This window comes from Ipomoea nil, unplaced genomic scaffold (assembly GCF_001879475.1).
Source record: "Ipomoea nil cultivar Tokyo-kokei standard unplaced genomic scaffold, Asagao_1.1 scaffold3394, whole genome shotgun sequence".
NCBI classification, from domain to species: domain Eukaryota; kingdom Viridiplantae; phylum Streptophyta; class Magnoliopsida; order Solanales; family Convolvulaceae; genus Ipomoea; species Ipomoea nil.
Genome location: NW_017619822.1, coordinates 570015 through 714193, shown reverse-complemented (window position 1 = coordinate 714193; position 144179 = coordinate 570015). Strand labels below are relative to the sequence as shown.

The following is a 144179-nucleotide window of genomic DNA, read 5'->3' as shown; positions in this document are numbered from 1 at the left end:
GTACTTAGCAGCCTTTACATGCTCGGTGTAGAATCTTTCTCTCAAGGCAACCTTGAACATTTCCCAATCAAAGTCCTCTTTCTCCCTAAGTGTCGGGCCCTCCATCACCCACCAGTGGTCAGCTTCTCCCTGAAGATAGTACACATCAGTCTCCACACGCTGGTCTTGCGGACAATTGATGACGTCAATCAGCTTGTCAAAAGTACGGATCCAACTCTCTAGGATCTCAGGGTCCTCCTGGCCCAAGTAGCTTGGCGGGTTGCGCCCCGTGATCTTTCTTGACACATCTCCACCACCGTTGTTCCCATTCAGTACGGCGGCTCCGATAGTCTGGATCAACTGGGTCAGCCGACGCAAGCTCTCTGTCAGATCGGTAGAAGATGAAGCTCCAAGTCTTGAGGAGCGAGGAGTCTCTTCTCTAACTCTTCTCGGTGGCATTACGCTAGCCCCTTTAACATGATCAGAACAGATCATCTTGGTTAGTACCTCTAAGAACTAACTACTTCTAACTTCTCTTTTCTCAAGGCAGGGCTTACAACAAGTAAAACACGTAAACAAGAAACAAGTATAAGCTCTTGTACTTCTTACTTTAACAACTTTCACAAAACTTCACTTTCAAACTTTAACTTTCGAAGTTTTCAACTTCTAACTTTCACTTTCAACTTTTAGCTTTTAACTTCTCTACTTTTACTTTCAAAAGAAAAGCGAAAAGTATTTTAAACACATTGATAAAGCACAAAAATAGTTAAGCAAGCGTAAGGAAACTCACAACCTCACCGCGTTCCTAACTGACACTTAAAGTACTTCTTAACTTGGATTCTTACACTTAGCCACTGAACTTAGAGTCTTTCTCATCTTAGATCTTAGAACTTAGAGTTCTTTCCGTAACTTGTCCATCTTATGACTTCAACTTAGAGTTTCTATACTCAATCCTAAGGCTCAGTCTTCCTAAGTTCCCGCAGTTCGTACCGCTCTGATTCCAACTTGTAACACCCCACTTTTCTTAAATCTAAACCACAAATACTTAACTTCCAAAAGATAAACTAAACAAGATTAAGATAACATTAATAACTTAAAACCATCCCAAAAGGGTGTCACCGCCACAGTCACCACACACGATGACTGCACAAGCTAAGAAAGGTACTGCCTAGAGTCAAGCTCATCAAAAAAAAACTACAAACTATCTAAACATCAGAGATTTAAACATCCACAACTAGAACCAAGTCTAAGTTAACATCTAGCATCTCTAAGCTACGCGCTAATCTATCTCGAGCGCGCTCAAACACTTGCCCCACGAATGCTAAGTATAATGCCACTCAACCATGTAAAGTACTATATATATAGATTTGAAAATCATTTGACAAGTACACTTAAGCTCAAGTACTTTCAATCACTTAACAACAACTCAAATCATACTCAACAATAATTCTATATGCTTGCATCCTAATATACAAATAGGCATGCTTTCTCAAGTACTCAACTTAACATAAATCTCATGCTTTAACAGGTATTTCTAGACATGGCTCAATACTCAAACTCAAGCTCAAACTGATAGGTAAAGATGCTTAAACTTAGCAAACAACTCACTATCAAGCTAACTCATAATCAACAACAAAGTGTTATACATCTCATCATTCTTTAATGCTAGACATGCAAATCATGTAAATCATGCAACAAGATAGTCATGATGCTTTAAGTATAAGTATATAAATAGATATACATATATACTCGCTCTTTTGTAAAAAGGAACACTTGTTCTGTGGAGGTTTCTGTTGAGTCACATTGACTCGCTTTTCTCTTCTTTATCTTGAGTCTCTTGACTCGCTTTCTTTCTTCCTTTCTTTCTTTACTCGTGGGAGAGGTAGGAACTTCACCAAAATGTGAATGAACCTATCTGGGCTCAGAATCTAGCCAGCCTAATACTCATCTCGCCCACAGAATCACTCTCTTGGTTCTTTTCTCAAACTCTGTGGAATCAGGTATCGTACTTGTTAGTGTGCACACCCCCTAACGGGATTCCAAGCCTGGCGGGTAGTATCCAACCTAGTAACTCTGGAATATCGACCTCGTTACTTCATATCGGATCGCAATGTCCATTTCTTTCTCAAGCTTTCTTTCTCTTTTCTTCCGAAAGGACATAGTCCTAACGGGCCTCCAAAACCTCTAATTCTTCACAATAGATACATATAGATATAACTTATGCACTTATTTCTCACACAACAAATCTAACTTATGCAAGCTCATGCACATAATTCTTAACAACTTCTCTTTCTCATAAATTGGAAATCAAATATCAAGCAATCTTCTCAATGCAACTAGATAATGATTTTCCAAAATAGATATAAGTTTTTGAAAGAATACTTAGGCTTACTTAGAGCCAATAATGCACTTTAAACCATGAAATGCTAAGCATGCTCTTTTACTGTAAAAGTAATCTCAATTTCTCTTTCACTGTGAAACAAAGAAATAAAGTACTACTTCATGCTCATAACTCAACACTTAGCAAAACTTCTTAACAAATACTTAACAAGTATTGATCATGCTCTTTAAACTCAAAATATACTCCAAACTCTAGTAATTCACTTTACTGTAGGCAAGGAAATCATGTACTGGACATAACCAATTTCTCACATTCTTTGCAAACTTCTCAGCAAATATTTAAGTATGCTTCTCAATCAAATAATGATCATGCTTCTCTTTTCAAATAACACAACTCAGATACTTCTAATTTTCCTTCACTGTAAAACATTTACAGAACACAACAAGAGCAATTCCCACCACAAATTCTACTGTAAAACATGCATTCTAGCTCCGAATTCAACAAAATCAACTTCTACTAGTGCGTCGTAACGAACCCGAGTGTCCGAGCCTCAAGGGCCCATGAATCCCGATTCAAACGACACGTAGATGAGCCACAGAGGGCCCGGCCAGGAACCTTTTCGGCCTGGCGGAGCTTAGTGACGGGGCTTGGGAAGCCCCGCCACTTGACTCCGCCAAGCGACGGCCCTGGGCGACGGATCTTGTTGAGATCCGTCCCCTGGAGCCGTTGCTCCACGGTGCTAGCTGGCAGACCTCCTCGAGGTCTGTTGGCTAGTACCGTGAGGCCATCTGGTGCACCAGACAGTGTGCACCAGAGCCTCTTTCTTCATCTGCAAACACATCCAGTGCAATCCAATACTCCCAAAACATCACAAATCAATCATAGATCAACAATATCTCACAAATAGATCAATAACAACCATAATTTAACATTTCTAAGCAACTATTTCTCATTTCTAACACTTTAACAGAGTCAATAATAAAGTTGGGAGTCCATGGGTTATACCTTAGCTCTTTGTTCTTCCTTGTGTGGATTCTTTCTTCTTCCCAACTCAACCAGTACCCCCTTCACCACCTAAACACCTCAAACAAACCAAACAACAACACTTAAGAATAAGAGTGGAAGCTAGATGGAAAGAAGGATGAATGGATGAGAATGGAGCCTAGGAAACTTACTGTGTTTCTCTTCTTGTTTGCAGAGCTCAAGGTTGGGGAAGACAAAGAATGGAATCAGGAGAAGAGGTGAGCTTACTATTCCTTTTATATGGGTTCAAAACCCTAGGATGATACTCAATGATTGGTGGAGGGCAAAGTAGTATTTTGGTTGATTCTCAAAAATATCAGACAAGGGATTGAAAGGGTTGTGGTCCACCTTGCAACATGGACCATAGTCTAGAAAGGTGATTTTAAATAGTTTGGGGTCAAAAATAGATTTTTTCCAAAAATATTTTCTAGTTAAACATTTGGTTAAGATTTCTCGAATTTCTTTCGGTTTCACTCAGACTGACTTTTGGGTCAAAACTTGGTACATAATGTACCCGAGAATCTAGGATTTCAGAAATAGAATAAATCTCGGCTTTGAATTTATTTAAAAACGTGGCTCAAAATAATTAATTCAACACCTTTTTCAAAATAAAATTTTAGAAGAGTGAAAATGGCTATTTTGGAATTTTTTAAAATGGAATTTAGAAAATTAAATTTGGGTTGTCACATAACCACAGTGCACTGACTGGGGCACCTCAGGCTATGCTCTTGGACCTAGATAGAGAAGATGAAGGCGAGTTGGCCGACCAGCTGCAAAGGCGCCGCTCATCCACAAATACTGCTGCTCCGACTGTCGTCCCCTCTGGCCCAACAGAGGAGACTGCAGGTCCATCAACCAGTTAGAGTAGCTGTTTAGAAGTTCCCCCGCATTTTTGAATGTAACTGACTGCCCGCTTCGTCCTTCTAAATGAAATTCTCCCTTTTGTTTTTCCTGTCTGTTCGTCTTCATTATTTGATTTGACTTCAGCTAAGTCCCTGAGTGGGCAAGGTTGACTGCCTACGAGGCCCCGAGTGTCAATCCATAACGAACCACCTCCAACTTTTGCCAAGTCCCTTAGTGGGTGAGGCTGACTGCCTACGAGCACCCGAGTGCCAAACCAAACAAACCAACTCCAACTTCTACCAAGTCCCTTAGTGGGCGAGGCTGATTGCCTATAAGTGATTTCGACGTTTTGAAATGGTGGAAGCTTAATTTTGATAGGTTCCTTGTACTGTCTAAAATGGCAAGGGATATACTTATTGTTCCCATCTCTACAGTTCCATCAGATTCAACATTCATTACTAGTGGGAGGGTACTAGATGCCTTTAGGAGTTCTCTAACTCCAAAAATTGTTGAGAGATTGGATGATGTTGGGCCAATCAACCAATCTCAATTGAAGAGAACATATATGAAGTTGAAAGATTTGTAAAAGGTAAATTCTATAACCTTTTTGAAAATTGATTGTATTACCTTAATTTAAATATCTAACTGTGGTAACAGAGGTGTCATCACACTATATGGTAATTAGTATCTTAAATTCTTAGGTATTTACTAACTCAAGAATTTAAGTTTGCAATGATGTACTTCCACCATGTTGTCTGAAAATCTGGAATAAGATATTGAATTGGATATTTGATGCTTAGATTCTTTTGTAATGATCAATTTCTGGTTTTCAGAACTTAGAACTTAGAAGGGCATCAACCATTTGAGTATTTGTCTATTATTATATTTGATGCCAATTTGTATATATATTCTATTTTCTATTTTTGTAAACTTCAAGTCTTCAACTGTACGTATTATTGTTAAGTGCAATTGTGTAAACTAAACTATAAATTTGTATGTTTTATTTGGTATGTTTGTAGAATTGTAGTTGTAGTTGTCAATCGAAAGAATGAAAGTAAATTTGTAAATAATTTAATTTCATTAAACTATTAAACTTTGTAATTGAAAATCTTTTTTTTTTTTTTTTTTTTTCCAAAACCAAATTATCCGAAATATTTTCAAAAATCCGATGAGTTAGTATCACATATATTCGACAGATATAAACAAAAAAATAACACTAATTGGACCTCCAAAACGCTAACCGAAATCCGTTTAGATAGGCTACTCGCCTACCTGATTTGCCTGAACCCGTCAGATGCTCTCCCCTAAAAACAACTTTAGAAAATGTCGTCTGCATGAGCTTAGCTCAATAGTTCAGTAGGCTGTATAGGGGAGTCGAGACCAATGTTCAAAATCAGGGTTGGTTATGTGGAGATTATACCCAAAGCGGACAAATTCATTGTGTGCATCAACATTTATCCAAAATAGGCAAATTTCTTATGCACATCAATATTTGACCTTTCTATTAAGTCACTTTGGAGTTGAGAATTCAATCTTTTGAGAAAAGAAGTTGATGGATGCCTAATTTTAAAGAATGAAATGGGTGATTGTGCAAATAACTCTAATCACAAATTCACAAGGTCGTCATTCAAATTTCCGAATGCTTGACTCTCCTCTATTTTCCTTCATCCTCTGTAGTCTGAACTCGATCGTCCATTATATTCTCTCTCCTTTCAATTACATAACACTCCCAAGGCGCAACCTCACTCAGAGACTCCCCATTTCTTCCTATAATAACACAAATACCCTTCAATCCTCCAATCCCAATGATTCGCCCTGCTTTTCCTCTCTCGAACTCTGTAATTTTCACCGAATCCTGCACTTCCATTCACCTATTTTCACCGAAATAAGTTCCCAACATGCTATCAATCATTCCGAATTTCTCGGATTCCGTGGAAAATTGATCGATTAAAGTTTTGAGATTTGGATATAATCAGTTCAATTGAATTCAGGGTTTTTAGTATTTTTGGGTGAAATGAAGATCGAAGAGTTGGATGAGACCGGTGAGAGCATGTGTAGAAGTGAAAGCGAAACCAGGTTGATGATAGTTCGAGTCGACGCGAAGCGAGCGCTAGTCGGAGCCGGTGCTCGGATCCTCTTCTACCCGACCCTTCTCTACAATGTTTTCCGCAACAAAATTCAGGCTGAGTTTCGATGGTGGGATCAGATTGATCAGGTTTCTTATCTTATCTTTTTATTTTATTTTTCTTTGGGGCTCATTTACTAATATTTATTTATTTGGTTAAATTTATTAAAATTTTTAAATGTCAAAAGGTAGTAGTTGCTGGGTGATCATTGCTTGAGTGCTTGGATGGGATCATATAGTTTTGTTTGTTGATATATTGAAACTTATGAAGGGAAAAGTTATAATCTTTGCAATTTTTGAAGATTCTTCTTTAACTTCATAGTCTGTATTAACGTGTGTTTATATGTTTAGTTAAAAAAGAGATGCGTTCTTATACAGGTCAATGAACTGAATGCTTAATGAAATGTACTGTATATAACTAGTATGCAATGATTTCTATTTTTTGTTTATTCAATAATAATAATAGAAATTGATCTACTGTTTGGTGAAAACTTGGGTTGACTTTGCATTTCTGGGAATGTGAGGAGAGAGGCACCTGTTTTTGTTTACTTGTCTAATTTCCAAAGGATTAAACAGATTGATTTTGTTTTCTGGTTTGTTCAGTTTCTCTTGCTTGGAGCTGTACCGTTTTCAAAGGATGTACCTCGATTGAAGAAGCTTGGAGTTGGTGGTGTAATCACTTTGAATGAGCCATATGAAACATTGGTTCCGACCTCACTATACCGTGTAAGTGTTGTTGATGACTAATATTGTCCATACTCGAGTGGGGGTGTTGTTTGAGCTTTTTGATGTTCTATAACTTTATGTGTCAATTTAATGATTGAAGTTGGAGTGGTCTATATTTTTTCTTTGGAAGCTCACTTCTGATAATATTGATTTAGTGTTGAACTTCACTGTGTTTACCTCATAGTTGTTCTGTGTTATTGAATGCTTTATTGCTATTTGTTATGTTAATTTTTATTATTCATTTATTTATTTTATTTTATTTTATTTTTTTGTCTCAAGCTCGATATTGATTTTTTCCCCATAAATGTATCTTTAATTCTCCAGGGTTTTCGAGATATCCACAGTAAGATGTAGCGCTATCCTTTCTTTGTAGGGTGGTAAGAGTTTTGGTTCTCTAGGTGGTCAGTGGTCCAAAGACTGGTTTTCTCTCTTAGATTGTTAGGCTTATAGTTCAGATAGGATTTGGTGGCAATATTTCTTTGGTGAATAAATATTTTTTGGGGTCTTTGGTGTACTATTATTGTCTGAGGACAGTACAGTAATGGACTTCACAATTTGTTTCATTATTTCTTCGAAGAGATGATGATGGGATAATGCCAATTTCCTCCCCTGCATTCTATACTTTAAACGCTATTACTTCTTCCCGAGAACACTTTTGTTCCTAAGAATTAACCGACATTTTCAGTAGCTTGTTTGATGTGCATCTAGCCATCTATGATACTCTGGAGTTATGGTTTTCGCTTTCATCATGCCCAGGATAACATATCATTTCTGTTTTGTATTTTCAGGCACTTGGGATAGACCATCTTGTCATTCCAACCAGAGATTATTTGTTTGCCCCTTCATTTGGGGATATTAACCGAGCAGTGGATTTTATTCACAGTGAGTACAGTTATAATTTGACACTTCTAAGCATTACAATATGCTCCTTGATATCGCTGTATAATTTTCCCATTGCTGGTTACAGAAAATGCATTGAGTGGTCGGACTACATATGTCCATTGCAAAGCTGGGAGGGGAAGGAGTACAACCATTGTGCTTTGCTATTTGGTAGTCTTCTTTTTGTGCTGTTGAATAGTGCCTATCAGGGAGCTTTCCATTGCTTATGAAATGGGCCATTTATTTCAATCGAATTGTGAATTGACATGTTGATGATCCTTAGGTGGAGTATAAAAACATGACTCCTTCAGAGGCACTGGAGTATGTTCGCTCAATAAGACCTAGAGTCCTATTGGCTCCTTCTCAATGGAAGGTAAGTATGCCTACATTCTCATCTATACACGTCAATCCTCTTATTGTAGGGACTCGGGTGTGTTTGGTTCGCCACATGGGAATCAGAATCGGAATGGGTATCAAATACTTGGTAATGGTAATAGGTTTTGGTGAAAGTATTTTGCATGTTTGGTAGTAGGGTGGAATGAGAATGATTATCAATATTGCTATTTGATTATGTATGAGGAGGAATAATAGAATGAAACTCTTATTTTATTAGGGAATGAGTTTTTCAATTAAGGGGGTAATCAAAACTCATAGTAGTGTTCTCAAAACCTGTCAACCAAACAATAACAATGACTTTGATATTCATTCTTGATAGCTAAACCTGTCAACCAAACACACCCTCGATGTGATTAATAGAGCCATAGGTGTTGTTGGGCAGAGGCCGGTAAGGACCGAGTCCAGCACCATGTGGCTATGGGGATTGTTGGGCGGAGGCCGGTAAACGGCCAAGTCCAGCACCCTGGCTCTCGAAAATATGATGGCGGTATAAGGAAATAAAGTTGTGCCTTCACTACTAGCCTATAGTTTTTGGCGTAGTGGTAAGCGCTTGATCCTAACCGGTGTTAACATCCCCTACTATTATCTGCAAATTGATGTAAATATTACATTAAACAGGCGGTTCAGGAATTCAGGCAGTGGCGAGCGGCATCAACTTCTTCATTCTCTCCATCCGGAGATGCTGTACTGATCACAAAAGCAGATCTAGAAGGGTACAATAGCTCTTCCGATGACAACATTGGTAAGGAGTTGGCAGTTGTACCCCGAATGACACGGACGACAAGCCCAATGATAGCAAGGCTATCCTGCCTGTTCTCGACGTTGAAAGCTTCAAGCAGTTGCGGGCCAATCACAAGGCAGCTGACTGACGCCCGCGCTTGCTAGTACAAAACTGCTCGCTCTCTTGTACAGAAGAGGAATACTCGAAATAAGCTTAGCAGAGTGGTATGTGTACCTCTAATCCCTTGTTTATGTGTGAATACCGTGTATCGTAAGTAGGAGGAAAACTGCGTTAAATTATGTCTGTATAACTTAATGTTTGATGTGTATATATATTTGGAAGAATTTTTGTTGATTCACATTCACATGTAGCTGCGGTCGATGGGAAAGATTAAGACAGGTATGACTTTAATTTAGAGTTAATACTTAATTTAATCCTTGACTATATTAGTTTTATCGATATAGTTGTAAATAATTTTTTGTGCTTAATTTGGTCTTGGATTAAAATGTTTTTACTTAATTGAGTATCCTGTCTTGTTAGCTGTTAAAATCAAGGATTAAATTGAGAAAAAATATTATAGTCGATGACTAAATTTGGTATTAATAAAGGAATTATTACAAAGTCAATCTTAACCGATGACTTAATTTGGTAAATTTATTCAAGTGTATGATCTAATTAAGTACATAAAGTCACTTAAAATTAAATTGAAAAATAATTATTGTAGTCAATCATTAAATTGGATATTAACTCTTTCAATTTATGAAGTTTGGGAATCAGCATAGACGACGTGCCGTAAGGTTTTAGTATTGTTATTAGTGTCAAGAAATTGAGAGGCGTTAATTTATTAAAGAATATAGTGAGTGACGTGTAGCTAATTTAGCGTCCTTTCTTTCTTTCACGTAAAGCAAGTGGACATGGGGATGGGGTGTCCTTTGTCCACATGAAATGAAACTAGGCTCTCTCAGTGCCCCAGTTGATAAAAAGGTGGTGTTCTCTTTATTAATCCATACTTGATTGAAAGGCTACTCTCTAATATGTATCGTACAAGTGCAAGTGAAATTTATTATATTTTTATTGACATTAAAAGTATTTTATATATAAAAAAAGTAACATCAAAGATATTAGTCACAGCCGGATCAAATTAGAAGCACTCATTATTGCGTGGAGTTGTGTGAACCACGGTCTAAAAACACATAGGTTCTGTTTGGCAGAGCTTATTTAGAAGCTTATAGCTTATTTTAAGCTACTAATAAGCTATAAGTTCTGTTTGGTAATGTTCCCAAAATAAGCTCCTAGCTTAAAATAAGAGCTTATTTTGGAACGCTACCTTAGGTAGCGTTTCAAAATAAGCTCCTAGCTTCCTAACTTTTTTTTTTTTTTTTTTTTTCATCTTTATCCTTATTATTTTAAAAAAATGACATAATTTACCTTTCTCAATTAAAACCCTTTTCTCTTCTCCTTTATCCGTAACTTTCTCCTTTATTCGTAACTTTCACCGCAAATATTATTATTATTATTATTATTATTATTATTATTATTATTATTATTATTATTATTATTATTATTATTATTATTAGATTTGCAACAATATTGCTACTTCATTATGAGATGCTAGATCATGATTATGCTAATAGTTTTATTTCAAAATGTTAAAAGGCAAAATGTTAAATTTTAATATGCAAACAAACTAATTTAAATTTTATGAAGATGTCATTTTTAGTCTTTTTACCTTTATCAGCTTATCAAAAAGTTAATTTTACCAAACACTTTCAATCATAACAGCTCTTCAGTTTTCAGCTCCGAACTTATAGTTTTTCAGCTTTCAGCTCCTAGCTTATAGCTTTTCAGCTAGATTTGCCAAACAGAGTCATAAACTATATTATTCTAACTCATAAAATACATTATCTTACTCTAACAATTTCATTATTTTAACACATAAAATGCATTATTATATATTATTCTAACTCATAGAGTACATTATTGTTGGTCTCGGAGGGTTAGAGGAACAAGTCTAGAGAGAGGCGAATAGACTTGTTGGATTTTAAAATCTTTTTTCACGATTCGTTTAAAGAGGTAACTTTAAGGTCTCGTAGAGTATACATAGCGAAAATGTTAACCCTTTTTGTTAAGTTTGCACATAGTTTGTTCTTGTAAAATAGTTTATGTTTGATTGTGATGAGTATGCAGGCGTGTTAGGAATATAGCGGAATAATGCGGAAGCGAATAATAAAAAATTGAGAATTACAGAAGTTAGATAATAGGGAAATTATATAAATGACAAAATAATTACTAAGAATGGGAGAATATAATATATATATATATAAATATATATATATATATATAAATATAAATAAATAAATATATATATATATATATATATATATATATATATATATATATATATATAATAGTCTACGTGAGAGAATTGTAAAGGAAAGCAAAAGAATTCAATTGATGATTGATGCATTGAAAACAATGAAACTAAACCTATTTATAGAAAGAAAGAAGATAGATAAATGCGGCATGCATTATTTACAAGAGCTGTGATGGTTTTTGGGTTTTCAGGCCCAAGGAGGTCCAACACAATCTTCGGCTGGAGGATACACCTTTCAATAAAAATGTATGCCTGTATTGGAAATAATGCTAGTGCTCGGAATCTCTTTGGTATTCTCCCCTCTCCGGGTATTCAATCGTCTGTCCTTTTACAAGAGTGGAGGAGCCTTTAAATAGCGGCTCCTCCTCTACCGACTTGAAGGCCCTTAATGGCCGACTTCAAGACTAATCAAGATATGGAGCCGTTGGACGTCATTACTCGGTCGACCAACGGCTCTTCCCAGCTTGTAACAGCCTGACCGAGTCCTGCTTTCAATGCCCTAACGGCTCCCTTTTAAACGAGCCTCTTCAATGCTTTCAACGGCTCCTTGAACCGAGTCTTTCCTTGGGCTTGGGCCTTGGTCAACTCCTCGTCTCAGCCTAAGCTCCCACTGGGCTCCTCTTTAGCAGTTCTGAACCGGGCCCCGTGCCTGGGCTTGGGCCGACTCCAGGACTCGGCCCAATTGCTCTTCGGGCTCCTCGGACGCTGGCCCACTTCTCCTGTCTCGAACCATTTTCTTTGGGCCCCTATCTCTTGGGCCGGGGTCCTTACCCCATCAACTAGTCCCTCACTTTTTCATACCCGGTACGCTAGCCTGGGTTTGGAAAAGTAGTAACTGTTCATCTCCTTCAATCACCGTATCCACGCCTTGAATAGCCTTTTGTAACGTCCGGATCATCAGCCATTCTCTTCGGATCTCACGGGGCCGTTTGGATTCTTCTGTCTAGACTTGGTACCTATAAATGGCCTCCTCCCTTCTTTCTTTCTTTCACAAGTCCATCATGGGTCGTTCTCCTCTGAAAGGAAAACGAATTGACTTTGGGTCCCCTTGGCGTCCGCTGCCTTCCAAGCGGACTCGATCTGAATGGGAACACAAAAAGAAGACTCCTCGCCCGGCTTCTCAGAGGTCTCCTGCCGGCGCTACTCCTTCAGCTTCTCAGCCGCCGACTCCTCCTCGACGTGAGGTCACTCCATCTTCACGCCATCCGCCGACTCCCACAACTGCCCGAGTGACTTCTCAAGATGGGTCCTTCGTTGAGGTGGCGGTTCCAGAGCAACTTACTTTCAGAATGACCTTCTCAATCCCGCTGGACGACCTGGACGGGCCAGTTACGGGCCTAATGAATGATGAGGATTACGCCCGCTACCTGGAGGTGTATCCGGATGATGAGGAGCCAATTGCGCCACCACTCATGCCAGCTTTCTGGGACTCGTTCTGTCCATCCCCACCTGGACCACCGGGGGGATTCTTTGGGGGCGACTCTTCCTCGCCCGGCGAGTGATTGTATGTACCGGAGTCGGCCATAGTTAGGAGCATTTTTGTATTTCTTATTGTAATAAGCTCCTTGCTACTTGTACCCTCCTTTTTTATAATAATAATAAAAAATGCTACTTTCGTCTTGCCTTATGTTTTGTCGTGTTCCGTTGCGTATCCATCCGGACGACTGGTCAAGGAGTCGGTCACATCATCAGACTCTTTCCAGTCTGACACTTGCAAGATTCCCCGTATCTTGGGCGAATCCAATCTTCTCTACGTTGGCGTGCGAATCTTGCTCTTCTCTGCGTTGGCGTGCGAATCTTGCTCTTCCCGGGCAGAGCAAGATTCGCACGCCAACGCAGAGAAGATTGGATTCGCCCAAGATACGGGGAATCTTGTAGGTGTCAGACTGAAAAGAGTCTGATGATGTGACCGACTCCTTGACCAGTCGTCCGGATGCATACGCAACGGAACACGACAAAACATAAGGCAAGGCGAAAGTAACATTTTTTATTATTATTATAAAAAAGGAGGGTACAAGTAGCAAGGGGCTTATTACAATAAGAAATACGTAAATGCTCCTAACTATGGCCGACTCCGGTACATACGATCACTCGCCGGGCGAGGAAGAGTCGCCCCCAAAGAATCCCCCCGGTGGTCCAGGTGGGGATGGACAGAACGAGTCCCCGAAAGCTGGCATGAGTGGTGGCGCAATTGGCTCCTCATCATCCGGATACACCTCCAGGTAGCGGGCGTAATCCTCATCATTCATTAGGCCCGTAACTGGCCCGTCCAGGTCGTCCAGCAGGATTGAGAAGGTCATTCTGAAAGTAAGTTGCTCTGGAACCGCCACCTCAACGAAGGACCCGTCTTGAGAAGTCACTCGGGCAGTTGTGGGAGTCGGCGGATGGCGTGAAGATGGAGCGACCTCACGTCGAGGAGGAGTCGGCGGCTGAGAAGCTGAAGGAGTAGCGCCGGCAGGAGACCTCTGAGAAGCCGGGCGAGGAGTCTTCTTTTTATGTTCCCTTTCAGGCCGAGTCCGCTTGGAAGGCAGCGGACGCCAAGGGGACCCAAAGTCAATTCGTTTTCCTTTCAGAGGAGAACGACCCATGATGGACTTGTGAAAGAAAGAAAGAAGGGAGGAGGCCATTTATAGGTACCAAGTCTAGACAGAAGAATCCAAACGGCCCCGTGAGATCCGAAGAGAATGGCTGATGATCCGGACGTTACAAAAGGCTATTCAAGGCGTGGATACGGTGATTGAAGGAGATGAACAGTTACTACTTTTCCAAACCCAGGCTAGCGTACTGGGTATGAAAAAGTGAGGGACTAGTTGATGGGGTAAGGACCCCGGCCCAAGAGATAGGGGCCCAAAGAAAATGGTTCGAGACAGGAGAAGTGGGCCAGCGTCCGAGGAGCCCGAAGAGCAATTGGGCCGAGTCCTGGAGTCGGCCCAGGCCCAGGCACGGGGCCCGGTTCAGAACTGCTAAAGAGGAGCCCAGTGGGAGCTTAGGCTGAGACGAGGAGTTGACCAAGGCCTAAGCCCAGGAAAAGACTCGGTTCAAGGAGCCGTTGAGAGCATTGAAGAGGCTCGTTTAAAAGGGAGCCGTTAGGGCATTGAAAGCAGGACTCGGTCAGGCTGTTACAAGCCGGGGTCGACCAACGGCTCCATATCTTGATTAGTCTTGAAGTCGGCCATTAAGGGCCTTCAAGTCGGTAGAGGAGGAGCCGCTATTTAAAGGCTCCTCCACTCTTGTAAAAGGACAGACGACTGAATACCCGGAGAGGGGAGAATACCAAAGAGATTCCGAGCACTAGCATTATTTCCAATACAGGCATACATTTTTATTGAAAGGTGTATCTTCCAGCCGAAGGTTGTGTTGGACTTCCTTGGGCCTGAAAACCCAAAAACCATCACTGGCGCCGTCTGTGGGGATCGTGACAAAAGGTCGCGTTACCTCTTTATCTGTGCAATTTCGGAGAGCGTCCGGGCACTACGGACAGAAGATTGAGAAGGTTCACGAAGAACCGTGGACCAAGAAGAGGACTAGAGGGGAATCTGGCAAATAAAACTGTGTGTTACACTTAGCATTTTCTTTACCATCAATTATTCCAACTTAGCCTTTTCTTTACCATCAATTATTCCAACTTTAGTAAATGACTACCAAATATATAGTATGGAACAAGGCTAAGTGTAAATCCACTACCAATTTGTATTTTATGCAAATTATGACAATAGAGCGTTTGTTGAGGGAGCATGAAAATAATGATGATTTGATACTTCAAGAGATGGCATTAAGAATGAAAATGAAGTTTGACAAGTATTGGAGTGAGTACAGTGTTATTCTTGCTATTGCTGATTTTCTTGATCAAAGGTTGAAGTTTGATATGATCAAGTTTTGTTATTCAAAGTTTGATTCTATTGGTTGGGAAAACAAGTTGGATATTGTAAAGAGAAAGATGTATCATGTATTTTCGCACTATGAGAATGAGACAAGTTTAACTTCAACTTCAATTATGTCAATGAATTCATCTTTTTCACATGTTCAAGCACATTGCTCTCATGCACCACAAATCAATTACTTTGTGGTAATCATTATAACTTAATAAACTTATTTCAAATTTTATTTAATATGCTTTCAAGTTTTAATTGTGATTTATGCAATTGTGTAGGATTATACTTATTTTTCTAGTGATAATGTTGGCGTTATTTCTAGCTATTTTTCTCAACACATCGCTTTGTCATTTTCTTCAACGAACTAACATGTCCAACATTGTTCGTTTGCTTTCTATGGGTAACAACTACTCAATCCTTCTCGTAGACAGAATAAACATGTGGCGATCTTGGGTGCTGCCTAGCAGCATGTTTCACAATAAATGGAAGTGGGCTTTTGTATTGTTCTTTTGCTTTCTATGGGTAACAACTACCCAATCCATTTCGTAGACAGGATTGACCTGTGGCGACTTTGGATGCTGCCTAGCAGCATGTTTCACAATAAATAGAAGCGGGAGTTTGTATTGTGTGCCCCATCCTCTTCATCACTCTCTATAAGTAGTGGAGCAAACCTTCCACATGAAATGTGGTTGGTGCTTGCAGTTGCATCAGCAAGTTCAATCTTCCCATCGCGAGCAAGTGCTATCACCTTGTCCTTAAAAAAAAACATTTTTCAATCGAGTGTCCGAGGAGACGATGATACTTGTCATAGTTAGGGTCGTCCACCCTAGAAGCTTCTTCGGTGCGCTTCATCTCCGGTAATTCAATCAACTTGAGTTTTTACAAATCATCAAACATGGGCGAAACATCAGAATCCAAGAATGGTTGCTTCTTCTGTTGTCACTCTTCAACAATTCTAGTTCCCCTTAATGGGCGGGGGAATGACCTTGGCCTGGGTTTTTCAATCAACTTGGTGAAAACCCACACTGGTCTTGTTTTCACATTTATGGCCTCCTTCATTTCTTGCTTTAGGAAGGGCTTGCCCCCTTTCTTGACTTCTTGTTTTGCAGGTGCATTGGATGAGCTAGGAACACTTGACATGCTGAGCCCCTCATTGGCTTCAATACTCAATCCCATGTCGTGAGCGATTGGATAGTTCTTCAAATGTTTTGGGCTTGATTCCTTGCAGGATGTAAGAGAGATGGAAGTCCATGCCTTGAATACACATTTCGATTGTAGAGCTTTGGAATATCCTCTCTTTACAATTAAGGCACAATTCCCTCCATCTCTCGATGTAAGCCGACATGCTCACCCTTCCATTGGCGGGTGGTGGTTAATTCCAAGAAGCTGATAGTCCTTCTTGTGCTGTAGAAGCAGGTCAGGAACTTGCGCATCATGTCATTCTAGCTATCAATGAAACCATGCTTCAAGGCAGTGTACTAATCAAAAGAAGTGCCCTTCAAAGAGCGGACGAACTACTTGATGAGGAGATCTCCATATGTTCCAGCATCATTCGAGGTTTCCACAAAGTGGGCAATGTGTTGCCTTGGATTGTCTTTTCCATCAAACTGTTGGAACTTGGGAAGTTGGTAGCTCAACGACATCTTCATTTCTCCAATCCTCTGGGTATAACCTTTGTGTAAGTGTACGAAGGTTGTACTCCCTCGAGCTTTCCTTTGATTGCTCCCGTGATGTATAGTCATTTAACTGCTCAACAAGTATCATGTCCTCAGAAATCGGAACACTCTTTTCAGTGGGCAGTGGGCAAGAGACACTATATCTTCCATTCCTAGCCTACTATGATGATGTCGTGACTCGACGTCAATCTCTTATTCTTGGGTTTGAGGCTACTTCCCAAAAGCTCGACTTGTTTCGCCATTTCTTCCACTTTCAACCTTTTCACTGAGCTCATTGATCCTCCTTTCTAGGTTATGAAGAAGCGCAGTCACTCACCCCCTCGAGAGCTTTGGTGATATTTGCTAGTTGTTCCTCCACCGAAGTTGCGTTCGTTGTCATAGTGGGCATATGACTGTGTAGATGTGAGTCCATCCGGTGATGTTCTCCACAGAGGTGATGACTGAGATATGGGAGATGAGCTTCCGCTGCTTGGGGTTCCATTCGAGGGAATAGGACTCGTAGGACTCTTGCTGCTAGGAGTTCCTATTGAGGGAGTTGGGCTTATAGGGCTTGTAGGACTCTTGCTGCTAGGAGTTCCTTTTGAGGGAGTTGGGCTTGTAGGGTTTGTAGGACTCTTGTCGCCAATAGTTTCCCTTGTAGAGGATGAATCCTTGTCATATGTAGCTTTCTGTGACATGATGAAGCTTCTTTCCATCCTTCGAATGATGTTGTGAACGATGTCTTGGGTCTCGTCCAGCTGCAACCCCAGGTTCCTCGCTCGGCTCTAAGTCATTGGTCCTTCTATTTCGCGACTACCACCGGAACCGGCCACGGATGATGCCTTGGAGTTGGCAACTTGAGCTTAGGTCATCTTGGAGGAGGGATTTCCTGATGCCATTTGGATTCCTTGTAGAGCTCACGAATCAACAGTGAAGAGATGAGCGGCAGATCAGTCCCACTGGGCGTGCCAAAATTTGTAAACACAAAAAATAAACTTTTGTATATATTCACAAAATCGGGTTACAGTGTGTGTGTAATTCAAGGTGCAAGAAAAAAAATCTCTGTGTAGTCCTCTAATTCTTCACTGACGTATTCTAATGAAGTGCATCCGGGATTCAAGTAGCGTAGCCTCCGGGATTCAAATGGCGCGTGCTTTCGGAATTCAAATGGCATAGCTCCCGAGATTCAAGTGACGTGATCTTCGACAGAAACGTCAAGCTTCAAGACAGTCAATTCTGCAGAGCTTCAAAGTACCTCCAATGCTTTCAAGTTTCCTTCAATGCCTTCAAGATCTTCAAAATGCCTTCAAGTCTTCAAATGTCTTCAAGTTGTGCTTTCAATGCTTTCAATGCGTTCAATGAGCTCTCAAATCTTCAAGTCTTCAAATTGTGTTTTAAGATGTCAAATGAGGGCTCTATTTATAGTGGAAAGTGTAACCATTATCCTTCAACAAACTCCACTTTTATTTAATTAATTAAATTAATTCATTATCTAATAAAATGAACCTTACGAAAATCAAGTCTAGGTTCAATATTCTATTATTTAATTCAAACTCAAATTAAATTATAATGATCTAATTCAAATATAATAAAATTATATTTTAATTCAATTATAATAATAATTATTATTATTATTACATTCGAATATGAATTGGGTTTGGACCAATTAATTTAATTAATTCAATAAACCAATATCAAATTTAATTAGGCTAATTAAATTAATTTAATTTCTATGACACAATTAATTAAAGTGGTCCAATAGTCAATCTCAACATCGACCCAATAATTATTTTATCGACTCATTTGTCGGGCTCAAATTTTATGTGTCTACAAGGTTAGAGGCATGTCAATAGTTATTGCTTGGACCGTGATCCACACAGCTGTGCCGCATCCGTTCGCAACTTAGGCACCATCGTGCCGCATCCGTACACAAATTAGGCACCATCGTGTCGAACGAGACGCACGATATGCCTCGGTCACCCATTCAAAAGAAAAAGGGAAGACGAGAAAAATCGTTAGCTTGACGCGACAGTTTAATTCGTACAAAAAGTGTTGCTCTCAAATCTTCAGGTCCAAAACCGCCGTCATTTTGTTTAGTTTAGTTTTATTTTTTCGCGCGCCTAACTGCAACACATATTTTTATAATTCATAATGTACATTATTCTAAAACATAATGTATATTGTTGGTCCCGATAGAATGAAACGAGAGTCTAGAGGGGGGGGGGGTGAATAGACTCTCTTCGTGAAATGCCCTTAACGTCACGTTTCGGTGTTTTTGCAGCAGCGGAAAAGTCAGATTCGTTTTAATAGCTTTGCACGAGTTTATGAGATTAGAGAAACTTTCGGCAACAGTGATGGAGAATGATGCAAATGCAGAAATAAAAAGAGTAAGTAAGGAATAGAAGGAACACGAGATTTTATAGTGGTTCGGCCAAACGTTGCCTACTCCACTCTTCTTCCACAACTTATGGAAGGATTGCACTATCACTCCTTAGCACAATTACACAAAGACTTCCTTGATCACTAAGCCGGACAGCCTTCGTAGGTTTTTCAACTTCACAAGTTTACTCCGCCTCTATCAACTTCTTCTCCTGAGTTGAGGTTGGTAGAGAATGATTTCTTGATTTCTCCAACAATGAAGTCTTGACTGAGAGATGATTGCTTCGAACAAATTGCAAGATTTATTTTGAGGTGTAAAAGAAATTATCAAAGACCTTCTTCAAGTAACTTAACACCTCAAAACTGGTTCACAAAAGCTTTTGGAAATTTGAGAGCGTTTCAAGAGCTTTTGTAAGTAAATGAGTCGAGTGATAAAGAACCAGCACCTTCTTAGTTGATGAAGGTGGGTTTATATAGGTGATGAAAATTCATCCGTTGGAGGGAGAAGAAATTTTCGAACCTTTTAACCAGTGGACAAGGACCGGGGAGCTTCATGCATTAAATGCTCCATTAATGAGGTTGTACCATGTAGCCGTTGAAGGTATGGAAAGCATTAGGGTTTTGTCCTTTAGCTCCAGGAGATGGTACATCTTCATTTAATGCTTCTTGAAAAATGTGTCTCATAAGATGAAGTCCTTATAGTCCTAGGATGTTGTCAAATCAGACAGGTAGAACATTCTTCTCGTTGTCTAAGAGAAGTAATGTTTGATAAAGATCGTCTTTTAACAAAACTGTCCTTTCGTGCTTGTTGACAACTCCTGCTTGACTCACGTTGTTGTTCTTCATGTCTCGTGTCTTCTTTCGCCATGGAGACCCTATCATCTAGTCATAACTCATTTTCGTGTGTTTGTCTAGCTTAACACGAATTACAGAGGAGTTATGGCAACTCTCGTCTAGGACGAAAGCAGCTATTAAAAAAGCTAAAGGTTAGGGGTCTACTTTTCTACATTACATTGGTATCATCAAAATCTTAATACAAAGTTCCTAACAATTTCCCCCTTTTTGATGATGCCAAAACCTATACTCTTCTTATAAGGCTGATAAAAGTTCCATAGGGATTTTTTTTATTTATTATAAAAACAGCCATACTTGAGAGTTTACAAGTCTTTTTCTAGATCAAAGCGTTAAAAAGAAAGACCAGGACAAATAACTCAGACAAGTGACACGAGATGTGTGACAATGAGAGTTTTATATATAAAGATGTGATCATTACAAAAACTTTATGAAGAAAACATAACGAAAGTTAACTTACATTCCTTGAGTTCTCGGTCATCCCTTTCCTTTTTTTGCTTTAGCATCCTGTTGAAGTCTATTTTCTCATTGATTCTTGCTCTGAAGACTTTAATTGGATTGGTCCTGACAAGCTCTTCATGTTCTCCTTTGATATTCAGGCTTGTGTAATTGTTGTAGGCTTCACGAATGTTGCTACCTTCAACAATTCCAGACTTCCACCACGAAATTAGCTCAAACGAATTCATGCCTTCTTGATAACTCTTTCCTGATTCCTTGTGCACTTTGAAAGCTGCATTGTGAATGACATTCTGTGGGGAGTCTTTGGTTACACTAGAAAGATCTTCAATGAGATTCCTGATCCTTTCTATTTCCATTGCTTCATCTTCTCTTCTTTTTCTTTCTTCATCATGTTTCTTCCACAGTTCTCTATTTTCTCTTTTGATCCTCTCGTTTTGGGTGCTGGTGTGATCTTGCCTTGTATGATTGTCCCTAGTTTTAAGCCAGGTAGGGACATTGCAACCCTCAAAACGTTTGCCACTCCTTTCTTCCTATGGAACAAAATCCACAAAGTTCCCTATGCCATCCATAGTAACTTTGTCATTCTTCATAAGCCTTTGTCTTTGTTTAATTTGTTCTCTCTTGGATAGACCTGTGAAGATGTACTTGGCTTCAGAACCGAAGGATTGGCGAGGCTTAAGAGATTTGGATTGGTATCGACCATGGTATCTTGGCTTCGAGGAATGGTGACCACGAGACCTGGATGGTGGATGAGATGGATTCGTGTTTCTTCGGCCAGAGTCTCTTGGTGTCCGATAAGGTGAGTGTTTTGCTTGTGGAGACTGATCTTTCGTGATATCTCTCGGATCTTTCGGACGATCATCATCCTTATCTTTGTCGTCATCTCTCTTTTCCCCCTTTTTGGCATCATCAACACAGGTGGTAGGAGGAACAGAGGAAACCTTATTGATTGCAAGCAAGATATCCTGGGCATACCCGAGAATCTGAAAGGCATATTCTCCCAGTTGATACGAGTTATATCTTGATAAGTGTCAATCTTTGTACAGGCCAGATCAACACGCTCTTTGAGGCCAAAATGAGAATGTTTGATCTCGTGCTGTTGCCATGCAACTTTGTTCAGGGCAATTTCAAGATCATGAAGCTTCTTTGTCATTCTCTCAAGGATCTTGTGATCTGATTGGCTTTGTTGCTGCTGTTGAGGCTGTGCTGGAGGTGGAGGCCGAGGTTGAGATTGTGCTTCTATCAAAAAATCGACCTTCTTGCACAAATCATCCAAAACTTTCGTTTCCTTTTCTCGTAGAGCAAGATATTGCATGTGGATGGTTTCGGCTGAATGGACAGTTTCTCTCATGAGGTTCATGATAGTCCGTGGGGACTCTGCAGTAGATTCTTCCTCAATGTTTGTTGGCGTCGTGTCCATGTGATCATCGTGAGGTGGTGCTTCCTGTTTTCCACCACTTGCTGAGCTAAGAAGAATTGGTGAGGCTTCCAGTTTGCCCTCACACATATTTTCTTTTTCTTGCTGGATTGGAGTCTCGTCCATGGGTTGGACATGTGGAATTATGGCACGAGACAGATCTTCGGGATGTTTGGCTGAAACTTCGTCCTAGTCATCACTGTCAGAGGGTAATTTTCTTAAGGGAGATATTTGAGGAAAGGTGTCATAGTCAGGGCCGATTAAAATTGTAGCACTGTCTTCGGGTTCGTCTTCTTGAGCACCTTCATTACCCAACTGAGCATCATTGCCATCATCATCGTCATCATCATCGTTATCATCAATTTCGTCATCTGCATCGTCAACAGCATCATCATTATCATCTTCATCTTCATTCACATCACTTTCGTCTTCTTCAATCTCTCGTCCAAACTCATCCTTCGTGCCACTAACATCGCAGTTTGGATCATTTTGGTGTTCCTTCTCTAATGTGGTCTTGATCTTGGATAGCAACATGGCATATCGAAGTTGCTTCATTTCTTCTTCATAGACTAGATCCAAGGGTGGCTTGTTAAGTTCGATGCAGATTGGAGCTTTATCTCTCCCGAGAGTGCGATTCGTCATCTTGTATGAGAATACTCGATTGATCTCTTCAATTCGAAGGGCTTTGGAAACATCTTCTGTGCCAATCCATTTTAGAGCAAATTCTTCTTCGTCTTGCATGACTTCAAAAGTTTCAAGAAAAGTTCTTAGAGGAGCAGTACGCCACTTTTGCCACTGCAGAACTCGTTGATAATCGTTTTCAATGGATGCTCGAAGAATTTGATCTGGTGTTGGTGCTTTGGGAGCTGGAACAGAAGGATTCGGGAGAACGGGGGTTGTGATTGGTACAACAGCTGTCTCATCTACCAGTACAGGTTCTTGTGTCAGATTACCCTGCTCTGCATTGGTAGGTTCTTGTGGCAGAGAAGAAACATCAACAAATTCAACAGTCGCTTCTTTCGTCTTTTCTGGCGAACCAGGTTCTTGTGGAAGACTTAAGCGACTGGCCTCCATTTCTACATCAGTAGGTTCTTGTGTCAACTCACGAAGAAGTTGCTCTGCCAAGGCAGGTTCTTGTGGATGGTGGACTTGAGGAGAACCGAGACCAGTTTCGGGTTCTTCAGCATCAGAAATTCTCTCAGGAAGGGCAACTTTCGGTTGAGCTTCCCCCTCAGAAAGTGCGTCGTTTAGAGCTTCTTCCCCCTGTGGAGGTACATCTCTCGTGTTTGCTGCTTTCGGTGTAGAATGTTCCTTCGGGGAAGGTTTAGGCCTAGCAGGAGACCGAAAGTGACTCTTTTTGATGATTCGAGAGAGTACCAGATTGTCTTCTTCGGAAGAATCCTTTACAATGATTGTTTCTGGTGATGGAGTGGGATCTTTCTTCTCTTGAGGAGATTTTGGAGGAATTGGAACAACTGGAGTTTCTTCTGCCTTTTTCGCCTTACTCCGAGAGGAGTGTTTTTCTCGCTTTTGTCGTTTCGGCTTGGGTTGATCATCCTCTGAAACCCTAGGGGTTCTCGACTTCCTCTTGGCTTTGACCTGCTCAATAGGAATCCCCAACTCTAATGCCTTCTGCTTGTCATACCCTGATGGTTTCTGTTTCATGTGACATGCTTTCTGTCCAGGCCGAATTCCTGGGCGCAATATGACTCCTTTCGTTGCAAGAAGATGGCTTATCACAAACCCATACCCTAACTTCTTTGCAATGTCTCCTGGACTCTTCCTGTGAAAAGTAATGGTGTGAACAATATTGTTGAAGATGATCTTTGACCAGTCGACCTTAATTTCATTCAGAAAGGCATGCAGCATTTTCAATTTCTCCTTCATCACATCATCAGTGCCTGAGGTCTTGTGATCAACAATCTTGTTGAAAATATCAACAGTAAACTCATAATCTAGCCGGAACCACTTCTTCTTCAACGGCCATGTGATTTCTGCCTTGGATGGTGCGTGATTGTTCTTGATGGATTCATAGAACTCCTCTGGGTCGAGATGATAATAGATAATATCAGACTTGTAGGTCTCATCTCTCTGTGGAAACCCGTATGTTGATCGAACGTCCTCCAAGGTAAGGACCACATGATGATTATTGACTCTGGAAGTAATAGTCAAGATAATCAGAGGATATTGAAGCATTCATATAGAACTGAGTTACGTCGATAGGATGCCATATGGTGTATAGGTGTGTGATGAAGCCATATAACCCTGTTTCTGTGAGAAGATGAATGATGTTTTCGCCAAATCGTCTGTCCAATATGTATTCAAGAAAACCATGCGCATCCCACATGCTACCTCCGACAATGAATGGTACTCTGGATTCGATGAACCTTAGATTTTCAGTTGGAAAGCTTGGAATCTCCAGGATGGATGATGTTTCTGGTTCTTTGTCAGTGGGTGAGGCTTGTGAATGTTCCGCCATTGCTAAGGATTTGAGAGAAAATGCAGAATGGTGTATAAGAGAAGAGGCTGTGTGAAGAAGGTAAGGTAAAAAGAGCAAAAAGGTTTAAGAAGGGTTTTATAGGACTCCGGGTATCCGGGTATGGGTAATCCATTTAGAGATGAATAGTTTGAATTTCAAAAGTACTCCCGGTTTTTCTTCTCCAAAAAGGTAACTGATCAACGTGGGGGAGTGATAAGATCGTGTGCAGATAAAAAACGATCATTCCCTCATTTAATGAGGTGAGAGAAAAGCACTTGAGTGCTTATAGGTGCATTAAATGCACGTCACATCCTGTATCAGACAGAGTGGGGGAGTGGATCATTTTTCTCGGCCCACATGATCCCATTAGGATCCATATGAACGGTTGGAATTTAAAAGCTGAAAACATCAAGCATTTAGGCATGATTCCAAACCCGAAAGTAGATAGGATTTTCATAACATAAGACTTGTGAGACAAATAAAGTCAAACAGGTCCTTTTTACAACAACAGAGATGTTTTTCCCGAGAGAATTATTACACATAACAATACGTAACACAAACGATTACGATCTCTCGTGCATTAGTAGGCAGGCTTGCCTTTCACTCATTGCTCCCCTTCTTCTTTCGTGCGTACTCAAAGTATTCCCTCTTTCGGATTTCATGAGCAAATACTTCAGCGATGAGTGTCTCGTGATCTGCTCCCAATGTTTCTCTAGAGAGACCTCATCTCTCCATGTCATCCAGTTCAGCCATTACTTTGGCTTTAGCAAAAGCGTACAATGCACGATATTTTTCTTCGTGCTTTAGAAGAGGTGTGAGTTCAACAAGAGAGTAGAACTCTGAGATTTCTGGTTCCTTCCCAGATGGTGAACCTTTCTTAACTGAGTTCCCGAGATCACGATGAGACATTTTTCCAGACTCAGATAAGCTCTCGGATGTGAGGGCCATTTCCTTCCCTTTATCCATGAGCTTGAAGAAAGTGATAAGTGAGTCCATAGATGAGTGAGAAGGATTTATTAAATAGAGAGTTTGAGCCTCTCAAAAGGTGTGTCCGAATGACTTGACCAAGGCACGCCTTAGGGAATATATTCTTTTCCAAGAATTTGTCCTTGATTCGAGATTTTAGACGGATGAGAAATAAGATAAGTAAAATATCGTTCAAAAGAAAACCAGAGCCAACAAAGTTTTATTATTCATAGAACCGAGAGAAGAAAATACATAACATAAGATACAAAAACCAAAGGATCAATTTTTCTTTCTCTCGTTTTTCTTGACTCCAGACGGCTCATCTTTTGCCTTTTTCAGATTTCCCAGCATTTGCTTAAACCACTTTCCGGTTCGTGGGTAGTTTGAGCCATATGAGGATTCAGGTTCTTCATCCTTATCATATTTCTCCTTTAAGTCCTCTTGTTTCAGAAATGCCATATAGTCTCGATCACGAAACTTGGTAGGATCCTCAGGAGTGACTGGAGTAGGATCTTTTGAAGGCTTCTCTTCACTTTCAACAATAAAACCCGCCATATCATCATATAGAAGGGATGAGTCGGAATCAAAGAGAATTTCCACTGGTGCTTGTGGACTGTTACCAGGATAAAGGTCACCCTGTTCCTCCCTGAGAAGTCTAGCACCTTTTCTTAGTTTGTGAGAATCACCTCTAGTAAAAGGTTTCTTTGGAGCCATGGTGAAGAAAAGAGATGATGGAGATAAAGTGAAGATTTCTTCTCCTTTTATAGCAAGAGATCCATACTGTTCATGCGTCTGTTACACATATTTTTCAACGTAGCAATAAATGCTCATAAATATGTTCAAGGAGTTATCAATTCCAGGCAAGACTTTGACTGTTAAAACGATTCTTTATTAAGCATTGTTCCAACTCCAATAAACTCAATAGTCATGTAACTCATAATAATTTATGGCCCCTTTTTGACCGGATTAAATTTGAGTGAAGAGATTTCCTGTGACTTTTGACAAGAAACAGACAAAGTTAAACACAGTCATGAATTGCATTCGTTCTTAGTACGAAAAGATAACATTTTTATTGGATCATAAGGATGAGAGACAGAGGGTTCCAAGTCACGAGAGTACAGTACATAACAAATTAGAGAAAACGATAGGGCACGTGAAGTTCCAGACGAGTCATCTCTTCGGTCACATCAGACAGATTTGCCTTCTTTGTATATTCATCCAGCTCCTCAAGTGAGAGAGTGGGTTCGGGTGAAAGAGTGGAGGACCGAGAGTGAACCATTGTGAAATCTTCATGAGATTGATCACTAGGTTGAGGAACTTCATAAGAAGGATCCAAGTGAGAGCTTTTCATCATCAGAATTCTCTCTTTAGCAAGCCGTGTGGCTTGTTCCATGCAGTATGCCTTCTTAGCCCTGGACTCATTGACCAATTTGTCAAGAGTTTCCTTCTCCTTTGGTGCTGAGTTAGGCATGGAGTAAGTTACGATGACCCTTTCCCTATCTTCTTCCAGCCTAATGATGGTGGCATTTGGTATCTTGCTGGCTTCTTGCATATGATGTTTTAGACGATTAGCTCTTTTCACAGCTTCATCGATCTTTCCTTTTCCTTTGTCCATTCCTGCAAACTTTTTCCTTTTCTAAGGTTTTGAGAATGAGTAAAGCTCATGAAATAGAGACACAATTTATAGGAAGAAAGGTGTCGTGAGAATCTTAGAAAAATCTTTTAGATACTGACATCATATTGAAAAGATAAAGAGGGATAGAGTCATATATTAAAAGAACACAAACTTGATAACATCATAACTTGTCATCGTGGCCTAACAAAGTTATTTAGGCCTTCTTTTTCTTGCGGTGGACTTGAGATGAGAAGCCATCTTAATTGGAGTGCTTGACAGTGAGGAGTTAAAGCTCCCATTTTGTTCCAGCACACTATTTTCCTTGACATACCCTATAGGATTGCCAACAGAGTGGAAAGATTCTCTTGACTCATTATCGGTTGTGTCATGGAGAAGACTTTGTATGTGTTGAGCGTGTTCAAGAAACTGATTAAACTCTTGCTCGGTTACTAGTGGCTCAATGAGAATTTCGCTCTTTCCCTCTTGGGCCTCCGTAATGGTTCTTTCGCTTCCCGTACTCATACCTGCACATGCAAACACAAACACTAGGGTTTTTGTTAGATATGAAATCTTATCCTCGTAGTGTACCTTATTTATAAATATCCTTGCGTGTGAGGATGGATCAAATCTTTTGAATATCGAGATCAAGAATCTTTGCAGATTTGATTCTCTTGGCTTTATGTCATTTCAATCATTCTGAGTTCATTCCTTAGAGAGGAGAATCTTGCTTCACTCAAGGGTTTCGTGAGTATATCTGCAAGTTGATCATCAGTATTAACATACTCAAGAGATATATCTTTCTTCTCGACATGATCACGAATGAAGTGATATTTAATGTCAATATGCTTAGTCCGAGAGTGTAAGACAGGATTATGTGTAATGGCTATTGCACTCGTGTTATCGCATTTAATGCTCACTTCTCGTGCATTTATGCCATAATCTCTCAATTGATGTCTCATCCATAAGATTTGAGCACAACAGCTTCCAGCTGCTATGTATTCGGCTTCAGCCGTACTTGTAGCAATAGAGTGTTGCTTCTTGCTAAACCAAGACACAATTCGTCCTCCTAGGAACTGACAGGTTCCTGAGGTACTCTTTCGATCAATACGACATCCTGCGAAGTCTGCATCTGAGTATCCGACAAGATCAAATGATCCTTCTTTCGGATACCAGAGTCCGACACTTTGCGTTCCCTTAAGATATCTTAATATCTTTTTAGTTGCACTTAGGTGACTTTCTTTCGGCTTGGCTTGAAATCGTGCACATACACCAACAGCAAACGAAATGTCAGGTCTACTTGCTGTTAGGTATAAAAGAGAACCAATAATGCCTCGAAAGTTTGTTTGATCAACATCTCTTCCTTCATTATCAACATCCATTCTAAGGGATGTACTCATTGGAATTTTAACGGAACTTTTTCCATCAATGCCAAATTTTCGGATTAAGTCCTTGGTGTATTTGGCTTGATTTATGAATATTCCATCTGAGCATTGTTTGACTTGTAACCCCAGAATAGTTTAGTTCACCCATCATACTCATCTCAAATTTGCCTTTCATAAGATTGGAGAACTTTTTCACACAAAGTTGGATTCGTGCTTCCGAATATAATGTCATCAACGTAGATTTGAACTAATAGAATATGATCATTATCTTTTATACGAAAGAGTGTTTTATCAACCACTCCTTTCGTGAAGCCACAGTTGATAAGAAAGTATGAAAGAGTATCATACCAGGCTCGTGGAGCTTGCTTTAACCCATAAAGAGCCTTTTTGAGATGATAGACTTTTTCAAGCTCATTATTGACTGCAAAGCCAGGTGGTTGTTCAACATACACTTTTTCTTCAAGAAGTCCATTTAAGAAAGCACTCTTGACATCCATTTGATAAACTTTGAAATTCTTATAGGCTGCAAAAGCTAGGAATATGCGTATAGCCTCAAGTCGGGCTACCGGAGCGAAGGTTTCATCAAAATCAATTCCTTCTTCTTGGCAATATCCCTTAGCAACAAGACGAGCTTTGTTCCTAACAATGAGCCCATCTTCACTCATTTTGTTTCTGAACACCCATTTAGTTCCAATGACATTCTGATGAGATGGTATCGGAACAAGTTCCCATACCTCATTTCGTTCAAACTGATGAAGCTCTTCTTGCATGGCTATTACCCAGTCAGGGTCTTTTAGGGCTTCTTCTATGGTTTTTGGTTCCATTTGAGACAAGAAGCATGCCATCATACTTTCGTGCAAAGAGGCGCTTGTTCTCACACCTTCTTGTACATTACCAATAACCTGATTTGATGGATGATCTCTTAACCATCGTAGGTCTGGTTCAAAAGCATCTTGTTGATTTTGAGCATCCATTTCAGGAATATATGGTAGTTCGATGTATATCATTGGTTCAGGTGTTGTGGTACTTGTAGGATCATTCTGTTGAGTTCCAACCTTTTCTTGAGACACAGGTTCGGGTTCTGAAACCTTTAGCTGATATTTCGTGTAGGACGAAAGTATATCTTCTTCGTCTGAGATGTCTTCATCAACAGGTTGCTGAGGACTTTGACTTGACTTGATTGATGTTTTACATCCAGATGGACTCTTCTCAGATTGTTCATCAAACTTGACATGAATGGATTCCTCAATTACCATTGTTCGTTTATTTAGAACTCTGAATGCTTTGCTTACTGAGGAGTATCCCATGAAGAGTCCTTCATCAGCTCTTTCGTCAAAAGCCCTTAGATGATTCTTTCCATTGTTGTGTATGAAGCACCTGCAACCAAAGACATGAAAATAACCAATACTAGGAGTTTTACCTTTCCATAGCTCATACGGTGTCTTGTTGTGAGATTTGTTGATCAAGGATCTATTTTGTGTATAGCATGTCGTATTTATGGCTTCGGCCCAAAATCTCTTAGGTAGTCCTGAGTGCGAGATCATCGTGCGTGCAGCTTCTTTCAAGGTTCTGTTTCTCCTTTCGGCCACTCCATTTTGCTGAGGGGTTCGTGCTGCCGAGAGTTGATGAAAAATTCCATTTTGCGCACAGAATTCCTTTATGACTTTGTTGACAAATTTCGTTCCCTGATCTGATCTTATTCGAATTATTTTGACCTCCTTTTCTGTTTGAAGTTGTCTCAACAGATTTGGAGGAGCTGTTTCAGTTTCGTTCTTCTTTTTCAAGAAGAGCACCCATGTATATGTTGTGTAATCATCTACTATAACAAGAGTGTACTTTCTTCCACTCAAACTTGCTGGTTCTACTGGTCCAAAAAGATCCATATGTAGAAGACTTAAAGAACGAGAGTTTGCATCCACATCTTTTGACTTAAAAGATGACTTGAGTTGCTTCCCTTTTTGACATGCCTCACATATTTTATCTTTCGTGTAAGATACTTCGGGTAGCCCTCTCACAAGATTTCTTTTGGCAAGCTTGTTTATCGTCTTCAAATTCAGATGGCTTAGTTTGTTGTGCCATTCTTGATTGAGATCTGCATTACTTTTGGCCACAAGACAAATGTTAGCGTTAGAAGAATTTAAGGATATTACGTCCATGTTCTTCTTTCGTTGACCCGTCAAGGCTGTCTTGCCATCCTTCGTGTTCACGATATTGCATTCGTTTTTGAAGATTTCTACTTTGTATCCTTTGTCACAAAATTGACTTGTGCTTAGGAGATTGAACTTCAGTCCTTCAACATAAGAGACATCTTGTATTGTTATTCCCTTTTTGATGATGTCCCCTTTTCCACGAGTTTTGCCACTGTTTTCTCCTCCAAAGATAACTTTGGGTCCATCTACTTCTATAAAGTTGCTCAATATTGTTTTATCACCAGTCATATGTCTTGAGCATCCACTATCTACATACCATATGACCTGTTTTTCCTGCATCAAAGATTATGTGTTTTTAGGTACCCATTTAGTTTCGGGTCCTTGGGGTTAGCAGTCAACTTTGGAACCCACATCAACCTAGAGTATCCACGACTCATCCTTGGTCCTCTATATCCATTAGATGTACGATAATCTTAATGGATGCTGGCAAAGACTTTAGCATTATATTTCTTTCGTTGATCTTCCTGAGGAGGATTCTCATAATGCTTGAGATGATTAGTTTGTTTACGTAGATGAACCTTTTCAAATACTGCTCTAGGGAGAGGTTCTGGGTAATCAAACCAACCTTCTTCTGATGGCCCAGTCCATCCATTGCCATACCCAGATCTTTTGAAGGATCTTTTGGGTTGTCTGATTTGTCCGTTCTTTGAGATTCCTTGAGCAGGACTCTTTCGTGTGAATTTCGGACAATAATGCCTCTGGTTAACATTCGTCTTTTTCTTGGATTGAGTATTCCTGTTAGGCTGACCCTTTTTATGGTTTAGATGTTGTCTATTGCCATTTGGTCCATTCTTTTTTACATAAATTTGTCTAGGATTGCCTTTAATGGATTTCTCCTTTCCAGATTCCACAACACGTTGTACAGCCGTTCCTTTCGGCTGGCTTGTTGTTTGTGGTGTTTTGACATTGTTAACTGCCATCATAGGCTCAAACATCTGGGTTCCTTGAACAAATGCAGCCTCGAAGCTTTCGTGTGAATATGCATTCGTGGATTTGTTCAATTCGACTTGTGAAGAGGAGCTGGGGTTAAAACCAATTCCAGTTTTTTCCCCGGGCAGTCTAGATTCATTCAACATTCTATCCATTAGATTGGATGAATTATTGAATTTATTCAAGACTTCAAGCATTTCTTGCTCTCTCTTTTCTTTTGATGTGCATTGCTCCTTTAGAGCGAGAACATCTTTCTCAAGCTGCTCCTATGCAATGACCAGCATATTGTTCTCAACACGAACTTGCTTTAGTTCATTATAGCTAGTTATGAGCCGAGAGTTCTCCTCTTTAAGTTTGGAGTAAGTGTTATTTATCACCTTGAACCTCCTCATCATTTCGGTGACAGATTCATTGGAGGTATGACTTCCCACAGAACTTGACTCAGCTAAATAACAAGAAGATGAATGAGAGTTTACCTCATCTTCATCTGCCATGAGGCATAGTTCGTCTGACTCTTGACTAAATAAGCACAGTAGTCCTTTCTCCTCATTAGTGTTTTCGTCTTCTGAGCTAGAGCTTGAGGAGCTACTTTCGGTTGCCACTGTGTCAAAAGTTTCGTCTACTACCATAGCCTTCCTTCTTCCTTCCTTTCTGGAGTTTGAGGATTCAGGCTTGTCGCTCCTTTTATATCTTTCTCCAGTCTCTTTTGAGAGACTTGTGGTAGTGTTGTTATCTTGATGCTTGCTCACTATAGGATGAGGACAGTTTGCCTTGAAGTGTCCTGGCTTTCGACAATTATAGCACAATAGCTGCGAGTCCATGGTTTCGGTTTTTGAGGTTTGAGGAAAGTTCTCATGCTTCCTTCGGTGGCCCGATCGTTGTGGATCTTGAAAATTGTTCTTTCTCATGAACCTTTTCATTTTCCTGACAAATAGTGCATATTGTTCATCAGATAAAAAATCACAAGAGTTAGATTTTGACCTGTTGGATGTTGATGCTGATTGGTTTGCCACGAGAGCAATATTTCTTGTTTCTGATTCTTCAGCATCTTTCGGTTCATGCTCGAACTCATATGCTTTGAGATCACTGAAGATCTTGGCCGTGCTTGTAGTTTTCATATCTCGGCTATCCCTCATTACAATAACCTTCATTTCCCATGATTTTGGTAATCCACGAAGAATCTTCAGATTCATCTCCTTTTCAGTTGGCTCTTTCCCGAGATCTGACAGATCGCCCATAAGTCTGGTGAATCTGAGTTCCATCTCCATGATTGTTTCATTTGGCAGCATTTTGAAATCTTCAAATTTCTTCATGGCCATTGTCAGTTTGTTGTCTTTTTCTTGCTCGTCTCCTTCTCCCAAACGCATAAGGACATTCCACACTTCCATGGCATTCTTGCACTTTCGGACCCTGGGAAACAAGGAATCATCCAGAGAGTTGTAGAGAATATTTCTTGCCACATTATCCAGATTTGGCTTTGGTATCATTTGTGCAGCTCCTGCTCCCTGTGCGGCTGCTTGTGCATTCGCCATCATGACCGTGATTGGTCCGGTTGTTATGACGTCCCACATTTCATCATGAATAGAGCATAGGAGAGCCTGCATTCTTAACTTTCAGTCATCAAATTTAGCAAGACTAAATGCAAGTTGCTTAGAGCGATGTGCATGTTCCTTTTCCATTTTTAGATAAAAAACGTGCAAAGAAAACATACAAGATTTTCAAGAGATTTTTGAAAGGGGATCTACCAGGCAGTAAATGCAAAGCCTTTACCGATCAAGGTATTTGCTCTGATACCACTTGTTGGTCCCGATAGAATGAAACGAGAGTCTAGAGAGGGGGGGGGGGGGTGGGGGGTGAATAGACTCTCTTCGTGAAATGCCCTTAAAGTCACATTTCGGTGTTTTTGGCGCAGCGAAAAAGTCAGATTCGTTTTAATAGCTTTGCACGAGTTTATGAGATTAGAGAAACTTTCGGCAACAGTGATGGAGAATGATGCAAATGCAGAAATAAAAAGAGTTAGTAAGGAATAGAAGGAACACGAGATTTTATAGTGGTTCGGCCAAACGTTGCCTACTCCACTCTTCTTCCACAACTTATGGAAGGATTGCACTATCACTCCTTAGCACAATTACACAAAGACTTCCTTGATCACTAAGCCGGACAGCCTTCGTAGGTTTTTCAACTTCACAAGTTTACTCCGCCTCTATCAACTTCTTCTCCTGAGTTGAGGTTGGTAGAAAATGATTTCTTGATTTCTCCAACAATGAAGTCTTGACTGAGAGATGATTGCTTCGAACAAATTGCAAGACTTCTTTTGAGGTGTAAAAGAAATGATCAAAGACCTTCTTCAAGTAACTTAACACCTCAAAACTGGTTCACAAAAGCTTTTGGAAATTTGAGAGCGTTTCAAGAGCTTTTGTAAGTAAATGAGTCGAGTGATAAAGAACCAGCACCTTCTTAGTTGATGAAGGTGGGTTTATATAGGTGATGAAAATTCATCCTTTGGAGGGAGATGAAATTTTCGAACCTTTTAACCAGTGGACAACGACCGGGGAGCTTTATGCATTAAATTCTCCATTAATGAGGTTGTACCATGTAGCCGTTGAAGGTATAGAAAGCATTAGGGTTTTGTCCTTTAGCTCCAGGAGATGGTACATCTTCATTTAATGCTTCTTGAAAAATGTGTCCCATAAGATGAAGTCCTTATAGTCCTAGGATGTTGTCAAATCAGACAGGTAGAACATTCTTCTCGTTGTCTAAGAGAAGTAATGCTTGATAAAGATCGTCTTTTAACAAAACTGTCCTTTCGTGCTTGTTGACAACTCCTGCTTGACTCACGTTGTTGTTCTTCATGTCTCGTGTCTTCTTTCGCCATGGAGACCCTATCATCTAGTCATAACTCATTTTCGTGTGTTTGTCTAGCTTAACACGAATTACAGAGGAGTTATGGCAACTCTCGTCTAGGACGAAATCAGCGATTAAAAAGCTAAAGGTTAGGGGTCTACTTTTCTACATTACATTGGTATCATCAAAATCATAATACAAAGTTCCTAACATATATTATTTTTAAACATAATGTACATTATATTACTCCAGATGTTTTATTATTCTAACACGTAATGTACATCATTCTAACACATAATGTACATTATTCTAAAACATAATGTACACTATTCTAAAGTATAATGTACATTATTTTAAAACATAATGTACATTATTTTAAAACATAATGTACATTATATTTACTCATAATATTCACAACGTTGTTTTGAACCGTGTCGTACACAATAATTTGTTAAGGTATGTTTACCAGGCTAAAACGCCTCTGATCTCTTGGGGATATGTTTCCCTAACTCGTTCAATATAATATTCAATATAATATCCCATTCATTCCTTCTCTTCAATTCGGTCCCAAGTACGCACCTTTCTCCGGCCGAGAAAGGCCCCTATGACTTGGCCACTATAGTGCGCTACTCTAAAGTCACATGTTAATGCCTTCTTACACTGCTAGCTAGACTCATCATTTCACTACCATATGAATCTCCAAAATTCACCTTTCAACGTAACCCCACTACTCCAAGGAGCAACCGGTGGCATTTTGAGCTGCTATAGTTAATTATAGAATGTATTGGTCTTGTTTTATAACATAGTCACCTTATTAGTTAATTTTGATTTTGATTTGTTTGACTATTATTAGCTATTTAACTTAGTTAAACAATCAATATGAATTATTGATTAATTAACTTTTTGTAACAGCTTATTGCTCAAAAACGTTAAAAATCCAAAAAAAAATGCTCAAATAGCTTTTTAGATCAGCTTTTTGAAAAAGTTATTTTATATGTACTTAATTAGCTATCAACTAACAACTAATTTACCAAACATCTTTGTACAATCACCTAATATTATCAACTAGTCAAACTCATTAACCTAATCAGCTAACAGCTATTATCAAACTCCATCATTATATCAATTACTAGAGGAATCCAAAAAGTCATTGGGCTAGGTATCGTGAATTGTGATAATCCACAAGTAGTTTGTAAAATATAAAATATTCCACACTGCACAGAACAATATAATTCAAATTCCTTGTGCAACTTCGTTTGGGGAAGGAATCTGCTCAACTTGGAGACCATACACAAACTCAAAACCAATCATAAAATATTTTATAGAGGACATCCAAAATCTTCCATAAAAGTGAAAGAAATGAATATAAACTTTTTTAGGTGGAACGGGCCGGACAGCACCTATGTTTCCTTTCCGGCCTATCAATTTGCATTTTCAAAGTGACCCTTCTCCTTATATTTCTCACCTTTAATTCCAGTATGCATGCTTTGCATTTTTGTATATTTTCTAATGTAAACATGGTGGTTTTGCATTAAGCATGGTGATATTCAAACATTTATTAATTACTATACCAAAATTATAATTAGTAGCAAAAACACAACTTTAATTAACATCCACCATCCCTTTCTAACACTTGAATTGCTAGCAGCCTCAACTGTACAAATGCACGCTAAAGGTTATAGTTGCGTTAGTGGTGAAAACGCAACATTATTTCGTAACAATCAATTCTACATTTCAATAACATGATGTTGGGCTCGACCTTCCAATCAAGATGACACTAAACATGAGATGTGCAATGGCTAGGTTAACTTTTCAATATTTTCAAACTTTTTTTCATACCATATATATATATATATATATATATATATATATATATATATATATATATATATATATATATATATATATATATATATATATATAATGGAATAATATTGTTGCAATAATATATGGCTCATAGTAACTAATACTCCTTGTGGGGACAATATTGATGTGGCATTATGGGTCCAACTAACAAAAGATGGATAAAAAATGTGTTCAGTGTTCTATTTTGAAAATGATAGAAGAGCAAAAATTGAGAAAAAAGCCTTACAGGATTCTATCATTATATTGCACAAAAGATAGTTGGAAACACCTTTAATTTTTTGGTGCACATTTTTAGATATAGAATGTGTGTATATCTGAATAAACCAAAATAGATATCCATGTTTTAACTGAGTGTGGGTTGTTGCAGGTTAGCACAGTTGGGTACCCATTTACTTGGGAGCGGGGAAGGGGGACTAGGGACTGGGTGGAGGAAAGGCTGGACCGTGTAGTGGTTGAGGAGGGGTGGTGTGAGACTTATGCACAGGCCCGCATTTTTAATGTTAGTACTGACAATTCGGATCACTCGGGGTTGTTTTTAGACATACATTCTAGTTTGGCAGCACCTAGGGGCAGGCCACCTTTTCACTTTGAGAATTCGTGGTTATTGGATAGGGGATGTAGGGAGGTGGTGGACAGTTCATGGGCGGGTTTCAAGGGGGAAGGGTTGTAGGGTAAGCTAGACGGGTGTGGGGACAAGCTCCGTAGGTGAGGTGGTGACAGACATCATAAAGTTGGAAGAGAGATTGGGAATATAAGGAAAGACTTGAACCGGCTATGGGGCAGACGGGACGGGGAGGCTTTGAATTTGGTCAAGGAGCTGGATGCCCGGTTGGTGAGGCTTTTGGAACAGGAGAATGCATTCTGGAAGCAGCGGGCCAAACAGCATTGGTTGAGGGAAGCTGATGCCAATACGAGGTACTACCATAAATATGCCTCTGCGCGAAGGCGTAAAAATAAGATTGTTAAGTTGAAGGATCCTGAGGGCAGGCGGGTAGAAGGTGAAGTCATGTGTTCTATGGTGCTTGAATATTATAACAATATTTTCAAGTCAAATGGTAATGTGATTGAGGAAGCCTTGGATTTTGTCCAGCCACGTGTGACTCAGGACCAAAACTATAAACTAATGAGGGTGACCTTTTGAAGCTGAAGAGGTGAAGGAGGCTTTAATCAGTATGGGTCCAGATCAATCTCCTGGCCCGGATGGTATGAATCCTGCTTTTTATCAATTCTTTTGGGATGTGGTAGGGGTGGATGTCACTAATTTCATTCTTGGCTGTATAAATAATGGTTCTTTTCCTGATCGCCTAAATGATACCAATGTTGTTTTAATTCCCAAGAAACAGGCCCCGGAGTTAGTAAGTGATTTGAGGCCAATTGCCCTGTGCAATGTGGTTTACAAAATTTTGGCTAAACTATTGGCTAATAGGATGAAGTTGCTTTTGGGTTCTATTATATCTGAGTCCCAGAGTGCTTTCATCCCTGGGCGTTTGATTACTAATAATATACTTGTTGCTACAGAGGTAGGCCATTATTTGAGAAGGAAGCAGGGAGGTAAGGAAGGGTGGGCGGCTCTAAAGTTAGATATGGTAAAGGCCTATGACAGAATGTAGTGGGGCTTTTTTAGAAGGTATGATGTTAAGGCTGGGGTTTGCACAGGAGTGGGTTAGATTAATAATGCTGTTTGTTATCACTGTCCGGTATAAAATCATGGTTAATGGGCAGGTGGGGGTGTGGTTGTTCCTTCCAAGGGGTTACGACAGGGTGACCCTCTCTCACCTTATCTGTTTATTATTTGTGCAGAAGGATTATCCCTACTGCTATAGAATGCACAACAACAGGGCCAGATTCATGGTTGTAAGGTGGCTAGGGTGACAGGTATGGAAAGTTTCTAGGGCTGCCATCTGTTATTGGTAGGAATAAGGGGATGGTCTTCTCGTATGTGGAACAGAAGTTGAGGCAACGAATTGGAACCTGGAACAAAAAAGTTTTGACCCGGGCTGGTAAGGAAATTCTTCTTAAATCTGTGGCTCAGGCAATGCCAACTTTCACTATGAGTGTCTTCTTGGTTCCTGTTTACTTGTGTGAGAGGCTGGAAAGGATCATGAACAGGTTTTGGTGGCAAAATGGCGATGAGGCGCGGGGAATACATTGGTTGAGGTGGGAGAAGCTATGTGTCCCGAAGGGTAAGGGAGGCCTGGGTTTTAAGCAGATCCACTACTTCAATCTGGCGTTACTGGGGAAGCAAGGCTGGAGGTTGTTAACAAGCCCGAAATCGTTGGTAGCTCAGGTGTTTCAGGCCAGGTATTACCCGAACTCCTGTTATCTGGACGCCACCAAGGGCCATAATCCCAGCTACTGCTTGCGTAGCATACTGGCTGCGCAGGGGTTAGTCAGAACGGGGATAAGGAGGCGGATTGGGAATGGGTTAACTACAGATGTGTTGAGGGACCCTTGGCTAGTTAATGTGGATGAACCGCATGTGACAACTGAAATGACTCCGGCCCTAAGGGGTTCTTTGGTTGTTAATTTGATGACCCCAGACGCTCAGACTTGGGATGATGAGGTTGTTGAGGATATATTTAATGGCCGAGACATTGATTTTAATTTTACGGACTCCTATTTGCCTTGATTTTGATGATGTCTCTGGTATTGTAAGGGGGACCTAAGGGGGAACTATACTGTGAAATGTGGTTATAGAATGCTAAGGGACGATTATGATCGAAACTCATCATGTTCCGTCTTCTTTTACAAAGTGGAATGCCATATGGCAGCTAAAATGCCCCCCAAAATGGAGGTCTTTGTTGTGGAGGGTTGTAAGAGGGGTGTTGCCCACCAAGATGGCGTTGCTACTTAAGCATGTAGAGGTTGTTCCAGATTGGTCCATTTGTGGCTTGCAAAATGAGACTCTTCTACATGTTTTCTACTCATGCCCTTTAGCTTGGAATGTTTGGAGGCTATCGAACATTCTCTTGCCGACTCCAGATCTGCATGGTACTATTGATGTTTGGTTTCAGCATGTTTTTGAAACTTGTGACAAGAAAACTTTGCATGTTTTTGCGGCTGTCTTTTACTCGATATGGCATGCACGGTGTTAGGAATATAGCGGAATAATGCGGAAGCGAACAATCGAAAAATTGAGAATTATAAGAAGTTAAATAATAGTAGGGAAAATAGAATGACAAACTAATAAACGAATATATATATATATATATATATATATATATATATATATATATATATATATATATATATATATATTCCTATAATAGAGAAGCAAAGACTATATATGTATATATATGCGTAGGGACAAAGAGGAAGAAATAAGTTAGATGGAATCAGAATTAATGAGCAAATGATACAAGCAAATAACAAAACTATTTATACATAAAAAAAAAAAACAAAAAAAAAAAAAAACAAAAAGAGACTAAAGTGGTAATCACAAGGAGTAGAGGAGAACACAGATAACGTCAATGCAAGAGAAACGGAGAATGATGTACCTAGAATGACAAAGGCGTAGCGTATTCATCCAAGTGAGATTTAATAGAAGTACCTTCCGTCACACGGATTGTGTACAGACGCTCCTTCAGGCGTAGCGTATTCGCCAGAGTTTTGGCCATGTAAAGCGTATCCAGCTTGGACCATAAATCTGACGCAGTCGTCTCACTTACTACCTCACGCAGAACCTCTTTAGATAGGCACAAAAGAATGGTTGAACGTGCCTTGTCATCCAAATCTTCCCAGGCTTCATCGGTCATTGTAGCCGGTTTCTTCTTTTTCCCAGCTAGCGCTTTCTTCAAACCGTTCTGGGTTAGAACGGCTTCCATCTGAACCTTCCAGATAGAAAAGCTAATTTTCCCGTCGAACTTCTTGATATCGAACTTGGTAACAGTCGACATCTTTGAAAATAATTCTCAAATAAACCTGCTAGGTATGCTAGTGATGATGAAACCCACTTGGTTGCTTATGCTCTTTCAGTTGCACAGGAGATTGATGGTGAAACATCCTGCTATTCTGAGGTTATTTCCTGTGCCAACCTCGTCCAAGTGGTTGGTTGCTATGCAAGAAGAGATGGAAAGTCTCCATAAGAATGAGACTTGGGAGCTGGTAGAGTTGCCGAAAGGTAAACGCCCATTGAGATGTAAGTGGATTTACAAAAAGAAAGAAGGCATTCCTGGGGTTGAGAAAGCACGGTGGAAGGCACGGTTAGTTGTTTGAGGTTTTGATCAACGTGAAGGTATTGACTTTAACGAGATTTTTTCTCCAGTTGTTCGTCATACTTCTATACGTGTTCTACTTGCTTTTGTTGCTCTTTTTGATTTGGAATTGGAGCAACTTGATGTAAAGACTGCTTTCCTACATAGAGAGCTTGATGAAGAACTTTACATGTACCAACCTGAGGGATTTGAAGTTCCGGGGAATGAACATTGTGTATGCCGTCAACACAAATCTCTTTATGGGCTAAAGCAAGCTCCAAGGCAATGGTATAAGCGGTTTAATGCGTGTATGTTGGGGCAAGGATTCTCAAGAAGCCATTATGATAGTTGTGTCTATTTTAAAGAATTTTCTAATGGGTCTTTTGTCTATTTGCTTCTTTATGTTGATGATATGCTCATTGCTTCCCCTGATATGTCTTTGGTTGATGACTTAAAGTCTCAACTAAGCAATGAGTTTGAGATGAAAGACCTTGGTGCAGCAAAGAAGATTCTTGGCATAGAGATACACAGGGATCGTCAAACAGGTAAACTTTATCTATCCTAGAAAAGTATGTTGAGAAGGTGCTTGATCGATTCAATATGTCTCATTGTAAACCTGTGTCTACTCCACTTGGTGCACATTTTAAGGTATCATCTGGTTCATGCCCTAGTCTGATGTTGATGTGGCTTATATGTCAAAAGTTCCTTACTCTAGTGCTGTTGGAAGTCTTATGTATGCTATGGTATGCACTAGACCTTATTTGGCTCAAGCTGTAAGTGTTGTGAGTCATTACATGCATAACCCTGGTAAGGAACATTGGAACGCCGTTAAATGGATTCTACGGTACCTAAAGGGTACTTCATCTTTGGGCTTGGTTTTTGATCGAAATTCTTCTGCATCTACTGACATTGTGGGCTTTGTAGATTCTGATTATGGTGGTGATCTTGACAGACGTCGATCGCTTTCCAGTTATATTTTCACTCTTTGTAATTGTGCTATCAGTTGGAAAGCTACGCTTCAGTCTATTGCTGCGTTGTCTACGACTGAGGCGGAATATATTGCAGCAACAGAGGGTGTCAAAGAAGCTACTTGGCTACGGGGTTTGGTTATGGAACTTGGTGTTTCACAAGGTCACACTATTGTGTTCTCTAATAGTCAAAGTGTTATCTATCTCACCAAGAATGATACCTATCATGCCAAAACCAAACACATTGATGTTAGATATCATTTTATTCGAGATGTTGTAGCTGCGGGAGATATAGTCGTTCAGAAGATTCATACATTGGAGAATCCAGCAGATATGCTCACCAAACCTCTAGCTATCACTAAGTTCAAGCAGTGCTTAAGTTTAGTCTGCTGTTTCGATTGTTAATTTTCACAGTGAATTTGATCCAAGGTGGAGATTGTTAGGACATAAATTATTTGTGGCTCAAATCCAATAGGACAACATGTTGTCGCCCACCATCCACGTTGCCTCATTGGATATCATTCTCCGTTTCTCTTGCATGCACGTTATCCGTGTTCTCCTCTCCTCCTTGTGATTACCACTTTAGTCTCTTTTTTTTTTTTGTATAAATAGTTTTGTTATTTGCTTGTATCATTTGCTCATTAATTCTGATTCCATCTAATTTATTTCTTCCTCTTTGTCCCTACGCATATATATACATATATATTCTTTGCTTCTCTATTATAGGAATTAATATATATATATATATATATATATATATATATATATATATATATATATATATATATATATATATACATATATATATATATTCGTTTATTAGTTTGTCATTCTATTTTCCCTACTATTATTTAACTTCTATAATTCTCAATTTTCGATTCTTCGCTTCCGTATTATTCCGCTATAATCCTAACACACGGAATGAAGCTGCGTGGGAGGGGTTAGTGCGTCGGCCAATTGGGGTACTGTGGCAGCTAGCTCTGTTGGCGTGGAAGTAGTGGGGCCAAGTGGCACATGAGGCACAACAACAAACGCCTGTGGCTATAGGGGAGGTGGGGGCGGATGGCGTGTTCTCATGCAAAGTCGATAGGGGTATTGACACAACTATGAACAGGCCAACTTATGGAGCAATTTTGTTTGATGGTACAGATGGATTCGTGGCAGCAAAATGTGGTGTTGTGAACTGTGTGCTGGACTCTACCATGGTTGAAGCGGAAGGTTGTAAGCAAGCGCTCATCTGGATTAGGTCGAGAGGTGTGCAGGAGGTGAAGGTTATGTCAGATTGTTTAAACTTAGTACACGCTTTGTGTAGTGAAAATGTGGATTGAACCTATCTAGGCTCTATTATTCATGACTGTAAGGTGATTGCCAGTACTTTTCAGCATTGTGTTTTTAAATTTGTTTCTAGATCAGCGAACCAGGCCACCCATGCCTTAACAAAAGCGGTTGGCTATCAGGCTGGTCCGATGAGTTGGGAGGTTGTTCCCCCTCATTTTATTTCTGATTTGATTTAATATATCATCCTTGATGTTGGTTTTCAACCAAAAAAAAAAAAAACAAAAAAAAAAGATATCCATGTTTTATATGGAGTACAATATACTCTTCCATTCCCAAAATAAATAATTTATGTTCCAACATAATTATATATACTTTAATTTTATGTTCCAACATAATTATATATACTTTTCAATTTGACATTGTAACAATTTCAAAATATAAATATAGAGTAATAGGTAAGGTTGTAGAACTGCAAACTAAGTTGATTATGTTAGAAATTGTTGAAATTTTTTTTCCAATGGCATGTGTATAAGAAACATGTGTATAAAACAAGGTTAGGACAACAAAAATTTCGTCTTTATAATCTCATGGTCTAGTGGCATCAAGTTACTCTTAATAGAGGTGATATTGACCAAAAAAAAACAAAAAAAAAAAAAACAAAAAAACAAAAAACAAAAACAAAAACTCTAAAAGAAACAAAGAAAGAGAAAAGAGAACAAATATATATATTTTGCTTCTTAGAACTTGTATTGGACAAGGTACTGGATTCGACCCAATGCCTCTAACCCATCAAATCTGTCAAACAAGGTCAAGAGTAGGTACTGGATTCGACCCGATGTCTCTAACCCATCAAATCTGTCAAACAATGGTCAGGAGTAGAGCAATGGTCATGAGTAGAAAACAGGTGGAACAGTTATAAAAGTCCATGCATTAAGAGCACCGCCTCATCAAAAATCAGAGTTGTGGATGACAGCGTCGTTTTTTAAAATGCTGTTACTTTCACTATTATAACGGTATAACCGTTATAGATTTATAGTATAAAAGCTGAATTCTTGTACACAGAATGCATGATTGCATCTCTTTTTATAAGAGTATTCCTTTGATTAATTTCGTACAACGGAATTAATTAAAAATAATTTTAAAAAAAATTAAATCCAATCATTGAACTGAATTAATTTTACAAAAATCGAATATTACACCCTAATTAGTTTAATTTTTCTTTAGATTTAATGCCATATGAGGTCCTCTGAGTATAGTTGTTTAGCCACGTTTAGTTCTAAACTTTTAAATTGTTCACCCGTGGTCTTTCGACTTTCAAATTGTTAGTATCCGTGTTCCAAGTTAACCACCCATGGTCCTTCAACTTTCAAAATTTAACCAGTCGTGGTCCTCTTAGAAGGACCGTGCATGGTTAAAATTTGATAGTTGAAGGAACATAAGTGATTAACTTGGACCACGGATGGTCACTACTGAAAATTATGAAATTTTCGACGACCTGAAAGTGATCTTAAATCAAGTCGAAAGCCTTGTTCCGACCACTTTGGTATCCGGAAAAACCTTTGTTGCTATTTCCGACCACTTTTTGGTATCAACTTGATTTAAGATCACTTTCAGGTGGTCGGAAATTCCATAATTTCCATTATTGGGTAACAATTTAAAAGTCGAAGGATCATGGGTGGTTAACTTGAAAGTTTAAGACTAAATGTGACAAAATCACTATATATACTCAGAGGACCTCAGATGATATTAATTCTTGTTCTTTATTTTTCTTTCTCTTTTGTACATTATATTCTTTGGTCATATATATGTGGAAGTTATTTGATACCTCCTACTTTGGTGCAACTTTCCTAAAATGGAAAAGGTTGAGTGTTTTGATTATATTCAAATTGTTAGTATCCGTGTTCCAAGTTAACCACCCATGGTCCTTCAACTTTCAAAATTTAACCAGTCGTGGTCCTCTTAGAAGGACCGTGCATGGTTAAAATTTGATAGTTGAAGGAACATAAGTGATTAACTTGGACCACGGATGGTCACTACTGAAAATTATGAAATTTTCGACGACCTGAAAGTGATCTTAAATCAAGTCGAAAGCCTTGTTCCGACCACTTTGGTATCCGGAAAAACCTTTGTTGCTATTTCCGACCACTTTTTGGTATCAACTTGATTTAAGATCACTTTCAGGTGGTCGGAAATTCCATAATTTCCATTATTGGGTAACAATTTAAAAGTCGAAGGATCATGGGTGGTTAACTTGAAAGTTTAAGACTAAATGTGACAAAATCACTATATATACTCAGAGGACCTCAGATGATATTAATTCTTGTTCTTTATTTTTCTTTCTCTTTTGTACATTATATTCTTTGGTCATATATGTGTGGAAGTTATTTGATACCTCCTACTTTGGTGCAACTTTCCTAAAATGGAAAAGGTTGAGTGTTTTGATTATATTCAAATTGTTAGTATCCGTGTTCCAAGTTAACCACCCATGGTCCTTCAACTTTCAAAATTTAACCAGTCGTGGTCCTCTTAGAAGGACCGTGCATGGTTAAAATTTGATAGTTGAAGGAACATAAGTGATTAACTTGGACCACGGATGGTCACTACTGAAAATTATGAAATTTTCGACGACCTGAAAGTGATCTTAAATCAAGTCGAAAGCCTTGTTCCGACCACTTTGGTATCCGGAAAAACCTTTGTTGCTATTTCCGACCACTTTTTGGTATCAACTTGATTTAAGATCACTTTCAGGTGGTCGGAAATTCCATAATTTCCATTATTGGGTAACAATTTAAAAGTCGAAGGATCATGGGTGGTTAACTTGAAAGTTTAAGACTAAATGTGACAAAATCACTATATATACTCAGAGGACCTCAGATGATATTAATTCTTGTTCTTTATTTTTCTTTCTCTTTTGTACATTATATTCTTTGGTCATATATATGTGGAAGTTATTTGATACCTCCTACTTTGGTGCAACTTTCCTAAAATGGAAAAGGTTGAGTGTTTTGATTATATCAAGTTAAAAGGTGGTTTATCAATTTAAAACCAAACAGGCCGGTTTTGAGTTAGTCAAAAAAAAAAAAAAAAAAAAAAAAAAAAAAGAGTTAGGAAGTTCCTAGTTTATTTTTGAAATGCTACTTAAGGTAACTTTTCAAAATAAGCTTTTATTTTAAGCTACTAGCTTATTTTAGAACATTACCAAAAAGAGCTTATAGCTTATTAGGATGAGAATTTGAAAATTCAATTCAATCAGGAAAGATAGGATTACAGAGAGTATATCTGAAACAATCTCTAACTGATCCTATCTAACAGGTTATTAACAGAAGACTTATTCTAACCACATATAATAACTATAGGTTACAAATATAAATAAAACAATAACACTAATATTACTCACACACCCCCTCAAGCGAACGGTGACAAGGACACAACGTTCAGCTTGTCCCGAAGAGTGATAAACCTGGGCCCTGCAAGCGGTTTGGTGAAGATATCTGCAAGCTGATCCTTCGTCGATACAAAATTAACCACAAAGTCACCACTGGCTACCTTGTCTCGAACAAAATGGTAGTCGATCTCAACATGCTTCGTCCTGGCGTGAAAGACTGGATTTGCACAAAGATATGTTGCGCCCAAATTGTCACACCACAAAGTCGAGGACTGCCCAGAGTGTAACCCTAGCTCCCGAAGAAGAGAAACGACCCAAGTCACCTCAGCTGCCACATCAGCTAAGGCCTTATACTCTGCTTCAGTCGAGGAGCGCGCAACTGTCCGCTGTTTCCGTGAAAGCCACGACACAAGGTTTGTGCCCAAAAAAACTGCATAGCCACTGGTGCTCTTCCGATCAATGCGGCAGCCAGCCCAGTCGGAGTCGGAGTAAGCGTGAACTGTAGTAGTCGGTGAGGAAGACAGTCTCAACCCATAGTCTAACGTGCCCTTGACGTATCGTAAGATGCATTTTACCATGCCCCAGTGATCTATCGTCGGAGAGTGCATAAACTGACATAACCGGTTGACGGCATACGACAAATCCGGCCGAGTAATCGTGAGATACTGTAGGGCCCCAACTATCCGTCGATATTGCGTGGGATTATCAAAAGGTTCATCTGACGGAGTAACCGGCTGAGTCGTCGAGGCAGGAGTGGATAAGGGTCTGCAGTCTACCATACCAGCCCTGTTCAGAATATCATTCATGTAACGCCGCTGAGACAGAATAACCCCGGCTGAAGTGTCAACTGTTTCTATCCCCAAGAAAAAACGGGGTTTCCCGAGATCCCGGATCTTAAACGCTGACGCAAGGCGGGACAACAGCGTGTTAATAAGTGTGGCACTGCTTCCAAGCATAATAATGTCGTCCACATATACTAGTAAAAACACTTGACACCCATCGACACTGTAGTAAAAAAGAGAAACATCCGTCTTCGACGCACTGAAGCCAGTAGCAAGGAGGAAGTCATGCAAGCGTTTAAACCACGCCCGTGGAACTTGCTTAAGCCCATAGAGAGACCTCTGTAAGTGACAGACATGGTCGGGATGAACTGGGTCTTCATACCCTGGAGGCTGTTTCATGTATACGGTCTCCGCTAGATGCCCATTTAAAAAGGCATTGTGCACATCCAACTGCCGGAGCGTCCACTTGTTGGTTATAGCTAGGGAAAGAAGAAGGCGAACAGTAGTCGATTTAACAACTGGACTGAACGTGTCGAAAAAATCTTCCCCGGCCACCTGATTAAAACCCTTAGCCACAAGCCGTGCTTTATACCGTTCGACTGACCCATCAGCAGCCCGTTTGGTGCGGAATACCCATTTGCATCCAATAATATTCATCGTGGGACTAGGCGGGACTAGACTCCAGGTATTGTTATGCAAAAGGGCATTAAATTCTTGATCCATAGCATCCCGCCACTGTGGATGGCCAACAGCTTGGGAATAACAAGTCGGATCAACTGAAACGGCTGTGAGGGCCTGAAATTCTTCAGTAGTACCCTGAGTTTGACCACGGAGACGCATGGCATGAGCTCTTTCTTGTGGTTGAGCCCGACCCCGCCCTCGACCTCGTGGTCGACCCCGCCTCCGAGTAGCCGGGACAGCGGGCTCTATTGCTAAAGGTAGCTCTTCTTGAGTAATAGGGCGGGCGGCAGAGTCACGTGATATTGTGGCGTTGGGTTGCACTACAGGTTGAATATGAGTGGGCACAATAGGCCCAGATGCCCATGGTACAGGGTGGACCTCAGCTACACTTGGAGCTATACCTGTAACAAAAGGGAAAGTGGTTTCATCAAACCGTACATGTCGACAGACATAAATTTTTCCACTGGTTAGATCCATGCACCTGTACCCTCGGAAAGATAAAGGGTACCCCAGGAAGACACGGGGAGTGGACCGAAACTCTATCTTGTGCCGATTATAAGGCCTAAGATAGGGAAAACACAAACAACCGAAGACACGTAGAAATTGATAGGGTGGTATTTTCTGATGTAGACGGAAATAAGGGCTTTCAAAATTTAGGACTGAGGTGGGAAGGTAATTGATGAGACATGTTGCTGTCTCGAAGGCAAAATCCCAGTATTGTTGTGGGACTGACCCTTGAGCGAGAAGAGCTAAGCCCGTTTCGACAATGTGTCGATTGCGGCGCTCAACTCTCCCGTTTTGCTCATGCGTGTATGCACACGACTGACGGTGATTAATCCCAAGGTTTTGAAACGTGGCATTTAGTTTGCGGTATTCACCCCCTAAATCGGATTGTACGGACTTGATAGAGCGCGAGAATTGTCACTCTACCAGAACACGGAAAACATCAAAAGTTTTATAGATGTCTGATTTTACCCTTAATGGATAAAACCAGCAATAGCGTGAAAAATCATCTACAAAAAGAAGAAAATAGCGAAAGCCACTAGACGAGATAACTGGTGCAGGTCCCCAGATATCCGTGTACAATAAATCAAGTACATTATTGCTAGAAGTATTGAGTCTATCTAATGGAAAACGACAAGACTTGCCGAGATGGCAAGCCGTACATGACCCGAAACTAACACTATTTGGTGAAACTGAACAATGCTGCAGAATTTTATGCTGGACCAATTTGTGAGGGTGACCAAGCCTGCGATGCCATATCGTGGGTGATGCCCGGGAACTGACGAACGCGAAATGACTCCGGGAAATTGGCAACTTGTAAAGACCTCCAGAAGTCGGGCCTTTAAGAAGCACCGCCTTGGTTTTGGAATCCTTCACAACGAAACAACTGTCATGAAATTCAAAAAACACAGAATTGTCTTTAGCACATTTTTGTACAGATAAAAGAGGAACAGTTAATTTTGGGACATGTAACACATTAGACAGAGACAGGTGTTTTGACACAGAGGGGATCGATGCATGGCCAACCCGCGAAATTTTTAAGCCTGTACCATTTCCCACTCTCAAGGTGTCCGGACCAACATATTCCTCCGATGACGTCAACATTCCAGCTTCTGGAGTTGCGTGAGCCGTGGCCCCAGTGTCGGGGTACCACGCCTCGGATGACGGCACGGTGGTGATCGGAGTCTCGCCCGAAACGGCGACATGCGCCTGCGCGGGTGGTTGTGTGGTGTACCGTTTGTAACAGTAAACCGCGGTGTGTCCCAGCGCCCTGCAAATTTGACAACGTGGACCGCCACCACGCTGATTGCGGCCACCACCCCTCTGGTTCCGGCCGCCACGGCCACCATGCCAGTTGTTCTGCCTGCCGCCTTCAGTACTGCCATGACTGCCCGAATTGCATCCGCCATTCCCACTGCCTCGGCCAGCATAGAAGGCCGAATGGGAACTGCTTCCGGCGCCGTCTGCAAAGTCATCAGCAAGGATAAAATCCGCGGCTTGCAGGTGATCCGCGAGGTGTGGCAGCGAGACCGGAGCATGCGCCATCAACGAAGCCGCATACGCCCTGTACTCCGGACGCAATCCCCGTATCACGTACAGATTTTGCTCGGCCATAGAAAGGGGCTGTCCGGCTTGGGCAAGCGCTTCCACCAACAGCTCTGCTTTGCCGAGGTAGTCTCCGGGTGTAGACGCTCCTTGCCGCAGCGCTTGAAACTGACCAAGCAGGCTTAAACACCGTGCCTGCGTGTTGGAGCCGAGGGCCGTGCAAATGGATCTCCAGACGGCAGCGGAAGTCTCTCGGCCAACAGCAATATGAAGAACTTCATCTGACATTGAAGATATGAGCAGGCTCAAAATAGATTGGTCCTGAAGAACCCAGGCCTTATGCGCCGGGTTGGGAGTGGACGGAGCCGTGGTTGCGCCGGAGCCGGACTCGCCGGAGCCGGATGCGGACAGAAACGCCGGTGGGCACGTGGTGGAGCCGTCCACATAGCCGATGAGATCCTGCCTTCTGAGAAACGGGTGAAGCTGGGTTCTCCAAAACAAAAAGTTTCTCGAGGTCAATTTCATCGAGATGAAATGGTGTGCTCCGGACAACGGATTTCCGGTTGCCGGAGCTGAGCCGCCGGCGGCGGTGGAATGCGTTCTCTCGGAGGACGACGACATACGATCGGGTAGGGGGGGTTGGGTGTTTTGCGGTGGAGGATCGTGTTTAGGCTGATACCAGATGAGAATTTGAAAATTCAATTCAATCAGGAAAGATAGGATTACAAAGAGTATATCTGAAACAATCTCTAACTGATCCTATCTAACAGGTTATTAACAGAAGACTTATTCTAACCACATATAATAACTATAGGTTACAAATATAAATAAAACAATAACACTAATATTACTCACAATTAGTAGCTTAAAATAAGTTATAAGCGCCTAAATAAGCTCTACCAAACAGAGCCTTAGTTAGCGTTTCAAAATAAGTTTTTGTTTTAAGTTTTTCATATTTTATCAAACAGAGCTTAAAGCTTATTTGAATGTAAAATTAAAATAAACTATAAGATCTAAAATAAGCTCTACCAGATATACCTCAAAGAGATTTACAGAGAAGTTTGAGAGGTCTAAAACATAGAACAGTGACTAGAATGATAATACTTTATTGAGACAAACAGAACATATAGAGATACAGCAGAGACATTCTAGGAAGATGTTACATATTAGTAGGGGTGTAAACGAATCGAATCGAGTCAAATATTTCACTACTCGATTCGAATTCGACTATATATTCGAATATTCATATTCGTATTTGTTTAATATTCGAATCTCAAATTTGATTCGTATTCGATTCGACTCGAATATTCGAATTCGAAATGCCTTATTTAATCTTTTACAAAATTCTCCAATAAATTAAGATAAAATGTAATAAAAATTTATATTTAAATAGCATAAAATATTCGAATACTATTCGAATCAAATACACTCTAATTCGTATTCGTAATCGAAAAATATCCGAATCGAAAAAAATATTCAAATTCGGATTCGTATTCAAAATATTCGAATTCGAATCACGAATCAAAATTTTTTTATTTGATTTGTTTACACCCCTACATATTAGTAGGAACAATAAATGACTTATTCTACAGCAAATAAATATAATATAAAACAACTATACATTCACTTAGCATCGTCAAAATCTATAAACATTTATTCCTAACAAGTAACAAACGCCATTACTAATTTATGACAAAAAGGAAAAAAAAAAAAAAAGACACTTTGGTCGATCAATACGCTGAGGCTGGGAAGAAACAGAAACACCCAAAGAAGCAGGTTGTGCCTCAACTGGCACGGATGGTTGATGGGACACGCTAAGAGGAGGATTACGTTGTGACACTTGAAGAGACACATACTAAATTTGCATAAGACTATATTTGGATGTGTATTGGGCAAATGATGTGTAGAAGAAGCAGAAGGTTGAGGAGGAGGAAACACTGGCAGTGGGAGCGGTGGTACTAGGGGTACCGAAATAATAGGAGTTCCAGAAGTCATAATATTAGGATTAGACTCGATAATATTTTAGGAATTGAGACCAACCTAGGAAAAGGGAAATCAGTCTCTACAAAGTGACCATGACATGAGATGTAGACCCGATGAGTTAAGGGATCATAGCATTTGTAAGCTGACTGAGATTCTGAATAACTTAGAAAGACACAAAGCTTGGATCTAGGTTGAAGTTTAGAGGAGTTATATAGACGTAACCAAGGAAAGCAAAGGCAACCAAAACACTTGAGTTTCGTATAGTTGGGAGATTTATTGAACAATTTTTGAAATGGGGATACATAGTTCAAGATTGGGGCTGGCATTCTATTTAATAAGTAAACTGCAGTACGAAAGGCATAAGACCAGTAAGATATTGGCATAGAAGCCTGATGAGGCAACGACAGACCTGTTTTGATGATGTGCCTGTGTCTGCATTCTATTATACCATTCCGTTCTTGTGTATGTGGTGGGGTGGTGAAATGAGGTATACCAATAGAATTGAGAAAAGGGATTAATTTAAGATATATTCACCGCCATTGTTTGAAAACACAAAGATTATTTTCTAGCTAAAGTACCTTTCAACTACAGTTTGAAATAGAGGAAAGAGAGTAGCAACATCAGATTTCTTCTTAAGGGGATACCACCATATGTACTTCATAAAGAAACCAACAAAAATAATATAGTATGAATAACAATCAACAGAAATATTTTTTGTGCTCCATACATTAGTATATATCAAATCAAGAGGTCTAGAACTACACAATGATTTTTTTAAAAAGGTAGTTTGTAACTCTTGTTTATATTGCGTGAGACGCATTTGAAGTTACCAATGGCCGACGATGGTAAAGAAAATTTATTGTGATGAGAAATAAACCTAGAGTTTTAATAGCAGGGTGCCCACTCAGAGACAGCTGGAACAGTGAAAGTATTAATCTGAGGATTACTCGGCAAAGTGGTGTAATAAACATCATGGATGTTCTTTCCCTGCATCAGACACGCCCCCGTGCGAAGATCCTTGACACAAAAAAAAAAATAAGAAAAAAATTCAACGGAGACATGGTTAGTTTGACATAGTTAAGAGACTGAAACAATATTACGTTCCAACTTCGGAACACGCAGGACATCATTTAAAGAAAGATCACGAGTAGATGTGGGTAAAGTAGTTGAGCATGTATGTAAAATTTATAAACGATTACCATCGCCTAAGTGAATTTCATCCGTACCACTGTATGCTGAGATAGAAGGAAGATTAGCTGGATCGAAAGTTGCATGATGAGAAGCCACACTATCAAATAACCACGACTGTTGTTGCTGAGGCTAAGAGATGACCGAGGTATTAACGGAGGGACCTGCAAAGTTATTGGGAGATTGGTGAAGACCAATGGAGAAGAGTGGATCTAATACCATATAGAAGTATGACTGGAATGATAATACTTTATTGAGACAATCAGAGTAGTCTAGGAAGAGGTTACATATTAGTAGGAAAAATAAATGACTTATTCTGTCCGCATGAGCAGCTCAGTTGGTCACATGAGTGAAGTTTGAGAGCAATGACTCAAGATTGAATATCACCATCAACATCCGCGTTCAGTTGACTGCCAGAAGCTCTTTTGGGTCGAGGCCTTCAGGTTGGAAATTTAACATTTTTGTAAACAATAAATGAGTATACATTTCACTTAGCATCATCAAAATCTATAAATATTTATTACTAACAAGTAACAAACGTCATTAATAACTTATGACGAAAAGGAAATTTTTTTTTTTAAGAAAAAAAGATTTTATTAGCGGCGAATAGGCCGGAAAGAGGCAAAGCCCCTAAAGTCGTACAAGAAAGCCTGTTGTACTTTTACGGGCAAGCTATTAAAGGAACGAAACAAAGTTGGCGAGTCATAAGCAATCCCAGCCTCTGCTAGAGCATCTGCTACCTGATTATCTTCTCGATAGACGTGACGAATTGAAGAGCCCCACCCAAGCAGGCAAGATCGAGCACAATCTACCGCAGTTTTCAACTTCCACGGCACTCTAGCATCTCCGGCTGCAACTAAGCTGGCTAAGGAGAGGGAATCCACCTCAATTGCAGCCGGCCGCAAGTTGAAGACGTTGCACCATTGAAGAGCGCAATGAAGGAAGCGAGCTTCGGCCTCCAAAGCAGACTCGGCAGTCACGGGATAACTCAAACCCGAGACAAGAAATCCCTCCGAATCTCTCAGACATGCGCCACCGGCAGCTCCAGTGGCCGTGTAGACAGCGTCAATGTTCAGTTCAAAGCCTCCCGCTTGGTGGCGCAAGCCATTTAATCCAGATGGTGGTCCTCCTCGGCTGATCAGCAAAGCGCGCCACTAGACCAGTAGCGACAAGGAAGTCATCGTCTCGCCCCTTTCTCTTAGGCCGAGAATAGGAGACAAGAAAAGTTTCTTTTCTGATTCTGTTGATGGTGTCGCCTACAGAGAAGGCTACATCCTCAAAAAGACACCGATTATACGCACACCACAAAAACCAATTAATAAAGCAAGGGAGAAGATGTGCAACAAAGCCTCCGGCCGTGCCTCTCTCCGCAGTGAGCCACCAACTGTGGCATTTCGACCTGATAAAATGGGCAGCAACAGAAATTCCAAACAGACCATCAAAGTGTTCCCAAACCTGGCGTGCTTTGACAAAATTGAGCAAGCAGTGATCCAAGGTAGCAGATGCATTAAGACAAAAGGGACAAATGGAGGGCAAGCATATACCAAAACGCTGTATTATATCTGGGAAGGGGAGATATTTTCGCAGTAGTTTCCACATGAAGAAGGAAATTTTGGATGGAATTCCTTCGTCCCATATGAGGGTGGACGATAGAGTCCTACCGACCTTATGTCGTAGAGCGTTGAAGGCAGAAGATATCGAAAAATCCCCAAAGGAAGAAAGAGTCCAGATCAGCCCATCAGATTGTTCTTGGACATTGTCCATCACAAAGTCCCTTTGCTGATGTATTCGTCTCCAAGTAGCCATGGTGGACACTTGTGTGCCTTCATTTGGATAGTTAGCATTCATAAAATTCCTCCACAATGAATCTCCCTGCAAGAGATTAAATTGTAACTTAGCTAAATAGGCCTTTTGAACAGAAGTCAAGGATCTGATGCCCAATCCCCCTTCCTGGGTGGGGAAACACAGTTTATCCCAGGATGCCCAGTGCCGCTTGTTCTTGCCATCACTTTTTCCCCACAAAAAGTTTGAAAACCTGGACTCAAGAATTTTTGTTGTTTGCCGAGGCAAAAGAATAGAGCTTGCAGTGTATAATGGAATCGTGGAAAGCACATGCCTGATTAGGATTAATCTCCCTCCCGGTGACAACAACTTCCTGTTCCATATTTGTAGCTTGTTATCAACTTTCTCGATAAGATGTTGGTGATATATTGGTCTGTTTCGGCCTTTAAAAAGATTCACACCCAAGTATCGGAAAGGCAGTCTCGAACTTTGCATGCCCAAAGTTTGTGTCATAATAAATAGCCTTTGTCTCAAACAATTTTTGGAAGTAACAAAGAAGCTTTTTCCGAGGTTGATTTTCTGGCCTGAACCTTCTTGATAAAGCTTTAAGACGTCTTTCAATGCCTTGAGAGAGTTCATAGCTCCATTCACAAAGATCACAATATCGTCCGCAAAGGCCAAATGAGTGACCAACGGACAATCCCTTTTCAACGTGTAATGCGACAGTATACCAACTCCCACTTTTTGTATGAGAGAGCGCGATAGAGCTTCGAATACCAGGATGAAAAGCAACGGAGAAAGGGGGTCGCCTTGCTTCACCCCTCTAGTTGGATGGAAAACACCGCAGCTTACCCCATTGACCAAAATCGAGAGCCTTGTCGCTGCAAAATTGCCTATAACCAGCTGTACGAAAGCCGGTGGGAAGCCAAATTTAAGCAATACTGCACGTAGAAAAGGCCATGATACCCTGTCAAAAGCCTTCATCATATCTAGCTTGACCACCACGTTTGCTCCCGGCACTTTTTATCTATGTATTGCAAAAGCTCAAAAGCGAGAAGCACATTGTCCTGAATACTACGCCCCTTCACAAAGCCCGCTTGTTCTCTAGATATCAATTTAGGCAGAATTGGGCTTAGGCGCGAAGTAACAATTCTGGTGAAAACTTTGTTTATGAAATTGCACAAACAAATCGGTCTAAAGTCAGCGTAAGAGGCCGGATTTGCAATTTTTGGGATTAAGACAATTTACGCGCTAGCCATGGCTCTAGGAACCGGAACCCCCGCAAAGAAGTCCTGCACCGCATTAACAACGTCATCCTTTATTTCCTCCCAACAATGTCTGAAGAATGCCCCTGAAAAACCGTCTGGACCCGCAGCACTATCGGGGTCAAAATTCCAAACTGCTGCCATAACCTCCTCTTGCGAGATTGGAGCCATAATAGTCGAAGCATCTACCTCGGCCAACCCTTCTGGAATATGTTGAAGTAATTGATCCAAGCCTGGGCAGTCTTCCGCCCCAAAAGGAGGCGAATAAAATCTGACCGCTTCCTCCGAATTTCAGCCCCGAGAAAGAATCCCTAATTGTGCTGATTTGGATTGCCTTAGAATGCTTTCCGGCGCATCTACAAGACAAACGTTCCCTCTACTCGATTGCAAGTTTGATTGGTTCTTCGCTTAAGTTGATTCTTCCACTCTTTTGCACAACCGGCCATCAGTCGCTCGGGTCTGTGTAGAACTTAATGTCAGTGCCTCGCTCACGGACCACGTCTGGATCAACAATGGTTCGTACGGTGGTTTCACGCAAAAGATCTCGTATGAATATGTCCCACCTTATTGTTTGGGATGCCACAAATTTGGGCACTACAGGTCGGATTACAGAGCTAGAAAAAGAAGGAGGCAGAAATCCAAGAGGAGGCGGCCTACTTCTCGCAAATTTTCCAACGATCGCGAACTTGAACTTTTGTGAAAAGAGATGAACATCTTCATCCGAGAAAGAAACGAAAGGCATTCCTTTGTATCTTCCTGGCGGGCGAATTGAAGGAGGAGAGGTGGTGTTCGACAGGGTATCCGCAAAGGTGCGGGGAGGGGGCACGACGGCCCCCGGCGCCGCCGTCATCCGATCGCAAAAGGCTGAGGAGAAGCACCAGATACGAAGAGTTTTTTAACTAACTTTGCGTTGCATTTCCGCTAACTGATTTTCTAAAACTTTTCTATCATAAATTTGTTAGTGACAAACCACTTCCAATCTTCAACATTTACTCCAGGTGGAATACTTTTTAAAGCCTCAGTCTTACTTGATGCAAGGTCTCAGAAATTTTATATTCAAAAGTGACCTCCAATTTGTCCACAAAGTACAGATATGCTTTAGGGTATCATCACGATATAATTCAATATTTGGATTATCAAAATATTCAAAGTAAAGGACAAGATAAAGTCCAACTTGGTCAAGGACTCTTCTCCTTTTCCTCTGCAGTCTGCTCTCTATATGTGTGTGTATATATAGTAAAATAAAAAATTATTTAAAATTTTATTCACTCCTTCCTAGACTACCAGAACCAATTTTTTTCAACCTACTATACGTCAGGAAATTTTTTTTTAAGTACATAAGAAATTGAGAAAATAAGTACTATATGTCTATATAGGCATTATTATTAGAGTGAATTCCATTTTTGGTCCTACTGTTATAGGGGCGTTTCCAATTTCAGTCCACTTTAATTTTTTTTGCCACTTTACAACCACTGTTATTGAATGTGTTCCACTTTTAGTCCACCGTTAATAGTTTCGTCAAGATGTCGTATAATCAAAGGGTATTTTGGTCTTTTTATGTTTGTCTCTTCTCTTTTAATCCATGTGCTTCGTCCTCCTCCTCCTATATTCGAAGATGGCTCTTCGAACAACGAGAATGGGAAGCCAAAGCTACATCGTTTCGTTCGTTCCAACATGGGCCGGCGAGGTTTTGATGGGCATATTTTACACTCATATTTTAGTTACATCTTTATAATATTTTTATATTAATTATTTAATATTATCTAATAATTAGTTCTTAAAGTATATTCTATTCTTATACTATATATAATATATATAATATTATAATATATAATTTATAAGAGTACATACTACGTACTTAATACTATATATATATATATATAATATATAATATAATATATATAATATAGAATGCATTATAGTATACATATAATGCGTACTACATTATAATTACTTATATATATATATATATATATATATATATATATATATATATATATATATATATATATATATTATAAATCTAAACTTTGCAATTGATTTTTTCTTTTTTGTACAGGCATGCATCATAATAACATGGCTGGAATTGTGGAAGACTCAGGCATTAAGGCAAAATAATAGGAAAAATGAGTGGTAGAAAATTATTGGGAAAATATATAAATAGTTAAGGTTTTCTATTGTAAAATGTTCATTCTTCCCTCCTCTATAGTATTCGTTGAAGTTGTTATCAATGTTCATTTGTGGCTAATTTCTAATTGGTTTAGTGAATTGAAGCCCCGGAGTTCATAACGCTGTAAGGTTATTTATTTAACTTTATTATATATATGTTTTTATGCATTTTGAGTATTAAATATTCTTCTAAATTATTTGAATAGTTGTATCATTTAATTGCTAGGGAGGCCTACTAGTTATTTATTTGATATAATTATTTGCTATATTAGATAATGTTGTGCTACAAATTATTCTAATATTCAGTAGCAACTGAGGTTAATTATTGACGGCTTAGTGATAATTGGTCTCGGGTAGAATATTTTCCTAAATTAAATGCAACCGCTTGTGCTTGTGTTATTTAGTTTGTCGGTTTTCCTAGTTCCTATTGCTGCTACTAAATTAAATCTATAGCGCTTGTCTTAGATTATTTAGTAGTTAGGGGTAATTAAACCGCTTGTGCTTTATTTACCTACAACTAAGGGAAAACATAAATGAAATAATTTCACGACAAATATTCAATTGCATATTAATTACTTTATTAATCAATGATCAGTGTTGAATTCCGGTGGTGGATCTTTACTAACCAAGGTCTCCTATTATAAGTGTTTTCGATATATTATTTTCATTGCTTTATTCGTTCAATTAAATTTCTTGTTTATTTAAATTCTCTTTTATTTTATCTTTACTCTCGATATATTCCAAACCCCCCTACCTTTAATTTGAGCACAAAAGTTATACTAGTTACTCCTCGTGGGATCGATCCTTACTCCCGCTACTACGTTTGTAAGGTTTTAATTTGGGAGCCTACGACAGCTCACCAAATTTTGGCGCCGTTGCCGGGGAGACTTTCTTGTTTATTTTGTGTTTATTTATTTGTTTATTTGTTTTTCATTTGTCCCAAAAAAAAAAATTTAAAAAAATCTTTTTTTTCGTTACTTCTACGTAATTGCTGCAATATATTTTCTTTTTGTTTATGCTTATAACTCGATCGGCTAACAAAGAAGTCTTGCCGTACGATCCAGAAATTGAAAGAACTGTACGCAGGTGGAAGAAACAAGCTTTGAGCAAATTGGAGTTTAGTGATCTGGCTACCGATTCTACCTTAGAAGAGGAACCCATGGCTCAGAATCGGACTTTAAAAGAGCTTGGAGCACCAAATTTAGATCACCAACCTTTATGCATCACTTTCCCTGCTCTGGATGCTAATGTCCAATTTGAATTAAAATCTGGATTAATTCATCTTTTGCCTTCTTTTCCTGGACTTGCAGGTGAAGACCCTCACAAGCACTTAAAGGAATTACATGTGGTGTGTTCAAGTATGAAACCCACAGGGGTTACTGAAGAACAAATCAAGTTGAGAGCCTTCCCATTTTCTTTGAAAGATTCAGCGAAGGATTGGCTATATTATTTACCTTCCGGAAGCATCACCACATGGAATAACTTAAAAACACTATTCCTTGAAAAATATTTCCCAGCTTCAAGGGCGGCCAACATTAGAAAGGAAATCTGTGGTATAGGGCAAAACAATGGAGAGTCCTTGTATGAATATTGGGAGCGTTTCAAAAAACTATGTGCAAGTTGCCCACACCATCAAATTAGTGATCAATTACTCATTCAATACTTTTATGAAGGACTTTTTCCAATGGATAGAAGCATGATTGGTGCCGCAAGCGGTGGTGCGTTAGTTGACAAGACACCAGACGCTGCAAGAACCCTAATTGCAAACATGGCTGCAAATTCTCAACAATTTGGCAATAGAATAGTCCAACCGTCTAAGCATGTGAATGAGGTAAATATTTCTGCTCTCGAACAACAAATTTCTGGTTTAACTACTCTTGTTCGTCAATTAGTTGTCGGCAATGTGCAATCTGTAAAAGCATGTGGAATTTGCTCGGTAGTTGGGCACCAAACTGATGCTTGCCCAATTCTTCAAGAAGAACCTATTGAACAAGTTAACATGGCTGGAGGTTTTCCTGGACAACCTCAAGGTAAGTATGATCCGTTTTCTAATAAATATAATCCTGGATGGAGGGATCACCCGAACCTTAGCTATGGGAACTCACAAGGGAACCAGTTTGTTCAGAATCGTTCCAATTTTCAGCAGTACAGGCAACCATTTCCTTCAAAACAACAACCAACCCAAAGCTCTAGCTCAGGTATGAATCTAGAAGATATTGTTAAATCTCTTGCTACTAACACTTTGCAGTTTCAACAAGAAACACAACTATTCCAACAAGAGACAAGAGCTAGTATTCAAGAAACAAAGGCCAGTATTCAAAACTTAGAAAGACAAATGGGCCAACTAGCAACTACGGTTAGTCGGCTGGAAGCACAGAGTTCTGGCAAATTACCCTCTCAAACGGTGGTTAATCCAAAAGAGAGTGTAAGTGCAATTAGTGCTGACAGTATGTCGCTGGAAAAGAATGTTGATTTAAACAAGGAAATAAGTGTAGGAATCATTGCCAACAATAAAGAGAAGTCCCAAGGTAAGCTTGCATCTTTTTCTGATTATGAACCAGTACTCCCATTTCCTCAAGCTCTTTTAGAACCAATAAGAGGAAACTCAAATAATGATCTGTATGAGACCTTTCGTGAATGTGATGCTAATAAACCACTTTTAGATTCTATGGAAAAAGTATCTTGCTATGCAAATTTTTTAAAAGAGGTACGCACTATGAAAAAGAAACGAAATAATGAAAAAATTGAGAAAGTGAAAGTGCAAGAGAATGTCTCTATGGCTAGTCAAAGCAATCTTCCTGAAAAGTGCAAAGACCCAGGTATGTTTACTATTCCATGCATGATAAGTGGGGTGAAATTTGAAAATGCTATGTTAGATTTAGGAGCTTCTATTAATGTCATGCCATATTCTGTTTATGCTTCTTTAAATCTTGGACCCCTGAATAAATCTAGTATAATAATTCAATTGGCTGATGGATCTACTACATATCCTAGGGGTGTGATTGAGGATTTGATTGTTGAAGTTGATAACTTGGTTTTTCCTGCTGATTTTTATGTGCTTGATATGGAAAATAATAATCATATTTTGTTAGGAAGGCCATTCTTAAAAACTGCGAAAACTAAAATTGATATTCATAGTGGTATGCTTACTATGGAGTCTAATGGTAAACTTGTGACTTTTAATATTCATGATACCATGAAATCTCCTAGTGATGATGATTTTGCAATTTTTGTTGATTCTTTGAACTTTGTTACATTTGATGAAATTGCTTCGAATGAAAAGGAAAAAAATAATAAATCATCTTTAAGTACTAGTCTGCATGACGGGACTATTTCTTTGAATACTCATACTCATCGAAGGTACTCAAAAAGACGATGGAAATTTAAAGAAATATCATAAGTCGAGCCAACGACGATAAACAAAGGCGCTGCTTGGGAAGCAACCTAAGGTGTGTTTGTTCCATTCTTTTTCTTTTATTCCCTTTCTCATTCAATAACCCTTTTTCTGTGCTTTTTTGTTCAACATTGGGGACAATGTTGATAATAAGTGCGGGGGAGGGAATTTAGTTTTATTATTTGTTTGCATATGTCAAAATTTTCAAAAATTTTCACAAATATTTTACTAGTATTTCATGCAAAATAAGTATTATTTTGAAAAAAAAAATCATTTCCTGAAATTCATAATGTGATTGAATAAATAGTTTGGCAAATTGTGACTAGTTTGTTAGCATTTCTTGTTTGATATGTAGTGGCTATATTAAGTAAGCAATAAACCTGTGATTGTTTTGAGCCATTGACTGACACTTCGGTCTTATTTTCTTTCTTTTGTGTGGTTTCTTCCATAATTTTGTTTCTCTAGAACTTGCCTTGATTCTCTTTTAAAGCTAATTAGACCATGCATGATTCAAATGTGATTAAGGCCATTATTTGACTTTGAGCCTCACTAGCCAAATAACCGGTTTGTCCTATGATTTATTTCCCTTTGTTAACCACTTTGAGCTTTATGGCCATTCCTTTCTTTATTTTGGACCACATTACAAGCCTTTTATATCTAAAATAATGCCTTCACCCAGCTGAATAACTAGTGGAGCAAATTTTGGATTATTTTTGTAATCTACGTGAGGTTGGGAAGGATAAGTGTGGGGGAGATCACTCACTCTTATTAATATGATTGAGAGTGAGGTGAGTTGTATCTTCGTTGCCAATATGTCGTTGGTCTTCTATGAAAAAAGAAAAGAGGAAGCAGTTCACGATTCAAACAAAAAAAAAAAAAAAAAAAAAAAAAAAAAAAAAAAAAAAAAAAAAAAAAAAAAACATGAAAAATTGAAAAAAATGAAATGGAAAAATGAAGAATATACGTTTGAAAAAGAAGAATATTGCTGAAAATTTATGAGAAAATGAAAAAGAATCAGCAATTGATTTTGAGTTGAAGTTACTTCTAAATAAATGAAGTAAGGGGAAATTCTGGTAATACTGAGGAAGCATTCTGTACCTCAATGGGATGTGTTTTTTTGATTGGAAATTGAGGGTGTTAGATTACTTGTATTTATTTGTTCCTCTAGTTTGAAGCTTTTGTTTAAGCTAATTTCCTAAAAATTCCCTACCTTAACCCTAGCCCCATTACAACCTGTGAAAAGTCCTTATGATTTGTGTCATGCATGACTCTTGTAGTGGTGATTGAGAAGATATGCAAGCCTATGGTAGATCAATTTTATAGGAATGAACTTGAGTGAAATTTATACCAATCAAACACTTGAGTGATGAGTGATATTCCTGTGAGGGCTTACTAAATTTCTCCATTTTCAAACAGGGTGCTAACTTATTAATTGCAGGGTGCTTCAGATTGTTGTTCATGATATGTTATGAGTTTTGGGAATTTCATTTCTATTTACTTCGCAAATAATATTTTTGCTTGGGGACAAGCAAACGTTTTAGTGTGGGGGAATTTGATGGGCATATTTTACACTCATATTTTAGTTACATCTTTATAATATTTTTATATTAATTATTTAATATTATCTAATAATTAGTTCTTTTTATATACATAGTATAATCTATTCTTATACTATATATAATATATAATTTATAAGAGTACATACTACGTACTTAATACTATATATATATAATATATAATATAATATATATAATATAGAATGCATTATAGTATACATATAATGCGTACTACATTATAATTACTTATATATATATATATATATATATATATATATATATATATATATATATATATATATATATATATATATATATATATATATATTATAAATCTAAACTTTGCAATTGATTTTTTCTTTTTTGTACAGGCATGCATCATAATAACATGGCTGGAATTGTGGAAGACTCAGGCATAAGGCAAAATAATAGGAAAAATGAGTGGTAGAAAATGATTGGGAAAATATATAAATAGTTAAGGTTTTCTATTGTAAAATGTTCATTCTTCCCTCCTCTATAGTATTCGTTGAAGTTGTTATCAATGTTCATTTGTGGCTAATTTCTAATTGGTTTAGTGAATTGAAGCCCCGGAGTTCATAACGCTGTAAGGTTATTTATTTAACTTTATTATATATATGTTTTTATGCATTTTGAGTATTAAATATTCTTCTAAATTATTTGAATAGTTGTATCATTTAATTGCTAGGGAGGCCTACTAGTTATTTATTTGATATAATTATTTGTTATATTAGATAATGTTGTGCTACAAATTATTCTAATATTCAGTAGCAACTGAGGTTAATTATTGACGGCTTAGTGATAATTGGTCTCGGGTAGAATATTTTCCTAAATTAAATGCAACCGCTTGTGCTTGTGTTATTTAGTTTGTCGGTTTTCCTAGTTCCTATTGCTGCTACTAAATTAAATCTATAGCGCTTGTCTTAGATTATTTAGTAGTTAGGGGTAATTAAACCGCTTGTGCTTTATTTACCTACAACTAAGGGAAAACAGAAATGAAATAATTTCACGACAAATATTCAATTGCATATTAATTACTTTATTAATCAATGATCAGTGTTGAATTCCGGTGGTGGATCTTTACTAACCAAGGTCTCCTATTATAAGTGTTTTCGATATATTATTTTCATTGCTTTATTCGTTCAATTAAATTTCTTGTTTATTTAAATTCTCTTTTATTTTATCTTTACTCTCGATATGTTCCAAACCCCCCTACCTTTAATTTGAGCACAAAAGTTATACTAGTTACTCCTCGTGGGATCGATCCTTACTCCCGCTACTACGTTTGTAAGGTTTTAATTTGGGAGCCTACGACAGCTCACCAGGTTACTTAGGTTTTAGGTTTAACATTCTCATTTCTTTAGTCAAACATAGTTTTGGATGAGAAGAAATGTCAAAATACCCCTAGATTACACGACCTCTTGATGGAAATACTAACGGTGGGACTAAAAGTGGAACACATTCAATAATAGTGGTTATAAAGTGGCAAAAAAATTAAGGTGGACTAAAATTGAAAACGCCCCTATAACAGTAGAACCAAAAATGTAATTCACTCTTATTATTACAATAGATTACACATAACTTAAGGAAATTTTTTTTTAAGTACATAAGAAATTGAGAAAATAAGTACTATATGTCTATATAGGCATTATTATTACAATAGATTACACATAACTTTCTTTGTTTATTTCTATTACAACCTTATTTATCACCATTGATATTTATATAAATATAACTAACTTTTTACGCGATTGGGATAATGTCCAATAGTTTTTTTTTAAATAAGTACTTTGAAGTATATCAAATACAAGATTATATTGGAATTGTTCATGCATAGATAAATGAATGTTGAATTTACGTATTTAAATAGCTAATTCTAAGTTTACAAATGCAAGATAATATAGTCAAGATTGATTATAATTGTCAATAAAATAATTGTATAGGTAAATTAGAAAATCTAAAGAAAAATTTAAAATCTGATCAATCTGAGCATTCATTTTATTAAAAAATTTGACCGCCCATTTTTCCTATTTATTATACAGGCCTAACTCTCTTGGGCTCTTATTAGTATAGTAGATATAGTATTACTATATTTTAGATTTTAGATATTCGTGCATGGTAAAGTCGATTCTTGTCCTTAAATTCCATGTGTTTGTTATACCTTAGCTTTATTCCCTTGCCTTTCTTCAGAAACTTCGATGAAGCTGCCTGCTTCGCTACTCTTTTTGTCTATATATAATTTTACCTTTATAACATGCATGTCCCATATAATGGACCCCCCCCCCCCCCCCCCCTACATGGTCTCACTATACTTACAATGCAGAAATAAAGCAAGAAAGACAACGCAATTGCAATTAGCAGCCACCACCTAATTAAGACTGTATATACTTACGTAAACCTCAATTTCCATAATCAGAAATTGAAATTTCATAATATTATATTCTGCATGTTAACGTATTCTTATCTTTTAGGTTCATTCATTCATTTCATTAATCATTCATTCTGTTGCTCATATGAAACTTGTAAGAGATACTTGTCGAAATGATGTATAATAAGCATATAGATACACAAAATCTTAAGTAGGATCTTATTATCCACTTTCTTTAAATGTCTGATTCCCTTTTTGGGGGAAGGATAATACCAGTACTTGATTAGGCAACTGTTTTGTTCACATTTTAAAGTTTTATTTATTTATTTGTAAGGAAAATAATTTAAGTTTAAGATGGACTATTTGCGCTAGAAGTTATAATTTGCACCGTAACATGTATTTTTAATTTGGTTAGTTTTATTAACTTGTAACTGAGTTAGTTGATTGTTTATATAGATCGGGAATAAATATGAACAGCAAGCTTGAGTAAATAAATGCAAATACGGACTAATTGTTTCTAAAATTTAAACGTGTTTTTGCAAGCAAGAAATAAAATTGAAGACCATCATTTTAATGTAAGTTATTTATTTATTTTTAATTTGCAAGTACTCTTTCATGCCTGCAGACTGGAAATTTAAACGCCAGTGTGGGTTATTTGCGGTGGTTGTTTGGTTTGAACACTAAAGCATTACCTATTAGCTCCTAATTGAAGTTCGTACAGTTGTACACACAAAACGGAAAAATGCTTATTTTATTATTTCAGTTGTGATCATGGCCTAGACTTCCAAAGGGCTGATCTCCAACCCTAAGGGCCCCCACACTCCGACCCGACAGAGCATTTGGGAAGATGTAAATCATGGTAACTCAACTGAACATGAATCATGACCTAGACTTGATATGATATTTCGTTGTAAATATTGTCTATAAAAAGGAGAGCGTTTATAATGTAAAATAATAAAGAGAAAAATTAAAAATGGGTCAAATAAGCTTTTGAACTTTATATAAAAAACATAATTGACATCTTAACTTTTAAAAGTTACAATTAAACGCATCAACTTGTCATTTGTGTGCATTTGGATCTAATAGTCGATTGTCCACCAGTAATAACTGGTCATTAGTATTCTGGTCATGAAAATTGACGACCAATGAACAGTCGTCAATCACTTTTGAAGAAAAAAAAATTGCGACCGCTAGCTAGTGAATTGTCGTTGGTTTCCATGCATCTTCACTGAAAATGGCGATCAGTAGTTTGCTCTCTCCACCAAAGAAAGCGACCAGTAGACTGCCTTCTCCGATGAAGAAGAAGAAGAAGAAGAATGCGGCCGACGGCCGTTCGTTGGCTACCTATCATTAGTTTCAGTCATTCAATTCGAACCCAAGTGACTTGTTATTACCAATGGATAATTATATTGGTTATTGGGTCGAGATGTACAAGAAAAAAAGTTTGTGTTTAATTGTAACTTTTTAAATTCAGGGACCAAATCTCATTTTTGTATAAAGTTTAAGGATTTATTTGAACATTTTATCAAGAATAAGTATGTAATACAATTATCATTTTAGACTTAGGTGAGACATAACACACTACACCATCCAATTTGATATTTGTCCACATGTTGTGTGACCCTTTAAAAGTAATAAGCTTTTACATGTGAGAGATGTGTTAAGCATATTATATAAGAATTGATCTTGTGTGAAACTTTTTCACGTGAGACGTGTAATATATTTTAGCTAAAATGTAGTATTTTTTTATAAGCTCATAAAAGTATTATTTTTTAGCAATATTTCCAAAAAAAATCCCGCCTAGGCGCTAGCCAGTCGCCTAGCACCATAATTGGTTGTCTAGGTGGCCAGCCGGCTAGACGACCGACTCAACCGCTTAGGCACTAACCGCCTAAGCCTCCTAGGCACCGACTAGGCCTCCTAAGCACCGACTAGGCCGATTAGCTATTGTTATTTTTTTTTTTTTTACATTAGTTATTTCACCCAAAGCGACATCGTTTTGAGCGAAAAACCTTAAATTGTTCAAACTCTACATGTTTTTTAAGTTAATATTTAATATTTTAGTAGTAACTAATTAAATAGTTTATAATTATTAGCCTTAAAAAAATTTAGACATATTTTTAAAAAATAAAAGATAAAATAAAAAATACATGGACACTTTGGCAGCCTAGCCGCTAGGTGCCCCCGAGCGCCCAAGGAACGCCTAACGATTTTTTCAACAATGTATTTTAGTTAAAAATTAAAGTGCCATTCATAATTGTATGGCATTACATTACATTCTATAAAGGGAAATATTATAATTTGTGTCCCAAAACTAGCTAGCATTATAAATTTCTAATTACTCCAAATTAAAATGTGACACATGCATGTGTAAGGAAGTTTGTTAAATATTCATACTTTGCACATGCATACATACATATATATACATGTATATATGTATGTATATGTACACGTATACATCCTATATATGATGTTCTTTTTGTTTCATATATGTAAAAGAAATAATAAAACAAAGAAAATTATACAAAGAAAAGAAAGTTATAATAAAATAAAATAAAGATGATGATGATGATGCTATGATGATGATGCTTCTTCTCCGAATCTTTAGTTCAGGAGGGAGCAGCCTTTCTCTCTTGGCTTTCTTTTCTTTTTCTTTAAATTTTTTTATTCCATTTTTTTTTATTTTGGTATTCTTCCCTTTTCTTGCTTTTCCGATATGGATTCTTGAGGAAATAGTTCAGAGAAGAGAGCCCTTTGGGTCACTTGCAGTATAGTATTGTGTGTATGTGAGAGATTTTTCTTTTAGTAGATTTTGTTTATAGGTATCCTACCCATGATGGTCCGGATTGTCCGGGTCGGGCCAGAAGGATGAGTACTTAATCCATTCTGCTTCTTGTGGATTTGGGATGGATGTTTCCTGCATCATATCCAACCAAAAATAAACTGTTGTTAATTGTCTCTGTAACAAAATATATATGCTGAATATTTACATATGATTAATAATGTCTTGCTTAAATCAATGACAAAAGGACGAGAGGCTCGACCCGAATCAAGTCCCACAAAAGAGCTTGTCATGCATTTAGTTCTCGTTTATCTGAGAACTAGTGTAATTATTTTGTAATGGTTGAACTTATTCGTAAGGGCTTTTATATATTGACCAAACCCTAGAGTTTTGTGAATAAAGTGAATTGTGTGATCGATCTCAATCTACAAGAGAAACAACTCCAATGGAACTGAATCCCCACCTTACACCTTACTAAGACTGGGGCAAAGATTGAAATGGAAACTTTTCCCATGAATTGACAAAAATGAGACGATTTTGAAAGCTGAACTGAATGGAAAAAGAGCATTTGGGACTTGCATTTGGTGTCAAAAACGCATGTCCCAGATGCGTTTGAAATTTTTTTTTTTCAAAATGTTGACCGTTGACCACATACGCTAGTGGGACTTGCACCTGATGTATTTTATACATCAGACGCAAATCCCACTTACATCTGATGTATTACGTACATCGGGCGTCGGAACCAACAAGGATTGATGTCCAACGATCTGATCAAGGAAAAGAAGAACATCCACAGCTGCTGGTTATAGTTCCATCATCTGCTGGTTATAAGAAGAAGGTAATGAGAGTACTTTACACACCTTTGTCCAACTTTTCATTTCAACTCAAAATTGTCTCTCCACCTTGAATTTTGCGCAAAAAGTCAAGGACCCAGCGTTTGTGTTCAACATTTAGGGAAAAAAAAAAAAAAAATCAAACGCATCTAGGACATGCCTTTCTGACAAAGCAAGTCTCAAATGATTTTTCCATTTCAGTCCAGCTTTAAAAATTGTCCCATTTTTGTCAATTCATAGGAAAAGCTTCCCATTTCCGTCTTTGGTCCTACTAAGACTTATCTCTCTCTAACCTTTGCACCACTAAACTATGCCTTGGTGGGCTATTGTAATTATTTTATAGTTTGGTTGGCAATTTGGCATAGATCTGGGAATTGGGTGAATGTACATTCAAGTTATTTATATTATCTTACAGCCATATAACATAGGGAAATATTTCAATGTCTCTTTGGTAAAAGGAAATATAGAGATGTTTTAAATTTGTTATATTAGGAAAGATTCTGTCGTGTACAAATGGAATATTATCCCTTTTTGTGACAAAACTAATTGGTCTCCTAGCTGCACAAGATCTAGTTAAGGTTGTTGCTATATCTTTGACTTATTCTAGCAAAGGGATTGATTTTTTATATGTGAATCATGTTAGGACTCATATTGTGTTATAGACTTATAGTCCTAGTCTGCTTATATATGTACTCTTTATATATATACCAGGACTATGTGGTCTAATGGTATCCGGGTTGGACTTCCATTTGGAAGGTTATGAGTTCGAGCCTCAGTGGAGGCGTTATTGGCTCTTTGTGTTTCAGTAGATTGAGAAAGTATATGAACAGATAGTACAATGTAATAGAGCTAATAACTCTTTATATATTCTCTATGCCCCTGTTTGGTAAAATAGTTAGTCTATACGTCAATTTTGGCTTATTTGACCAATATTAGTTGTTTGACTCGATTTAAAAATCAATATAAGTATTTGGTTAATTAGTTTTTTGTACTCCAAAATGTTAAAATTCAAAAAGCTACTCAAAGCAACTTTTTCAATTAGCTTTTTGAGAAAAAAAAATTATACCAAACAGCTATCAGCTAACAGCTAATTTACCAAACACATTTCTACAATCAGCTAATGTTATTAACTAGTTATACCCTCTAATTAACCCAATCAGCTAACAATCATTTACCAGATAGAGTTATGTAATTCTGTACAATCTGATGATTGAATAATATAATCCTAATCAATCAAGCAAGAAACACCATGGAACAGAAACAATTAATATTTATCTTTATATGCATTATATAAATGCATATAATGCAAGAATAAACATAGAAAGTAAAAAAATTGAAATGATGCTAAGAAAGAAGACTATATATATAATGTTCAGAGTTCTATTATCCATTGGAGCTGCCTATTCACCTTATTGATTTGAGTCGGTCAGTTACAGACAATGTATGCTACTTTTTTTTTTCTTTCTGGACTTTCTTGTAAATCAAAGAGTAAATTTAACTAAGAGATTTTAAGTAAAATCTCACTCCCTTATACTAAGACAACATATAAGGAAGAGAAAAGGAAAAAGAAATTTACTAATATTATCAATATTTAGTACTCAAAAGAATTGAGAAATTAAATTCAATAGGGAAAAGGATCAAATAGGCCCTCGAACTTTAGCTTAAAAGTCAATTAGGCCCCTAAACTTTTTAAAGGTGCAATTACACCCATTAACAATTCATTTAAGTGCAATGAAACCCAAAAACAAATTAATGACCTGCTATCACAGGTCATTAGGGTTCAAGCCACCTTCTGGCGAATTTTCCGGCAAAAAAAAAAATGACCGGCGAAATTTTTGGCAAATCTGAGTCGGTTGGTGGTCACCTTTTTTATGTCGGAAAATTCGCCGGAAGGTGGCCTGAACCCTAATGACCTGTGATAGCAGGTCATTAACTTATTTTTGGGCTTCATTGCACCTAAATGAATTGTTGATGGGTGTAATTGAACTTTTAAAAAGTTCAGGGACCTAATTGACTTTTAAGCTAAAGTTCGAGGGCCTATTTGACGTTTTTCCCAATTCAATATTATTCTCCAAGTACTCTCCCCTCTCCCCTCTCCCCTATCCCCCCTCTCTCTATATATAAAAACTAAATATTAAAAAAAATGTAACTAATTTGAGTGCAAATTTATTAATTAATTCAAACACATAAAAGATGATCTGACAAGATAAAAGTAACGATTAAAAACAAGAAAAATTTGGGAGTGAAGAATTATTAATAGACGAAAAAATGGAAAAGGAGAAGTCTTATAGTTATTTACCCCCTTACTTCCCTGCCCAAAAACCCCACCTAATTACTTTAGTACCATAAAAATAATTGCATATAAAGTCACTAAGGACTAATTCTTTCAAGACTCAAGTAGCTAGTATTTAAAAATAATAATAATAATTTGACAGAAAAATAAAAATAAAAAAGGAAAATGAAAAAATTCATGGTCAAAAAGTGAAATGGATTATTACATTATTTACATACATACCTCTTTCATGTCAGTTGAAGTGCAGCCCATTATGAGTTCCTCCAATCCAGATGTTGATCTTCCCCCTTCTTGTTGCTGCTGCTGCTGTTGTGCTTGCTGCCAAAAACACTACATGTTTAGCACGAAAAGAAAACATCATCATAAATGACATCATGCATTGTCCTTTTTTTCCCCTTTTTCTTTTTCATAATTAAATTAAATAAATAAAACTGAAATGTAAAAAGCAAAACATATATGATTGATGATTATATTCCTTGTTTTTTAGAACTTTGCTGGATGCCATAAAGTTCCACAGTTACGTTGTAAAATATTGTGTACACTCCAAGTTATATACATATATGTACGTGTATTTAACGTTCATCAAAATTGCTAATAATAATAATAATATTTATTATGATAATTGATGAATTAATTACCTGGAAATTATCATTAGGGAGTAACATTCTGGGGACTTGGAAGGGGTCAATATTGTGGTCAAGAATATTGACTGAAGCGTGATGGAGAGGAGGAGGAGAGATGATGTGGAATTGTGTTGCTGCAATTTGATGGTGGTGATGATGGTGTTGATGATGTTGGGGAGGGTCATGTGTCACGTGATATGCATGTGATTGGTGTTGATCGGAGATGTCACGCTCTTCGCACGCGCCTCCATGCTCCGCCACCGCCGCTGCAGCACCTTCCATTGCCCTTGAACCTTCTCCTCCTCCGATTCCGGCCTGCTCAACAACAAATCAAATAACCCATTATTCTTAAACATCACTTCCTCTACAAAGAAAAGAAGAAGATGAAGGAGAGGTACTTAAACCAATCAAGATTAGTAAGGATACAAATAAAGTCACCTGTTTGCTATGGACAATATAGGCTGATTTATGATCCTTAATGGTTAACATTATAAGATAGGGTTAAATCAGTGCACACTCTTGGTTCTGACTGCGGGTTTCCCTGGTACGAGGGGTAACCCAGTCAAGATGACTAAGGATACAAATGCAGTCACGTGTTTGCATCACAGTTCTCTTAGTTTAAGCTAATTAGTTATGGATAATATAGGCTGATTTGTGATCTTTTACTGGTTAAGGTTATAAGATAGGGTTAAACCAGTGCACACCCTCGGTTCTAAGTGCGGGTTTCCCTAGTCACTCAAAAAAAAATAATAATAAAAATGCATGCATGCCATGCCTCATCAAAGTTCTTTCGGAAGGGAAGAAAGCCAAAATGGTCAGCTTTGAGTTGTTGAATGTCCATGGCGGTGTAACTCGACATGGCCGCACCAACAACAGCGGCAGAAAGCTCATCTCTATGGGAAGAACCAACGTTGATTTCCTTGGAAGAAGAGCAGCTAGTGGGCTCACTGCTAGCTTCGCCGGCGCCGCCGCCGACGGCGGCGGCGCCGGCAGTACTCCTCTCCGAAGACCAGTTGCATTGGCGGGGCTGGGTCTGATAGAAGATCTTGGAAACCACGAGCTCTCCTTCCTTCTCCTCTTCGTGTTGCCCTAAATGGTACTGATGCATCACCCAATTAGTCTTTTCGGGCTTCCGGTTCTTCCCAAAGTTGGTGTAGAGTACCAGGATCTTCTTGCACCCTTTCTGCTTCCCGTGCACCATCACCGGCCTGGTTTTTCCGGTCTTGTGCCACCGCGTTTCGCCGCCTTGAAGATCGCATTCCGTCTGGATTTTCCTCCGTTTTCTGGTCCCGGTGGTGTAGGCCTTTGATGGCCTGTGGAAGAAATGCCTGTTCAGTCCATCCCTAGTAACACCTGGAGAAAAATCGATCAGATAATGGAGGTGTTAAAAATGTGACCAAAATCAAAATTAGGTTAACTTAGGTGCAACAAACAAACAAGCTCAAAGTCCGGCCACAAATTAAATGAACGAATTTGTTGAAAAGTTAGTGAATTCAAGAACCAAACCCCCCGGCAGATCTGATCAGAACTACTGAACAATGGCAGTAGTAAAACCTAACTTCTTGAATTATGTCCCATAAAGAAACCATCTTTTGTTTCCGGCTTTCCAAGAAACTCTATCATTAGATCAACCTAATAAAGTTGTTAGGAAGTTTGAGATTTTAACCATTTGTCGGACCATATTTATTATTATTTTTTTAACACTCAGGTAATCTCAACTTTGCCGGACTAATGCTAAGGCCACTGGACCCCATCCCAAGAGCCACTGCTGAAGTAAATCCCGAATTGCGCGATCAGCCACCGTTCAGATCAGATCCTAGTCTTCATGTGAGTATCCATATTTAATTTTTGACATTTTGGGTGTAATAATGTATGTTAAAGTTGTCAAACCTGGAAGTTTCTCAGGATGAGTATAGCAAATGCCATCTTCCCCTTCAATGGTGGGAATGAACTCATCAATCAAAGGATGGGATTTGGATTGATCTCTTGCTAGTACCTTTGCTTCAAGGTGCTCTATCAATTCTTGATCTGTTGGGTCAAACTTCACCCCAGCTGGTAGACCTACCCAATCCTGCAAATCAACTCAATTTACTAAATAAAACCCAAACTTTTTTTTTTTCCAAAAAAAAAAAAGAGAGAGAAATAAAACTAGAAAACCTTTAAATAAAATTAGGGTAAAAAAAAAAACCAGAAAAATAAATGCATTTATTTCGGAAATGACAAAAACACAGAATCACTCAAGCAACAACAAAAAATCTTGTCGTCTACCATGATCCTTCCTTTTTTTTTTCCGCAAAAACAAAATATTTATTTTTAACCAAAAAGAAAACAAAAACTGTAATAATTAGTATTATTTGGAGATGAAATGAAAGCTTACAGGTTTTCCTTCAAGCTTATGACCACATTCGGGACAGTGTTTGGATCCACAAAGCTGATGCTCCTCAAGCTTTGCATCAATGAGATCAGATCCACTCTTGTTCATGGCTTCCTTTAATTTCTCCGGTTACCGGCGGCAGCAGCGACGGCGGCACACTTCTCTTCATCAATTAATATAATCGCCGGAAAATTGGATTCACATCTCATCACCTCCCTCCGTATATATGCATATACGAACCATCTTGTACGACGTTGTACTCTTTCGTACTTTCCGAGCTTTGTGTCTCCGCTCCTGCCCAGCACACAACTTTATGCAACTTGAAGGAATAATACCCAATTTGTTTTCAATCTTTGGACTACTGAAAAAAAAAAACACAAATACCAAATATGAATCAATACAAAAATCTGTTAAAAAAAATGAATATATATTATTATAATAGCAGGTTGAATAAAATCCAGAATCCACTGAAATGAAAAATACATACTGAACTGAGCTGGTTTCATCCACTAGGGTTGGCGAATCAAATGGGAATTGAAAACCCCAAAACAAAAACAGAAGCAAAAAGAGAAAAAGGAAAGAAAATCTAATACAAGAAGAGGGATTAATCAAATTCTTGAAGACAAAATAATGGTGAGAGAAGAAATATAATGAAAGAGGGAGAAGAAGGATTATATTGAAGTAGAAAATCTGGGTTTTAAGGTCTTGAGAAACACCAATTTTGCTTCTTACTTTAAGAACACAACTGGAGAAATAAAGGAAAAAGGGAGACTGGATTCTCTCTCTCTCTATCTACTAACCTTTAACTTCTTCTTTTCCTGATTTATGGAAGGTTCGCTGTTTTCTTTGGAGTGTTTATCTCTCTTTCTGTGAGGGGAAAGACAAGAGAGAGAGAAGAAACCGATTTGGTTTTTTCTTTGGTAGCTTTCTAAAGTTAGCTCAAGAGATAGTGTTGGGAGTCACCCTCCCCCTTGACTAGTACTCAAAACCACATCTAATTAACTGTCTTTTATTTATTTTATTTTATTTTATTTGAGAGTATTCATCTACGTATATATGTGATATGTGTATTAAATTCAGTACACATACTTAGACATATATGTTTGTGGAATCAAAGATTTGGGATATATATATATATATATATATATATATATATATATATATATATATTATTTAAATATAAGTTATTTTTCTTTTATCTAAGTAGTAAATATACCCTTATATCACATCATCTTCATTTTCTCATATAATAACATAACAAAATACCTCTCAAATTTCTCAATTTTCAACAATTTTAAAACTAATGTTATAATTGAATTTGACTATGAGAGTAAAAAACTAGATCACACAATAATATTTAACTATTATCGTAACACATTAACTAACAGTATATAATCTTGAAAACTTTTGTAGATGAGTTTGAAAACAATTTTTAGGGACATTTTTCCGACATACTAACTAAATTAAAGAGTATGCTCTCGAGCATAGTTCAACTGATAGATCAATCTTAAAAATAAAAATAAAAATATTAGTACTTTTATTTTACTAGTAGTTGTAGAAGAATTAGGTGTTATGATATTATTTATAGTATATTTTAAAACTTAGCTTTATTCTCAATTAGATCCATATATATCTAAGAATCGAAAGATTCTTGCATAGAAACAGAAAATAGTGTCTAGAAAAATACTATTTGTATTAACTTTATACTAAGTTTAGAACTATTTAATATAATTAAAGTACACATCACAGCCAAGACCTTGTGGTTTCTAGTAGCACCAAGTTGGATTCTCATATGGGAGGTTGTGACTTCGAGCATAGGTTGAGAAAGTAATTACTAGTTATGAACAGATATTACATTATAACAGAGTTAGTATCATTCAAAAAAAAGTACACATCACAAATTTCATACTTATTGATTACTTTACTCTAAATTAAACAAATTATATATATATATAAAAAATCCAGTTCAAATATTTTGAATTGTGAATTTTCATCACATCTTTCAAGAGGATAACAACAGTGCCAGACAACCTTATTTTCTTGGAGCATAATCTGAAGAAGAGGATCATTGTCCTTGAGAATCCCCAAGATAATGTCCAAGAAGAATGGTAGAATCTCTTAGACTTCAACTTAGCCTCTACATTTCTTCTTATAGTGCATTCAACTTTTGAATAATATCTTTTCCTGGCTTCACATTCTTAAACAAATACCCCCCCAAAAAAAATGGTCTCTTGACTAATTAGCGGTTCATAGGTGTCTATTGTAAAACATAAGCCTAATTGCTTCCTACAATAGACAGGAATCAATATTTTTGTAGTAGTGACAACAGATATGATTGAGATACTGTTGAATTAGTTATATTCTGTAGAATACAAAAACTAGTACAATATATATAATTTTTTTTAAAGTTAAATACGTCAAAATGCGAAGATTGAACGCTAGCAATTATTATTGTGTGGACCATACTATCAAATAATGTATATTTAGTACACAAATAATGTACTTTTAATATATTAAAATGTACATTGTACTCAGGAAAAATACATTATCTGAGTACTGAAAGTACATTATTTTGAATAATGTACATTCAGTACACCAATAATATACTTTTAGTTATTAAAATGTACTTTTTTGTTATGGTACACACAGCACTGTGTGGATCTAATTTGCCGAACGCTAGCTAGGTATTAAATTTTTGTTTAATTATTCACATGGTTTTGAGCTGGAAAATGATCATGATTCAATTGGCAAGGATAGATAGGGTTACAAAGATTGCTTTATATGCAAGGCAAATGAACAGTATACTTGACTGGACCACAGCCCCAGCTTCAAATAATATAATATTCTTTAATTTTTCCTAGGGATGTACACACACACACACACACACACACACACATATATATATATATATATATATATATATATATATATATATTTATTTATTTATTTATTTATTTATTTATTTATTTATTTATTTATTTATTTATTTATTGTATCTATGCATTAAAATTATGTGCACATACACATACATATATACTGTAATAATACATATACATGCAATTAGTGACTCTAAGTTGATCAGGAAAATATATGCCTATGTATATGTACGTATATATGCTTTAAGATATGAAACACATGCTGACATGCATATATTCCACATATGAAAGAAATGGAGCCCACACCTGATGTGCTCTTATTATTATCTATATTTAGAACCATTATTCTTTATTCACGATGGTCAAAAATAAAATGATGATGATGAGAGGTCTCACATCAATATGTTTCTAGTATAACCAAACGCTCATCATGTTATTTTCTCAGATCTGTCTGATGTTTTGCTTCATTGTGGGATCGAAAATCAAAGGATTATGTGATGCTGTCTTTGGGAGAAGACCATATCTGAGGTATTTGGAATAATATGTATTACAAGACATAACAAGGTAAGCTAATAAGGGAATATGAATGTGACACATGAAATAATTATTAATTAATATTTTTTAAACTATATTATATTTGGTCTCAATAGTCTTTCATTTTCTGGTCAATGGCTTAAAACTGGAGTATAATTCTTGGTGTAGCAGTCTCTTACGGCCATCCATCATTTTACCTAGATTAGGTTTTGTTGGGACTATGACTTGGAGGGTCGGGTTTAACATCCCGTCTTCGACTTGTGATATTGTGGCCTGTGGTTTACCATTATATATTATAGAATGTGGTTAAATAGTTATTGTTGATCTACTTATCACCAATTTGTTTTGAAAAGGATATGACAACCAAATAACTCTGTGGTTAAGCGTGACTTTACCGATTGGGTAATTAAAATTAACTTTCATGGTTTAGGAAGTAAGCATAGTTTTGTGCGAGATCCAACAGGTTTCATTAATTATTTGATGGGTAATTAGAATTAGCTTGGATATCAAAGTAAATTTTATAATATTTACGGGTATCACATACGGATCGGACTTACATGAATTGTATCTCTTATCTCTAAATTTATTTACGATATTGAATAAATTTACAATACTTTATAAGAAAAAAAAATACCGGGAACAACGTAACTATGTTCCTAGTTTCGAGAAATTATTAATTTGATTTGTTTAGGGGTCGAATTAAACAACTAATTTTATTAAAGGAATAAGGTTCAAATTGGCCACTGAACGTAACCTGAAAATGCAATTAGGCCACTGAACGAAAAAAAAGTGCAATTAGGCCACTGGATACTCCAAAAATGTGCAATTTCACCTGATAGCAGGTTACCCTCAATTTTAGCAGGTTATCTGCTTACGTGGCAGCTGAGTTGCATTTTTAATAAATTTTAATTAATTTTTAATAAATTTTAATAATAACTTTTTATTAAAAAAAATTTAAAAAATAAAAACGACTTTACTTTATTTTTATTTAATTTTTTCCAACTTTTTATAAAATTTATTATTAAAATTAATTATTAAAAATTATTTAAAAATTATTAAAAATGCCAACTAAACTGCCACGTAAGCAGGTAACCTACTAAAATTGATGGTAACCTGCTATCCGGTAAAATTGCATACGTTTGGAGAGTTCAGTGGCCTAATTGCACATTTTTTGAGTGTTCAATGGCCTAATTGCACTTTTTTTTTCGTTCAGTGGCTTAATTGCATTTTCAGGTTACGTTCAGGGGCCAATTTGAACCTTATTCCTTTATTAAATTATGTCAAATCTTCACTTTTCTTATTTATTTTCATATAGTGTACGAATTATGATATTTTATATTTACAGGTGCTATATTCTTAATTCATCTCATCAAACACAATATAAGATTTGTTGTAGTTTTACTCAAAATTTATGACAAAAAATAACTATTATTCAACTTGTGATCATTAATTGGACATTATTATATTCAAAGCCGCATCCTTTAATTATTAGATTAGAATTCTGTTTCTGTCCAATGGAAAGAGAATAAAATGGGGGAGGAAAAAGAGAGAATTGCTGAAACTATCTGTTGACTGTTGACTCCATTTTCTGCTGGGGCCCACATAGCATAAACACCATAATTTTCTCTGGTCTTTTACGGATTCTGATATCCCTCCACTTATGCTGATGTGCCACAATCATCTTCGCATTCTGTGCATGCCAATACCCCAATTCACCCTTCCCTCTATTTCCTTGTTTACCCCTCCCTACAACTCACTCTTCTTTAATTAACAAGACTTAACTTAAAACTTTTACAATTTAATTTAATATTGATGAATATAATTAATTTGCATATTTAAAAATTATATTAAATATTTTAATAATTAGAACAATTGATATGCTAAATGTCGCCAAACACCTTGTGTTCAAATGGCAGCTTTGTCCCTCTCCTTGAGAGAAGGTTGTATGATCGAATCTCGATGGTGGGGTCACTGTTGCAAAAATCGGTCTAGGCGCCCGCCTATGCGCTAGGTGCCCCTAGATTTCCCCCCTGGCGACTGGCCGACTTGGCTGCCTAGCGTCAAACTTAGCCGAGTTAACCCGATCAGCTCGGCCTGACTAATTTTTTTTTATTTTATATATATATATATATATATATATATATATATATATATATATATATATATATATATATATATATATATGTATATATATATATATATATATATATATATACATATATATATATATATATATATATATACATACCCGTAGGCTAGTTTGATACTTTGAATCTTTGGATGATTGAAGTATTTGAGTATTTCATATTTGAGTATTTCTAATTTTTAATATTGTTTAGATGTTATGACTTATGAATTATGATTACTTCATTTGTTTTGATGTGTTATTTGATTAAATGTTGAAAACAACCTCATTAAAATTGTCAAACAGTAAGTCTGCAACTATTTTTTTGGCGCCCGCCTAGCGCCGTCTAGATTTCGCCTAGGCGCTACCTAGGCCGCTTAGGCGCTAGGCGCTGCTTGAGCGCCCGACTAGCGTCTAGCGCCTACTGCAACCATGGGTCGGGTATTGACTTTTTGGATTATAGTACTTAGAAAAAATATATAACATATAGTACCTTGTAATAGAGATATGCTAGAGGTCTGGAGGTACATGTCCATAAGTAATGATAAATATGTATTTTAGATTAGAAAAAATATTTAGTTCAAAAGTAATAAAGGTTAGAATATTGAAAATTTAATGCACATTCAATGAACAATGATGTGATGAATATATAATTCAAACATGATGAATTGCACTCAATCAATAAGTTGTGCTGCATCCTGCATGCATGTATTTTTATTTTTTATTTTTTATTATTAAACAGGCTCCAAACACACCATTTTCTTTCTTTTTTCTTTTTTGGTATTCTTATGAGCTTGCCGTAAATTTATACTAAATTTTGTTTTATTTGACATTAATAAACTATGCATGCGATGCAATTTTTTATATTTATGAGCTACTTAATTTTGAATTGATTGATTAAATTGAATTATAAATTAATTAATTAAATAATTAAATAAAGTATAACATAATATTATATGCATGCGTGTTGTATTTTCCCTAGTTTTCCGCAGAAACAAACAGGGTCTAGACACATAGTCATCCTAAAAACTTGTACCACAATGTAACTTTAAGGAAAAATAAATAAATAAATAGGGACATAAAATAACAAATTTTTTTATTGAGTAAGAGTATTGAAAAGGGACAAAAGATTCATGAAAGAGTGGAAAAGAAAATTGCATTTATACTTGACAGGAAGAAATGGATGGGCATAAGAGGCACATGTTTTGCTGCAATGTAAGTGGACTGTGTGTGATCATTCTCAAATGTTTTGCTTATGAATAGGCATGCTAAAACTTTCATCATTAACCCGAAAATAAGTGTCTTTACTTGTGTGTGGAAACTAGCCTGGGAACCACTCAATTGTCTCAAACTTGTCATCTTCTGATCTATACACAACTTTTGTTTCCCAATTATCATGTAAGTAATTAGATGTGTACATAAACGGTATAATTAGATATAATATACTTGATTGTACCGAGTATTACATGTACTAAAGTCCCCCTCCCCCCTACACACACAATAAGGATTACTAGACTTTGTGTTCCGATATGTTCAGAATAAATGTATTTAGATTTTGATGATGTCTCTAGGACTTAGAAGTGTTATGTATCAAGACTATGATAGGCTCCCCTGCATTCCCTTGTAACAGTTGAAGCAGCAGACTAGCTAAGACGAAGACCAGCTTCAGTGAAGATCAACAAATGAAGTAGGAAGAATGAAGCAGCAGATCAACAGTTAAATTAGTAGCCCGATATTGAGGCAGTGAAGGGAGAAGAGCAGATGATATGAAGGAATGGGACATGGCTCAAACTGAAGAAGCAAGTAAGAAAGACAACTGACTTGGAAGAAGGCAGCTAACCTGGAAGAAAAGCATATCAACTGAAGGTAGTAAAGCTAGCAGACCTGAAGGCAAATAATCACCCAAGATCTACCAGTAAAGAAGCTACCAACAGAGAAGTAGAAGAAGATTCCAGATCAAGACAAAAAGCAACATGTTCAAATCAAGACAAAGATCAGTACATCCAAATTTGAATTAGCACAACACTCAATGAGAAGCACAAAGTTGTTACATAACAAGACAATGACGCACAATTGCAAGATCGCGAAGTTTTTGGCAACATGGACAATTGTCAAAATGGGGTGCAATGGCCATATTCCAATCAAGATTATTTTACCAACCTACCTCCACTTCTATCCTATAAATAGAGGGCTCTGAAGCTCAGAAAAAAAAAAAAAAAAAGAAAAAAAAAAAAGAGAAGCAATAAGGTTCAATAGAGAAGTTCAGTGCAAGAAAGGTGACAAATCATTCAAGTTATTATGCTCAAAAGGAAGATCATGAACATCAAGGCAATATCCAGTATCTTTGAAGCTCCAGTCCAACATCTTAAAACAAACAACCTCCATTGCAGTCTTACTGTCGTGCTAGAGATCTTGCTCGAGGGGACTTGGTGGACGATCCTTGGAGTGAAGATTAGGTGTTGAAGATTTGGTGGGCATAGTCGATTCGAAGGAACATCACCCACAATCATAGTACTTGGTGGATAATCTGTGATTGGACCACTATGTATTTTTGGGGATAAAAATTCATAATCAAACCTTCTTGGAGTTTAAGGAGAAGAATGGATGTAGGCGGAGTTGCCAAATCACTTAAAATTCTCACTTTCACTTACTTTATTTACTACATTTACTTTAGCATACCATCATTAAGGTCAAGATCACCCTCAACAACAAGACATTCATAACATCAACAATCAATCACCACAATATAGGAAATCAAAACAAACCCATCAACATAATAGCATTTTCACAACAATCCTAATCCCTAGAATTTTAACCTACCATCATTAAGATCAAGATCAAGCAATTGCAAAATAGGCGAAACAAGATATAAGCAATAAAGAGTAAGTGGTAGATTTTACCCAAATGCAAGCTAGATCTTTTCAATAACAAGGGGAAATGAAGATCCAAGCCACAATTGCTCCAAATCTCCAAATCTTCTTGCTAATCAAAAGGTTTTTGTCTAAAACTGTAACACCCGGTGTTACGGCCTTCAAACCCGGACTAATTATGGAATTAATCATGTGGATAAATAATTAAAAGGGACTTAAATTGGATAGGACCCCCTTAATTAATTAATATGGTCCATGATGGACCGTGGACCCCTGTCCATATTAAAGACTATAAGCCCGATAGGAATAAGGAAGATAGACCTTCTGCTACCCAGACTCTGATTAGGATTCATGACCTTATAAATAGGGGATTAGAAAGCAATTAGAACCCTCTCACCTCTCATGACACCGAATACACAAATCGCCCAGGAAACCTAGCCAAAGGGATTCCCCGCCACCAAGCCTAGGGAGATCAATCGGAGGGAAATCTTAGAGAAGAATCTTAATTGCCAAGGGAGGATTAATTAAGGCTAAGAGGCAACTCATGTCTTACAAAACCTATTTTCCTTGTTATATCTTGATTATTGGCTCCTTTGATAATTGAATGTGTGATTCTGTGATTGAGTCTTGATAGAGCTTGCCTAGGGTTTATGTTGTGTTTATTTGATAATCTTGATGATCTTGATGTTGTGATTGATTGTATGTGCGATCTTCCGTTTGGGCATGTCTAGAGCTTGTCATTAGGGTTTACTTGATGAAATGTTGGTGTTCTTGTGATTCTTGTTGTTCTTGCATGATTAGGAGTTGATTCTTGAATCTTGATATGTTAGGAGCATTTAATTAGGATTTAATTATGTTCGTTTCTTAGCTTAATTCTTGTGGTTCAAGTCTATATTGTTGTTGTTGTGTATCGGGATGTATTCGGACTTGGTTTTGGGTTTAACGGATGAATTCCCGGGTGGGAAAATGCCAAGATACCATCGTACCAGCGGGGGGTTGGTGGGGGGACGAACCCCCACCTGACCACTCGCCAGGTACACACCACGGTACCAGCGGGCGGGCGACGGGTGGACAACCACCCGCCGTGCACCCGCTGGTACATGGTACCGCCCACCGGCGGGTGGTTGCCCACCCGCCGTACACCCGCTGGTACGGGCGGGGTGGTGCACCCGCTGGTACGGGCGGGGTGGTGCATTGTTTTGTCTTGTTTTGTGTTTCCCCGTGCCCCATTGTGCCCCGTTTGATGTTTATGTGGCTCGTTTGATATTTCGGGTACCGTTTTAGGAGTTATGAGTCGTGATTATTGCATGTGGGTTAGGTTAGTATCCCGTTGACCTAGGATGAGATTTGTATGATCCCGTGGGTGCCTAGTGGTTGTCTCGTTATCTTGGGAAGTAGAGTTTAGGCTGTATCTTGTGGGTTACGGGTTTATGTTGATGTCAATTGTTGATGTGATCGTTGTGCCTTCCCTTTGACTATCCATTGCTATGTGTTGATGTGTATTGATTGTTGTTGTTGTTGAGCGGTGGCACTGCGTTGTTGTGCATGTTGACTGATTGATTGTACCCGATGAGAACGGGATGTGATTGGTGGAAAAGAATTGTTGGAGTTTGGCACAACGAGTGCCCAGTTATTGTGCTGAAGGCACGAACCAACCTTGATTAGTTTGCTAAAGACATAGATCAAGTTATAAGAACTGCGGTGCCATGTCAGAGCTATATGCGCTGACCCCTTGGTAGTGGTGCTAGAGGCACGGATCATGCGAATGACACTGCAGTGCTATCAGATCGGTGGCATGTTGGAGATATGTTAGAGGAGAACCATGAAATGCTCCGGAGGAATAAGGGGGTGGCGTTATAAGGGTGGTCTGGAGGTACAGGTTGGAACTGATATAAGGATGGAGAGGAGTAAAGGTTGGAACTTGGTATAAGGCTGGAATGTGATGCTATTGTTATTATTGCCTCTGCTTGTCGTTGTGAATTGTTGTTGTTATCGTTTGTTATTGCTGAGCTTTGTGGTTATCTTATCTTGTGAGTTAGGACGCATGCTAGTATCTTTATGATAGTTCGTAATGCTAAACCTGTCGTTATGTCTTGAGTCTTGATCCTGGTTTTAAAGCTAGTGTTTGTTTAGGATTATATACGTATTCCAGTTTCAAAATGGTTTCTTATATCTATCTATATTGTACTTAACGCGTGGGAGTGGGTTACCAGCATTATTCATTGACGGTTGTTACACTGCATGTTTTTCAGGTGCAAATCTGTAGCTTCTGAGCGCGCTAGATGGATACAAGGATCTAGCTTAGATATTTAGCATTTGTTGGTTGGCCTGCGTGCCTTGATTTGTACTCGATTGTAGACTTGTGGATTTATACTTTGGTTAGTAGTTTAGCCTATGCGTCTAGGTTCTCAAACCAAGACGTGGCATAGCACCCCGACACTTATGTTGTTAGTTCCGCTTTGTTTGGACGAATAATGATAGATTCACCCTTATTTCGTAGGTTTTAAATGTTTTTAAAATTAGGGGTGTTACAGTTGGTATCAGAGCCTAAGTTCGACCTTAAGGACAATGCCTTTAAGATAAGACTTTAGGATGTTAAGCTCGAACTCTAGGTACCTAAGCACTTAGGAATTAAGAATCTTAGGACACGCGGTGAGACTGTGAGTTTATTTTTCGCTTTCTGCTCAGTTTACATCTGACTTGCTCCGTGTTTAATTTAAAACTGCTCATAGTAAGGCACCCAGGTAAGTGTGCAAACCCTTGACTTACATCTACGACGAATGTTAACTCTGTAGAACCGAAAATGTCACCATCAATGAACCAGGCGAGAACCCCTGACTCCCCTGCGCACGAACAAATAACCCAGAATTTGCAACAGTTAACTCAAATTGCCCAGACCCTAAGCAGCGCCGTCCTTACCAATCAAAATCGACCACCCTCAAACGGGAGCCCCGATGTGACCCGCCAAATATCGAACCATCGTCCACCCATCTTCGCAGGGGAAGAAGATCTTGTGACGCTCGAAGAATGGATCTGAATGTTCGACAAGATCTTTGAGATAGTAGGGTGTCCAGAGGAACGCCGCGTCGAATTAGCCTCATTCTACTTTGGGTATGAAGCGGACCTATGGTGGGTCCACGAAGGTCGCACCCATAGACAAGAGGCGAACTTCAACTGGGAAACCTTAAGTTGAGAAATACGCAAGCCTCACGTCGTGACATCCTGCGTAAATGGGGATAATCTACTTGTTTCGTCTTGTCCTTCTTACGCTGCTCTCACGCCGTGAGGATGGCGTAAATGGGAAATAATTCTCCTTTTCTCTTCTTCACGTGCGTGGCCTGTGACGTGTTTGGGTTCTCGTGTGCGCTCTTTCCTTGGCCTTGACTTTTTAGCCTCGTTTGCCACTTTTCTTGCCCAAAAATACTTATAATCATGTAAAATACAATTGGGAGGGTATCTTTGTACTAAATCGTGTTTTTAGGATAAATTACCCTCAAAAGCAAGACTTTCAGGTTAAAAACATGCAAAATCACATTCAAAAGGTTCATCAAAACTAGCATATTTTGACGCTTATCACATCAGTTTTGCTTTCCATAAAATTTCAGATTAGCATAATTTGTTGAACAGATATTATAAATAGGATAAAATATACTAAAAAATATATATTAAGGCAAATGGAGAGTGCACGCATTAACGAGCATAAAAATAGTAAGACAAAGTACTATGTAGTTAGAGAAATAATTGAAGGACAAAATCTAAACAATAAACCATTCTTCATTATTATTTATTTTATTCTTTAACAGCGATGATAGTACTAATTAATTCAATAATTCATGTATACAATGCAGTATATCTTACAAAGAAAGACAGTCACCTACGCCCCAGTCCCCAGACATGGGTAATAATTGAGTGCGTGAAGCATGATTTCTTCTATTAAAAGGTTATGAGTTTGGTTATTGCCAACATTCTTTCGGTGGAGCTCATCGTCACACAAGGTCTTTTTAGTGTCGCTTACTTTTCATGTGTAGTTTGCGATTTATTACATATGAACGAAATTTATGTAATGCAAGTACATTATCAAGTAATCACTGTGAGTTTCCCTTGTTACAAAAAAAAAAAATATAATAAAATTGTAACGATTAGATTTTTGTCACTTTCATAAGGTCATGAAATTGTTATATCGTCGTTAATGCTATTCTTGTCTGGAAAAGGAGGAGTGGGTAACATAGAAGTTAGGGCTTGAATTTTTATATTTCTTTTAGTTTTTAATAGTATTAGTATTTAGTAATAAGTAGTGATGCATGTGAATTGGGTATGACCAAAATCTTTATCATATCCACGTTTAGTTTGGGTGTTAGGTTCATCTAATATTAGCCTTCCCTTTTTCTCTACAACGTTGTTTTTTCACAACCTTTGACTTACTATTTATATAATTACACAAAAACATATATCCTTTTTTTACTTCATCTCCTATGATTCCATGAATATCATTTCTTGGGCCCGTATGGGCAGACTGCTCATAGATGTGAAGTTTAGAAAGAATAAATATCATTTCTTGAGATTTGACCAAAAATTTGGGGTTGTACAACATTTTATGACAAATACAACACGTATTTTAGACTAAATTAAAGTATTTCATATTGGATCATAGGTTAATTCAACTTTAATTTTATATGTGGATGACTATGTATTCTGAACTTTTGAATTGAATAATATTAAACTTATTTAAATATAATTCAATAAAATTTTGAACAAGATTTGTTTGAATGTATGTCAATTAATGTGATTGGGTGTGAAATTTTAATGTGTATTGTTAATAGTACAATCAATTTCTATTTTTGGGATGGAGACAAAACCAAGATATGTAAGATAACAAGTTTGTTATCTATAAATTAAATAGTTGTCAGGAAATTTCATTATCATGACTCTTTTGGGGCTATGTAGATCTGGTGAGCCAAACAAATGTCTTTAAATATCATTCGATTACATTTTTTTTTTTTAACCATTCGATTATATTTCTAGTTATTAAAGTAACAAGTTAAGAGCAATCATATTTATACTTGTGGGAGAAATTTTTGCAACAAAACCTTGAGGAGTGGGTTTTTGGCTAATGGAGTGATGGGGTTTTAATGAGGTTTTATTCTTGTAAAAATACAATTTTTGTGAGATCCCCAATTGGAGAAAATTGACAAAAATTAAAGACGTGCAAAATGCGCGTCTGGTGCGCCTACAATGCCTAATTGGCGTATGCAGTGAGGGGGTGTAGTCATTTTTTTTTTGTCAGATTTTGTTTTTTTCTTTTCTTTTTTCCTCCTCTCTCCTTTCTCTTTCCTACATGGCTCTGCATAAATCAAACAAATGAGGTTGTTCTAATATTTCAAGATCCATGTACTATAAGAAATTTTATAACAAAACTCAGAGCGCACTTTAGAGTAGTATTTATGGACTTTTTCATAAATCAAAGAAATTTTGTAATAGCACTATAATAATGAGCATTTAATTTATTTCATAATCAATGCAGCTATATATCAATATTCTATTTTAAAAAATAGATGACAAGAGAAATCTGTAGTCACTATCTAATGGTGTGCACTAAGTAAACCCTACCTCTATGTAATATCTCGTAAACTACATAGGAGAGAAAAACTGGATTAGAGAGACCTTTTTGCAATAGGCTCGACCAAAAGGAGGTTGACAAGAATCAACTTGTGACCTTTTAGATACTAAAATCATCCTCCACCCACACGATCACTCCTTTCAGGGCATATTCAATCAATTAAAATTTGATCATCACTTTGCTAGCAAATATGTGCCATATAAGTAACATCAAAGGTGAATTTGCTTCATTATAAATAAGCTAGATATGATATTTAAAAAAATAGTATATATCTTCCCACTCCCACATCAACGAAATATAAGAATTTCGTTAAATAAATAAATATTTCCTACATGACCAACCTCCCTAACTACTCATCATTGTTTCCCTTTTTGTGAACAACTCTTATGAATGCCCAACCAACCTTAAAAATGCTACTCCGAATATTATCTTTAATTTTTTTTTAATCATATTTTATCTTAATCTTATGTAGTAGGTTTGTCATAAATGTCACATTATTTGCTACTTATAAACTATTTGTCTTATTACAAATTAATGAGATAAAAAGATATATATTACTCGTATTTTTGGAGCATGATTTGGCACAAAGAAAAGGGAGTAATATATATATAGAATACGTATAGATAGCATATTACAAAACCCACATTTAATCATGAAATATTATGAGTTAATTCTATTTTTGGTCCTAAATTTATAGGTTACGGTCCACTTTTAATTTTCTTTTTTTTCTTTTTTATCAAAACATCCCCTTTTGGTCCTAATATTATTGTGACATGACCAATTTTGGTCCTCTATCAACAAAATCGTTGAGATTTTGTTAAATAGAAGGACATTTTGATCATAAGGTATTTAATTTGTTTGTTAGAACATCGTAGGAGTAAAATCGAATTCAAAATTTTATTTTGAATTTTCTAAAATTGAAAATTTTGGAGAAAAAAATATTTTTGAGTTGTCACACCCCAGGTGTACTTTTGTTGGAATAACGATATTGGTTCAAAGCTCTCGGACATATAGCTTTCACTTGTTGGATATCCATCAGTACAACATGTTCTTTGTGGGCCATAATCATTATTGATGTTGGGCCGGTGCTTGGGTGTCCAAGCGATCAGAGGTGGACTTGGCTTGGGTCGGACGATTGGCTTTGTCCTCCTCCCGATAACCTTTGGTTGCAACCCGATGCCCTAGGTGAGTCAATCTCGACCTCGGCTTAGGTGTGTCTCGTTCGTTGGGGTTGGGTCGTGGGCACTGCACTCGGCTTTGGAGGAAGCAGTGTTAAATTGGATTGTGGATGGGCGGACATGTTCGGTGCACAATGACATGCCCGACTTGATTAGGTGGCACCAACTCTGGATTCTTGTACCCAATTTGTTGAGTACCATCATGACCCATTGGGTGGTGGAGAGTGGCAAAGCATGGGTGGGGGCTTTGGGTTGGCGACCCGCCTTGGTTCCACATAGGTGCCTGGGGCCAGCGGGGTTGGTGGTGGCTAGCTATGTCGAGTGGATGAGCACGTAGTGCAGTGCCGGCAAATGGCAGAGCGGGGGGCCTGAGGTCCACGAGGCTTTGGTGAATGGTGGAGCATGGGGTCTTGGGGTCCACGGGGCTTTGGCAAGCGGCGCGGCGAAACATAGGAGTCTGGGGCCGACGAATAGCGGAGCGGGGGGCCGAGGTCCACGAGGCTTTGGCGAGTGGCGGAGCGTGGGAGCTCGAGGCCCACTGCTCTTTGGCGAGCAGCGGAGCATGTTCCGGGGTCGGCTCCTCGCCCCAATTGTTGTTCAAGCGATCCCTTAGATCTCCGAGGCGGGGCGATCTTGGTGTGGCAAGAATTGCGAGAGGTGGACCTCTCCATTGTTGATCAGGATGGTCGTTGACCGGAAGTGGAAAGCACGCTCGAGTTTGGATGTCAAACTCTCAATGAAAGCACCAATAATGGTACAAATTGACCTGGAGTATGCATGGATCAATTAAGTTCGCATAAAATATAAAGATAAAATGGTAAAAGGAATAATTGTAGTAATTAGAAGAGGATTAATGCAAGAGTATGACAAAGTATGTTGTAGGAATAAGACATGATGGATTAAAACATGATTTATAATACTAAAAAAGGTCAATTTATACATGGAGATTCCAACTAATTTAGCTATTTTCGTGGTGGGGCACAAAACTAGGTCAAAACCTCGTGGGCAGCAGGGTTGGGCCAAATCCGTTTGCCCCAACCCCAGAGTCGGGCATCATGGCTAGGCTCCAGACCAGGACTTGGGCCTCGGATCTTGCACCCAAAGCTATGGTCTCCTAAACCCCGGGTCCCTATTCTTGAGTCATTTTTAATATATCAATCATAATCAATCTAATGTAGTTGACATATATATCAAAATCTATTAAGTTATCCAAACGTTTCACCTTCAATTCGTTCGGAATGAAGATTATGTTTTCGTACTATATTACAATAACTAGTATTTGTCCCGTGCGATGCACGAAAAATATGTTATAAAAATATACCCGGCCTATATGAGGTTTATTCATATATAAATTTTTTGTTATTTAATAATTATTATGTGTGAATTCCTATGATAAAATTATGAACATAAATATATTTACAATTAAAATAATATTTAAGGTAGATGATTACTACAAATCTTAAACTATATTAAAAATTTAGTACATAGTATTTAATATTACAAATTTTTAAGAACTTAGTAAACTACAATAGTAATTGAATTAAAATTTTAGAGTCACCACGGATCAAAATTTTTAGACCTTTGAGATTTCTAACTCTAGATGTAGCAACATACAATTTACCTTTAAAGACCAAAATCACAATCTTAGTTCGATCATTGATTTTTTCTTCCAAATACTATCGAATTAAGTGTGTAATCAATAAAAGATGAGAACTAATAATTCGAGAATATAATCTTAATGTTACTAAACCTACTTCACGTCAATTAAGTTGGAGAGTGTTGTTGGATAGTATCCGATGAATCCACGAATAACGCATATTTGTCTCCGTAATCCTCAATATGCACATCAACAATCTTAAATATTAACCTGCCTAGCTATGCCATATATTAATTTCAAACTTATGAACTTTGGGGTTGCATGCAATAAAAAGTATATTTTAAATATACTAAGGGTACATTATATATGTATGTAAGGTACTTTCAATATAAAAATAATGTATTTTTAATATATTAAAAATGTATTTGATATTCATGATCCATACAATTATATGGACCATCGTTCACACAATAATTTGCCAGTAGAAATTGAAATATAAATAAATAAATAAATAAATAAATAAATAAATAAATATATATATATATATATATATATATATATATATATATATATATATATATATATATATATATATATATATATATATATATATATATTAATTAGAAACTATCAGTGGAAATTATTATCATTATTATTATTGCAATTATTATTATTATTGTTATTGTTATTATAATTAACAATATTATTATGGTTTTGTGAAAATTAAATGTTGATTATAACCATTTAATTTTCACAATAACAATATTATTATGGTCTTATGAAAATTAAATGTTGATTATCAACATTTAATTTTCACAAGACCATATGACTTTATCATATATAGGATGTTGTGTAATAAAATAAATTACAAGGAAATATTTGTGGGTTTGGTGATCTCACGCTCTAAAGCCTTACCAAAAAGTTCTTTTAAAAAATTCTGCTATATAAAATATATATTTTTTCTCACCAAATTATATTAAAGAAGCTTGCTACGACACTGCGGCATCGACATCTCCGAAACAACATTTATTTAAATTTCTGTATATTAATGCAAACGACAACGTATGTAGCAGCATGCAGCAACAATAATAATCATCGGAGAGATGCATGCATGCGTAATTAATTAAAGGTACTTGAATTTGCTTCAAGATTAATCACCAATTTGTTGAAAATGAGTCGTTGGATTATGTAACTGCTTAAGAACAGTCGAACAGAAGTCGGAGTCAAACACAACACAGCATTCAGTGTATAATCATTGACAGCATCGAAATTCAACGCAATTGTAACGCTCTTAGTCCTTACTACAAGGGTAGGGTTGTCTCATAAAGTATTGTAATAGAAATTTAACGGTTTTATAAGTCTAGATCTGCATTTGTTGGTTAGTGATACTTATTCTCATTTCGTGCATGACCAATTATTCGCTATTTATATGCGTAAATTATTCTGTGAACCCAACTCCACTTTGCAATATAGATCTAGGTCCAAATTTTCACAATTCATATACTAAATGTTCACAATTTACCTTTTAAAAATTCATAATTTGTATACTATGAACACACAATGTTAACATATATGTAATTGATTGATTACCTTATTTTATTAACAGATTAGGATATGATAACCCTGTATTGTGTTCTCAAATTCCTTTCTAAAGTTGTTATGTGTTTTGACTTAAAAACGAAATTTATATTTTAAAAGTTCACAATTTCAATACTAAAAATATAAAATTTATACGTGGTTTAGGTGGACCTTAGTCCATGGTATAACAACTCATTTATATGTTGCTACATATATCAAGTGATAGGTTTTGGTTTATTTTTTTAAAGATATTTAGTAACCATATTAAGTGTTGATTAATTTAAAATTGAGCTATTGATCCTTCGCCAATGATCTTGTGATCAAGTGGCATGAAGTAACTCTTCCAAATGGAAAATCATGGGTTTGGACCTTAATGTGAGCGATATTGACTATTTGTGCTTTAAGAGGTTGAGAAAGTATATATGAACAAATACAACATTATAATAGAGTCAGTAGTACTCAAAAAGTCATTTTGTATGTAATAAGTTACAGCTAACAGCTAATTTACCAAACATTTTTCTACAGTCAGCTAATGTTATCAATTAGTCAAACTCACTAACTCAACCAGCTAACAACTATTTACCAAACACCCCATCAATCTTTATGAAATTGGGCTTATATTTGATGCAGACTATTGCAAGTTTGGCAGACAAAATACTACAGATTGGATACCCTACACCACTATGTGCGTAGCACTGTGCGTCGCGCGCCTCCCAAAACAACGACGTTGTTTTGAGAGGCGCAGTAGGAAGTTGCTGTGATTATGTATATTTGTTCATACAATTATGTATATTTTTTATTATGTACATTTTTTATACAATTATGTACATTTTTTTATACAATTATGTACATCCGAATCAGGAAATTTTTGTGTATTATGTTAAGAGTTGGTGTGTATTATGTTAAAAGTTTATGTTTATTATGTATAGAGAAAATGGTTAAATAGGCCCCTAAACATTTCGCTAAAAGTCAATTAGCCCCACGAACTTTTAAAAAGTTCAATTGAACACATGAACACACGATTTTTGGTACGTTGACCCCATTAGCCAGTAACTTCTCAGGTAAAAGCCGGTAATTGCCCACGTGGCGCACCACATAAGCGTTGGAGTGCGTACTTGGATTCCACATAAGCATAAAACTAAAGAAAAATTAAATTAAAGAAACAAAAGAAAAGTTTTAAAATCACGATTCAACTCTAAATTCTAATTCTTTAATTATTTTTTTGTATTTATGCTTATGTGGCAACCAAGTACACACTCCAACGCTTATGTGACGTGCCACAGGGGCAATTACCGACTTTTACCGGAGAAGTTACCAGCTAATGGTGTCAACTGACCAAAAATCGTATGTTCATGTGTTCAATTGAACTTTTTAAAAGTTCGTGGGGCTAATTGACTTTTAGCGAAATGTTTAGTGGCCTATTTGACCCTTTTCTCATATGTATATTATGTTAGATTATGAGTATTACCTTTTAAAAAACAATATGTATATTTTGTTATACAATTATGTACATTCATGTATACAATTATGTACATTCATGTATAACATTATGTACATTTTTTAACATGAGATTTTTTTTTGAAGGAAAATTAACTACCAAACACTGGGTAGCGAAATTTTTTTTTTTTTTTTTTTTTTAAATCTGAAACGACGTCGTTTTGCATCTGAACGCACAATGCATAGCGCGCCGTGGTGTAGGATATAAATTGCCCAAATTTAGAGTCAATGTTTTAAAATGGTTTTGAGTCTCTGTTTCACAGAAATGTCCTTCACACTTTCTTTGAAATGATAGAAGAATATGTAGGTTGGGTCTGAGCATGTGTGCGATCGCATAGGACTTCAAAGACATCCAATTTTTAGAGACTCCATTTTACGTGTGTATAAAACTTGATAAAAATATGCAAATTAAAAGGCAAGACAACATTATTGTCAATAATCTAATCCGCAAATTGATTAACTCAACTCCACTATGAACCTAACTAACAATGCAAGTCTAGTATCTCTAAAGTTTGTGCATTTCTAGTATGAAAAAACTTTTCAAGGCTTCATTTTATTTTTGAAACACTCAAAGCCTTTCTATAGATTTATCATTCTTCCCAAAAAGGTTGAATCCCCAACCCCAAGGAATCCCCACACCCTGACCCGACAAAACATCTGGGATGATGTAAATCATGGTAACTCAACTGAACCACAAAGAGCCCCCCTCACTCGATCTTTGGTCATTCTTTCCAAACTTCACCCCTATGACCAGTTGAGCTGGCTATGCAGATTTTCAATAGATTTACCATGAATTGATAAGAAATAAACTCAAAACAATTCAAAAATTAGGTATTACAAAGTTAGGATACTATATAGTCTATATATCCAATCAAAGAGGGAATGTTCGTTGAATTCAATTTTGAACTCTTGGCAATGTTCAAGGTATAATATATCTAGCAATATCTTCTCCGTTTATGGAGATGTTTTAAAACGACTCTGATCCTTCAGTGCTATTAAAACTTTACTAATTGTTAATTATTATATATTCATCTATTAATTAATCATAACAAATTTCATACTAATCATATGCACAAAAAAAAAACAAAAACAAAAAAACATAAAAACAAAAAACAAAAAAAAAACAAAAAAACAAAAACAAAAACAAAAAAAACAAAAAATATGCACAAAAAAAAACAAAAAAAAAATACTCCCGCTGTCCCAATTTATGTGATTCGATTAACGAGACTTAACTGAAGTTATTTTAAATTCAATTTTTCATAATATTAAGTTTAGTATTGGTATATAAAATTTATATGTTTAGAAACTACACTAAAAGTACTATTAAACACAAAAAAAATCAAAATTAAAAATTACTAAGAAAATCAGCAAAGAAGAAAGAGTTGGTTTGACACTTTGACTAATTAATAGTAAACAAAGACACATAAAATGAGACAAATGGAGTATTATTAAGGCCTACACAGAGAGCAAAATGTCAGAAATCCAGATTCCAGCATTTTGCCAGGAAACAAATAGGAAAAGACTTGATAAAATTACAAGCACATACAATAAAGAAATTTTGCACCAACCAAACTTCAGCTTCTTATCAAAAGCTTGGAAGACTAATATTTATCATCTGATCTAGTCTAAAAGATTACTTTTCCACAAAACATTGTTTCATGAGATGGCCCAAAAAAATTATTGAATGTCTGGGAGAAAAAACTTAACTGGAATGGAACTTCTTGCTGACCGCATCGTAACTTGGAAGATTCAGAACTGGCAGGAATGACCAAAAATGAGAAAGTTTGCTGGAAAAATTGAATACAACATTCAAACGTAGAAACTGATGCCTGCCAAAAGAAAATTTACCATCCCCATATGAAGCCATGGTGAGGGGAGAAGATAAGAGCTTTTGTGCAAGGGATGAAATATCCTTTACTGTAACTTCATCAATGCCTTTCAGGAAATGCTCCACGGGTTTCCTGAGGATCCAGAATTTAACGAAATTAATCTCAAGAATTGAGGCATTGTGTTTCCTTTGAGATACTGACAACTTGTTTGCAAATAGAGTTAATACCAGCTGGGGTCCTCCGAGTACAATGACACTGCCACGTGTAGTTCTAAACTTTTAATTTAACCACACGTGGTCCTTCAACTCTCAAATTTAACCAGTCGTGGTCCTTCCCTTAGTTTATGTAAGGGCAAAGTTAGGACCATGGTTGATTAAAAAATTGAAATTTGAAGGATCATGAGTAGTTAACTTGAAAGTTGAAAGACCAAAGGTGGTTAAATTTGAAAGTTGAAGGACCACGAGTGGTTAAATTGAAAGTTTGGGACTAAACGTGGCAGTGCCACTATACTCGGAGGACCCCGGTTGGTATTAACTCTTTGCAAATATTAGAAGCAATTCTATCCAAAATTTTGCATCAGTTGAGAATCCCATTTTAGATATTGCCTATTTAGTTAATCAAGTGCAATAGTAATGTGACTATTCTTAGTGGTATTAACCGAAACACACTATATTGGGGGCGGGCATAACCAGACTAATTAAAGAAAAGTCATAGAGAAAAATCTTCATTTAGCAAAAAAAAAGGTAAAAAATAAAATAGCACAATAAACATGCCATTGTGGAGTTATATCACTGTATGTTAATAACAAACAATAACAAACACCATAAGCAAGGGCTTACCTCTCGCCATATGTCAAAATTTGTCTACCTATGTCTTCTGATGCAACCATCTACATCAAAAGTAATAAAAGAAAAGAACACATTTCTTAAGAGCAAAGGAGCCTATCAGCCTATGAGATCAGAAAATTGAAACCAAAATCATAAAATCATGGGAAAAAAAAAACATAAAATTATCATACCCTGGACTCCAAGTTCATCAAAATGGCAGACTTCGTTGATACTTTTGCACGGTCAAGCTGCACTTTGTCAACTACACGGTGGAAGAGAGAGAGATATGAAACAACTAACTCATTTTCCATTCTTCAATTTAGAAAATAATTTATTTTGAACCAAAAAAAAAAATAAAAATTCTATTTTACATTTTTCTTGGCAGTTACAAAATTGGCCTTGAACCTCCTATAGAGTCAAGGGAACATTACCCAGAAATTATACCTTCTCTAGGATTTGCAATGGTAGTGAGCTCTTCAACAGCTATATCAATAGCCCTTGATGAAAAATCAGAGGTCTGAAGCATGAAAATAAGGCCTCGTTAATTAATGTAGCATGTAGAAGGAAAAAACGAAAACTACAATTATATTTCTATCTAATTCCACAAAAGAGATGAAAAGTGATGACCACAGATTGTGAAAGAGCCTCAAATGTCATTACGGCAAAGGTTCAATAAAACTCAACCGTAAAAATTATTCGAATCACAAGTGTATGCATGGACAACCTTCTGAAAAGTAATATACATTTTAGGGCCTGACCACTTAACACTTTATAACAAATCATAATTTAACAGTTGGTTTTACACATTAAACATTACATTTGCACTAATTTTGTTGTTAAGAGTCCCACATCTATAAAATAAAGAGAGAACATATGGGTTTATAAGGTCATGGGTTAGACTAACTAATTGGTTGGATTCAATCTTTTAGTGTGGTTTGGCCCATGTCCATTATAGCCCAGTTGAGTGACCATGGCCCAATCTTAAATTATTATAACAGGTATCAACAAGAATATTAAAGTAATTAGATAGGTTCCTTACAGTGGTTGCTTGAATTCCAAATAATCCAGTATTGTTGTAAATACAGTTAAATGCAGAAAATGCTTGAATCTGTGGATACTGATTCAAGACTCGAAGATCTGTTCATTGAAGAAGAATATTACAAAAGGTGCCAATTTTAGGAAATATAAAATATTAACAGACCAAAAGAGCACAAAAACATTTAGATAACAGAACCTAAAAGGAAAGAAAGAGTGCAAACTGCAAATAAAATGCCCTGTATAATTCATTAGTGTGATAAGCTAAATGATTTGTCAAGAGTCAAGGGCAATTATTCAATGAACTTACATAGTCTTGAATACATTCCTTTTCCAGGACCACCAGCAGAGAAAGAGCCACCCCCTCCCATAAGTGTCTGTTTAGTAAAGGATTAAAAAAAAAAATCATCAAGCAAACTAGAACACAGATATGAAAACCAAGGGGCCGTTTACTAACTGGAAATTTCTGGAAATTTCCGGAAACTGAAAAATAGAAAACAGAAAACATGTTTACTAACACAGTTTTCCATTTTGAAAACTGAAAATAATTTCTGGAAATTTCTGAAAAACTGGAACACAGAGAATTGGAAAATAGAGAATGAAAACTGAAAAATTAGAAAACAGAGAACAGTTTTCTGTTAGTAAACAGACCCCAAGTGACTGCTAAGTACATGGCATTTCAATGAAAAAAAGAAAAAAAGAAAAAAAAAAAAAAACTAGAAATCCAGAATTGGGGAACTCAACTGCTATAAATTCGTTACTGCAAAATTGTTGAATACCTGAAGTACTGTCAAAGTCATTGCATCCTTTTCCTTATGCCAGCCACCAGGAACTTCAAAAGCAAGGGCAAAATGTGTAACCTGGTCAAAAGAGATATTAAAGATGCTAGTTACACATATACAGAATTGTCATTACATAAGAAGCAAGGCATCAAAGAGAAATTTTGACACGCACCCCATGATCAGCATGACAACGGTAATCGCCTCCTACATATACGGGCTTGGGATTACTAGTACAAGGAACAATAGGCAAGTCAGATAAAAGTGGTTCTGCAACTTTCAACAGCTCATCATGTTCAACACCTGATGCAGCTAGTACCATCCGAGAAGCAGTGTAATTCTCCTATTAAGGAGAACAGGACAGTGACACACAGTACAACAAATGAGGAAACTTAAGTATAAGGAAATGGGAAAGTGTAAACCATTATTAACACTCACAGCAACAAATTCCTCTAAAATCGTACTGTCCAATCTGTTGATTGAAGATTCATTGGCCATGAGAGGATTAGATAAGGGGCCTGTATAACCTGCAGTGTGAATGGCCTCCAAAAGTAAGGCCTGTGGGTTTCTTGAGTAGTCATCAATTTCACCTTTCATCTTGTGAAGCTGAAAGTAATAAAGAATAAAGAATTATTACTAAAAGATCCCACACATCATCTTTTCAGTAGGCACGAGAAATAAGATATATAAAAGATACCTCATCTTTAATTTCCCAATCCAAAAACGCAGGATTCCTAACAGCGTCTACAAGCAGCTCTACCATTTGAGGAACATATGTCTTCAGAGCATCATAAGTGTAACACATTTGCTCTCTTGAGGCGGCAGCTGTCACATTACCACCAATGGCTTCAACTTCTCGCACAAGACGCAAGTGGCTTCGGTTCAATGTGCTTTTAAATGCCATTTTTTCCAAGAGATATGTGGCCCCAAGCGACACTTGTGTTTCATATATTGAGCCACTATCAACATATAACCCAATTGAGGCGGCAGGGCTCTAATCCCAAACAATGAAGCAAATTATTAAAATTAAAAGTTAAAAGAATAGCAATCTTTGACCACAACTGCAAAAGAAAAAGAGAAGTACAATAGAGCATACCGCTGATGTTTCTGAAGCTATTCTGAGACCATTCGGTAAAGTTGTTACCTTGGTCTTCCCAGATTCAACATGATCAGGTAGCCAAGGTGGTAGAGTAACATCCTTTAGTGGGAAGTCTAGAGGAGTGAGAGAATTAGACTTATCACCATTTAACCAACTAAGGAGTCCCCCAGGGGATGACTTGGTTGCAGCAACAGATGAACTTGCAAATCTTGTCAATGCCCTACTGCCATCTCGACCCTATCATACACCCCAAAAAACTCTTGTTCATAGACTGTATTATATATATAGGGTTGCGTTTAAATGAGGACAACAATATATAGAGGATTGTGAGGACAGATTATTAGCACACAACACAATTTAATATACAATGGCACACTATCATACATGTAAACATCAGGTTTCGAACCCAGGCTCTATTAATTAACAAACCTATGCACACAACATACCAATTATGGCACATGGCTACATCCGGTCATGCACACGACATACAGACTAATGGCACACGACTACATCAGTCCTCACAGTCCTCTATAATATAGTTGTCCTCATTTGAATACACTTCTATATATATATATATATATATATATATATATATATATATATATATATATATATATATATATATATATATATGAAATTAGAATTGCCTTTGGATCCAGTACCATCAAATAACCAAATTGGAATAGTTAAAAATAGCTGAAACAGCAAGCATTGGCTCTGAACTCTTGAGCTAAATGCATATACAATGGTTTTGCCAATTACAAACATTCTCTTAAATTGCATCTACAACTTAGACTCATCCACCAAAATCTACTCTTCATAAGCTTAGCCACTTCAGATAGTATGATCAGAATTATCAATTAAATTAAATCAAAGATCAAATTTAGAATTTGATCTTTCTGTGATGGTCTCTTTCCAATTCCAATCCAAGAGTAGATAAATCTCACGTGCCCCAGTTTTGGCAGAAGTTTAAACTTTTTATATCTTTCAAAAAAAAGACCCCATAAAGAGAAATTTTCCTGATTAAGAAGATGAAATACCGTAAGCACTGGGCTATTGACAGATATAGAGACAAGAGATACACTGCAATAGATATACACATGCAGCCAGAAGCGCGATCATTTGAGTGCTGAAGGACGGAATTAATTTAAATATGATTACAAAATCCAAATTACAGGCAATAAGAGAGGGAGGGCGTCAGGGAGATGTGTATGGAGAAGATTGGAGCAACGGTTAGGAAGAGGCGGACCTTGAGAGCTCTGACGCGAGAGGCGGCGGCTCTGTACATGGCGATTTTGAAGCTCTATTGATCGCTGGGCCGCTTGGAGAGCTGTTGAAGCTATGGACTATGGAGAGTGAATGCAGTGAAGGTATGATCATGGGATTTAGCTGCCGAGTTGGAGAAGAAGACCCAAAAAAAAAAAAAAAAAAAAAAAAAAAAAAAAAGGACCGAAAGATGGCGGCTTTTGCGATTCGAGACCGGCGAACCAGGATCCTGGCGCGTGTGAGTGTTTTCTAGCACAGATATTCTGCACTTGTGGAAACTTGGACCTTTTAACCTTGGCAAATTATTGTGTGAACCATGGTCTATATAGTGCTATATTGACCGGCAAATTATTGTGTCTACATAGTGCTATATTGATCGGCAAATTATTGTGTAGATCATAATCCACAGAATGTTATGTGCACAATAACAAAAAGTACATTTTTATTATACTAAACGTACATTATTTTTTTACTGAATGTACATTATACAATATAATGTACACTCAGAACAAAAATAATGTACATCCCCTGAATACAATATACATTATTTTTGTATTGAATGTACATTATTTTACAGTAGACAAAATATGGTCCACACACCATGGTCCATACAATAATGATTGATGTTGACCATAACAAAAAGTACATTTTTAATATATTAATGTATATTATATAAAATAATGTACTTTTAGTACTCAAATAATGTATTTTCCTTGAATATAATGTACATTATTAATATATTAAATGTACATTATTTTTGTACTAAATGTACATATTTTATACTGTAACATACAAAATATGGTCCACACAATAATGATTGTTGAACCTTTGGCATTGGAGCAGTTCTTTTAGGCCAAATTAGGCCTTTGAAGCCTGAAGCCATAATATCAGCCCAAATAAATATTGTGGACGGTTGTCCATAATGCATTATGATCCAAGCATCAAGATGATATTTTTTTCTTTTAATGAAAAGAAACGGCACATATTCCGCGTCGTCCGCAAAAAGTAACTTTGATTGTATAACATATTCAATTTCATTTTGTATACACTACAGTTTCATTTCGATATAATTACAGTTTCATTCGATATTATACGTTCAAATATGTGAAATTATTATTCAGTTTTATTTTATATACACTATAGTTTCATTACAACGCAACTACATTATCATTTCGATATAACTACAGTTTCATTGCACAATATACACTCAAATATGTGAAATGTTATTCAGTTTCATTTTATATACACTGTAGTTTCATTTCAACACAACTACAGTATCATTTTTATATAACTAAAATTTTGTTGGACAATATACACTAAAATATGTGAAATTGTTATATAGTTTCATTTTGTATACATTGCAGTTTCATTTAAACACAACTACAGTTTCATTTCAATCCAATTGCAATTTCATTTGATAATATAAAAATAATACGTGAGACAGTTTCAGTTTAGATACACTGTAGTTTCATTTGATAATTGACACACAAAAAATACATGTTCCGTTTAGCTGTAACGACTGTCGTTTCTTTAAGTAAAGAAACGACGTCGTTTTTGGACCGCGGTCCACAATACAATTGTTGAATAAAACTTTATGGCCATGTTTACTAATTGAAATTATTTTTCTTCTTTTTTGAAAAATTGGATAATTAGAGAATAGAAAATAGAAAATATGTTTATTAGCACAATTTTTCATTTAAAAAACTGAAAATTTTCTAGAAAACTAGAGAACTTTAAAAAACTATTTATAAATGAAAAACAAATCATTTATCATTTATTTGATTATAGGAAAAAGTGTCAAATTGACCTCCTAAGTCGAGTGGATAGTGCAATTGGGTCCCCTAAGTGAAAAAAAACTTCAGGTCCCTTAAATCTGTAAAATTGTTCAATTAAGTCCAGGTTGACTTGTTTATCAGGTTAAATGCATACGGTGTTGACACATGTCCTTATTTTATTTTTTTTTTATTGAAAGTATTATTTATAACCACATTCTTACCATTATCTACGTACTTACATATTTATTCATTACTATAATTACATTCATTATTATATTCTTTCCCTTATCACCATATTCTATCTTCTCTACCCGCATTTACTTATATAAATATAACTTATTTGCTTACACTTAAAGTTAGACATTATTTACATTATCGAAATTAAAATTAGAAAACTACACGAAGTTTTAGATTTTGATTGAATTCCATAGATTATTGGTTCGGATATTTCTAGTTATGTTGTATCGTAATACAAGTTTGGTCCGGATAATGGATATTGAAATTTCATATATATTAGACATGAAAGTAAAAATTATATGTATACAAGTCATTCAAATGAATTTATTCAAAAATAGTTTAAATATTAGTTCAAAAATATTAATATTATCTAAACTAAATTTATGTAAATTTAATAAGTTATTGGTTTGGATATGTTTTTAGTTATGTTACATACGGATATGAATTTGCTTCGGATATCAAATGTTAAAATCTTACGTATATTAGAAGTAAAAGTAAAAATTATATTTTACTCAATTTAAACCAAACATATCCAAATATATCTATCTATCTATCTACTATCTACTATACTAATAAGAGCCCAAGAGAGTTAGACCTATAACGGGTAGAAAAAATGGCGGTCAAATTTTTTAATCAAATGAATGGCTCAGATTGATTAGATTTTAATTTTTTCTTAAGATTTCCTAATTTATCCTTAATGAATATGATTATCCGTTAACTTTTCCGTTAAATATTATCTTTTCCGTTAATTTCTGTTAGTTCACCGTTCACTTACTTATTGATTTCAATAAAAGGTCTTAGGTTCGAACCCCATTCCAATTAAAGTTGGCATAATTAGTACTCTATATTACTCTTATTAAATTATTATAAATAATAATAGTTTAGTAGCTACAACAAAAAATAATACATATGCATTTCTTTAGAATTATGTGTCTACAATGTCTTTATTCAAAAAAAAAAATTATTCATTATCAATTAATTAAATAAGAGAAATAATTTCATTAGTTATATTGTATTTATTTTTCTCCAATATAAAAATTCTTTACATTCAAATTCATCAATTGATTATATTCGCTACATTGTCCCTACAATGTCTTTATTAAAAAAAATTATTCATTATCAATAAATTAATTAGGATAAATAATTTTTTTTATACTATACTAATAAGAGCCCAAGAGAGTTAGGCCTATAATGGGTAGAAAAAATGACGGTCAAATTTTTTAATCAAATGAATGACTCAGATTGATTAGATTTTAATTTTTTCTTAAGATTTCCTAATTTATCCTTAATGAATATATTATTTGATTTGATTATTATTATGAGATTCTATATTTGAAGGAAATGTTTGGGTTTAGCAGCTTATTTGGGATTTGATCATTTATCCATTAAAAAAAAAAGATTTGTACTTGGTGGTGTTATTAAAAACAAATTATTTATTTTATTTTGAGAATTTAGGATTTTGAGAAAAATAATAGAAATTGGTGATTATATTTGATTTATTGTTCAATTGAGGAACTATATTTTGATAAAGTATTTGGAATTGGTTATGGAATTTTGGATATAAGAGCCTAAGTTATGGAATTTTAGAATATAACTCATGGAGTTGACTAAGGAATTAAAATTTTGAAAATCAAGGTAAGGATATGTGTTGTTGAATATTTGGTATAAGTTTCAAGTGATAATCTATGATTTGAAAGGAACACTTGAATTTAGTGATTTTATTTGGAATATTGAAATCTCTAATTATAAAAGTTGGATTATTTGATAATTGATTTATTTGATGATTTTAGGGTTGATTTACTCAAGTATTGATGATGAAAGATAGATGATTTTAGAAATTGCTTCCTAAACAGCCTAAGCAAGAACTTGTATGAAGATAGTTAAGAGCCGTGATTATAGTAGATTTTGGACTTGATATGTGTTAACCATTGGGTTGGAAGTTTGACTCAAGAAATAGTCAAAAAAGGATAATCATGTTTAAATTTTGGGAGATTGAATATGATGGATAATACGTTTGAGAAGGAGAAATTATTAGTATCATAGTATTTAATTTGCTAAATGGTTTTAGGCAAATTTTGTTGGACAAATTAAGTCTTTAAAACTGAACTATGGAAGTTTGACTATTGTTGGGTAAACCTAATATCTTTTAGAAGTTTTTAATATAAAGATTGAAATTGTGTGGATTCGGGTTGGACTCCGAAGATTGATGGGTATCTATAATTGTAAATTAAGGAAATAAGTTTGACTAAGTTATTTACAAAATGTTATTCAAGCCTAAGGTCAAAGCATTAAGATTTTAAGATTTCCCAAGTGACAGAGTAAATTCAAATGATGAGACTTATGAAATGGTGGTGAGATATGAGTTTCATTATATATGTTTTGTTGTAATTATTTGTATTTTGAGTAATACTTGCGAGTGAAAGCAAGTCATTTGAAAAAGCACGTGAATCTTGAATGCAAGAATTTACCTAGGGTTCTAATTAATTTTATTTTCAATTATAAAGCTGGACTAATTCCGGTACTACTCCAGTTATAATAACAAACATAAAAACGAGAGTAATAAAGGAAAATGTGCACTAGGAAATGTTCACGCAGTTCGGAGCCTCACTCCTACGTTTGCGGGGCCACTCACATCAACCCAAATCCACTATGATAAAAAGGAGTACAAGAGGAGAGTTTATTACACACTAAAGTATAACCTATAACTACTCCAGAACCTACTCCAGTGGATCCGATGTGCAGGCGATCTTCATTGCTTCATGATTTTGTGAAGAAGCCTTCTGCACACTCAGTAATACATAATAAAATCAGGGTAAGTAAATAAAGAAACTCAATACAAAGGCCTGTTAAAGTGCGTAATCAAAATGCTAACCAAAGTAGCATTTTATATAGGTAATGAGAGGTTTCTTCGATCCACAAATCATGCATTCTTTCCTTCCTTGATTTCGGATGCTCCAATCGATTTAGATCTCCTCCAAGATAGGCCTTGACTGAATAAAAGATTTGAAGAGGTTTTATAACTCCTGGATTACTTTCTTGCGCTGATCCAGTCAACTACTCCAGACGATATGACTAATCCAGCATCTAATCCAGAACTACTTTGACAACTAATCCAAGCCAATATTAAGAGGTTTAATGTTCTACATTTTTTACACTTACAATCTCTCCCTTTGGCTATTAGTTGACAAAACTACCTAAGAGATCTCAACGGCTTATAAAACAAAAACAATTGCCAGATGAGAAAGAGATACAACTTTGACAAGGTGGATTAGTCACTAGTTAGGAGTAGATATCTACACAGCCTTCTTAGACTTAACAATGATGTGCCAAAGAACTTAACCACATTTAACGCAAACAAGCACATAATAATTTTAAAAACACATAGATCACATACACATAGATCACATAGGATAACAGCTTGTCATTTAAAATAGAGACAAAACATTACACTTATCAAATAGACCACACAAAAACTTATCAGATAACTACATATAACTAGAAGCAGATAGCACACCATATTTATTCACTGGCACATATTGTAAGTTCCCAAAAAAACACTCCCCCTTACTACGTGCACTCCCCCTTTTTGGCAAGCTAATGGACAAAGAGCAGCATCAGAATTGGGAGGAGGAGGAAGAGAGCTCGACGGCTTCAGCATCACCAGCAGGAGCAGAGGGAGAGACATCTTCAAGAGAGGCGATGTGACGATTGGTGCGGAGCAGCTGAGCCTCGGCAGTAGAGATGGAAGATTGAAGGGCAAGAGAGGCATCCTTCATGGTAGCAATCTGAGTGGTGAGAAAGATAGCCTGCTGTCGAAGAAAAGCCAGGGCCGATGTGGAGTCAGCAGCAGAAGCAGACGATGGAGATCCCGCGCCTGAAGTTGGAGGAGCAGCTGGAGTAGGAGCAGGTGGAGTTGATGTGAGAGTGGCCCGATCATCATAGTGTGATTTCTGGAAGATGCGAGAGTCCATTGAGGTCTTATGAGTGATATGACAGAGCTCTTCATTGGAGTAAAGGTGTAGACCTTGTTGTTGTTAGTGCTGTCAATACGGGCTGGCGAGGCGGGGCGGGCCAAAGCCCGGTGGGCCGCGGGCCTAAACTGGACGGGCTAAAAAAGCCCGCTCCTAAACGGGCCTGGGTTTGATAGGCCCAGACCGCCCCGTCAATGGCCCGCGGGCTAGGCGGGCCCCCGCCGAAACCCTTTTTTTTTTAAAAAAAATTGTTCATCAAACATCTAACTAATTAAAATAAATTGATACATAAGTCATAACTCACATAAAACATAATAATCAAACATTAAATACTATATAAAGTTTAAAGTTCATAGTTTATCAAACATCAAACTAGTCACAACTACAAAGTCCAAAAATATTACATATAAAAATAATTTTAAAGTGCATATTTTATATAAAAATATTTTATATAAAATAAAATAAAATAATGGCGGGCAACCCGCGGGCCGCGGGCCTAAACGGGGCGGGCCAAAAAAGCCCGCTCCTAAACGGTCCTCTATTTTCAAAACCCGCCCCCTACCTAAGTAGGGGCGGGGCGGGCCGGCCCGACGGGCTAAGCCCGTTTTGACGGCTCTAGTTGTTGTAAGATCCCCGTGATCAGACATGGAAAAGGGAGATGAATCTTAGCTTCCTTTTTCTTTGCAAAGGCTATAATGTGATGATAAATGAGATGACCAAGATCTATGGGTAATTGATGTCGAACTTTGTACAAAAGAGAAGCCATCTTCTTGGTGACCATGTGCACAGAGAAATTTGGAAGCCAGTTACTCGAAGCTAGGCGAAAAAGAATGGAGCATACAACAATAAGCACATTCGACGGAAGGCCATCTTTGGGCTAGACAGTAACTTCGTTGTGTGTAAGATGTGAGGCAAGAAAATCACCCGCAGGTTCAAACAAATCATCACAAACATCACGCTGAAAATAATTATTGATAATATTAGGACTGAAATCATATCAAACATCCCTCATGAAGACCTGATGTTAGTGGGGAGAAGCTGGTAGAAGAGAATCAGACTGCAAATTAGCATAGAACTCCGGAATAAGCCAAGCAGAGTAAGCACCCACATTCTGAATGGTCTGAAGAAAATTCTGGGCATGAAGGAGAGGAATGACATTGCAGCTACGAATAAGATACTCAATACTGAAGTTCTTCTCAACGAGAATGTCCCGGCTAGAATGTTGCTGCCATATTACTTCCAGAACAGGATAAAGCAGAATCGGTCTGAAGAGTGTTTCCTTGGATACCTTAGAAGTCCTGGTCTTAGACGAAGCAGTTGGCTTTGGAGCTGGAACAGAAGCAGGAGGAGGGGCTGGACTAGAGAAGCCAGTCCTAGACATGGTACGCAGAGCAAGACCAGACAATTGATGTTCTTAGCGTTTGCTTGGGCGAGTCTCAGATACAAACTCAACATCGGCAGACAAATTTAGCTTCCTCTTAACAGCCAGAGCAGGGACAGGAGCAACTGGAGGATCATCCGGATCAGTGATTTTGGCCTTCCCCTTTGCGTTAGATGATGCAAACGGCACAACGATGACCGGGACAGATCTTTGAACACGAGCAGAGTTAGGTATATTGGCGATAATATCCGACATAATGGCCGCTTGAATAGAAGGATCCTCAGGTTCAGAGACAATGTCATGGATCGATACCCCAACATCCCCTGGAGCAGATCCTGGAGCAGCTTCTGGAGTAGAGGTATGATGTTATTGCGAAGATTGATGTTCAAGCATTGTGGGGACGGCTTCTTTTGAGCGATGAGGCAGAGAACCTGTGAAAGCAATTGTAGACAGAGGCACAAGAGATAACCCGGCAGAGGGATCCTAATTATAGATGCATGGATACAGCAGCAACACAACAACAACACCCAAAAGCATAAAAATGAAGCAATTCAGATTCAAGATGAAATATCACACCTAGAGAATAACAACAAGCAATTGCCTCTAAAGGGAGTAAAAGAAGCCAAACCGTAGATTGAGCTCGTAATTGTCGAGTCATAAGCTCTGCTTGGAGACCTCCTTCGTTGAAAACCTCATCAAGAGGCCAAAGTTCATCAGTGATGCCCGAAGCCCTTTCGAAGATCGCCTTTGAGTCTCAAACAGATAACTCCTCCATCAGTGCTGGATGTCGAAGGAGAGTGGCAAGAACACGCCTAGTGGAGAGATCAGAAATCGATGTCGTGCCTCGAAGAATTTGGTGATAGAGATCCAATCGCTCATCCTCAGTCAGGTAAAAAAGGAATGATTGAGATCAGAGTGACCTGCCATATGAGGATGTAAGAGAGTAGGAGAAGATTTTGTGGAAGATTTTGGCTAGAATTACGAATGAAGAGAGGAAGTTGCGAAGAGGTAAAATAGAAGGACAGAGAGAAATTCGGGATTTTGATCCTAATTTTGGGGATGAAGCCGATGATGTATAATAGCTAGGAGAGAGAAAAAAAATTAAAGAAATCGAGCGAGATTTAATGCGGTCTGATGACTCATCATTTAGTGTAGAGAGGGTCTGGAGTACTAGCTGGAGTAGAGGATGGAGCTGGAGAAGTTGCTGGACCAGATCTGGAAAAAAAAAAAAAAAACAAGGAGACAACAAAACCTAAATTATTCCAAAAACAAATAAATTAGATGGAAAACCTGCACACCCCTAGAGCTGCTCGGAATAACTCAAATCTTGTGTTATCTAGGGGCTTCTTGAATAGGTCAGCTAGATTTTTCTCTGTTGAAATGTATTCCGGGTTGATTTTTTTTTTTTTTCAACCAACTCTCGTATAAAGTGATGTTTTATTTCAATATGTTTAGTACGGGAATGTTGAACCGGGTTCTTGGAGATGTTGATAGCACTGGTATTGTCGCAATAGTGTCATTCACTATTGATGTAGACCATAATCTAGCAGCATTTGTCTCATCCACAAGAGTTGTGTACAGCAGCTACCAGCTGCAATATATTCAGCTTCAGCTGTGCTGAGAGATATCGAATTTTGTTTCTTACTTAGCCAGGCAACTAAGTTTTTCCCAAAGAAGAAACAACCACCAGAGGTACTTTTGCGATCATTTGCATTCACAGCCCAGTCGACATCACTGTAGCCTACAAGATTCAGGTTAGTATCATTGGAAATCCAAATACCATAATTTAGGGTTCCTTTGACGTATTTAATTATCCTTTTCACGGCTTTGAGATGCGAATCTTTAGGGGCGGCTTGAAATCTGGCACACATTCCAACACTCAACATTATTTCCGGACGGCTTACTGTTAGATATAGTAGACTTCCAATCATGCTCCTGTATAGAGTGGGATCAATTGGCTTTCCTGATTCGTCTTTGCTTAATTTTGTAGTTGTAGATATTGGCGTTCGTGCTTCTTTAGCTGACTCGAGACCAAACTTCGTCAGAAGGCCTTTTGCATATTTTTCTTGAGATATAAAGATGCTTTCATTAGTTTGTTGAACCTGTAGACCTAGAAAGTAGGTCAGCTCACCGATCATACTCATTTCGAATTCCTGTTGCATGACTTGAACCAGTTGATCTGTAGCACCTGTTTGAGTGGAACCAAAGATAATATCATCAACATACACCTGAGCGATTGTAACGTGTTTACCTGACCTTTTGATAAATAGGATTTTGTCGACTCCCCCTCGGTTGTAGCCGTGCTGAAGAAGATACTGGGACATCTCCCATACCAGGCCCTTGGGGCTTGTTTCAGATCAAGATAGCATTGTCCAGTTTGTAGACATGGTTAGGATGATGAGGATATTCAAAGCCTTTAGGTTGAGCTACATATATATATCTTCAGATAGATAGCCATTCAGAAACGCCATTTTGACATCCATCTGAAACAATTTTATCCTTAGAGCACATGTTATGGATAGCAGAAGGCGAATAGATTCTAGACGGGCCACATGTGCAAACGTCTCATCATAGTTAATCCCTTCAATCTGAGAGTAGCCGTGTGCTACCAGCAGTGCTTTGTTGCGAGCAATTTTTCCAGCTGAGTCAGTCTTGTTACAAAAGATCCACTTTGTCCCTACAACATTTACACCGTCAGGTTTAGGCACTAGATTCCATACCTTATTCCGTTCAAATTGATCGAGTTCTTCCTGCATGGCTTTAATCCAGTGTTCATCAGATAGGGCTTCTTTTACCGTTTTGGGTTCAATCTTTGACGTGTAGCATGTATACCCTGCAAGATTAAGATAATTACGCTTAATCCCTCTAGTTCGTACCCCGGAGGATGGATCTCCTATGATGTTTTGTGTCAGATGATCTTTGTGAGTTCGAATAGCCACTTCAAGTGCTCCAGCGTCTGGTTCTGGCTCAGGTTCTGGACTAGTATATGGTGGAGTCGGAGTAGGATCTGGTGGTGTAGTTTCAGGAGATTCTGGATTATTTGTGTCAGATTCTGGAGTAACTTCGGTGTCAGGATCTCCTATAACATCTGTTATTTCATCGGGTTGATCATCAACAACCACATTTTCCGATTCCATGATGGATTTAGTGACTTTTTTGTAGACACGGTAGGCACGACTATTCGTTGAGTTGCCGAGGAGGTACCCTTCATTACTTTTAGGTTCAAATTTGCCATTTGGGCTTCTGTCCTTCAAGATAAAACACCGTGAGCCAAAAATATGAAAGTAGTTGACATTTGGCTTCTTACTTTTCCAAATTTCATACGGAGTTTGATGCGTTCCGGGTCGCAGATAGACTCTGTTTATCGTGTGACAAGCAGTACTGACTGCTTCAGCCCAAAATCGCTGGGGCAAATCTTTGGCATTGAGTAGAACTCGAGCCATCTCTTGAATCGTCCAATTTTTTCTTTCAACGACGCCATTTTGTTGTGGCGTTTTAGGTGCTGAATATTAATGAGAGATTCCTAATGTTGCACACCAATCATCAAACATTTGATTATCGAATTCACGTCCATGATCACTTCTGATGCGTATTTTTTTTTTTTTGAATGCTACTAGCTCTATTACATTGTAGTATCTGTTCATATACTTTCTCAACCTACTGAAACACAAAGAGCCAATAACGTCTCCACTGAGGCTCGAAATCACAACCTTCCACTTGGAAGTCCACCCCGGATACCATTAGACCACATAGTCCTGGTACTTCTGATGCGTATGATTGGCTCATTTTTCTCCGTTTGGAGTTTGAGGCCTAGAGCTTTGAAGGCTTCAAAGGCTTCTGATTTTTCCCTGAGAAAACTGACCTATGAAAAGCGAGAAAAATCATCAACACAGACGAAAATGTATCTTTTACCTCCAATGCTTTCGGTTCTGGTAGGTCCAATAATGTCCATATGAAGTAATTCCAACAGTGTGTGGTATTGGTCATATTTTGAGAGGTATGAACTGCTCTAGTTTGTTTCCCAGCTTGACACGCACTGCATACTCCAGCTGTTTCTACCTTGATGTTAGGTAGACCTCGTACACCTTCAATCTTGATTAATTTATCGAGGGAACGATAGTTTAAGTGACCCATTTTTTGATGCCACAGTTTGGATTCTTTTATGTTGGACCTGTAACAAAAGGAATCATTAGTAAGAATATAGCAATTATCAGAAGAGCGCTTACCTTCCATGATGCAGTTCTTTTGATAGTCTGTGACATTGCAACTGTCCCTAGTGAAGCAGACTTTCCATTCTTGGTCGCATAATTGACTTATACTTATAAGGTTTGCATGAAGACCCTCCACCAGAAGAACTTGTTTTAGATTGGGTAAACCTGCGACATTTAGAGTGCCAACTCCAGTTATCTTGCCCTTAACTCCGTCACCAAACGTTACTTCTCCTGTACTTCCTTTTATATTGTTTAAGAACCTAGCATTTCCCGTCATGTGACGTGAACACCCACTGTCAAAGTATCATCTCTCTTTTCGATTAGTACTTGTAGAGTGGAAGGAGACATGGCAGACAAAGTCACTTTTCTTCACCCAAACTTGCTTAACAAACGGGGTGATGAATTTTTTGGTGTTTTCTCAAACCATTGATCCTTGTAGAAGTAGAAGCACTCCGGTTTCGTATGTCCACGCACCCTGCAGTAATGACAGATAGGATTATAAAATCTAATCTTGGTTGTCTTTTTACTTGGGGAAAATCTGACTTGATGTTGGGCTGTACTAGATTCTGGACTATCTTGATCTGGTCCAGTTACTAAGTCAGGGCCTGAGGCTTTGACAAAAACTGTTACAGCTTTGTCTTTTCCTCCTGAATATCCCAACCCATACTTCGCGGGTGTCTTTCGACCAGAACCCAAAATTTGGTCTAAAGTGGATGTGTTGTCCTTCATTTTTACCCTGCGTTTTAGCAACTCCAGCTCATTTTCGAGCTCTTCCAACTCATGTTTGAGTTTTTCTTCTTGCTTGTGGCTGTCTTCAATGATACTGTCCCTGTCAGATATTTTAGATAGATACACTTTCTTGGCATTCTCTAGATTGCTAACCTAACTAGACAATGATCTATTCACTTTTACAAGAATTTCCCATTTTTCATACAGTTTCTTATATTCTACTTCGAACCAAGGAACAGGTAAATCTTAGTCTTCGGATGACACATATTCTTCAATTTCAGACTCCTCATCAACTGCTGATTCAGGCATTATATTTGTGAAGGTCGTGAAGGCAACAAAGTTCCCGGAGATCTCGCCTGGATCAGGTTCTGGTTCATCATCATCACTCCAGGTGAGAGCAACTTTCATCGACTTCTTTCGTCTTAGGTAAGTTGGACATTCAGCTTGCACATGGCCATACCCTTCACATTCGTAGCACCCGATCCCTTTGCCCCTGGTTTTTTCTTTGAGCTTAGAGTTTCTTGAAGTACCTGACCTTTGATTGGAAGTATTTGGTTTTTGATTGTTTCGAGCAACACTCGACCCCGATCCTTTTTTACCTTGAAACTTGCCAAATTTTCCGTTTTGTCGTTGTTTTACCTGTTGCAACAATTTAGAAAAACCTTTAGATAAAAAAAACTACTGGATCATGACTTACCTCATCTGGATCAGATCCAGCTCCAGCGTCTTCGGCAGTGAATGTTACGGTTTTTTCTTTTGCCTCAGTGCCGCCTAAAATTTCCATCTCATAGGTTTGTAGGCTTCCCATCAATTGTTGTACTGTTTTCTTTTCACATCCATCATGCTCCTGAATAACTGTAACTTTCATGCGAAATCTTAGAGGGAGCGAACAGGGAATCTTTTTGACAAGTCTCTCTTGAGTGATTGGCTCGCCTAAGATGCTTGCGCGATTGGCTAGTTCTTGTACCTGAGCATGGAAATCAACTATAGTTTCATCATCTTTCATCTTTAGATCTTCAAAATCGGATTGAACCATTTGTAGCTTGGATTGTTTAACCGATGCGGTCCCTTCATAGGTGGTTTTCAAGGCATCCCAAGCTTCTTTAGCAGAATCACATCCTGCAACAATAGTAAATTGACTCTCATGCATTAAAGAAAAGATAGTATCTAATGCTTTGTGATTGTAGCTGGCGGTAGTCATCTCAGTCTCTGTCCATTCTGCCTCTGGTTTGAGGACTGGAGGATCTCCTGTATTGTCTCCATCTTTGGTAGGCTGAGACCAACCAGTAAGAACAGCTCTCCAGACCCTCTCTCCTTGAGCTCGTAGATGCATTTTGGTGTGGTCCTTCCAATATGCATAGTTGTCACCTGTTAGTTCAGGAGGTGCTCTATGTCATTCTATGTTGCAAGGCTCAATGCACAGTGAGCAACAAGTAAACCATGTAAACAGAAAAACGAGCAGATACTGAGTTCTTGAGTTCAACAAACACGTGATAGCCAGATCGGTTAGACTAGTAATTTAAGTCCCCGGGCTCTGATACCAATTGAAAAAGCACATGAATCTTGAATGCAAAAATTTACCTAGGGTTCTAATTAATTTTATTTTCAATTATAAAGCTGGACTAATTCCGGTACTACTCCAGTTATAATAACAAACATAAAAACGAGAGTAATAAAGGAAAATGTGCACTAGGAAATGTTCACGCAGTTTGGAGCCTCACTCCTACGTTTGCGGGGCCACTCACATCAACCCAAATCCACTATGATAAAAAGGAGTACAAGAGGAGAGTTTATTACACACTAAAGTATAACCTATAACTACTCCAGAACCTACTCCAGTGGATCCGATGTGCAGGCGATCTTCATTGCTTCATGATTTTGTGAAGAAGCCTTCTGCACACTCAGTAATACATAATAAAATCAGGGTAAGTAAATAAAGAAACTCAGTACAAAGGCCTGTTAAAGTGCGTAATCAAAATGCTAACCAAAGTAACATTTTATATAGGTAATGAGAGGTTTCTTCGATCCACAAATCATGCATTCTTTCCTTCCTTGATTTCGGATGCTCCAATCGATTTAGATCTCATCCAAGATAGGCCTTGACTGAATAAAAGATTTGAAGAGGTTTTATAACTCCTGGATTACTTTCTTTCGCTGATCCAGTCAACTACTCCAGACGATATGACTAATCCATCGTCTAATCCAGAACTACTTTGACAACTAATCCAAGCCAATATTAAGAGGTTTAATGTTCTATATTTTTTACACTTACATCATTCTTGTAGAATATGTTTCCTTGATGGAATAGCGCGTGTAAGTGCAAGTTTTAAACAAGTGTGCTGCTTTGAAGATTTCATGAGTATTTTATATGAACTGTGGCTATTGCACCTCGAGGGTGGGTGCATCTTTCAAGTATGTGATTGCATATTTCAATCAATTATGTGTTAAAGTCATAAAATTGAAAGACTATATGCACCTTGTTTCCTATTTGTGCTTACTTATGTTCGTAAGTTATAGGGTAGGAATACCCTTAAGATGTGTTGGTTACTTGTTGGTTTTAAGTTACGGGGACGTAACTTTTCTTTAAAGGGGGTAGGTTTTAACACCATACCCTTAGGCGTTGTAGCCTAAAGTTGTGAAACTTAAGTTCTAGTTGACCTTACATCTTAAGCTTGGGAGTGCTTCGGGGACGAAGCATTCTTTAAGGGGGTAGATTGTGATACCCGGCTTTTCTAGCCTCTCTAAAATTAGAAATTCTTATTTTTCAAAATTATTACTTCATTCTGATCGAGCCATTTTGATTGAGCCATTAGAAAATCTCATCTCTATTATATTTGTCATTATAAATAAAAATAATACTTTTGTTATAAGTAGGTATGTATTAATTTGAACTACAAAATAATTATTTTTGGACCGTATAATTTTATATATATTTGAATATAAAATGTAATTTATAACATGTTTAGTACAGATATAATTATGTGCGTATAGGATATGTACATAAATTTACTAAGTAAATTTACTAAGTATGTATGTGTATAGATATATATAATTAATAGTATATATTATGTAATATATATATATATATATATATATATATATATATATATATATATATATATATATATATAGATTTTGGTTCCTGTTAAGTCAGGTTTTCCGTGCGGTCAGTGCGACATACACCATTAGGTATGCATAAATGCACCATACAGTGTTCGAAAATACACCAGAATGAAATGTCAAAAAATACACCACACAAAAAAAAAAAATACACCACACATAATGGTGTATTTTCGAACACTGTGTGGTGCATTTATGCATACCTGATGGTGTATGTCGCACTGACCGCACGGGAAGACTTGACCTCACAGGAACGTGACCCTATATATATATATATATATATATATATATATATATATATATATATATATATATATATATATATATATATATATATATATATATAAACATAATAAGTGTGGATGAAGGTTATACCCTTCATTTATGTCCGTTTTTCCCGTTAAGTTTTATGATACATTATGCTATAAATGTTGTACTATATAATATTTTGGACAAACATACCCCTACCGTTATAACTTTCGTTATCTTTTCCACTATTGCTACCATGCACATGCATCCACCATATATTTTCTTATTTTCAATAATAATAATAATAATAATAATAATAATAATAATAATAATAATAATAATAATAATAATAATAATATACACATTATATATTGGGGTTATATGTTAGTTATTTCTTGAAATATAAATATTAAATTTATAGAAATGTTGTACATTATTATTATTATTATTATTATTATTATTATTATTATTATTATTATTATTATTATTATTATTATTATTATTACTATTTACAATAATTTAAATATCTAAAATCTAAATAAATTTAAATTTTAATATAAAATATTAATATTGGGCACCTATTTTTTGCACATCGCGCATAAGAAATATTAGTGTGTGTATATATATATATATATATATATATATATATATATATATATATATATATATATATATATATATATATATATATATATATATATATATATATAGATTTTGGTTCCTGTGAGGTCAGATCTTCCTGTGCGGTCAGTGCGGCATACACCATTAGGTATGAATAAATGCACCATACAGTGTTTGAAAATACACCAGAATGAAATGTCAAAAAATTTATTTATTTATTTATGAGTGTAATAATTATATATCTAGTATGTGATATAATATATGATGTATAATTAATATAATATAAACTAATAATTTTTTTTTGAATGCTACTGACTCTATTATATTGTAGTATCTGTTCATATACTTTCTCAACCTACTGATACACACAAAAAGCCAATAACGCCTCCACTGAGGCTCAAACTCACAACCTTCCAAATGGAAGTCCAACCCGGGTACCATTAAATCCCATAATCTTGGTATATAAACTAAATATTTTATATTGATTAAGAGTTATAAATTATAGATGGGGGGTTACAAATGAGTGATGGGGAGTTACAACCTTAAATTATTCTTCCATTTAATATTGAATTACTTGTGATTTAGATAAGAATTCTTCTCCTTCTTCTTTCCCTTCACTTAGCCGATTCTCACAAGAAAAAATAATATACTTCTCTTCTTTCCTCTTCTTTTCGTTGGCTATGGAAAATACCGGATTCGTTGTGAGCGACTTCGAGACCAAGAAAGTATTTCAATGTGCCCAAATCCTTCATATGAAAGCAATTACTCAAGTAGAGCTTGAAATGATGCACAACAGTATCGTCATTGCCAGAGATAACGAGATCGTCTACATAGATAAGAATATATAGTTGCACACCATTGTGATTGAAAGTGAATAATGAGTGATCAGAAGATGACTGGTGAAACCTATAATTAGTGAGAGAGTCTGCCAACTTTGCAAACCAACACTGAGGAGCTTGACGAAGACCGTACAAAGACTTTCGGAGACGACAAACTTTGTTCGGGCATGAGGACACAAACCCAGGGGGGAGCTTCATGTAAATTGTCTCTGTTAAATCACCATGCAAGAAAGCATTACTCACATCCATTTGGTAAAGAGGCCATCCACGAGCAACAGCAACAGCGAGAAAGGCACGAACTGTAACCATTTTAATGGTGGGTGCAAATGTTTCATTGTAATCAACTCCTTCGATTTGTCGATCTCCTCGGACAACAAGTCGTGCTTTATAGCGCTCAATCGATCCATCTGCATTGTATTTAACCTTGTAAACCCACTTGCTGTCAATGGGTTTATGACCAGGAGGGAGATCCTCAAGTATCCAAGTGCCATTGTCTTCAAGTGCCTGAAGCTCTTGGCGCATGGCCTCTCGCCAATGAGGAGCTTGTACAGCCTCAGAGAATAATGTGGGCTCATGCTCAGCAGTAATTGCTGCAAGGTAATGCCGATGTGCCAAAGAAAATTTATCATAATTAACAAAGTGAGATATGGGATGTACCGTACCTGAAGACGTTTTGGAAAAGGTGGAACATGGCAGGGGGGATATGCGACTAGCAGAGTGCGTGACATAATCATGGAGATATGTAGGAGCCCGTTTTTCCCGTTTTCCACGACCAAGGTTCTCATCATCATCACTAGAAGCAGAGTTGGAAGTGGGTAAGTTTGCTGCATTCATATTAGTCACTTCATCTGTCAAGGACACTTCTGATTCAGCAATTGTCGCTGGAAGATTATTAGAAAAATCATCCCCAAGCCCATTTTCAGTAATTGTCTCTGGAAGGTCATTGGAAAGATCATCAACATATTCAATCATGGGGGACATACAATGCTTAGTAAGTGAAGAAGAAAAGGGAAATATGGTCTCAAGAAACTGGACATCCCGTGAAACAAATCGCTCCACACTTTCCAAATCACGCAAATACCACCCTTTCTTGCCGTATGGATAACCAATAAACACACACTTACGACTACGACTTGCAAATTTATCTTTAATTCGAGCATTATTCTTCGCATAACACAAGCACCCAAAAGTACGAAGAAGAGAATAATCAGGTGAGCGCCCAAAAAGAATGTCAAAAGGGGTTTTACCTTTGAGCAATTTAGTGGGTGTCCGATTAATAAGATAGCCTGCAGTGAGAATGCATTCTCCCCAGAACTCAATTGGCAAATTAGCTTGAAAATGCAACGGTCTTGCCACATTTAGAATATGTCGATGCTTTCTCTCCACTCTACCATTTTGTTGGGGTGTTCCTACGCACGAAGTCTGATGTATAATCCCAACACTATCAAAATAACTTTTCAAACATGTGAATTCAGTCCCATTGTCTGTCCGAACAAATTTGATTTGTTTGCCAAACTGACGGTGAACCAAGGCAACAAAATTTTTTAGGATCCCGGGAACTTCACCCTTAGTCCGGATTAAATAAACCCACACAGAACGGGAAAAATCATCAACAATTGTCAAGAAATAATAAGCACCGCATAGAGCAGGAACACGATAAGCACCCCACAAATCACAATGAACTAACTCAAAAATTGAACTTGCTTTATTAGAACTTAAAGAAAAAGGTTCACGAGTTTGTTTGGCCCGGAAACAAACTTCACAGTGTCTATTATTCAAACTACTACCATCTTCAAAATTAGGAAGAAAATTCATAACTGTAGGTGATGGATGCCCCAACCTTTGATGCCACAACTCTGCTTGCAATAAACTGAAAACATTATTGATTTGCATGGATTCTGCCTTCTTCAAGAAGTAAAGTCCCCCCCATTGTTCACCCGTTCCAATCAGCGTCTTCGAGGTGCGGTCCTGAATAACACAAAATTTGTCAGTGAATTGAGCATGATAGGGCGAATCAGCCAAGAGTTGAGATATAGAAATTAAATTGCAGTTTAATTTAGGCACAAATAAAACTTTCTGCAGCCTCAATTTTTCACCAAGCACCACAGTGTCTTGCTTTGCTGCATAAGTTTCTTCTCCATTCGGCAGCCCAATAGGACATGGTTCAATTGTCCTCACATTCATCATATGATTGAGTGTCCCTGTCATATGGTTTGACGTTCCGGTGTCAATAATCCATGGTAAGTTACCTGAAAGACGTTGGTTGGTTTCAGGTTTATGGACACTAAGAGCTGCCAAGAGAGCACTCCATTGTTCCTTTGAAAGTCCTCCAATAGCAGTCTGTTCTGTATTTGTCATCGAGACAGCTTGAGAAGGGATTTCACCTACAGCAGCTTGGGCTACATTGACTCTTGGTGTTGCACTTTTTCCTCGTCCAATCTGTTGTTGAGTGCCCCGACTTCCACTTCGACCATTAGATCGTGGTCTAGCACCCCACCAATCAGGGTATCCAATGAGTTGAAAACATCCGCCTGTATCATGCCCGGTGCGATGGCAGTGTCCACATGTCACTCCATCCTTTTTGGCCCCCCTTAGCGTAACACGATTTCCTTGTCCTGCTCGCATTACATAGCTTACGGGGTCTGAACGATTGTCATGTGTACTCACTATCGTCCTTGCTTGTTCATCTTGAACAACCATATGATAAGTTCGATTGAGATTAGGTAATGGGTCTTGACTCAGAATATTGGAACGAATGGTATTGTACCGTTCTCCATCAAGGCCCATCAAGAACTGATGAACTCGTTCTTCTTCCTTTCGTTTCTCCAATTGGATGCTCAGACTGCATTTACACCCTCCACATGTACATACAGGCACCCGTTCAAGGTTGTTGAGTTCGTCTCAGAGCAATTTGAGACGTCCAAAGTAATTTGCAATTGACTCACCATTCTGCCTACAATTTGCTAAGGCTGAACGCAATTGTTGAATATGAGGCCCATTAGCGATTGAGAATCGTTGTTTTATGTCGTCCCATAGATCCACTGCTTTTTCTTTAAGTGTTATAGTAGACCGTAGAGTAGGCTCAATAGTATTCAAAATCCATGAGATAATCATGGAGTTTACTGTCCACCAATCTTCCAAATTTGGTGAGTTTTCTGCAGGTTGTTGAATGCTTCCATCTGCAAAGCCAAACTTCTTTTTTGCCCTAAGAGCTATGCGAAAGGCCTTCACCCATTCATCATAGTTTTCTCCTTTCAATTGAACCTGGGTGATTAGACTACCCGGGTTGTCATTGGAGTTCAAAGCATAAGAAGAAGCTACGTAGGTGATGATAGCAGCCTTCTTCTCACTCTCTGTTTCTTTGTTTAAAGGCCCTGATGCCATAATAAATCAAGAGTTTTGAATGAAGGGAAAAATTCAACCTTGCCTTTCATTGATAAAAATATAGCACATATATACAAAGAGGGTTGTCCTCTGCTCCAAGAAAGCTAATGACAGAAAAGGAAAAATACAAAGCCAAGGAAATAAAATACCAAAAGATCAGGAAAGAAAAGGAAACGAATATTTACAACCAAAAATAACATTGCTAATATTCTATATTCTAATATCATCATTCGGCATTCCTTAAAAGTTAAAAGGGAAAAAAAAAAATTCTTTTCTCCTTTATTCTCTTCAAGACTTAAGAAGTCCCTTCAAGCTAGTAAGTGTTCTTATCAATCTTTTGTTATTTTCTTCTATTGATAAGGGTAGATTAGATATAGGATTTCTAATTCGATGAATATGTGTTGAAGCATTTTTATTGTTATGTGATTTTATGTGATGATGATGGTTGATAGAAGAGGAGGATTTGAACAATTGAGGCTTAGAGAAATTTGGGGTGTAACACTTCATCTAGCTACGAAGAATCCGAATCCACTTTGACCCGACCCAAATCAGAAGTCAACCACACTAATATTTGTATCACAAAATAGCCACTTTCCATGCAATTTTATGCTATTTTTCCAACACCATGGTCCACCAAGCTATGTGGATCATTGTCCAAAACGATGCCGTTTCTTTTAATGAAAAGAAATGACACCCTTTCTATCTAACTAATTTTGTTTTTATGATGTATTCAGTTTCATTTTATACACATTGTTGTTTCATTACAACACAACAAAAGTATCATTGTAATTCAACTACAGTTTCATTTAAGTATATACACTCAATATATGAGACATGTTATTTAGTTTCATTTTAGATACACTGTAGTTTCATAACAGCACAACTAAAGTAACATTCTAATTCAACTATAGTTTCATTCGACAATATACACTCAATATGTGAGACATGTTATTCAATTTCATTTTAAATACACTGTAATTCCATTTTATTATAAGCACATAATTAAATACAAGATTAGTTAAATATAACAACCGTCGTTTCTTTTTTTACTTAAAGAAACGACGGTTTCTTTGGACCATTGTATGGACCGGATAACAATTGATGCATGACACATGGAGACCAATCGTTATACCGTGCACTAGGGCGCACATAGCAATGTGCGCCCCGCGCCTCCCAAAACGATGTCGTTTTGTATTCTGTTATAAAATTCTGTGTTTTCAGTTATAAAATTCTGTATATTCAAAACAGGGGATTTTTATCCTTTTTTAAAAAATTATGTGTTTTTCAGGTATAAAATTCTGTGTTTTCTATTATATAATTCTGTACATTTGAAACATGGGAATTTTCAGTTATAAAATTCTGTGTTTTCAGGTATAAAATTCTGTGTTTTCTATTATATAATTTTGTACATTCGAAACATGGGGATTTTCAGTTATAAAAATTCTGTGTTTTTAGGTATAAAATTTTGTGTTTTCAGATATAAAAGTCTGTATTTTTTATTATACAATTATGTACATTCGAAACATGGTGCACGGTATAATTTGCCCATTGAGACTATGTTTGATTTTCAACGAAAACCATTCTAGTTTATGTGAATAACCCAACTTTATTTTGTATTGTGAAAGTGTGTGTATGCCCATGGATTATTTGCTCAAATTAGTATTTGTCCCGTATGATGCACGACATAAAATTTAAATAATTTTATTGTTGATAATATTTTAAAAAATGATAAATCAAACATTAATCATGAAAATTCATTCTGAAATTTATTTTTCTTTAGCAATACTAAATTGGTTTTTATATTGAACATCGTATCATACTATTAGGCGTATTAGCATATATTATAAAGTATTGTGTTATTAGATACCACATGAGATAGTTATGAACAGAAAATACATTGTAACATAATCGGTAGTACTAAAAAAGAAGAAGATATAACATGGAATTTGTAAATTTTACATTTAAATAATTCAAATTATATATACGATAAATTAAGAAATCAAAGTATATACAATAAATAAAGGATTAGTTTTTTACCAAGGACCTTGTAGTTCATTGGTATTCGATTGCTCTCTTATGTGGGAGGTCTAGGGTTTCTTGGTGTAGGTGTAGATTGTATATGTGAGTATCTCCCTTCCTTTATAATAAAAATAATAATAATAAATAAAGGATTCGTGAGAAAATATAAATGATGTTCCAAAATTTCAACGTAAAATTTCAAAATTAGAAGAGTATGAGTTATCATGCATCTTTGTAACCATTTAATGAAATTGGATGTTGTACGAGAAATTAAAATTTCTTATATATAAAAAAATCAATAATTATTATGTGGTATTAAAATGATCTACAAAATAACTTTTTTAAGCTATAATAAGTTTATTTTATAATTATTTGGATATTACTTAATAGATATAAATATATAAAAAATAAAAATATATTCTATTTTTATTGTTAACACATTCAAAATCTGTTCAAATATTATAATTATTAGTATGATCCCTTATATTCATGATTAAGTCTTTTGAGAGATTGCTTCTTGTATTTCAAAAAAGTCCACCAATTTCAAGAGTTCACCCTAAACCCTAACACCTATTCTAATATTTATAGACTTACTAGTTTTTTACGCGCATTGCGCGATTGGGATAATGCCCAATATTTTTTTTTTAAATAATTACTTTAAAGTATATTAAGGCAAGATTATATTGGAATTGTTCATGCATAGATAATTGAATGTTAAATTTGCGTATTTAAATAGGTCATTCTAAGTTTACAAATGCAAGATAATATAGTCAAGATTGATTATAATTGTCAATAAAATAATTGTATAGGTATAGTTGAAACCAAATACGGGACATAAGGGAGAGCAAATAAAAATTAGGGCATAAAATATTAATATATACTAATATTGAAGAGCTAATTGTTGATTGTCAAACAAGGACATTACGAGATAGTTTTCCACTTCAATTTGTTGTGTGATTTGAATACTCTTTTTGTCAATAAATCCCCCAAGTAGTTAATATGATTGGCTTAATTTTATTTTTTTTAAAACAATTATTATTATTATTATTATTGTTGTTGTTGTTGTTATTATTATTATTAAATATATGTATATCTTTAGGTCATTTTACATGTTAATCTAAACAACTAATTTTTTCAAATATCTTTTTACCACTCGTTGATATAATTCGCTGGTTAAATTCGCTAATATAACCCGCTAACGCTAACCGCTAACTGCTGATTATCAAACAAGGACATTGCGAGGTAATTCTTACTTCAGTTTGTTGTGTGATTTGAATACTCTCTTTGTCAACAAATCCCTAAAGTAGTTAATATGATTGGATTTATTAATTATATTTTTTAAATTTTTTCATGTATTAATAAAATACTTGGTAAATAAATATATAGCATTATTTTGTATTATAATTTTGATATTTAATTAAAAATAGTGCACAAAAAAGATAATAGACAATGTAGTGAATATAATCAATTAATGAATTTGAATGTAAAGAATTTTTACATTGGAGAAATATAAAGACAATATAACTAATAAAATTATTTCTCTTAATTAATTTATTGATAATGAATAATTTTTTTAATAAAGACATTGTAGGGACAATGTAGCGAATATAATCAATTGATGAATTTGAATGTAAAGAATTATTATATTGGAGAAAAATAAATATAATATAACTAATGAAATTATTTCTCTTATTTAATTTATTGATAATGAACAAATTTTTTTTGAATAAAGACATTGTAGACACATAATTCTAAATTAAAGAAATGCATATGTATTATTTTTTGTTGTAGCTACTAAATTATTATTTAATTTAATAAGAGTAAAATAGAGTACTAATTACGCCAACTTTGATTGGGATGAGGTTCGAACTTAAGACCTTTCTTATTGAAATCAATGAGTAAGTTAACGGTGAACTAACAAAAATTAACGGAAAAGATAATATTTAACGGAAAAGTTATCGGATAATCATATTCATTAAGGATAAATTAGGAAATCATAAGGAAAAATTAAAATCTGATCAATTTGAGCCATTCATTTGCTTAAAAAATTTTGACCGCCATTTTTTCTACCCATTATAGGCCTAACTCTCTTGGGCTCTTATTAGTATATATATATATATATATATATATATATATATATATATATATATATATATATATATATATATATATATAGTAGATATTTCTCTTATTTAATTTATTGATAATGAATAATTTTTTTTTGAATAAATGCATTGTGGACACATAATTTTAAATTAAAGAAATGCATATCTATAATTTTTTGTTGTAGCTACTAAATTATTATTTATATAATTTAATAAGAGTAAAATAGAGTAGTAATTATGCCAACTTTGATTGGGATGAGGTTCGAAGCTAAGACCTTTTTTTTTTTATTATTGAAATCAATGAGTAAGTTAACGGTGAACTAACGGCAATTCTTAAAATTTTAACGGAATTAGTAACGGTGTGTGGGTATTTTAGGAAATTTTAGTGTAAAATTTAAATCTTATCAATCTTTTAATCAATCTGAGCCATTCATTTGATTAAAAATCTGTGACCGCCATTTTTTCTACCCATTATAAGCCTAACTCTCTTGGGCTCTTATTAGTATAGTAGATTTTTTACGCGCATTGCACGATTGGGATAATGCCCAATGTTTTTTTTTTTTTTTAAATAAGTACTTTAAAGTATATCAAGACAAGATTATATTGGAATTGTTATTGCATAGATAATTGAATGTTAAATTGCGTATTTAAATAGGCAATTCTAAGATTCCAAATGCAAGATAATATAGTCAAGATTGATTATAATTGTCAATAAAATAATTATATAGGTATGGTTGAAACCAAATACGGGACATAAGGGAGAGCAAATAAAAATTAGGGCATAAAATATTAAATATACACTAATATTGAAGAGCTAATTGATGATTGCCAAACAAGGACATTGCGAGATAGTTTTCCTTTGTTGTGTGATTTGAATACTCTTGTTGTCAATAAATCCTGCAAGTAGTTAATATGATTGACTTAATTATATATTTTTTAAAACAATTATTATTATTATTATTATTATTATTATTATTATTATTATTATTATTATTATTATTATTATTATTATTATTATTATTATTATTATTATTATTATTATTATTATTATTATTATACCCTTAGCTCATTTTACATGTTAATCTAAACAACTAATTTTTTCAAATATATTTTTACCAACCATTGATATAATTCGCTAGTCAAATTCGCTAATATAATCCGCTAACGCTAACCGCTAACTGCTGATTGTCAAACAAGGACATTGCGAGGTAGTTCTCACTTCAATTTGTTGTGTGATTTGAATACTCTCTTTGTCAACAAATCCCTCAAAGTAGTTAATATGATTGACTTTATTAATTATATTTTTTAAATTTTTTCATGGTATTAATAAAATACTTGGTAAATAAATATATAACATTATTTTGTATTATAACTTTGATCTTTAATTAAAAAATAGTGCACAACTAAGATAATAGACAATGTATAGTAGTGAATATAATCAATTGATGAATTTGAATGTAAGAAATTTTACATTGGAGAAATATAAAGACAAAATAACTAATAAAATTATTTCTCTTAATTAATTTATTGATAATGAATAATTTTTTTTTTTAAATAAAGCATTGTAGGAGCAATGTAGCGAATATAATCAATTGATGAATTTGAATGTAAAGATTTTTTATATTGGAGAAAAATAAATACAATATAACTAATGAAATTATTTCTGTTATTTAATTTATAGATAATGAATAATTTTTTTTGAATAAAGACATTGTAGACACATAATTCTAAATTGAAGAATGCATATGTATTATTTTTTGTTGTAGCTACTAAATTATTACGGAGTATTTATTAATATAATTTAATAAGAGTAAAATAGAGTACTAATTATGTCAACTTTGATTGGGATGAGGTTCGAACCTAAGACATTTCTTATTGAAATCAATGAGTAAGTTAACGGAGAACTAACAGAAATTAACGGAAAAGATAATATTTAACGGAAAAGTTAACGGAAAATCATATTCATTAAGGATAAATTAGGAAATCTTAAGGAAAAATTAAAATCTGAGTCATTCATTTGATTAAAAAATTTAACCGCCATTTTTTCTACCCATTATAGGCCTAACTCTCTTGGGCTCTTATTAGTATAGTAGATTTTAATTTTTTCATGGTATTAATAAAATACTTGGTAAATAAATATATAACATTATTTTGTATTATAACTTTGATCTTTAATTAAAAAATAGTGCACAACTAAGATAATAGACAATGTATAGTAGTGAATATAATCAATTGATGAATTTGAATGTAAGAAATTTTACATTGGAGAAATATAAAGACAAAATAACTAATAAAATTATTTCTCTTAATTAATTTATTGATAATGAATAATTTTTTTTTTTAAATAAAGCATTGTAGGGGCAATGTAGCGAATATAATCAATTGATGAATTTGAATGTAAAGATTTTTTATATTGGAGAAAAATAAATACAATATAACTAATGAAATTATTTCTGTTATTTAATTTATAGATAATGAATAATTTTTTTTTTGAATAAAGACATTGTAGACACATAATTCTAAATTAAATAATGCATATGTATTATTTTTTGTTGTAGCTACTAAATTATTACGGAGTATTTATTAATATAATTTAATAAGAGTAAAATAGAGTACTAATTATGTCAACTTTGATTGGGATGAGGTTCGAACCTAAGACCTTTCTTATTGAAATCAATGAGTAAGTTAACGGAGAACTAACAGAAATTAACGGAAAAGATAATATTTAACTGAAAAGTTAACGGAAAATCATATTCATTAAGGATAAATTAGGAAATCTTAAGGAAAAATTAAAATCTGAGCCATTCATTTGATTAAAAAATTTAACCGCCATTTTTTCTACCCATTATAGGCCTAACTCTCTTGGGCTCTTATTAGTATAGTAGAGATACTAGTTTTTTACGCGCATTGCGCGATTGGGATAATGCTCAATGTTTTTTTTTTTTTTTTTTAAATAAGTACTTTAAAGTATATTAAGGCAAGATTATATTGAAATTGTTCATGCATAGATAATTGAAGGTTGAATTTGCGTATTTAAATAGGTAATTCTTCTCCCAAAGGTTGTGTCCCCAACCCCAAGGGCCCCCCACACTCTGACTCGACAGAGCATTGTGGGAAGTTGTAAATCACGGTGACTCAATGGTTCAGCAGACAGGACCAAATGCCGGTGCGAACAAGGAATTTGCCCACTTTGGACATAATTCCCGCACTGCCGCCGCCGAGGTTCAAACCTTGGTCTCTTCTCCCAAATACTGCCCACTAAACCATTAAGCTAAGCCCGTGTGGGTTAAATAGGTAATTCTAAGTTTACAAATGCAAGATAATATAGTCAAGATTGATTATAATTGTCAATAAAATAATTGTATAGGTATGGTTGAAACCAAATACGGAACATAAGGGAGAACAAATAAAAATTAGGGCATAAAATATTAAATATATACTAATATTATTTGAGGAGATTTCGACATTAGGATTTGTGGTTAAGTTCTATTAAGACTTTAATTAATATTAGAATTAGATTAATGGTGTAATTATAATTCTATATTAGACGTTAATATTAGAATTAGACTAACGGTGAATTAACGGTATTTAACGAAAATGTTAAATGGATAATCATATAATTAAGGATAAATTAGAAAAACATTAAAAAAAAAAATTAAAACCTGAACAATTTGAATCATTCATTTGATTTAATAATTTGGCGGTCATTTTTTCTACCCAATGTTAATAATTAAATAAATTCGTTGGTCAAATCCGCTAACTGCTGATTATCAAACAAGGACATTGCAAGGTAGTTCTCACTTCAATTTGTTGTGTGATTTGGGTACTCTCTTTGTCACAAAATCTCTCAAATAGTTAATATGGTTGGCTTTATTAATTATATTTTTTTTAATTTTTTCATGGTATTAATAAAATACTTGGTAAATAAATATATAGCATTATTTTGTATTATAACTTTGATATTTAATTAGAAAAATAGTGCACAAAAAAGATAATAGACAATGTAGTGAATATAATCAATTGATGAATTTGAATGTAAAAATTTTTACATTTGAGAAAAATAAAGACAATATAACTAATGAAAATATTTCTCTTAATTAATTTATTGATAATGAATAATTTTTTTTTTTACTGAATTAAGACATTGTAAGGACAATGTAGCGAATATAATCAATTAATAAATTTCAATATAAAGAATTTTTATATTGTAGAAAAATAAAGACAATATAACTAATACAATTATTTCTCTTATTTAATTTATTGATAATGAATAATTTTTTTTGAATAAATGCATTGTAGACACATAATTCTAAATTAAAGAAATGCATATCTATAATTTTTTGTTGTAGCTACTAAATTATTATTTATATAATTTAATAAGAGTAAAATAGAGTACTAATTATGCCAACTTTGATTGGGATGAGGTTCGAACCTAAGACCTTTTTTTTTTTTTTTATTGAAATCAATGAGTAAGTTAACGGTGAACTAACGGCAATTCTTAAAATTTTAACGGAATTAGTAACAGTGTGTGGGTATTTTAGGAAATTTTAGTGTAAAATTTAAATCTTATCAATCTTTTAATCAATCTGAGCCATTCATTTGATTAAAATCTGTGACCGCCATTTTTTCTACCCATTATAGGCCTAACTCTCTTGGGCTCTTATTAGTATATATATATATATATATATATATATATATATATATATATATATATATATATATATATATAGTAGATATTTCTCTTATTTAATTTATTGATAATGAATAATTTTTTTTGAATAAATGCATTGTGGACACATAATTTTAAATTAAAGAAATGCATATCTATAATTTTTTGTTGTAGCTACTAAATTATTATTTATATAATTTAATAAGAGTAAAATAGAGTACTAATTATGCCAACTTTGATTGGGATGAGGTTCGAAGCTAAGACCTTTTTTTTTATTGAAATCAATGAGTAAGTTAACGGTGAACTAACGGCAATTCTTAAAATTTTAACGGAATTAGTAACGGTGTGTGGGTATTTTAGGAAATTTTAGTGTAAAATTTAAATCTTATCAATCTTTTAATCAATCTGAGCCATTCATTTGATTAAAATCTGTGACCGCTATTTTTTCTACCCATTATAGGCCTAACTCTCTTGAGCTCTTATTAGTATAGTAGATATATATATATAATAGTAGATAGTAGATAAATATGATTATTAGTTTTATCATTTCAAAGTTTCTACCAATTGGGGGCTCTGGAACAATTTCAAAATGTTGGGCAGCAATCTGTTTGTTGGGCAGGACAATATTAATTGCAAATCAGACTTTTTAGAATCCTTCACCAATATAAATAGTGTCTAAAGCAATGGTTAGTGTCTGCATAATTGCATATGTAAGTCCCTTTTAAACTACTATGTTGAAGAACATATATTAAAAGCTCCTAAGAAGGCACTTGATCTGGCTTGTTCTTTTACTATCCGAAATCATCTTCTTATATATTCTTAAAGATTTTTTATATTTTCTTTTAATAAGGAAAAGAGTTAAATAAGCCTCTAAACATTACCTGAAAAGTCAATTAAATCGCTAAATTTTAAAAACGTACAATTACACTCTTTAACATCTCATATTGAAGCAATTAGGTCCAATATATAACAGATAAATGACCTGCAATTGTAGGTCATTTTTTATTTCGGCGAAAATTTGACGATGGCCGAACCGTCGCCGGTCGCCATCTCCATGGAAGGTGACCGCTGGGCGCCTTCTCTCAATGAGAAGTCCATGGAAGGCGACCAGTCGCCTTCCGCCGGAGAAGGCGACTAACTGGTCGCCTTCCGCGGCGGAAGGCGAACGCCCGCCGGAGATGGCAATCTGCGACAGTTCGACCGTCGTCGAATTTTCGCCGAAATAAAAAATGACCTACAATTGCAGGTTATTTATCTATTCTTAGACCTAATTGTATCAATATGACATGTTAAAAGTTGTAATTACAATTTTTTAAAGTTTAAGGGCCTAATTGATTTTTCAGGTAATGTTTAAGGGCTTATTATTATTTTCTCTTTTTTATATTTTCTGCCATTTATTAATATTATATTAATTATTAATAGCCACCGTGCTTTTAGAGATTACTTCAACGGTGTCCAATTTCTGCAGCCTTAATAGATTACTTGATCGTTTTCCGGCTATCCTCAAAAGGTCCGTCCCAGTTGAAGAAACCCCAGCTGCTGGAACCTCAAGAAAGCAACTTGTTACTCCCAAGTTTCTCTCTTCTGGAATGGAACACAATCTTCCAATTGGTTGGCGCTTCTTTAAGGTTATGAGGCGGGGGTTCCATACCAGACTCGTATGTTGTTCTCTATCCTAGGATCTGCTCTTTGTCAGTTAGTCTTATGTGATGCTTTGTTTTTTTTTGTTTTATAATTTTCTCTACTTAATTGTTGCATGCATAGAACCTGCCGCCCATTATGTGTAAGAAGCTTGGTGAAAAAAAGGCGGAAGAAGCGGTGTTAACAGGCCAAAATGGGAGCTTCAAAGTTAAAATCCAAGAAGGCAAAGATCAAAGGCTCTGTTTCACAAAGGGGTGGGATGATTTTGTGGGGCAAAATGGCATATCTCGTGGAGATTTTGCCGTGTTTGAACACATGGGCAGTTTTCATTTCAGTGTCGTTCTGTTTGATCTAACTTGTTGCCAGAAAGATGTCCATGTCAACCCAGAAACCACCAGCAATGACAGTGAAGGTGGGTTACCATTCTCTGCATATCTCTAACATTTGCACACATTTTCACAGCAAACCAAAACCCACCCTAGCTAAGTTAGTCGATTGAGTTTATCTCATACACACTGTGGCCCCGTTTGGTAAAATAGTTAGTCTATAAGTCAATTTTGACTTATTTGATCACTATTAATTTTTTAATTTGGTTAAAAAATAAGTGTTTAATTAGCTCTTTGTAACTTTAAAATGCTAAAAATAAAAAATTTGCTCAAAGCAACTTTTTCAATTAACTTTTTGAGAAAAGAAATTATACCAAACAGCTATCAGCCACTACAAGAAAAATGCACATAGACAACAGTTTTTAACACAAACGTTGTCTTTTGTATAAAAGACAACAGTTTGGTCCAAAACCATTGTCTTTGATGCAACACTTTTGTCAAAGACAACGGTTTTTACTTAACCGTTGTTATAACTGTGTTGTCTTTGTGCATTTTGTGAAAAGACAACACCACAACAACAACGGTTTACCAAACACCTTTCTACCATCAGCTAATGTTATCAACTAGTTATACCCTCTAAGTAACCCAATCAGGTAACAACTATCAGCTAACAACCATTTACCAAAAATAAAAAAGCAGATTACTATTGTTTGTTGTAGGAGGAAAGAATTTGTGTACCGGGCAAGAAAATTCTAGTTGCTTTACAACCACCATCAAAGCATACAATTTACGCAGATGTCCTTACATGGTGAGGCTGTTACTCATTGTTTGAGCACTATTTTTTCCAAACATTTTGTTCATATTAGTACTAACTTGTATTACTATGAACTTTAATCTGCAGCACATTCCACGGAAGTTTTGTACATCAAACAATCTTTTGATGAGCACAATAAGCATCACTCTAAGAGGACCCTGTGGTAAAATCTGGCCAGCCAAACTTAGATCATATGTTAAGACAAGTGGAGGGCTAGGCTATGCATGCATTTTAGATGGGTGGAAAGAATTTGCCATACACTATGATCTTAAGGAGGGAGATATCTGCAGCTTTCAGTTCATTCGTCGCTCGACTTCTTACTCTTTCATGGTGGATGTGAAGATACTTCCGGCCTGTTAATTAACTTACTTCGCTTTAGCACTAATCCAAGATGACCTCTTTTTTTTGGTCCTTTTTGAATCATCTTGGCAAATACAGCATGTGTTTTTTGGTCTGTTTGTGGATATTTTGGCAAACATGGTAGGAAGCTGCTAGCTTCCTTTCTACTGATATGATAATATTGGGCAAAATGCAGTAATCTTGTTCTCATTTCTTTTATCAGTTTCATGACTTTCTGATCTCTTCATCTAACAAAGAACTGGGGGGATGAGGATTGAGCGAGGCAGCTACTTTAATGGCTGGTTAAACTATTTAACATTCCAATTTGGTGAATCAAAATGACTTTCTATTTCCGTCTTAATTGTCTGGTCACCAAATAAGGTCATCTTTAATGTCATGATGCTTGAATATGATAGTTTTACCTTCATCATTATAATTCATCCGTAGCTTTAAGATCGAATAACTAAAATGAATTATTCCCTCTATCTTATTTTATGTGTCTGGTGAGGCTTGATTGAAGTTATTTTTAATTTATTTTTTTACAAAAAAAATCACACTTTTTTCCCTGAGTTATATACTTATAGCACTTTTCCTTCTAAATTATTTAAGTGCCAATTTTTTCTCCTAAAATGTTAAATGGACATATTTATCCTTAAAATAAATATTCCATTTATTTTTCTTCTCCAACAAATAATGACCATGATTCGGTTCAACCCGAACAGATAGCAACCAAACCGAAATATATTTCGATTACAATTTAGAATCGAAACACGATATTTAAAGTTTATTAAAATCGTGAACCGAAACGGCCGATTCATGTTCCGAACTGAAAAAAATACATTTATTGTTAAATTTAGACTATTTTAAAAATAAAAAATAAAATTTTAAAATAAAGTTTGAACCAGCAGTTCAAACTGGATCCAGAATTGTTAACCGGCGGTTCAAAATCAAAACCAAAACCAATCGCGATCATATATACTTATATGTGATAATCAGAATAAATATAAAAAAGAACATACACTATTTGTATATATTATAATTCTAATTTTAAACTAATGCTAGTAGTTGTTCCAATGTGAACCGTCGGTTCACGGTTCAAGATCCAGTTTTTTTATTCATGATTTTAATAAACTGAAATCCAAATATTGGGTTCTAGATCTGAATCATAACCGGAAACTTTCAATTCAATTGCTATAATGTCCAATTCAATTCGAATCGAACTGTGGTCATCCCTACGTATAAGTAATAATTTGTTGGAGAAGAAAAATAAATAAAATGTTTACTTTAAGGGTAGAGATGTCAATTTAATATTTCGGGGGGGGGGGGGGGGGGGGGTCGGGGGGGCCGCCACTTTTTTAAAATAATTGTGGGGGCTAATATGCTTACATGGATAATTCAGGGAGAAAATGTGCAATAAACATATAATTCAGGAGAAAAAATTGCCACTTTCCCATTTTTTTATACTATTAAATTTAGTATTAATGTACAAAATTTATATATATAGAAACTACACTACAAGTATTATTATTAAACACACAAAAAAAAAATCAAATTTAAAATAAGTAAAAAATACTAAAAAAAAACCGATTTAACCAATAAATAGTAAGTAGGACATGAGAAGTATTAAATATAATACCAAATTCGTAGAGCTAAAGAGGTAATAAGATTTTTCAAAATTAAATAGGCTTAGATGGTTTTTTTTTTTTTTTTTTTTTTCTGGGAATACAAGGGGGGAACCTGGATACAAAAAATCATCTAACTAGAAGCGCCCAATTGGTCATTGCGCACCAAAACATCACACCCCAGGGGATTAGGCTCATATGTTATTACCCAAATTAGTGTTATACCCGTGTGATGCACAGCAAAAAATTTGTTATTATGAATTTAAATTATTAAAAAATAGAAAAAATGAAAAAATATTAAAATGTACAATATAATAATATAGTTATACTTTTATATAGATTTGGTGAAGTATTTATTTACATAACATACAAAATTAAAATTATAAATTTGTATGGTTAATATCATCTCTAGTTATATACTCCGTACATATTTAGATAAATTTATAGATAAAATTCACATAATTAAATTGATTTATTCCTAATTATATTTCATATGTATTATAATTCTAAGAAAATGAATATAATAACTAAGAAAATTATACTAAAAAATCAATAAAAATGTAAATTTTAAATTTTGTATGAGTAAGTTTAAAATCTAATCGGATGCATTTCCTTATATGATTGTATAATACATTGTATATACACATAATATTTATTAATATGTATATAGGTAAATTTTATAATATAATTTTATTAATTAGAATTTATATTGATAGATTTATAATTAAAAAAATTACATTTAAAAATTAAAAAATTAGCATTTAAATTTTATATGATTAATATAGTGAATAAGTATATGTATGTATGTATTTAAAAATATTTTTAAATATTTATGAACACATATTTTGTTAATTTTATAATTTCATTTCCTAAACTATATTTGATATTTTAGTTCATATTTTATTAATTATAATTTAATGAAATTGTCACAAATATTGTCACGAAAGAAATATTATATTTTGCAATTTCATTAATTACATTAATTATAACTACCTAATATTGTAGCAATTAACATAATAATTTTATTAATTATATTAATTTTAATATTTGTTTTCTTCCAATATTGAAATATATTACCATAAAATTTCTATAATAATTAATGAAATTACCACAATTTTGAAATATATTACCATAATAATGACAAATTGTTTTTTTTGCTTGGATGTATGCCAGAAAAAACGATGAGAACTGATGGAATTGTATTAACAGAACTTGATTACCATGAGATCAGATGATGTGAATATATACAATAGAGAGTCATTGTGTGATAATGATAAGAAGTAGAGAGTCACAGTGTGACAAGGATAAGAAGTTCTAAACAGACTCAGATGCATAGAGTCCTAATACTCCCCCTCAAGCACAGTGTATACTAGTAACCTGTAGTTTGTCCCTTAGGGAAGAAAATCTAGGTCCAGGTAGAGCTTTGGTGAAGTTATCAGCAAGTTGATCCTTTGTGGAGATGAAGTTGACTTGAATATCGTCTGAAGCTACTCGATCACGAACAAAATGATAATCAATCTCCACATGTTTGGTGCGCGCATGAAAGATTGGGTTGGCACTCATATATGTAGCTCCTAGATTATCACACCATAATTTTGGAATGGAAATACCCGGAATTTGTATCTCACGCAGTAATGACATAATCCATAGAACTTCAGCACAAACATATGCAAGAGCTTTGTATTCAGCCTCAGTGGATGACCTATCAACAGTTCTCTGTTTCTTGCAAACCCAGGATATAAGATTACTCCCCAAGAAAATAGCAAAACCACTCGTGAATTTTCGATCCTCGGGACAACCAGCCCAATCAGAATCAGAGAAGGCATGAATGTCTCTAGATGAGCACCGTCGTATGCGTAAACCATGATCAACTGTTCCCTTAACATATCTGAGTACCCGTTTGAGCTGCTCCCAGTGTGACATGGTGGGATCATGCATATGTTGGCATAACTGATTAACTGCAAAGGATAGGTCAGGTCGTGTGACAGTGAGATATTGCAGTGCTCCAGCTAGACTCCTGTACTGTGTGGGATCATCATATAGATCTGAATTGAAGGGGACAGTTTTCGAGATAGAGATAGGAGTAGAAAGGGGTTTGCATTCAGACATTCCAGCCCGTTTTAAAATATCATTCATATACCGTTGTTGAGATAAAATAATCCCATTGTCACTCTTAACTGTTTCAATACCCAGAAAGAAATTTGGTTCACCAAGATCTCTGATTTTGAATGTAGCAGACAGTTTGGACAAGAGCTGAGACATAATACCTTGATCACTTCCCATTACAAGAATGTCATCCACGTATACCAATAGATAAACCAAAGCAGAGTCTTTAGAGTAATAGAACAGAGAGACATCTGTCTTGGATGCTTGAAAGCCAATTGATAGAAAGAACGTATGCAGTCGATTAAACCAGGCTCTGGGAGCTTGTTTTAACCCATACAGAGATCTTTTTAACAAACAAACATGATTCGGGAAGTTAGGATCAATATAACCAGGGGGTTGCTTCATATAAACTGTTTCAGCCAGATTGCCATTCAGAAAAGCATTATGAACATCTAGCTGTTTGATAGACCACCCAGATGATAAAGCTAGAGATAGAAGGAGTCTTACAGCCGTAGGCTTTACCATTAGACTAAATGTGTCAAAGAAGTTCTGGCCTGGAACCTGATTAAAACCTTTCGCAACCAGCCTGGCTTTATGCCTTTCAATAGCACCATCAGCCTTTCTCTTCGTACGAAACACCCATTTACAGCCAATAATATTCATACCTGTAGTGGGTGGAACTAGAGACCATGTGTGGTTATGCAGGAGAGCATTGAATTCTTGGTCCATGACTTCACGCCACTCAGGATATTTGACAGCTTGAGAGTGACATGTGGGTTCCGTGGGATGCACCTGAGCTGCTAGAGCAAAAAGAGGAGCATCTGCGTTGCTGCGAGTGGCCATAGAGTGAGTACGGACATTGGGCCTGGTGGACCGCCCACATGGACGGCCTCGCTGGCGAGCAACAGGCTCCACCGGATCACCCGACGAGGCAGCCTGTCCGAGATCCACGACTGGTTCGAATGAAGCTGGTAGCGGCGGTTCTGGCAGCTCATCACTGGACACGGCAGGAATAGGTGTGCTGTGACTGAGAACAGATTCCGCCCAAGGTCCGGAAAACGGAGTAGATAGATCCTACAAAGAAGTTTTAGTAGCAAAGGGGAAAACTTCTTCATCAAATCTAACATGCCTGCATGTGTAAATCTTATTAGTATGTAAGTCCATGCATCTGTACCCCCTAAAGGACTCAGGATAACCTAGGAAGACACATGGAGAAGACCTGTATGACATCTTATGACGATTATATGGTCGAAGATGAGGGTAGCATAAACACCCAAAGACACGAAGAAAAAGATAGGAAGGAGGGTATTTATGTAACAGGAGATGAGGACTGGAGTTATTTAATACAGAAGACGGCATTCTGTTAATTAAATAGACAGCAGTCTCAAAAGCAAAATCCCAAAATTTCAAAGGAACAGAGGCATGAGCTAGAAGAGCCAGACCAGTTTCAACAATGTGACGATGTTTTCGTTCAACACGACCATTCTGTTCATGTGTATAGGCACATGATTGTCTATGTTGAATTCCTAATTGAACAAACGAAGAATGCAACTTTTTGTACTCAGCACCTAAATGAGACTGAATGGCCTTTATTTGCAATTAAAAGACCGTTCAACAAGAGTACGAAATTTATCAAAGATGACATAAAGATCAGACTTTAATTTCATAGGGAAGAACCATGTATAACGGGAATAGTCATCCACAAATATCACAAAATAACGGAAGCCAGAAGTAGATAAAGTGGGCGCAGGACCCCAAATGTCTGTGTAAATAAGATATAGTACTTGAGAACTAGAGGAAGCAACACGGGGGAGGGAAAAACGGGCAGATTTGCCTAATTGACACGCATTGCATAAAGAATTATGACAACGAATATTATCATGAGACCCACTAACCAAACAAGAACGAAGTATATGGCTAAGAACACGGTTATGAGGATGACCCAGACGATTGTGCCAAGTGGAAGTCGAGGCACGAGCGGAAAGAAACGCTGACGGAGACGAACTAGGTAATAAAAGTGTGTATAGTCCCCCCAAACTATTTCCCCGAAGAAGGATTTCCTTGGTATTGATATCCTTCACAACAAAAAAGGAGGGGTGAAACTCAAAAAAGACTTTATTATCGGATGCAAACTTCTGAACAGATAATAAAGAATTAGACAAACATGGAACGTGAAGTATATCAGACAATGTAAATGATCTAGAAGGGGTATTAAAAGAGGCATGACCAACATGTCTAATAGATAAACCCATACCGTCACTGACACGTAAAGTGTCATTACCAGTGTACTTCTCCGATGTAGAAAGGGCAGCGATGTTTGGAGTTGCATGATTTGTGGCTCCAGTGTCCGGAACCTAAGTATGAGAATTTGACGAGGTTTTAGCACCTAAACCATTCTGAAACACCAAATTAGCTTGAGAACCCGGAGCCCCTGAATAACGCCGGAAACAGTTGACTCCCGTGTGACCGAAACTTTTACAAATTTGACACGGATCATTATAGCGCCAAAAACAATTGGCTCACGTGTGACCAAAACGTTTACAAATTTGACATGGATCATCATAGCGCCAAAAACAATTGACTCCCGTTTGACCAAAACGTTTACAAATTTGACACAGATCATCATAGCGCCAAAAACAATTAGCTCCCGTGTGACCAAAATCTTTACAGATTTGACACTGAATATGAAGGCCACGACTACCACGACGCTGGTTGAGTGGAGAATCGTCCGAGTTCGGTCGGATTGCTGGGTCGCCGATCCTTCTGCATACTAAAGCTTCCATTTTTTGTAATCTTTTTCTTGGGAAACGAACAGTGCTATGCTATGGATGAGAACCAACACTGACTAGGATTTTTTTTTATTTTTTTCAGAGAAAAAAATCCTAGCTACTTGATTACAACGAGATCAGATGATGTGAATATATACAATAGAGAGTCACAGTATGATAAGGATAAGAAGTAGAGAGTCACAGTGTGACAAGGATGAGAAGTTCTAAACAGACTCAGATACATAGAGTCCTAATAAAAACAATGGATGCCAAAAAAACAACCCCCATCACTAGAAAACGCACCACCATCAAAAGGTCGTCGGATTGAGCACAATACTGTCTATAAAGTCAACATGTAGAAACACCAAAAACCAGCAACCAAGACAAAACGCTAACATATCAAAACAGTCCTCAGTAACAAAGTATAACTAGTGTCTCACTGCCATCGGCAAAAACTTTACAAAGAACACTCCATAATGGCCGAAAAACAGAAGGCTGCCCAGATATCTTGGGGATGTTATCACCTTTAATATCCTCCAACTTAAGCTAGCTGATTCTGGATTTGATAATCTCATCACCCCTGACATCTTATGATGAAAGATGGTGAATGGATCACAGAGGCACATAGAAATAACTTTGATTTATATTGAAGTATTAATATTGCTTCTATAAAATTATGGCCAAGGCCATTGAAAATCAGTTGCCACAAACTTCTCTGATCCATTACGTCAGTCGTCACCAGCTAAATTACAAAGAATGAGATAGTTAAATACCAATCATAGTTAAATACCAATCACCCCACAAGGGTTTGAACTTGGGACCTTTCATTTAAGAAGCCACAACCATATCACTCAACCACAAAGTCTTTGGTATTATTTTATGTATATTAATCATATGATTTATTAACCCAATAAGGTAGCTCAAGTGGCAAATGAGCTCTCTTTGTGGGGGAGAATTTCAGGATAACCTGGGTTCGATGTGCCTCTTGGAGCGAACTGGGTAGACCTGGACCGTTAAACGGACAGAGAAAGACCCGGACCACAATGTGTGGTTGACACAAAAAAAATCATACGATTTACTTTTATTAGATGTTATTTATTTTTATTTAAATTTTAATTGTAAATTATTCATATTATTATGCAGATATTATTTTATGTATATTAATGATATGGTTTATTTTTATTCGATGTTATTTTTATTTTTATTTACTATTTTTATTTAAATTTTAATTGTAAATTATTCATATTATTATGCATATATTATTTTATGTATATTAATCATATGATTTATTTTTAGTAGATGTTATTTTAATTTCTTTATTTACTATTTTTATCATATTATGAATATATACATAGTTAGTTAATAAAATCAATGATTCTTACTAAAATAACATACATGAGAAAAAAATGAAAATATTAAAAAGTGCATTGTTTACTACCTTTGTATGCTACTGCTGACTTTGCAGCTTTTGCAGCCTCAGCTCCCTAGTCTTTCTAGCAACCTCCCTTGTACGAGATACCTCCTCATCTGCTGATGCCACTTATGCTGCTAAAGTAGTATCTTCAGTTGATATAGAAGGAGTTTCAGTTGTTTCCTGAATCCCATTTGATCTTTCTCAATGTTAGTGTTCAATTCCTTCCTTAGCGCCATGCTTTCAAACAAGTGAAAACAAAAAACTGAAAATATTGGAAAGTACATTGTTTACTGCCTTGTATATTCAGTTTGTTAAAATAGATTTGCAAGTGACATACACTATGTTCAAAGTAATTATTTAAATGTTACCTCTTAGAATAGATAGAAAAATACTCTCAAAAATATCGTACATATAATAGACAATTTAACACAGTTAATTAATTTGTGTTCAATTATTAGAGCATACTGATTTTTAATTTCCTGATGCATACATATCTTATGTGCATTTATAATTTAAATTGAGATGAAATCTTACATGTGCATATGAATGAGGAATGCCTTGCATTCATTTGTGTGAAGACACTTAATTGTTATGTATTTATCTAACAATTGTTATATTTTATCACTATTAAACATGGATTAATGTTTAATCACATGCATTACTTGTGTTTTGCTAATTTGGAGTTTTCTATGATGACAAAAAAGCTATTAATGGGATCCTCTAGAGGACGATATTGTATGCTGCATCTTTGAGAAAAGAGCTGCAAAGCAACTTATAGACCATCTTCGAGATGTTAGTGAGGATTTAGCAAACAACAAATCCAAGTCACATTGGATTTCTGAGGATGTGCCAGGTGGCTTAGTTCGCATTTGGGAAAGTGAGGCATTCAAAAAGCTCTTGAAGAAAACAAGATTAATTGAAGTTCAAATTATGAATGACTAGGTGTATTGCTTCATAGTTGTGGTTCTATTTCTATGACTAAACATCATTCGAAGATTGGTAAGTTTGAAGAAAAAATTAATATAGCTTATCTTTTATAATATTATGTTAAGTATGTTGTGATTTTGTATATTGTTTTTGAATAGAAAGAAAAGCTTGGAGAATATCCAAGTCATGCAATCTTGTATCAACACACTCATAAACGCAAGAAAAGATGGAGCATATGTTTGTTCAAAAACTCAAAATGTTGTAAGAAATATTTCTAATATCACTTCTATTTAAATTATCATATGAAATTATTTTAGTAGATGAAAATGTTTTTTCTTATTGATTTTATAGGACACAATGAATGGACTATGACAAACTCAAGTTGATGCATCAAATGCAAAGTTGTGGTTGGAAGCCACCGTTGCATAAAAAGAGGAGGTTATGTATATCGCTTTGGCTTGGATACTCAACACTATTTCTCAAAGGCTTCAAGGCAATTAAAATCTAAGTTTGGAGTGTCATTCAAATGCAACTTTGATAGTAGAAATTCAACAAATGTGAGAAGAGAAAAATATGTTTCGGGAAGATAACAAGTTGTTTTGGGAGCATGTTGAAAAGATGGGTGCTATATTTGCATAACCTAATGAAAATTCTAAGTTGTTTGCCTCTTTAAAGTTAAACTACAACTCCACCTCAATAAATGAGGAAATATAGTCCCCCCTTATGAACATTAAGTAATTTATGTTTTTGTGACTTTTTGTGTGTGTGTGTGTGGTAATAGTGTTTTGAAACATCTATGGACATGATACTATATTTTGGATGGTGAAGCTACTCTAAAACAATGATGGATGCATAGATTGAATTGTATTTTGGATGGTAGAAAGTGCTACAAAACACAACTAGTTTGGGTTGTAAATAATTTTGATGTTTATATGTATATTCATTTTGAAATTAAGTAGTTTTTACATTACTTTGTTGATGACATAGAATTTATTGATAATAAGTAAAACTAAAATATGGCAAGATCAAAATAATAAAAGTAATGTAAATAGTTTCGGATTTTCTGCCAACAGCTAGTTGCAATTTTTGACTAACAATTTGAAGGAACTCTGCATAATACAATAGTGGTCAAAGTCACGGGGTACTCCAAATATGGTCAAAGTCACGGGGGCCCAAGCAACTTCAGTTACGTGTCCATACAGTGACCATCTTCCCTGTTGTCGGTGGCTGTTGTGCATGGGCCGATTCAAGCTCGCTTTTGCTTTGATAATTTGTGGCTAAAGGAGGAGGCGTGCAGCGAAATTGTGAATCACACTTGGGATTCGACTTTTGGAATGGATATCCTGGAGAGGGTAGCAATCTGCAGCGAGAATATATGGCAGTGGGGGAAGAATTTCAATAACGGATTACAATGCAAAATTGATTATAATAAGCGTCGCCTGGAGAGGTTGCGACCGCGTATGGATCCAGATGGCTTATATGAGTATAATTGTGTCGAGAAGGATCTGTTGAGATTGTTAGAACAACAGAACTTGTTTTGGAAGCAGCGAGCGAAGGAGCACTGATGGAGGGGGTGATTTGAACATAAAGTTCTTTCATAATTCCGTGAAAACTCGTCGCAGAAGAAATAAGGTGGAGAAGCTTCTTGATGATAATGGTATTCAGGTTGAGGGCGCTGAGGCGATCGGGGGAGTTATCACAAATTACTTCACTAAGTTATTCACGGCTGAAACTGGCGACGTGGAGGAGGTAATTTCTTGTATCAATTCTCACATCCTGCCTTCTGATAATGCTAGATTAGTCCGGCCAGTTAGTGCAGATGAGGTGAGACATGCCCTCTTTCAAATGCATTCGGACAAATCTTCTGGTCCTGATGGTTTTGGCCCGGGGTTCTTTCAACACTATTGG

The 144179-nt window shown here is 36.3% G+C and overlaps 7 protein-coding genes across 11 annotated transcripts in view; 4 read left to right on the top strand and 3 right to left on the bottom strand.

Annotated features, from left to right (window-relative positions):
• Positions 1–5786: 5786 nt before the first annotated feature.
• LOC109171146 (putative dual specificity protein phosphatase DSP8) lies at positions 5787–9391 on the top strand. The gene is made up of 6 exons (XM_019320277.1): positions 5787–6401; positions 6915–7037; positions 7826–7919; positions 8005–8087; positions 8200–8289; positions 8931–9391. The coding sequence occupies exons 1-6, from the start codon at positions 6201–6203 to the stop codon at positions 9195–9197; spliced, it is 858 nt and encodes a 285-aa protein (XP_019175822.1). The 5' UTR covers positions 5787–6200; the 3' UTR covers positions 9198–9391.
• Positions 9392–33605: 24214 nt separating this feature from the next.
• LOC109171097 lies at positions 33606–37474 on the top strand. The gene is made up of 3 exons (XM_019320227.1): positions 33606–33638; positions 36701–36996; positions 37117–37474. The coding sequence occupies exons 1-3, from the start codon at positions 33606–33608 to the stop codon at positions 37472–37474; spliced, it is 687 nt and encodes a 228-aa protein (XP_019175772.1).
• Positions 37475–67707: 30233 nt separating this feature from the next.
• LOC109171067 lies at positions 67708–75211 on the bottom strand. 5 transcript variants are annotated; one of them, XM_019320196.1, is made up of 7 exons: positions 75098–75211; positions 74301–74658; positions 73814–73994; positions 72699–73276; positions 71939–72241; positions 71523–71630; positions 67708–68309 (listed from the first exon to the last, which is right to left on the bottom strand). In XM_019320196.1, the coding sequence occupies exons 2-7, from the start codon at positions 74403–74405 to the stop codon at positions 68220–68222; spliced, it is 1365 nt and encodes a 454-aa protein (XP_019175741.1). In that variant the 5' UTR covers positions 74406–74658; positions 75098–75211; the 3' UTR covers positions 67708–68219. The 5 variants fall into 5 exon arrangements, with proteins under 5 accessions (XP_019175741.1, XP_019175740.1, XP_019175744.1 ...); XM_019320195.1 differs by lacking the exon at positions 75098–75211 and adding an exon at positions 74785–75075; XM_019320199.1 differs by lacking the exon at positions 75098–75211 and adding an exon at positions 74785–75075 and having other exon boundaries at positions 71523–71618.
• A 20382-nt stretch (positions 75212–95593) lies between these two features.
• LOC109171079 (mitochondrial-processing peptidase subunit alpha-like) lies at positions 95594–101232 on the bottom strand. The gene is made up of 13 exons (XM_019320212.1): positions 100988–101232; positions 99736–99975; positions 99337–99633; positions 99078–99245; positions 98815–98982; positions 98640–98720; positions 98171–98237; positions 97865–97962; positions 97270–97342; positions 97017–97087; positions 96838–96887; positions 96018–96130; positions 95594–95924 (listed from the first exon to the last, which is right to left on the bottom strand). Exons 1-13 carry the CDS (start codon positions 101024–101026, stop codon positions 95872–95874), a joined length of 1518 nt encoding a protein of 505 aa, XP_019175757.1. The 5' UTR covers positions 101027–101232; the 3' UTR covers positions 95594–95871.
• A 7169-nt stretch (positions 101233–108401) lies between these two features.
• Positions 108402–110692, bottom strand: LOC109171096 (uncharacterized mitochondrial protein AtMg00810-like). The gene is made up of 2 exons (XM_019320226.1): positions 109906–110692; positions 108402–108715 (listed from the first exon to the last, which is right to left on the bottom strand). The coding sequence occupies exons 1-2, from the start codon at positions 110690–110692 to the stop codon at positions 108402–108404; spliced, it is 1101 nt and encodes a 366-aa protein (XP_019175771.1).
• A 20646-nt stretch (positions 110693–131338) lies between these two features.
• Positions 131339–133113, top strand: LOC109171095 (putative B3 domain-containing protein At5g66980). The gene is made up of 4 exons (XM_019320225.1): positions 131339–131444; positions 131737–131972; positions 132079–132361; positions 133001–133113. Exons 1-4 carry the CDS (start codon positions 131339–131341, stop codon positions 133111–133113), a joined length of 738 nt encoding a protein of 245 aa, XP_019175770.1.
• Positions 133114–143731: 10618 nt separating this feature from the next.
• LOC109171094 overlaps positions 143732–144179 on the top strand; it is a 3116-nt gene continuing 2668 nt past the window's right edge. Inside the window, exons 1-2 of the mRNA XM_019320223.1 lie at positions 143732–143787; positions 143894–144179. The exon at positions 143894–144179 is cut by the window's right edge and continues 369 nt beyond it. Coding sequence (XP_019175768.1) covers positions 143732–143787; positions 143894–144179 — 342 coding nt within the window. The remainder of the gene's footprint in view (positions 143788–143893) is intronic.

Bases quoted from the DNA above. Each gene is read 5' to 3' on its own strand.
- LOC109171146 (XM_019320277.1), top strand. From the start codon at position 6,201: ATGAAGATCGAAGAGTTGGATGAGACCGGTGAGAGCATGTGTAGAAGT. The intron at 7,920-8,004 runs GTGAGTACAGTT...TGCTGGTTACAG, and splicing joins AGCAGTGGATTTTATTCACA to AAAATGCATTGAGTGGTCGG. The intron at 8,290-8,930 runs GTAAGTATGCCT...TACATTAAACAG, and splicing joins TGGCTCCTTCTCAATGGAAG to GCGGTTCAGGAATTCAGGCA.
- LOC109171097 (XM_019320227.1), top strand. From the start codon at position 33,606: ATGGAGAATGATGCAAATGCAGAAATAAAAAGA. The intron at 33,639-36,700 runs GTTAGTAAGGAA...GGGTTGTTGCAG, and splicing joins CAAATGCAGAAATAAAAAGA to GTTAGCACAGTTGGGTACCC. The intron at 36,997-37,116 runs GTTGTAGGGTAA...GCTATGGGGCAG, and splicing joins GCGGGTTTCAAGGGGGAAGG to ACGGGACGGGGAGGCTTTGA.
- LOC109171067 (XM_019320196.1), bottom strand. From the start codon at position 74,405: ATGAACAAGAGTGGATCTGATCTCATTGATGCAAAGCTTGAGGAGCAT. The intron at 73,277-73,813 runs GTTTGACAACTT...ATTTTTCTCCAG, and splicing joins TCATCCTGAGAAACTTCCAG to GTGTTACTAGGGATGGACTG. The intron at 68,310-71,522 runs GTATGTATGTAA...GATATGATGCAG, and splicing joins CTTCAACTGACATGAAAGAG to GAAACATCCATCCCAAATCC.
- LOC109171079 (XM_019320212.1), bottom strand. From the start codon at position 101,026: ATGTACAGAGCCGCCGCCTCTCGCGTCAGAGCTCTCAAG. The intron at 99,246-99,336 runs GTATCTTTTATA...TATTACTTTCAG, and splicing joins ATTGGGAAATTAAAGATGAG to CTTCACAAGATGAAAGGTGA. The intron at 97,343-97,864 runs GTAAGGAACCTA...TTCATGCTTCAG, and splicing joins TTGGAATTCAAGCAACCACT to ACCTCTGATTTTTCATCAAG.
- LOC109171096 (XM_019320226.1), bottom strand. From the start codon at position 110,692: ATGTCCCAGTATCTTCTTCAGCACGGCTACAACCGAGGGGGAGTCGAC. The intron at 108,716-109,905 runs GTCTACATCAAT...CCTCTACTCCAG, and splicing joins ACAAATGCTGCTAGATTATG to AAGCTGCTCCAGGATCTGCT.
- LOC109171095 (XM_019320225.1), top strand. From the start codon at position 131,339: ATGGCCGAACCGTCGCCGGTCGCCATCTCCATGGAAGGTGACCGCTGG. The intron at 131,445-131,736 runs GCGACTAACTGG...AATTATTAATAG, and splicing joins GTCGCCTTCCGCCGGAGAAG to CCACCGTGCTTTTAGAGATT. The intron at 132,362-133,000 runs GTGAAGGTGGGT...TGTTTGTTGTAG, and splicing joins AGAAACCACCAGCAATGACA to GAGGAAAGAATTTGTGTACC.